We start from the raw sequence: 132,752 nt of genomic DNA, 5'->3' as shown, positions 1-132,752 counted from the left end.
GAAAATAGAATGACGGAACGCTGATGAATCCCCAGGAGCTGAGGGTCCATATCCGAATGTTTTAAAGGAGGTGGCTATGGAGAAAGCAATGCAATAGTTATCATCTTCTCAACTTACATAGGTTCTAGGATAGTCCCCACTGATCGAAAAATAATGTAAACCCATTATCTAAGAAGGAAGGGATAAGGAAAACAGGGAATTATAGACTGGTTAGACATCAGAAGTAGGGAAGAAATTTATTCTTAAAGTGGTTACATGTACTTCAAAAATAATGGAGACAAGAGTCTGGGGCAACAAGCAAAATGCTGGAGGAACTCAACAGGGTAAGCATCATCTGTACAGGAAATTGATCAGTCAGCATTTCAGGTCAAGGCCCTACTCTCGACCTGAAATGGTAACTGTCCTTTTATCTACAGATGTCCCCTGACCTACTGAGTTCCTGCACATTTAGTTCGTGGCTCATTGGGAAATAATATATAGGAATGGGCAGATTCAACATGGATTTATAAGGAGGAATCATATTCGACAGGCCTTTGGAACTGTTTATGGCTATGGCTCCGGTGCAGATCGATAGGAGTAGGCAGTTTAAATGGCTCAGCTTGGACTAGATTGGCTGATGGCCCTAATTCTGTGCTGTACTTTTCTATGACTTTATAATTAGCAGAACTGCAGTGAAATGTTACACCAGCAATCATTGAGCAAATTTGAGTGCATAGTATTGGTTCTAATATATTGGTATGGGTTGAGAATTAGTCAGCAGAGAGATCATTGTCAACCTGGGATGCTGAGACTGCAATAGGTCCTGAGACACCAACACATCTGATCACAATCTATATCTCAGTCTGAATAAGGAATCAAGTGTAATATCTCCTACAAGGGAACCCTTCCTGATGAAGGGTTTCGGACCGAAACATGGACTGTTTACTCTTTTCCATAGATGCCACCTGGCCTGCTGAGTTCCTCTAGCATTCTGTATGTGTTACTCAGGATTTCCAGCATCCGCACTAGTTAGCTAATAATGTAAAGCTAGGTATAATGTGGACGGTCACAATCTGCGTCCCAGAATAGGGGAGCCTAAAAATAGAAGGCATAGGTATAAGTTGGGATAAGGGGTTCTGAGGGGCACCTTTTTCACACATAAGGTGCTGGGGATGTGGGACGAGCTGCCAGAGGAAATGGTAGAAGAGGGTACAATTATAATAGAAACAAAGAAAAACCTACAGCACAATACAGGCCCTTCGGCCCACAAAGCTGTGCCCAACATGTCCTTCCTTAGAACTACCTAGGCTTACCCATAGCCCTCTATTTTTCTAAGCTCCACGTATCCATCCAGGAGTCTCTTAAAAGACCCTATCATTTCCACCTCCGCCACTGTCGCCAGCAGCCCATTCCACACACTTATCTCTCACTGCATAAAAAATTTACCCCTGATATCTCCTCTGTAGCTACTTCCAAGCACCCTAAAACTATGCCCTCTCGCGTTAGCCATTTCAGCCCTGGGAAAAAGCCTCTGACTATCCACACGATCAATGGCTCTCAATATCTTATACACCTCTATCAGGTCACCTCTCATCCTCCGTCGCTCCAAGGAGAAAAGGCTGAGTTCACTCAACCTGTTCTCATAAGGCATGCTCCCCAATCCAGGCAACATCCTTATAAATCTCCTCTGTACCCTTTCTATGGTTTCCACATCCTTCCTGTATATTTAAAAGACATTTGGATAGAAAAGGTTGAGAGGGATATGGGCCAAATGGATCTAGCTCAGGTATGCACCTTGTTGGAAATGATCTTCTAGCACACTCCGCCACTGAGTTCTGCAGGAGAGCAGTGACGTGGTGTGGGAGGGGAGAAGCACTTCACACCTGCCTCTGAAAAAAGTAAATTTATTATCAATGTACATACATACAGTATATGTCACCATATACAACCCTGAGATTCTTTTTCTTGCAGGAATTTACAGGGAAAAAATAAATACCATAGAATTTATTAAAAACTATGCATAAACAAACACTGACAAATAACCAAAGTGCAAAAGAAGGCAAATAGTGCAAAAATGTAATTCTGAGATTGTGAGTTATAGAGTTCTTGAAATCGCGTCTGTAGGCTGTGCAATCAGATCAGAGTTGAAGTCTGTGAACTTACCTACACCATTTTAGGAGCCTGATGATGGTGGGGTAGAACTGTTCCTGAACTTGGTGTTGAGGGACCTAAAGCTTCTGTGCCTCCTGCCTATTGGCAATAGCAAGAGGAGAGCATGGCTTGGATGACGGATGCTGTGCTCTTGTGGAATCGCTCCATGTAAACGTGCTCAATGATACGGAGAGCTTTGCCTGTGATGAGCTACTTTCTGTAGACTTTTCCGTTCCTGGGCATTGGTGTTTCCATACCAGGCTGTGAGTATCAGGATACTCTCCACTGTGCAGCTATTGAAGTTTGTTGAAGTTTTAGATGACATGCCAAATCTGCTTAAATTTCTAAGAAAGTGGAGTCGCTGCTGTGCTTTGTTTGCTGCCTCCTTTCTATTACAGTGACCAGAACTTTGCACTTTCATCCAAGCGTGGTCTCACCACTGACTTGTTCAGCTGGAGCATGACATCCCAACTCCTGTACTTAAAGCCCTGACCGACAAAAGTATGTGTGCAGAATGCCTTTCTCTTCACTCTTTCAACACAGTTATACATGGGTGAATGTGTAAAGTGTCACTGCCCTCCTTGCTTGATAAACCTCTTGTGAAGTACAAGGCGACATCCTGCTGAATTAAATGTGCTCCCTAATGCACATCATTGGGCCACATATCTCCCTGTGTAATCAGCTGGTCTCCAATTCCATATCCAATTACAGAACACAACAAACAGGCCTCAGAAAGCCCAGTGCTCAGCGTAGGCAAAAGCCAGCACAGTGAGCTTGGCCGCTTCACTGATCTTTGCATTCCAAGCATTCATCAGACTTTACATCAGAAACAATACAGCTCTCCACATGTCTACTCTAGTCTGCAGGACAGTACACCTCTTTACTAACTGGCTAAGATAACATTGACTGGAAAACACCCTGAAATTTCCAGCATCTCCTCTAATTTGCAGTTGTTTTAATTCTGTATGCCAGTGGAGCCTCAGTAAGTTTGATGCTGCAGGCTATGGACTATACATGGGTATTTATTATCGTTCTACCAATGCAAGTCAAACACCACCTTTGGTGTGGCTAAAGCCTGACACACAAAAATTTTCATGTTTGGGGCCATGACACCCTGAGCTCACTGAAATCAGATAGACCAGTGGATCTCACTGGAGTGGCAATAGTTGTCCGCAGTAACTCTGCCAGAAGGATCAGAGAGTGTCAGTGGACGCCTCCTCATTAGGCCTGATGCCTGTGTGTGTGTGTGTGTGTGTGTGTGTGTGTGTGTGTGTGTGTGTGTGTGAAAAAAAATGTGTGTTTGTGTGTGAGGGCTTGTGTGTATGGGTGTACATAATAGTGTGAGTGTGAGAATTAGAATTGGTTTATATATGACATGAAATCTGTTGTTTCAGCAGTGGTACAGTGCAAAGGTATAACATTAGGATAAATAACAACACAGGGAAATAGTGCAGATAAAAGGAATAATGAGGTAGAGTTCAGATGAAGGTTCTCAACCTGAAACGTCATCTCTCTGTTTCATTCCATAGATGCTCTCTGACCTGTTGAGTTCTTTGTGCGTGTTGCCTTTGAATTGAATCTGCTTCCATCTTCCTGATTACAACAGCTCACTGGATTAAATCTTTCAGGAGGCCCCAGCAGCAACCTCAGTGTTCTTACATCAGAGAACAGGTCTGTGGAAGAGAGTCCCTCTTAATAGGGATATAGTGAGTCCCTCTCATGAGGCAGGTCAGATGGGTTGGAAGCCTGCAATATGTTTGCTGCTTATTTATTAATTGTACTCTGCAACAGTGAAAAAAAGGTTGGACTTGATTTTTTAATTTAAGGCCAAAGTTCAGGATATAATAGAGCTCAATAAAGGTTACTCTTGGAAGAAGACCCATGAAATCCAATTGACCAGGTGTGGCTTTCTGTAACCGCACATTATTAACTGTGTTTGCCTTTCCTTTATGAAACAAGATTCTCCTGATGACAAACCTCATAGCCACACAGTTCTCACTGCACAGTCACTATTGCCGAGAGATGAGTGACAGCACAACTGGCCGCGGGCAGCTGAACCCACCCCTGCCTTATGGAGAATGCTTGAGCACACACCGTCATCCGCTGGTTCAAACTGACGCTGCTCCTAGAGACAATTACAAAGTCGCTGCTCACTCTTCAGTGGGAATTCTCAACGTTTAATAAGGTGTATTGCTTATTAGTGACCTTGACAACAGTCCTCATCTCATACAGGAGGAATTTGCTTTGTAAATTTGAGACTGTTAGTACTACACAGAACAGGGGAGTAATTTTGTGGAAAGTGGAGGGGTACCCTAGGCATTGGTATGGTAGCCTACATAAACGTCTTTCCATATTTCATAAAGGGTAGAATGTAGAACAGTCCAGTGCAGGAACAGTCCTTCACCCCGTGTTTTCTGTGCCACACACAATGTTAGATTAAATCAAATCCCTTCTGCCTACACATGATCCATACCCCTCTAATCTTTGTATATTCATGTGCCACCTCAAAGCCTCTGAAATGGCACTTTGTATCTGCTTCCACCACTACTCCTGGCAAACCATTCCAGGCACACAAAACTCTGTGTAATAAACTTGCTCAACTTCTCCCTTAAACTTTCTCGCTCTCACCTTAAATGCATGTCCTCTTGTAGTTGACATTTCTACCCTGTCTTTCCTGTCACCACCTTTCAATTTATGAATTTCATTCAGGGCTCTCCTCAGCCTCTGCCTCTCCAGAGAAATGGCTCCAGCTCCGTCCAACCTCTCCAATAGCTCATACGCTCTAATCCAGGCGATCCTCTTCAAAACCTCTGCATCTTTCCAGCAATGACCAGAATTGCAAATGGTACTCCCAAATGCGGCCTAACCCAAGTTTCTTGTAGGAACCATGTATAATTTGCTTATGCTTTCCTTGTGAATGCTGCTTCAGTGATGCTCTGTGCCAGTGATGCTGTTGCAAGGAAGTTTTTCATTGTGCCTCCGCACACATTTACTTGTGCACATGACGATAAACTCAAATATGACTTTAAATAGCTGAAGTACAGAGTCACAGAGCACGACGGCATAGAAACAGGCACTTCGGCCCATCCAGTCCATGCCAGCCTGATCTTCTGCCTGCAGCTGGGCCATATCCATCCTTGTACCTATCTGAACTTCTCTTAAACTTTGCAACTCAGCTCACTTCTGCTGGCAGTTCATTCCACACTCAGGACACCCTCTGAGCGAAGACTTGACTTCTGACAAAGAAAGAGGCCACTTGGTGAACTGAGTTCATGCTGGCCTAATTTTCCCTGTAATCTATTCTTCCCACATCCCCAGCATCCCTTCTCAGAATCTAACATCACGTACACATTTGCAGGCAATTTATCGTGGAAAGTTAACCTATCGAACAGCAGCTCTTTGGGATGCTGGAGGAAACAAAAGCACCCAGAGGAAATCCAAGAAGTCGGAGGGGAAACATGCAATCTGAGGCCAAGGTTGAACTTTGGTCACTGGAGCTGTAAGTCTGCAGTCCCACTGCTGTGCCAGTGGAACAAAAGCATGATGGATGATTACTGAGGCTATTCAGCCCATTGCCTCTGTCCTTGCTGTTTCAGCTAAACAATGTTTTCCCATCTCTGCTCCTCCCCCATAGTCCTGCAATTCCTTTCCGTCTTCCAACCACTGTAGAGTGTAACAATGAAAGCCACACGTACAAGTTGCTGAGCTCCAGTCCTTCCAACTGAAATATGACAGGCACACACATCCCCAGTTTCATGTGGTTCACTGGTGAAGGTCAGACATCAATTCCATTCTTTACTCCAGAATAATCATGTCCAAACAAGAGACTCCATTTTATCAGATGGGACTTGGTTGTGTCTACAAGGAGTTGCCACAGTTCTTGCTCACGTTTCCACACTAGTTGTTTCCTGTGTAGAGTGGACCCTGTAATATGGTCGATACACTGAGTGACTGTTAACAAGACAGGTTGTCTACTTTGTGGACACAAAGGAGTCTGGGAGTGTGGCGACAGTATTAGACAGAGAGATTCCAGAAATAGGGAATGCGGTCTCAATAGAAGTGTTTCAACATTTGAGACTGCAAAAAAGAAACATTTCTTTAGGTCGAGGTATGTAAATTTCTGTATGGGGGGGCGCTGTGGAAATGAGAGGGTGAACAGCTTCAAGTTTCAGGGTTTCAGTATCTTAGAGGATGTATCTGAGCCTTGCACTTTAATGCAATCATGAAAAAAGCACTGCACGGGCTCCACTTCATTGGAGTTTCAGGAGATCTGGCAAGTCTCTGAAGACTTTTGCAAATTTCTACATGTGTATAGTGGAGAGCATTCTGACTGATTGCATCAGTGCCTGGTACGGAGGCTGTAATGAACAGGATCGAAAGGGGCTTCAGAGGGTTGTAGACTTAGCCAGTTCCTTCATGGGCACTAGCCTCCCCACTGTCCAGGGCATCTTCAAAAGGCTGTGCATCAAGAAGGTGACATCCATCATTAAAGACTACCACCATCCAATATACCCTTTTCTTATTACTTACCAGTAGGGAGGAGGTACAAGAGTCTGAGGACCCACTGCCAACGTTTTAGGGACAACTTCTTTCCCTCCGCCATCAGATTTCTGAATGGGCCATAAACACTACCTTGTTATTCCTTATTTACACTGTTTATTTATTATCTTTTGCAACATCATAATTTTTATGTTTTGTATTGCACTGGTGCCACAAAACAACAAACTTTATGAAAAGTCAGTGATAGTAAACCTGGTTCTGATTCTGAGTGGTGAAACAGAGTTGAAGGTACAAGTGGTCTAAATTTCAAAGTTCAAAGTACATTTATTATCCAAGTAGGTAATAAAATACATCATGCAAACAATAAATGCAAGCAAACAGTATTCTGAAGTGGTCCGTACAGAGAGTCCCATCGTTCAGCACAGAGACAAGTAACCGTCGTGGAGCAGCAATTTGAACCTGCCCATCCCTCATCTCAGGCCCTGACACCCCGATCTTTTCAATCTGGCCTGGCGCATAAGTCAACATCCAAACATTGGGTTCAAGCAGCCAAGCCAATCAAAGACCCGTTATTCTCTCTTCTTCCACCACCTGTTTGGGAGAAGAACAAAAGCTTGTGAAAAGGCACCACCAGGCTCAAGGACAATTGCTACAAGACTCATGAACTGACCTCTGTACGATAAAGACGAACTCTTGCACTTACTCCGTAAGTCAATACTATGTACTGTATATTCTGCATTCTGTTATTGCTTTTCCCTTTGTACTACCTTGATGTACTGATGTTTGGAATAATCTGTCTGCATGGCACACAAAACAAAGTTTTTTAACTTTTTCTCAGTACATGCAACAATAATAACCAGTTGCCAATTACGACTACTCTGGCATTGACTTGCTTAAACTAGCATCAACTGAGTAATCTCCTTTGTTGAGAGATCCAAGATTCCCCTGCATAATAGGTGCTCATTTGCTAATTATGCAAATAAACATGTAGGTTGAGTAATTGGTTGCTTTAAACATTACCAACAGTGTAGGTGGATGCTGGCAAATCACTTAGTTCAATGGGTAACAAGGGATGAGCAACAAACTCCATCCATTTGCAGGAATGAATGAGAGAAGCCCTCATAGTCCTGACTCAGAATGACCATGCATACAAACATAAGCAAGAAGAGCAGGTGAAGGCCATTCTGCCCATCATACCTGCACCACCAATCAGTAGCATCATGCCTGCTCTGACCTTCATTTCAGCTCTCTTCCCTTCCAAATCTTGACTTGTCTAAAATCCAGTGATTTACCCCAGGCTTCAATATATTCAATGATTCGGCCTCCAGAACTCTCTGGGGTAGAGAATTCCAAGCATTCATAATGCTTTGGGGGAGAGAAATCCTTCTCAGCTTCAACTGAAAAGGGCAACTCCTTATTCTGAAACTACGTCCATGCTGTTGAATCCCCTCAAGTCTCAGCAGAACCCTGACAAAGCCCATCAGAACCATACCTGTCATGATGAGATAAAATATAGTACAGGCCCTTCGGCCCACAATATTGTGCTAACTTTAAACTACTCCATGATCAGTCTAACCCTTCCCTCCCACATAGCCCTCTATTTTTCTTTCATCCATGTGCCAATCTAAGAGTCTCTTAGATAGGCATGGTGGCATTACATCTAGCGTAATGCTTTGTAACATTAGTGATTGGGGTTTCTCTGTAGAGTTTGGACATTCTGGAGTTTGTACATTCTCCTGTGACTGCATGGGATTCCTCTGGGCATTCCACATCCAACGACATACAGGTTAGTAAATTGTGGGTCCCAGAACCTGGGATTGCTTCACAGCCACAAGTCTCACCTGCCAAGCAGAGTGACCCCCACTCCCTTGTTGGGAAAGACATTATCCCACAAGAGTAAGAAATCCTCCATAGTGATTAAATCTTTAGGCCTGAACAGGACATTCTTATATACACACATTCTTTATTGAGTTGGAGTTTATAGCTGAGCAGGAAGGAGTGTTGTGTTAAATAATTCATTACGAGTTATATGGAATGGCATATGCCACCATGCCACCACCTTGCTTAAAGACAAAATGTAGATGTTCTCCCAGGCTCCCGTCTTTTTCTTTCAATTAGGTTTATATCTTGGAGTTACAAAACATAACATCTCAGTCCACCATTCACCTTGGACCCCTGCATCACCTTCCTTCCCTTCTCCATACATGGGAAGTCATGTTGCAGCTGTATAAAACTTTATTAGTCCACATCTGGAGTGTTGTGCGCATTCCTGGAAGTTACATTACAGGAAGGACATGAAGACTCTGTAGAAATGCGGAAGTGTTTACTTGCCTGTATTAGCAAGGCGAGGTTGAACAAACAGAAATTGTTTTTTCTGGAGTTTTCATAGCTGAGGAGGCGATTGATAGAAGTTTCTAAAATTATGAGATGCACAGATAGGGAAGATAGCCTGAGCCTTTACCCTGGGTGTAAACGTCAAGTACTGCAGGGCCTAGGTTTAAGCTGAGAGGGGGAAAGTTTAAAGGAGATCTGTTTGGTGAGTTTTTACAGAGAGTAGTAATGTGCCTGGAATGGGCTGCAGGGGAAGAGGTGACAGGAGATACAATCGCAATGTTTCGAGGTATTTAGTCAGACATGTGAAAAGACAGGAAAGGGGGAGATACAGACCATGTGAAGGCAGTTTAAATTGGCATCATGGTCAGTGCCTGTGCCGAAGGGCCTGTACGTGCGATTATAATCTTCAATGTTCTAAGCCGCAGGACGTAGACCATCAGGACCAGGAAATCAGTCAGCCCTTGGTTCCATTCATTCTCCTAGTCCTCCTGCTCTGGTGACAGCGTTTTCTGGCTCTCCAAAGTCTACTCAGCAAGCCATGAGACACCATGTGATCTTTGTTCAGCAATTTGAAGAAGGTGTGAGAAAACAAGATTAACCCAAGGACATAAATGACATCATGCTTTTCCCAAAGATTACTAATCTATTTGTTTGTTGAATGCCTGCAGAGTGGGAGCAAGTTTTTCAGGCGCTGATAAGCTCAGAGCTCTCCCAGACTCCCACAACGCTCCAGTGAAGATTGATGACGATGAAATAACTGGACTAATTGTGTTAGAATCCATGGGCATACAAGGTAAATAGTTGCAAAGTGAGGGGTTCATGTCAATTAATTATCACATGCGTGACTATTTTCTACTAGAAAAAATACTGAGGTAAGCACCAAGAAGGGCAGTTTTCACAGAGTAACTGAGCAGATTCAGCCTGTGTATCACAACCACCTCCCCCCAACACACCGGGTGAGTTGGAGAATCAGAATGACAGCTGATAACATAGGAGCTGAATTTATTATTAGTTAAGAATTAAAAACCATGTAAGATTGTTCAAGTATCAAACCCTGCAGCAGTACATGATTCTTTATTATAGTTTCCAGCATTTATCATATATGTGCAAGTCTTTTGAGATTTCTTGTAATACGTCTTGTAATACAGGGTAAATGGTAAGGCACTGAGGAACGCAGGAGAACAGCGGGAATACAGATACAAAATTCCCTAAAAGTGTCGTCACAGGTAGATAGGGTCGTAAAGAGACCTTTTGGTACATTGGCCTTTATTAATCGAAGTACTGAGAATAAGAGCTGGAATGTTATGATGAGGTTGTATAAGGCATTGGTGAGGCCAAATCTGGAGTATTGTGTTCAGTTTTGGTCACCAAATTATAGGAAGGATATAAATAAGGTTGTAAGAGTGCAGAGAAGGTTTACAAGGATGTTGCCGGGACTTGAGAAACTCAGTTACAGAGAAAGGTTGAATAGGTTAGGACTTTATTCCCTGGAGCGTAGAAGAATGAGTGGAGATTTGATAGAGGTATATAAAATCATGATGGGTATAGACAGAGTGAATGCAAGCAGGCTTTTTCCACTGAGGCAAGGGGAGAAAAAAACCAGAGGACATGGGTTAAGGGTGAGGGGGAAAAAGTTTAAAGGGAACATTGGGGGGAGGCTTCTTCACACAGAGAGTGGTGGGAGTATGGAATGAGCTGCCAGACGAGGTGGTAAATGCAGGTTCTTTTTTAACATTTAAGAATAAATTGGACAGATACATAGATGGGAGGTGTATGGAGGGATATGGTCCGTGTGCAGGTCAGTGGGTCTAGGCAGAAAATGGTTCGGCACAGCTAAGAAGGGCCAAAAGGCCTGTTTCTGTGCTGTAGTTTTTCTATGGTTTCTATGTCAAAGATTTTATATTATATTAATACCTGTGCTACTAGGTTTCAATAAACTTTTGAATGAGTTCTGAGTTGCGCTGCTCTGTGAGATTTGGCTAGTTGACCCTACCAGGATGGGCTCAAGGCCAAAAACAAATGGTCAGTATCAGTCAGTACATACTGCAACACAGATACAAAATAGTCATTCACAGAGACAGTGCTCAAGGTCAGGATTGAACCCGGGTCTCTGCAGGCGTGAAGTACCAGCTCTGCCAAACCTGATCTAGAGGCTATTTTTGTGACTTCTGATACCTACACACCATCAAGACCTCTGACTCTTGGCTCCATTCTTAGTACAGTGATTATATCACTAGATGCATCTCTGTCCCTGCTGGGCAGAGTCATTGAGCCTTGCCAGTCCTTTGCATCATAGAGTGACTAAATACAAGGTGGATAAGGAATTAAATATTGGTATAAATAAATATTGGTCTTCCCCTGAGTGGAAATTTCAAATACTGGCGGGTATAGGTTTAAGATGAAGTGGGAAATTTTAAACCAGATTTGGAGTCATAGAGTCACAGAGAACTACAGCACAGAACAGATTCTTCAACCCATCTAGTCTGTGCTGACCTATATTGCTGCCTTGTCCCGTCTACTCAAATCCAGACCATAGCCCCGCAAACTCCTCTTATTTGTGTGCCTATCCAAACATCTCTTAAATGTTATCCACATCCACCACTTCTGCTGGCAGCTCATTCCAGCTCGTTGTGAGGCAAGTTATTTTACAACGAGTATTGGTTGCCTGGAATGTGCTGACAGAAGAAGTGGTGGAAGCAGATACATAGTGATGTTTAAAAGGCAGTTAGACGGGGACAAGAACAGGCAGAGAATGGAGAGACGCAGATTATGTGTTTAAATTGGCATCATGTTTGGCACAGACACTGCAGTCCAAAGGGCCTGATCAGGTGCTGTACTGTTCTATGTTGCTAAGTGTTCCCATTAAGCAGGTTATTGGTTAGTGCTCCTTGATGGCTCTCTCAAGGATATCTTTGCTGGTATATGGGAGTCAACCAATTGTGCTGGATTGGTTTGTCCTGGGAATTTAGCACATTGTTAGGAAGATGCTAGTGTTGTAACTTTAGAGCAACAGCTTGGCCAGAAGCACGGCTGGTCTGGGAGCTCAGATCTTCAGTATCACTGGTGGGAGGTGGTCTGGTTCTGTATGTCGTGTCGTGTCCTACGTTCTGGATGCCATGTGGAGTGACGGCAACTGAAGGCTGGTGACTGGGGTGATGGAGGTTGCAAGAGGAAGCATAGATGGATCATCCTCTGACTCAGGATTTTATAGAGGTATACAAAATTATGAGGGATATAGATAGGGTTCTTGTGTGATAGATAGATGAAGATGTTTTCCCCTTGTGATGGGATCCTGGATTACCCCTATTAACTGTGCTTTTGAAAAGAGAGAGAGAGAGTTATTTAACACCGACAACTTGTTTGTAAAAGAGAGAGAGAGAGAGAGAGAGACACGAAGATTAACTGTTGGACTGTCACTTTAAGAACTGGTTAACTTTTGGATGTCTGCTGAGTTGGAGAGAGATGGCATCGAGTATCTCAAAAGTTGCTATGGTGACCGAAGGCAGGTTGTTGATACTTCTTCAAGGACTTTTTGCCTGCTTGCATTTCTTACACAGACAAAGGAAGGAGGGATTATTTGAATGACAGTAGATGCTCAGCACGGGAAGATAAAATAGGAGGTCAGATGATAGACCTTAGACACATGTTCTGGACACTGAATGAGCACTGTTGTGCCAGCAGGAAAAGTGGGTTTTAGAGGTTCGATTAGGCGGATCGATCCGTCGCTCTTGCAGTGGAAAGAGGAAAAGGGTTGACTGGTGGGGAGTTGTCCATGTGTCCACCCTCGCCTGGGGGATAGCTCCACCACAGAAAACCGGTTCCCTTTATTAAAGTCACAGTTGGTGACTTTTAAAGGAGTTCGAAGGACAACGAGAAGATTGACGACGTCAGCCCACCTGAAGACTCAAATCTCTCTCTCTCTCTCTCTCTCTCTCTCTATCACTACTCAACTCAATACCACGAACTGAACTGAACTTTACTCATCATCGTAAGACTCTATCTTTTTACCCCTAGACTTAAAGAAGCTTGGTTTTTCATACATATATTTCCACACTTACTGATATATATAATTATTGCTAACCTGTTTGATTTATCTACATTTATATTACTGTATTGTGTAGTTACTAATAAATATTATTAGTTTATAGCAAAACTGGACCCCAAAGTGTTTTCCATCTCTGCTGGTTCTTTATTCCCGTCACAGGGTTCGTGACACCCTGAGGTTGAGGGAGATGTATCATAGTTTCAGGGTGAAAGATGAAATATTTAAGGGGGGTCTGAGGGGGGAACTTTTTTAAAAGTGTGGAATGAGTTGTCAGCAGAAATGGTAGATGAAGTTTCAATTGTAACCTTTAAAATAAATTCGGATTGGTACATGGATGAGAGCAGTCCAGGTGCGGGTAAATAGGACTGGATCAACACAGACTCGATGGGCTGAATGGCCTACTTCTGTATTGTAGTGTCCTATGACTCTACGTGCTAAAAAGCTTCTTCTGGCAACCTTAAAATGGATGTGAAGGGTGCTATAGAAATGCAAATCTCTTGTTATTTTGACTGAGGAAGTGCTATTCATACAAAAGTTTCTGCTGGAGGTTTAAGCATGAAATAAATTATGAGAAGATGGTCAATATCCTCATTCCCTACATCAACTTTGAGAAATTAATTTGCAGTGATAACAGTAAACAGTTGCTTCCAACTCTGCACCATACATTTGAGGGAAGATAATTAGTCATTCAAATGTAAGGCAGTGTCCAGCAGCTAAAGCCTGTCTGTATCCATTCCCCCACAACTGGCTCCCTTCCTTACTCATGTCAACGTATCTGTCTGACTCACTCTGACTTCATCCATTTTGCTGTCTTTGGCTTGTATCTGTCTGTGTTCTCCATGTATCGTTCATGCTGTGATCTTCTACTGGTCTGTGTCCACTCTTCCACTCTTCATATCAAAATGTAAAAAATGCCGTGAATACTGACTGCTCCACAGGGCAACTTATCTTGAATGGTCCTGATTCCCGGAGGGGAAGGTTATTCGGCAATACAGCTACTTTCTACCAGATGTGCCCATAACTGAAGCACCCAACAGAAGACAAACGTTAACACAAAATAATCTGCAGATGCTGGGATCAAAGCAACACTCACAACACGCTGGAGGAACTCAGCAGGTCGGGCAGCATCCGTGGAAATGATGAGTCGACGTTTCGGGCCGGACAAAGGGTTCCGGCCCAATACGTTGACTCATCGTTTCCACGAATGCTGCCCAACCTGCTGAGTTCCTCCAGTGTGTTGTGAATGTTGCAGAAGACAAACGTTAATGTGCAATGGATCCTGATGAAAGTCCTGATGAAAGGCCTGATGAAAGTCCTTGGCCCAAAATGTTGACTGTTCATTCCTCTCCATAGGTACTGCTTGACCTGCTGAGGTCCTCTGGCATTTTGTGTGTGTTGCTGTGGATTTCTGCAGTATCTTTTCTGGTTAACATTTTTAAAAAATTTGGAAGAGCAGTGATCTGCAAGAAGAATAGAAATAAACTTCAAGGAGCTATAAAGAGGGTGGTAGAATGGGAAACTAGGTGGCTGATGAATTTTAGTGCTGAGAAGCTAGGAAATATGCAAATACCCATACTCTGTAAATATCCACACACACACACACACACACACACACACACACACACATGTTTGTGTAAAACCCACTTAAATATTCACACTCTTTCCCTGTTTCTATTCACACACTCCATTAATTTCCAGATTTCTTGTAAATATTCAGGGCCTCACTCCCTATGAATATCCAAACCCACTCCCCGTACACAACACCCTAATATCTCTTTCTTTCCTTCTGTTGCCCCAAAAGTCACAACAGAAATACAGCATGGTACGGGCCCTTCAGCCCGCAATGTTGTGCCAACCTTTTAACCAATTTGTCACCCAGCTCAAAGTAAATAGTAGGATTCTCAATGTCCGATGTACTGAAAGCAGATGATCAAATGGATTCTTCTGGGTTCTCTCCAGTGGGTGTCACATTTGTTAAAGCCAATCCTCTATGCATCAGTACATCAAATTGTTTTAAAAATCCTTCCCAATGTTTTAAGTTAGCAGGTATATTGGAACAGGATATAATTATAGATTGCAGTTATAACTACATTAGTTAAAAGGCATTTGCTTATACTTAGAGAGGAAAGGTGTGGAGGGATACAAGCCTGAAGGGATTGGTGCAAATAAGTACCATCGTTGGCAAAGATGATATGGGCTGTTCAGTTCTATGTTTCTAGCTGATCGTTGGGTGTGCAGCTAAGTATACCTTGAAGCATCAGTGGGCTTGGGTTTGGGTGGGATGGTGGGATTCCTGGCCTGGAGGCCATTAGTGATCCTGTGGTAGATGGAACGTTGGGCATTACAATCTTGTTTTTAATATTAAGTTTGTGGACAACATGACTGGCGATTTGTGGACAGTGATGAAGGTTGTGAAAGGGCACTGTGTAGGGTGCAGATCAGTTACAGATTTTGGCAGAGAAACAGCTGTGTTGAAATTTGGAAAGTGCAAGGTTTGAACTTTGGAAGGTCAAATATAAGGGGAGAGAGCACAGTAGACGGCAGGACCTTTAACAACATTGATTTTGGGGTCCAAGTCTATAGCTCCTTGAAAGTGGCCACAAAAATAACTAGGCATATGGCACGCATGGCTTTACTGGTCAGAACACTGAGTGTAAGAGAAATGGAGTCTGTTGTAAACCTTGTTCAGGCCACTGAGTGCAGTTCTGTTCACTCCATTAAAGGAGGGATGTGGATGCTTTGAAGAGGTTCACCAGGATGCTGTCTAGATTAAGGACAGTTTGGACAAACTTCAATTGTTCATCTGGACACCTGATAGAAGTTTAAAAATTTAGGAGAGGTATAGATCCGGAATAGTGTCAGAGTCGTTCTTCCAGGAAAGAAACATCCAAAGCATATGCATTTAAGGAGAGAGGGGGAAAGTTCAAAGGAGATGTGTCAGACAGCTGTTTTACAGAGAGAGAGAGCTGGGTGCTTGGAATGCGTTGTCAAGGGTGATGGATAAGAAAGAGGCAGGAAAGTTGTTTGCATTGGTAGGTGAGACTAGAACTAGGGGACATAGCCTCAAGATTTGGGGGAGTAGATTTAGGACAAAGATGAGGAGGAATTGCTTTTCCCTAAGATTGGTGAATCTGTGGAATTCTCTGCCCAATGATGCTACTTCAGTAAATATATTTAAGGCAAGCTTGGATAGGTTTTTTGCATAGTAGGGGAAATAAGGGTTATTGGGAAAAGGCGGGTAGGTAAAGATGAGTCCATGGCCAGATCAACCATGATCTTATTGAATAGCAGAGCAGGCTCAATGGGCCAGATGGCCTACTCCTGCTCCAATTATTTCTTATGTTCTTATGTGATGGACACAGATATCACAGTGGTGTTTACGAGATCTTTAGGGAGACACATGAACAGCCAGGGAATGGAGAGGTGTGCGTTATATAAAGGCAGATAAATTTAGTTTGGCAACATGGTCAGCACAGCTATCGTGGGCCGAAGGGGCCTGTTCTTGTGCTCTACTATTCTGTGTTATACCAAGCTCCACAAATGCCCTGGTAGGGGTTGAACCGTGAATCACGGGACTCCTCGACCAGTAAGTTTCCCACCGGCGGCTTTCGCCGCTCAGTCAGTCGGAGGTTTCAGTGTCCCTTGCGTTGGCTCCGCCTCTGGACTGAGTGGGACGGTCAGGAATGTGGGCGGGTGGGCGCCGCGCCTACTTTATAAAAAGGGCCGAGGGAGCCGCCCAAGACCGGGATCAGAGGACAAGTGGTCGACTCGGAGCCCGTGAAGACGAGCACCATGCGAGAGATTGTTCACATTCAGGCGGGACAGTGCGGGAACCAGATCGGGAGCAAGGTGGGATAAATCCCGAGCTGCTAACTTCTGTGCCGTGTCCCGGGAACGAACGCGTTCAGTGTCGGGGTATTCACTGAAGTTCCTCCCAAACTCTTCAAACCTGTAGCAGGGGAGAAGAAATCTCTCAAAAGCACTTGTTGTTTTTGGGAGGGGCTTTAGATTTTCCGTTAGGAATTTTGGGCGATTTATACACTCTAATTCTGGAGTTGGGCCAGACCCCGCGCCTCTCCGCGTCGGTCTGGTGATTAGACAGGGAGCCATACCCACAGACTGAAATCCAATTGTCTCCATACCCACAGACTGAAATCCAATTTATTCTCTCTCTCTTTACTTTGCTGTAGTTTTGGGAGGTGATTAGCGACGAGCATGGCATCGATCCCGGGGGCAATTACATTGGAGACTCGCGCTTGCAACTGGAGAGAATCAACGTGTACTACAACGAAGCGATGTGTGAGTTTCTGGTGGGGAGGGGGAATTCTTGCAACGGGTGGGGGGAGGTGGCTGGTGTTTCCGCCGGCTGTTGCCTTTCAGTGTGTGACTCTCACTAACATGGCAAATCGACTAACCTTGCAGCCCAGAAGTATGTTCCCAGAGCGATCCTCTTGGACTTGGAGCCGGGGACGATGGACAGTGTTCGCTCGGGGAGTTTGGGACAACTCTTCAAACCGGATAATTTCATATTTGGTGAGTCTCCTGGGTGTGTTGACCTTTTGAAGGATGCCCGCTGTCCCAGATCCTGTCGATTTCCTTTCGCTTGAAACTTGATCATCACGAGAAGAAAGCAAGGGGTTAATATTCCGAGTGTTCGGCCTGGGCTATCCCAAAATGTAAAACAAGGCCGGCGCAGTGATGTAAGAGCTGCCAGACAAGTGCAAAATTTGCTTTCCAACAAATTATTCCCAGACCCTTTGTGTTAATGGGGTACATTGAGGTTGGGCAGAGTAATGTTTCCTGCATGTGCTGTTGTGTTGGCTTGTGGTGCTATGGCTGTGTCATCTTGGAGAACCCTTGCACAGACCCTTCTCAGCTTAACAGTGACTGGGGAGCCACTAGGTTTTGAGACAGGAGTTCTTTATAACTTGCTGCAAATCAAAACTGACTTGCCAGCTCATTGACTGTTCTTCTGCCTTTGGATAGGGAGTTTTCCAATGTTTGTGTACTGTGACACTGAAAGGCAGTCACAGGCTTTCTTTCCTTGTCTATATTACATTAGAAGGTTTCAATTAGGCCCTCTTGTTCTGAGATGAATGGAAGGAGGAGAAGGTCTGTGGATTCCCTCTGATCTCACAGGTGGCTTCTGTGAGAGTGAACAGTGAAGAGGCCTGGCTGGAATAAGTCCTTTGGGAAAAAGAGCTTACTGACTAATGAAGGGCTGGGATGTCACAAAGCTGCTGCAGAGGACAGAAAAGTGAGAACATTGGGGAGATGTGTGTCTAACTGAGATTAGGCCGGGAAACCAAACCTAGACAAGTATCCTTCCTTGCACCATGTGTAGCAACAGCTTAGGATGGATGAGAGGTTCTAGTTAACCAAAGATCCTACATGTTATCCCTAGAGGAACTCTGTTTCGTTTAGCCGTATACATGTGTATGGGTGAATGACAATTAAACTTGAAATGGCCGATGGTGTGATCAGAACAAAAATATATCAAACCATTGGAGGAACTCAGTGGACCAAGAGTGTCCGGGGGTGCAAAGAGGTGGTGGGCAGCTTCAGCCGAGAGCCTGCACGATGAGGTAGAATCCAGCTGTGAGTGATGGCCTTTAGTTGCCTGATCTTTCTAGGTCACTCAACACTCCGCATCCTGAAGTTCTGTTTTGGTCTGTGCACGTCCATTACTCCAACTTGTGGTCACAACTATATTTTTATAGTTTGCTAAGAACCTAATTTAGAATCTGAGACGCAAATCATTTTGAACATAGAACAATACAGCACAGTACAGCCCACAACGTTTTGCCGACCTATATAAGTATACTCCATGATCGATCTAACTCCTCCTTCCTATGTTGCCAATAGCATTCCATTTGTTTTTTTCCATCTGTGTGGCCATCTAAGAGTCTTGTAAATGTCCCTAATATATCTGCTTCTACCACTACCCCTGGCAGTGTGTTCCAGGCACACACCACTCTCTGTGTATAAAAACCTACCTCTCACATCTCTCCTAAACTTTCCTCCACTCACTTTTAAAGGATGTCCTCTCTTATTACCCATTGCCATCCTAGGAAAAGGTGCTGGATTAGCTATGCCTCTCATAATCTTACACACCTTAATAAGTCTCCTCTCATCCTCCTTCACTCCAAAGAAAAAAGCCTAGCTTACTCAACCTTGCATTTCGTTAAGATTTCAAAGTAGGTTTACTGAATACAAAGTAAAGCTGAGATGAACCTTGCATGTAATGAGGCAAAAAGAAATACATCTCTAGCATTTTGCATTTGAGTTCACGTAACGTTGCTTTTTCTCTTATCTCCCTGGACTCTGGAAGTGCAAGCCCATTCCTGTTTTGAACACAGTATCATTGGTTAGCCGACTTCGATGGAAACAGTTTGGCTGTCATGCTCTTTGTCAGCCAGTGAGACTTTGCAGATGGTGGAGGGAGGGGTTCTGATCTGATTTACGGCAGTGGGATTTAAGTCTCAAGAGGTGGAGTCCTGTTCCTCTGCTGCCTTCAAATATAGGCATAATGTAGAAGACAAAATGACACGATTTCAAAGAAGTGGTTCAGCTTAGATAAATTATTTCTTTTGCTTGCATTCAAGAACTGAGAGTCTTTGACCCGAGTCTGTGCAGTTTGTTTTTGAGAGAATCTAATTTTAAACACTGTCAGATATAAGTGCTCCATTTTTAACGGATCTCCCTGTTTCTGTGGAGTCATTTAGAAGAGATGTGGGATCATCTCCAATGTACCGTATGTAAACCAGATGGCCTGAGAACTGTCTGCTTACAAGAACTTGCTCTCAGAAGTCCCCCCACCCCTGCTGATCTCCAAACAGAGATAAAATCTGGATAAAGTCATCAAATTGTTGCACAGAGGAAACCATTTGGCCCATCGGATCTATGATGTCCTCTGAGAGACAATTGTACCAGTTCTATTCCCCTGCATATTATTCTCTAGTGCCAGTTTAATTGATTTAAAAGACACTGATTCAGTTTCCAGCTTTCCTGCAGATAATCAATTCCAAATTTCATCTACTCCCGGAATTAAATGGTTTATTTCTAATATTCCTTGTGCTGTTTGCCTCAGGCTGTTACCTCTGTTCCACGCACAGAAGTACATCTCCTCTTTCACAAGCAGTGCTGGAGAGTATAAGCAAGCACGTGTTCTTGGCTGGACTTTGTTCAACGAGATGATGCAGCAGCAGGATTTCTCGTCGGCAGATCGCCCTTTTGAAAAAGCTGGCTGCTAACCACAGTGAGGCTGATGCAGCCAGTTTGGAATTGTTTAGCTTATTCAGCAGTGTGGCTGTAAGCTCCATTCAGCTCACACTGCAGTTTACTTTCAGGGTCACAGATAATTCAGGATGAGCTGAAAAGGCGTGTAACAACACACTGAAAGAAAACCAGCCACCAGTTCTCATTAATCCATTTGTTCCACTGCTGGGTTGGAGTGGGTTTATTTTAAAACACATGGTATGCATTAATTCAAGGGACATGGGCTTCATAGGACAAACCAGCATTGAATTGTACATGGAGATACAAGAGATGCCACAATCTGGAGCAACTCATCTGCTGGAAGAACTCAGTGGAGACCCAATTCAGGGTTTTGACCTACAATGTCGCTGGTTCGTTTGCCCCCACAGATGCTGTTTGACCTACCAAGTTGCTGTAGCAGGTTGTTTGTTACATTTAACTGCCCATCCCTAGATACCTTTGAGAAGGTGGTGATGAGCTACCCTCTTTAACCACTGCAGCCCTTGGAGAGGTCTCCAGTATTTTGACCCAGTGACACTGAAAGAACAGCAATATATTTCCAGGTCGGAATTGTGAGTGGCCTGTAAGGCAACTTCCATATGGTGGGAAGCAATGTTGCAAGATGAACCTCTGTTCCCACAGGGTGTTTCTGGGATATGGAGGAATATGCTGGAAAGTGGAAGCATGGAGATGCATCAGTTGGTAGTACTGCCTCACGGCTCTAGGAATCTGGGTTCAATTCTGACCCCTGTGCAGAGCTTGGGCATTCTACTTGTGACCACATGAGTTTTACCTGGATGTTTCTGTTGCCTCTCAGATCTCAAAGGTTTGGTGGAAAGAATATGCTTTCTGCTTTTGACAGATTTCAGGGCCTTTATGACATCCAGTTCATTCATTCTGTTTAATGCTTTATCCTCTACCAATCTCAGCATTTTAATATTTAGAAAAGATTTTCAAAACCAACTAATAATAAAAGTCCTTAAAATGTGTAGTGATGGTTTCAAGGCAAGAGAATGTGAAGATATGTAAGGGTTACAAATGAATACTTGTTCGAGGTGATCATTGATTCCTGACTCTTTTTACTTCTGTTCATTGTTTATATAAGATTAAAATGCAATTGGCAACCTTTAAAACATGTGTTTCTTTCTGCATTATGGACTAAAAACTCCTGGAAATTTTATGTAGCAGTTCAATCAGCACTTGTGATTTTAAATGTCGATCTGTAATTCTTTCTTCTTCTCTGGCCATTAGGACAAACAGGTGCAGGAAACAACTGGGCCAAAGGACACTACACAGAAGGTGCAGAGCTGGTGGACTCGGTGATGGACGTGCTAAGGAAGGAATGCGAAAACTGTGACTGCCTCCAAGGCTTTCAGCTCACTCATTCGCTGGGAGGTGGCACCGGCTCTGGAATGGGGACGCTACTGATCAGCAAGATCCGCGAGGAATATCCCGATAGAATAATGAACACGTTCAGTGTCATGCCGTCACCCAAAGTTTCAGACACCGTGGTCGAGCCTTACAACGCTACCTTATCTGTCCATCAGTTAGTCGAGAACACTGATGAAACTTACTGCATCGATAATGAGGCACTGTACGATATCTGTTTCCGTACTTTAAAACTCACCACTCCGACGTACGGGGATTTGAACCACCTTGTGTCTGCAACGATGAGTGGGGTGACAACTTCCTTGCGGTTTCCTGGCCAGCTGAATGCCGATCTGAGGAAGTTAGCTGTGAACATGGTGCCCTTTCCCAGACTCCACTTCTTCATGCCCGGCTTTGCCCCTCTCACTGCCCGGGGCAGCCAGCAGTACCGCACCCTTTCGGTCTCTGAGCTCACCCAGCAGATGTTTGACGCCAAGAACATGATGGCTGCCTGCGACCCTCGTCACGGCCGCTACCTGACGGTGGCCACTGTGTTCCGGGGTCCCATGTCCATGAAGGAGATTGATGAGCAGATGCTCGCCGTGCAGAGTAAGAACAGCAGCTACTTTGTGGAGTGGATCCCTAACAACGTCAAGGTGGCTGTGTGTGACATCGCGCCCCGAGGGCTCAAAATGGCCTCTACCTTTATAGGGAACAGCACAGCGATCCAGGAACTGTTCAAACGCATATCAGAGCAGTTTGCAGCCATGTTCCGCAGGAAGGCTTTCCTGCATTGGTTTACTGGGGAAGGAATGGACGAAATGGAATTTTCTGAAGCGGAGAGCAATATGAATGATTTGGTGTCCGAGTATCAACAGTATCAAGACGCTACCGCTGATGAGGGCGAATATTTTGAAGAGAATGAAGAAGAAGCAGACGAGACTCAATTGAGCAACTGATATACATCCATACACTTAAATATCTTTTCCACTGCTAACAACCATCAATGGTTTTTGGATGATGAGAGTGAAGCTAATACTAACCTTTTGTTTATCATCCATTGCCTGTTTGATGTGCCTTTGCTGTAATTCCCAAGTGTAAGAAAATTTAAAATTTTAATAGTAGAAATAATTGGCAGTTCAACATATCTGACAATTGATCTTGAATTACAGGTAGAATTTATTAAAAGGCTTTGAAATTAACTGGTCACTGTCTGTATGTTTTTGCCTTTTCACCTGGTCTCCTATATCACTGGATACAGTATCAGCTCGGTGAAGAGGGGTGACCCACAGTGATGGTGATGTTGTAAAGCTCTGACGGTGACACTGTTGAGTCCGGCTGTGATGCTGCAACAGTGATGCTGACAGTTACAGTGTTGATCCCAGCTGTTAAGGTGTGACAGTGACGCTGTTAACTCCACATGTAAAGGTGTCATGGTGTTGACACCCAGCTGTAAAGTGTTGCAGTGACAGTTGTTGATCCCAGCTTTAAAGCTATACCTCAGTTACTTCAAAGGCCGGACAGAAAGAGTCCTCCAAAAGAAAAGTAAACACTGCACACCTTAAGCAACACAAAAAGCTCTGGAGAAGCTCAGCAGGTCAGGCAGCATCTATGGAGGGAAATGTTCACTACTTAAGATCCCCTGGATCAGCTTGGTAACAGATCCAATTGTTTCGCTTTCCCCTATTCGTTCTTCACCTTTCCCGCTCATCCCCTCCCTGGTTCCCCTCCCCCACCCCTTTATCTTTCCCCTGACTGGTTTTTCACCTGGAATCTACCAGCCTTCTCCTTCCCACCCTCCTCCCACCTTCTTTATAGGGCCTCTGCCCCTTCCCCCTACAGTCCTGAGGAAGGGTTCCGGCCCGAAACGTTGATTGATCATTTCCACGGATGCTGCCCGATCTGCTGAGTTCCTCCAGTGTGTTGTGAGTGTTGCTTTGACCCCAGCATCTGCAGAGTATTTTGTGATTAAGATTCAATTGTTTGACCTTTGGCACATCTACAGTTGGACTGGGTGTCTGCCTCCTATACTGTCCGTAATCCTTTCTAAACGGTAGAAACATGTAGACAGACATTTACCGAGGAACAGAAATGGGGGTGGGAGGTGGGGAGCAGGGTGGTGGAAACGTGCATTTTCTGGGCATGAAATCATGCACATTACTAGCCATTAATTTGCCTGAGAAGATTAAACACTAAAAAACATTAAACTGGAAAGAGTGCAAAGAAGATTTATGAGGCTGTTGATAGGGCTTGAGGGCCTGCATTATGGGGAGAGGTTGGGCAGGCTAGGGCTTAATTCCTTGGAACAAAGGGACTTGACTGGCAAACTTACTGATGTGTACAAAATCATGAGGGGTGAAAATAACAGTCTTTTTCCCAGGGAAGGGGAACCAAAATAACTAGATGCTAGTAAGTAAGGTGAGAGGAAAGATTTAAAAGGGTCCCAAAGGACAACTTCTTCATGCAGAGGCCGAGGAGTATATGGAATGAGCCATCAAAGAAAGTGGTTGAGGCAGGTATGACAACAGCATTCAAAGGACATTTGGAAGAGTATACAGATACATGGATACGGGCCAAACATGGGCAAATGGGACTAGCTTGGTGTGGATGAGTTAGGCATTAAGCTTCAGGGCCTAATTGTGTGCTGTAGCTTTATGATCAAAAGTTTAGAAGCCACTTGCTAAAGTGCTCTAGTCTCACTGATGGCAGATTGCTGCCTTGTAGACTACAGATTTCTGTTGCGCTGTCTGAGGTGTCTTTCAGATGTGATATTAAGATGATATCCAAGCACTCTAGGACATTCTGAAAGGTCCTATAAAAAAAAGAATCTTTCTCAAAGCTCGTTTCATAAGGGAGTATCCAAAACATCACAGAACCCTCATCAGTCTGTAACATTTACTTTCTATAAAAAACTAGAGGGTGTTAGGGTGAGGGATAAGAGTTTTAGAGGGGATCTAAGGAAGAATTTCTTCACCCAAAGGGTGGTTGGTACCTGAAACACACTGTCTATTTGGATGATGGAGTATTTGGAATACTCTTACAACCTTTGAGAAGTAGCTAGATGAGCCCTTTGAATGCTTAGAAGTTGACGGATCTAGTGCTGGCACATAGGATTAGTGAAGATGGGTAGTTAATGCACATAGTGAGCCAAAGGGCTAGCTTCTGTGCTGTATCACTATCACATTTTGTTAAGGAATAAGTCAAGAACAAATGTTACTGTCTGTACTACTCAGTGAATCCAGAGGAGGTTCACAGGAAGGAGAGAGTTAAGATTGCTCTGGGCCTGTACTCACTGCTGTTTAGAAGAACGAGGAGGGATCTAATTGAATATTGAAAGGCCTAGATAGAGTGGATGTGGAGAGGATGTTTCCTGTACTGGGCAAGTCCTAAGACCAGGGGGCACTGCCTCAGAAAAGAGGGATGTTCTTTTAGGACAGAAACGGGGAGAAATTTCTTTGGCTGGAGGGTGGTGAATCTCTGGAACTCATTGCCATGGACGGCTGTGAGATTGAGTATATTTAAAGCAACGGGTTGATAGGTTCTTGTTAGTCAGGGTTAACAAGGCGAGAGAATGGGGTTGAGAGGGATAATAGATCAGCCATGATGGAATGGAGGAGCAGACTTTCTGGGTCAAGTGGCCTATTTCTGCTCCTATGTCTTATTGCCTAAATGTCACTCGAGTGATCTGTGAGTGAGGTTGAAGGAACTGGAGGAAAGAAGTAAAGTCAAGAACCAGATGGCATGAACATCGATTTCTCTAACTTGAAGTAATTACTCCCAACATTATTTTTCTCCTCCCATCCTCCTCCATTTTTCCATTCTGCGTTCTGGTTACCCTCTCTCACTCCTTCTCTTTTCCTCCTCTGACCTTATCACCTGCCCATCACCACCTCCTACCTTTTCTTCCATGGTTCCCTGTCCTATTAGGTTCCTCCTCCTTTGGCCTTTTACCTCTTCCACTTACCCCATCCCAGCTTCTCGCATCCTTCCCCTTCCTCCACCCAACCACCTTCCCCTTTGCCTGGTCTCACCTATCACCTGCCAGCTCGTACTCCTTCCACTCCACCAATCCTCTTATTCTGCCTTCTGCCCCTTTCCTCTCCAACCCTGATGAACGTCAACTGTTTATTCCCCTGCTGATTTGCTGAGTTCCTTCAGCATTGCTCAAGTAAAGGAACAGATCTCGATAAGCGTGTGGGAGTGGTGGCTGAGAGAATGTATCCATTTGATTCAGCTCAGTGTTGTCACCGCTGCTCAAGTTACATCTTGATTACTTCCAGAAGAGCAGGCAACTTTTACCTTATTTAGAGATGCAGCACAGTAACGGGCTCTTTCGGCTCAACACAATTACACCCGTGTAACCAGTATGTCTTTGAAATCTGGGAGGAAACCCATGCGGTCACTGACAAACTCCTTATAGAGAGCAGCAGGATTGAACTTGGGTTGTTGGCACTGTAGTAGTATCACGCTAACCCCTACACTACCGTGCTGCCTTTACTAGTACAGATAAGAAAGCTGGCTACTCAGGGCGGTCGAGGAGAATTAGTGTCTGTTGGCAGGTAGTAACTTTGCGGCACAGGGCACATATATTTTATAAAATTTAAGCCTACCGGAAATTGTTATTTAAGAAAGGAAGGAGGCAGCAAAAAGAAAATTACAGACCTATTAATCTGACATCGATAGTTGGAAAGGTACTGAAGTCAATCCTCAAGGACGAGGTTATGAAATACCTCAAGGTGCATGACAAGATAGGCCGAAGCCAGCATGGTTTCATGAAGGGAAGATCCTGCCTCACCAACCTATTGGAATTTTTTTGAGGTAATCTCGAATAAGATTGAGAAGGGAGAGGCTGTGGATGTTGTGTATTTGGATTTTCAAAAGGCCTTTGATAAGGTGCCGCATATGAGGCTGCTTAATAAGATGAGAGCCCATGGAATTACAGGAAAGATATTGGAATGGGTGGAGCATTGGCTGATAGGCAGAAAGCAAAGGGTGGGAATAAAGGGATCCTATTCTGATTGGTTGCCGGTTACTAGTGGTGTTCTGCAGAGGTCGGTGTTGACAATGTATATCGATGATTTGGATTATGGATTAAATGGTTTTGTGGCTAAATTTGCGGATGACACCAAGATAGGTGGAGGAGCAGGAAATGTTGAAGAAACGGAAAGGTTGCAGAGAGACTTAGTCAGTTTAGGAGAGTGGGCAAAGAAATGGCAGATGAGATACAACGTTGACAAATGTACGGTTGTACATTTCAGAAAAAGAAATAATCGGGCAGATTATTATTTAGATGGGGAGAAAATTCAAAAATCAGAAGTGCAAAGGGCCTTGGGGATCCTCGTGCAGGATTCCCTAAAGGTTAACCACCAAGTTGGATTGGCGGTAAGGAAAGCGAATGCTATGTTGGCATTCATTTCAAGAGGAACAGTGTATAAGAGTAAGGAGGTGTTGATGAGGCTCTATGGGGCATTAGTGAGACCTCATTTGGAATACTATGTGCAGTTTTGGGCCCCCTATCTTAGAAAGGATGTAGTGATGTTGGAGAGAGTTCAGAGAAGATTTACGAGGATGCTTCCTGGAATGCAGGGGCTAACATATGAGGAGCGTTTGTCGGCTCTTGGATTGTATTCATTAGAGTATAGAAGAATGCGAGGGGATCTCATAGAAACATTTTGAATGTTGAAAGGGTTGGACAGAGTAGATGTGGAAAGGTTGTTTCTTTGGTGGGTGAGTCCAGGACAAGAGGCTATAGTCTTAGAATTAGAGGGTACCCAGTTAAAACAGAGATGAGAATTTTTTTTAGCCAGAGGGTCGTGGATTTGTGGAATTCGTTGCCACATACAGCTGTGGAGGCCCAATCATTGAGGGTGTTTAAGGAGGAGATTGACAGGTATCTAATTAGTCAGGGTACCATAGAAACTACAGCACAGAAACAGGCCCTTTGGCCCTTCTTGGCTGTGCCGAACCATTTTCTGCCTAGTCCCCCTGACCTGCACACAGGTCATATCCCTCCATACACCTCCCATCCATGTATCTGTCCAACTTATTCTTAAATGTTAAAAAAGAACCCGCATTTACCACCTCGTCTGGCAGCTCATTCCATACTCCCACCACTCTCTGTGTGAATAAGCCCCCCCAATGTTCCCTTTAAACTTTTCCCCCCTCACCCTTAACCCATGTCCTCTGGTTTCTTTCTCCCCTTGCCTCAATGGAAAAAGCCTGCTTGTATTCACTCTATCTATACCCATCATAATTTTATATACCTCTATCAAATCTCCCCTCATTCTTCTACGCTCCAGGGAATAAAGTCCTAACCTATTCAACCTTTCTCTGTAACTCAGTTTCTCAAGTCCCGGCAACATCCTTGTAAACCTTCTCTGCACTCTTTCAACCTTATTTATATCCTTCCTGTAATTTGGTGACCAAAACTGAACACAATACTCCAGATTCGGCCTCACCAATGCCTTATACAACCTCATCATAACATTCCAGCTCTTATACTCAATACTTTGATTAATAAAGGCCAATGTACCAAAAGCTCTCTTTACGACCCTATCTACCTGTGACGCCACTTTTAGGGAATTTTGTATCTGTATTCCCAGATCCTTCTGTTCCACTGCACTCCTCAGTGCCTTACCATTAACCCTGTATGCTCTACGTTGGTTTGTCCTTCCAACGTGCAATACCTCACACTTGTCAGTATTAAACTCCACCTGCCATTTTTCAGCCCATTTTTCCAGCTGGTCCAAGTCCCTCTGCAGGCTCTGAAAACCTTCCTCACTGTCTACTACACCTCCAATCTTTGTATCATCAGCAAACTTGCTGATCCAATTTACCACATTATCATCCAGATCATTGATATAGATGACAAATAACAATGGACCCAGCACTGATTCCTGTTGCACACCACTAGTCACAGGCCTCCACTCAGAGAAGCAATTCTCTACCACCACTCTCTGGTTTCTTCCATCGAGCCAATGTCTAATCCAATTTACCACCTCTCCATGTATACCTAGCGACTGAATTTTCCTAACTAACCTCCCATGTGGGACCTTGTCAAAGGCCTTACTGAAGTCCATGTAGACAATATCCACTGCCTTCCCTTCATCCACTTTCCTGGTAACCTCCTCGAAAAACTCCAATAGATTGGTCAAACATGACCTACCACACACAAAGCCATGTTGACGCTCCCTAATAAGTCCCTGTCTATCCAAATGCTTGTAGATTCTGTCTCTTAGTACTCCCTCCAATAACTTACCTACTACCCACGTTAAACTTACTGGCCTATAATTTCCCGGATTACTTTTCGATCCTTTTTTAAACAACGGAACAACATGAGCCACTCTCCAATCCTCCGGCACCTCACCTGTAGACAGCGACATTTTAAATATTTCAGCCAGGGCCCCTGCAATTTCAACATTAGTCTCCTTCAAGGTCCGAGAGAACACCCTGTCAGGTCCCGGGGATTTATCCACTTTAATTTTCCTCAAGACAGCAAGAACCTCCTCCTTTTCCATCTGTACAGTTTCCATGATCTCACTACTTGTTTCCCTTAATTCTACAGACTTAATGCCAGTTTCCTTAGTAAATACAGACGCAAAAAACCTATTTAAGATCTCCCCCATTTCCTTTGGTTCCGCACAAAGCCGACCACTCTAATCTTCAAGAGGACCAATTTTATCCCTTACAATCCTTTTGCTCTTAATATACCTGTAAAAGCTCTTTGGATTATCCTTCACTTTGACTGCCAAGGCAACCTCATGTCTTCTTTTAGCCCTCCTGATTTCTTTCTTAAGTATTTTCTTGCACTTCTTATACTCCTCAAGCACCTTATTTACTCCCTGCTTCCTATACACGTCATACAACTCCCTCTTCTTCTTTATCAGAGTTGCAATATCCCTTGAGAACCAAGGTTCCTTATTTCTATTCACCTTGCCTTTAATCCTGACAAGAACATACAAATTCTGCACTCCCAAAATTTCTGCTTTGAAGGCTTCCCACCTACCGATCACATCCATGGCAGAGAACAACCTGTCCCAATCCACGCTTTTTAGATCCTTTCTCATTTCTTCAAATTTGGCCTTCTTCCAGTTAAGAACTTCAACCCTAGGAACAGATCTATCCTTGTCCATGATCAAGTTGAAACTAATGGTGTTATGATCACTGGAACCAAAGTGCTCCATTACACAGACTTCTGTCACTCGTCCTAACTCGTTTCCTAACAGGAGATCCAATATTGCATCCCCTCTAGTTGGTCCCTCTATATATTGATTTAGAAAACTTTCCTGAACACATGTTACAAACTCTAAACCATCTAGACCCCTAACAGTATGGGAGACCCAATCAATATATGGAAAATTAAAATCCCCTACCACCACAACTTTATGTTTCCTGCAGTTGCCTGCTATCTCTCTGCAGATTTGCTCTTCCAAGTCTCATTGACTATTGGGTGGTCTGTAATACAATCCCACTAACGTGGCCATACCTTTCCTGTTTCTCAGCTCCACCCACAAGGACTCAGTAGATAAGCCCTCTAATTTGTCCTGCCTGAGCACTGCTGTAATATTTTCCCTAACAAGCAATGCCATTCCCCCACCTTTCATTCCTCTGCCTCGATCACATCTGAAACATCGGAACCCTGGAATATTAAGCTGCCAGTCCTGCCCCTCCTGTAGCCAAGTTTCACTAATTGCTACAACGTCATAATTCCACGTGTCAATCCACGCCCTCAACTCATCCGCCTTCCCCGCAATACTCCTAGCATTGAAATATATACACCTCAGAAGATTTTTACCACCACTCACAACCTTTCTATTAGCGGATTTGCTTGAATTTTTAACATCATTTATTTTCACCCCAGGCACACTGTCAGCTCTGGCACTTTGGTTCCCATCCCCCTGCAAATGTAGTTTAAGGCCTCCCCCCCAATAGCATTAACAAACCTCCCTGAAAGGATATTGGTCCCCCTGTGGTTCAAGTGTAACCTGTCTCTCTTGTACAGGTCCCACCTGCCCCAGAAGAGGTCCCAATGATCCTGAAATCTGAAACCCTGCTCCCTACACCAGTTCCTCAGCCACTTGTTCATCCTCCAGAGCATCCTATTCCTACTCTCACTGGCACGTAGCACAGGTAGCAATCCTGAGATTACCACCCCTGAGGTCCTGCTTTTCAACTTCCTACCAAGCTCTCTATACTCTCTCTCCAGGACCTCCTCACTCTTCCTTGCTATGTCATTGGTACTGATGTGCACCACGACATCTGGCTGATCACCCTCCCACTTCAGAATGTCATGCAATCGATCAGAGACATCCTTGACCCTGGCACCCGGGAGGCAACAAACCATCCTGGATTCTCTGTCACGACCACAGAACCTCTATCTGTTCCTCTAACTATCGAGTCCCCTATCACTACCGCTCTCCTCTTTTTCCACCCTCCCTTCTGCACTGCAGAGCCAGATTCAGTGCCAGAGATCCGGCTGCTGCGGCTAGTCCCAGGTAAGTCATCCCCCCCCCAACAGTATCCAATGCGGTATACTTGTTGTTGAGGGGAATGGCCACAGGGAAACCCTGCTCTGCCTGCCCTTTCCCCTTCCCTCGCCTGACAGTGACCCAATTTCCTGTCCTCTGCTCCTTTGGTGTAACTACCTCCCTGTAGCTACGATCTATAATCTCCTCATTCTCCCGAATGATCCTGATGTCATCCAGCTCCTGCTCCAGTTCCCTAACGCGGTTTGTCAGGAGCTGCAGCTGGATGCACTTCCTGCAGGTGTCGTTGTCAGGGACACTGGAGGGCTCCCTGATTTCCCACATCCTGCAAGAGGAGCATTCCAACAGCCTGCCTGGCATTCTCACTGCACTAAACAATCTGAACAAAAAAAACTTACCAGAACCTACCCTGGCCTCTACCTGTTCTCGCCGAAGCCTGTTGAGCCAAAGCCGCCCCACTCTGACTCAGACCACTCTGACTCAGACCACTCTGACTCAGACCACTCTGACTCAGTCCACTCTGACTCAGTCCACTCCGACGATGGCCGCTACGACGATGGCCACTGTATATGGTGGTCTGCTTTTTAAACCTTGGCGCGCTATGTCACGCACCTGCGCAGTGCAGACCCTTCTCCCTGAGCAGTTTTTAAGAAAAAAAAATGACTTTTTCGACCCGAATTCTTCCGCTCACTTCTTCAGCTACTTGCTTCGACTGAAACAAGAACCGTTGAAATTTTCCCTTTTTAAACCTTGGCGCGCTACATCACGCGCCTGCGCAGTGCAGACCCTTCTCCCCGAGCAGTTTTTAAGAAAAAAAAACAACTATCAAGGGATATGGGGAAAAAGCCGGAAATTGGAACTAGATGGGTGAATAGTTTAGCTCATGGGGGAGCTGCGGAGCAGACTCGATGGGCCGAATGGCCCGCTTCTGCTCCTTTGTCTTGTGATCTTGTGAAATCAAGTCAATTTTATTGTCATTTCGACCATAACTGCTGGTACAGTACACAGTAAAAACAAGACAACGTTTTTCAGGACCATGGTGCTACATGAACAATACAAAAACTACACTGAACTACGTAAAACAACACAAAACTACACAACAAGCAACACACTTCCAAAATATTGACGGAATGCAGCAGGCCACGCAGCATCTATAGGAAGGGGTACAGTCGACAGCAATCTCTTACCATCTCTTCTTTCAGTTAATCCTGACGAAGGGTCTCAGCCCGAAACGTCGACTGTACCTCTAAATATAGATGCTGCCTGGCCTGCTGCGTTCACCAGCATTTTTTATGTGTGTTGCTTGAAATTCCAGCAGCTGCAGATTTCCTTCTGGTTGTGTTTTTAAACAAAACTACACTAGACTACAGACCTACCCAGGACTGCATAAAGTGCACAAAACGGTGCAGGCATAACAATAAATAATTAACAACACAATATGCACAGTAGAGGACAGTCCAGGCTCTGGGTTTTGAGGAGTCTGATGGGTTGGGGGAAGAAACTGTTACATAGTCTGGTCATGAGAGCCTGAACACTTCGGTGTCTTTTGCCAGATGGCAGGAGGGAGAAGAGTTTGTATGAGGGGTGCGTGGGGTCCTTCATAATGCTGTTTGCTTTACGGATGCAGCGTGTGGTGTAAATGTCTTAACGGTGGGAAGAGAGACCCCGATGATCTTTTCAGCTGACCTCACTATCCGCTGCAGGGTCTTGCAATCTGAGATGGTGCAATTTCTGAACCAGGCAGTGATGCAGCTGCTCAGGATGCTCTCAATACAATCTCTGTAGAATGTGGTGAGGATGGGGGGTGGGAGATGGAACCACTACTTGGTACTCAAACTCATTGCTGATGGTTACTTAATTAATTCGATGGATGTGACAAGCACTCCCTGAACGTCTCTTCTGCCCTCAAGAGGCTGGTGAACTACTTGCTTGAATTAAAGCAGAAAGTACTGGACTACCAAACAGGTCAGGTCAGATCTGTAGAAAGAAAAACAGAGCAACAAGCACGACATCCCATCTAAGACAGTTCCAATTGCCCACATCCCTCTAATTCCCTAACCATGTCCATGGCCAGTCCAAGTCCCTTTTAAATGTTGTTAATGTACCTGCCTCAACCAACTTCCTCTGACACCCCATTCAATTTACTGACCACATGCTGAGTGAAATCGTTTCCTATTACATCTCTCCCCTCTCACTTTAAACCTATATACCCCAGTTCTTCGTACCTCAACCCGGGGAAAAAGGCTATGCACATTCACTCTTACCTATGCTCCTCATGATTTGATATACTTCTATAAAATCACCTCTATGCTCCAATGAATAAAGTCTCAACCTGCTCAAGTTCTCTCTAATAACTCAGTCCCTCGAGTCCCAGTAACATCCCCATAAATCTCCTCTGCATTTTCTCCAGCTTAATGGCATCTTTCCAGTAGCATGGTGACGAAAACTGAACACAATATCCCAAATGCAAAGTTTCCAAGGTTAAGGTGGGTACATCTTCCACTGGCAGAGAGAAAAAACAAATAATCTGAACCAATATCACAGATGAACGACTGATACAGCCTGACAAAGCGAGTTACCTGAAGTTGTAGAGTTCAATATTGAGCCCATAAGTCTGTTGCTTGCCTGGATGCAAGATGGGATACTGTCCTTCAAGCTTCATTTGGGCCTCAATGTGACAGTGCAAGAGGTCACAGAGGAATAGGTGAGAGTGGGTATGAGGTGAGGAATTATAGTGGCAGGCAACAGGAAGCTCAAGCACTCGACATAGGTGCTACGTAAAATGATCACCTGAGAAAAAGGGCTTGTCTTGCTGTCGGTTTACTGTCATTGTTCTGAACATTGACACAAGCTATGTTAGCACCGGAATGTGTACGATCAATTGAAAACTGCCCCCAGCACATCCTCACACTGTGTTGTCTGTTAATGCGAATGCCACATTTCACTGTATGTGTCTGAATCCATTAATTGTACCCGCCTTGACCACTTCCTCCAGCAGCTCATTTCCGGTACTCACTGATTCACTCCCCGCTGTGTAAGGAAGTTGGCTCTCTGGTCTCTTTAAAATCTCTCCCCTCTTATCTGTGTCCCCTTGCTTTAGACTCTCCAACCCTGAGGACCATCCACCTTATCTGCACCCATCATGATTTTATAAGCTCCTATGAGGTTCCCTCTCATTCTCCTACACTCCATGGAATAAAGATTTCACTCCGCACTGATGAAGAAGCATTTAGCCAGAGCAGAATGATGTGCAACTTAGATATAGAGGAGATACTCCAATACTCCTGTTGATCTTGTCCTTCTGTGTGCTTCCCAATACTTGAGGCCATGTTGAAGTTAGAAAAAGTCACATTTAGATAGTGTGATCAGCATGTTCCTCATGCTGACAGAGAAGACATTTAGACAGGTTTGAGCCACTGGACCGAACTTGGGAGCAGAGCTGCATAATGAGTAAAGGCTGGAGAATATCTCCATCCTTGTTGGGAGGCAACTGAGAAACGGACTTTAGAGAAATTTAAACAAGAAAGCAGAAGCAACTTGATTTAAGGTTGTGTAGATTTATAAACCAAGGAACACATGGAAACTGTACTGAAAGTCAATAGGGAACTTTTCTATAATAATTTACGTTAGAATCGCCTTAACATTAGGTGGCTACACTTCAAAAGTAACTCGCTAGAATGCAAGACGGAATGGGTTACAGGGGAAGGTGCAGGAATGGAGCCATTCTCAGAGATGACAATGTAATCAATGGGCTGAATGGCCTCCTTCTAGGTTATGAGAACAAGAGAAATATGAGACTTTGATAGGACGTGGGTTTGCAAAAAGACCCAAATGCAATTTTTGAAACACACGGAACGGACTTCTTGGTGGCAGTGGAGGTCATAGCTGCCGAGGATTGGGTGTAAGCTGTAAATGCTGATTCTCCCCAAATATTCTCCACTCTTTTAGAAAAGGAGCAATAATACTTAGCCTGACCAAAGTGCAAAAGTGCATAAAATTATTATTGAAAATGCAATAGCATTTGGGAAACTACGAGGATTTTGGTCAAGGACTTAGGAAAGGGAAACCTTGTTAACCAAAGTTACCTGAATTTTTTGAGGATGTAATCAGTAGAATGGATGGGGGAAATGGATGTGGTAATTTGGACTTTCACAAGGCTTTAAAAGGTCCCATTTAGGAGACTAGTATGCAAAAATAAAACCCATGTGATTGGGGTATGAATGACATGGAGAGAGACTGGTTGGCAGTGAAGGTGTAGGAACAAATACTATTTTTTCGAATTGCCACCAGTCACTAGTTGAGTATCATAGGGGTCATTCTTGGACCACAGCTAGTGAAGCTATATGATAATGATTTAGATGGGGGAAATTAAATAAAATATATCTGAGTTTGTGGACAATATGTTTGTGGTGGGTTTGGGGGCTGGGTTTTGTGAACCTTAAAAATGCAGAGAAGTTCCAGTGAGATTTGGACAATTTGATTGAGTGGAAACACTTGAACCTGATTTAGGATCACACGAACAAATGTGAGGTTATCCACGTTGATGCAAAAATTGGAAAGCAGAATATTACTTGAATGATGATAGGATGGGATGATGGGGATGTAACAAAAACAAGGTGTCCTTGTACACAAGCTGGTGAAAGAAAGCAAGCAGCTCCAGCAGGACTTCAGTAAAGGAAATGACTGAGATGCAAGTGTGTTGTTTTTAAAATCATGGAATAGACTTCTTGGTGGAAATGGAGGATGAAAACCCATGAATCAATCAGTTAAGAAACTTAATAGTGTACCAGTGCTTGTAGTGAGGGGATTTGAATATAGGGAATGTCATATTGCAATTTATAGGACTTTGAAGAGACCACAATTAGAATATCGTCTGTAGTTTTCATCTCATCAGGGAATGTTCTTGCTATGGAGAGTGCAGTAAGGTACACCAGACCGATGGAAGAACTAATGTAAGAAGAATAGATTTCTATTCATTAGAGCTTGGAAGAATGAGAGGGGGATCTCAGTTAAACATCTAAAATGCTGATAAGACAGGATAGACTAGATGCAGAAAGAATGCCTCCAGTTGTGGTGAGGTCCAGATTCAAGGGTTGGAGCACAAGAATACAGGATAAACCATTTAGTACTAAGATTAGGATAGATTTTGTCACCCAGAAAGTTGTAAATTAGAGAAATGTAAACTACTTAACAAATTTAAAATAACTTGAAGGAAGAGTAAATTAACATTTTAATAACGTTATCTTTTACATTTGTGGAAAAAAACAGGGATAACTAACAATCTAAATAATACTTTCATAAACCCTTCTCAGTATTTGGTGCAGTGCATACAAAATAGTGGAAGAACTCAGCAGATCAGACAGCATCTGTGGAAGTGGACATTCAACATTTCAGGCCAATTCTTCATCAGGGACTGGAAAGAAAGGGGGAAGATGCCAGATGTTTGGTGTTGTATCTTTAGTTGCTTGGTCACAAGATTCCAAGCCTATCGCTGACAGGCTGAACTCTCAAACAGATCTCTGATCCTGATTTAACTTTCCTCTTACTCTCCAAAGACATACAGGTCGGTAAGTTGTGTGCTTGCTATGTTGGCACTGGGAGTATGGTGACACTTACAGGCTGCCCCCAGAACATCCGCTGACTGTACTACTCATGATGCAATTGACATATTTCACTGCATGCTTTAATGTTTCAATGTACAAATGTCAAATAAAGCTCAGAACATGGAAGAGTAGAGCACAGGGACAGGTCATTCAGCCAACAATGTCGTGCTGAACCAGCTAAAAGGTAAATCAAAAACACCCAAACACTAATCCCTCCTGCCTACACCATTTCCATATCCCTCCATCCTCCTTACATCCATATGCCTATCCAAACATCTCTTAAAAGCCTCTAATGTATTTGCCTCTACAGTACCACCATACCAGGCAGTGCATTCCAGTCATCCACCACTCTGAGTGAAAAAACTTACATAGAAACATAGAAAACCTACAGCACAATACAGGCCCTACAGCCCACAAAGCTGTGCCCAACATGTCCCTACCTTAGAACTACCTAGGCTTTACCCACAGCCCTCTATTTTTCTAAGCTCCATGTAGCCATCCAGGAGTCCCTTAAAATACCCTATCGTTTCCGCTTCCACCAGCCCATTCCACGCACTCACCACTCTCTGCGTAAAAAACTTTCCCCTGACATCTGCTTTGAACCTATTTCTCACCATCAATGCATGTCCTCTGATAGTAGACATTTCAACCATGGGAAATGGATACTCTCTGTCCACCTTATCTACGGCTCTCATAATCTTGTAAACCTCCCTTCAACCTCCAACTCTCCATAGAAAACAAGCCAAGCTTATCCAGCCTTAGCCGGCTGGTGGCATAGTGGCATTAGCGCCGGACTTCGGAGCAAAGGCTCCCAAGTCTGAATCCAGCCGGCTGCCTTGCATGCTTTCCATCAGTGCTGGTTGAGTGTCGAGCCAGCAACTTTCCCTCATAAAAATAAGAAAGCCTGCTTAAAAAACGCTGTCATGATGGTGTCCCGATGACCCCACTTGGAGTTAAGGGCTTTCTTCTTCTTCTTATCCAGCCTCTTGTGATAGCACACGACCTCGAAACCTGACAGCATCCTGGTTAACCTCTTCTGCATCCTCTCCAAAGCCTCAGCATCCTTCCTGTAGTGGGGTGACTGGAACTGTACGCAATACTCCAGCTGTGGCTTAACCAGAGCTTTATAAATGTGCAACATAACCTCCTGAATCTTGAACTCAATGCCTTGTCTTGTGCCCCTGTGCAAACTGAATGGTTCCGAGAGGGTCTGATTAGTTAGTATTTTAGCACTAGGGTTACTGTACAGTAGCTTAATCCAAGTTATAAATTTGTCTCTCATTCCAAATTTTTTCAAAACCTCATAGAGGTATTGCCATTCCACTTGGTCAAATGCTTTCTCAGCATCTAAACTTAATATTATAAGGTCTTCCTTAGGATGTCTTGGGGAATGCACTATATTAAGAAGGCACCTGATGTTATGGAAAGAATTCCTTTTAGGGATAAACCCTGTTTGATCTGAGTGTACCAATTTATTTATCTGCTGAGTCTCCTTGCCAGCGTTTTAGCCAAAATTTTCTGATCCAAACTTAGCAGTGAAATTGACCTATAAGATCCTACCTTCTCTGGGTCTTTGTCCTTCTTCGGAATAAGCGTGATAATGGCCTCGTTCAGGGTTTGGGGTAACCTGCCAGTTTCAAACGACTTTCTATACATCCTTATCATACAAGGTGCTAATAAGTCACTAAGCTTCTTATAAAACTCATTATCTATTCCATCCGAACCTGGACTCTTGGCATTTTTCAGACATCTTATTGTTCTTACTATTTCATCATTTGTAATCTCAGTTTCCAAAGCCTGACGCTCTGTCAGATTGAGTGAAAGTAGCCTACAAGTGTCCAGAAATGTATGCACGCTCCCCGTCAGTACGTTAGATTGAGATGCATATAATTTTTCATAATACTGACGGAATCATCAAATGAAGAAGATCTCAGAAGAGCCCAAGCAGTTCGATCACTCATACCAACAATAAGAGAAAGACAACTCAGATTCCTAGGATGCATCATGCGGAAAGATGAACTAGAAAAACTCATACTCTCTGGAAAGACTGAGGGGAGTAAACCTAGAGGAAGACCTCGGCTTATGTACATCAAAAGTCTAGCCAGGTGGCTACACATCGAGGAAACAGAAGTCATCCAAAAACCGAAGGATAGATCTATATGGAAATCCATTGTCACCAAAGTCCGCATCGGATATGGTACCTAGACAGGCAGACAGACTGACGGAATCTTTGATTCATGTCTTTGTGTGACATCAACGGAGCGCCCGAGTCTGATGTAATTTTATGAATGGCCTGATCACCTTCCAATTTGCATAGCTGTCTTGCCAGCAATTTGTGCATCTATCACCAAATTGAAAGAAATTCTGTTTTGTAAACACAAAGGCTCTGCACACACTTTCTGAGAGTATTTCGTTAAGTTTGTGATTTAATGCTGAAATTCTGTTGTCTTTTTCTGCGGATGGTTGTCGCGCATTCTCCGTATCCAGTTTATGTATTTGTTTTTCTAGTTCTATTTGTTCTGCTCTACTATGTTTCCTTAGGGAAGACTGGAAAGAAATTATACATCCTCTAACTTAAGCTTTAAGTGTTTCCCATAGCAGTCCTGGGGGTGTTTCACTATTATCATTTGTCTCAAAAAACAACAAAATTTGCGATTCTAAATACTCACAAAATTTTGGGTTTGTAAGTAGCTGAGGATTAAACCTCCAATTTCTATGTATTTGCGTCGATTCACCCAGCTCCAGTGAAAAAGTAACAGGGCTGTGGTCTGAGATGACAATATTATATCTTGCGTTATCAACTTGTGGCAGTATTTTGCCATTGAGGAAATAGTCAAAGCTAGTACAGTATATACATTATGAACTCTAGAGTGGAATGAATACTCTCTCCCTGTTGGGTTGAATAGTCTCCATACCTCACACAGATTCATATTGTCTATATATGTTTTCAACAGGTTACTTGCCTTTGATGGTAATGCCCTTTGATTGGAAGATCTGTCTAAATATGTATCCAGAACAAAATTAAAATCCCCTCCAGTAATCAGGTTAGTGCTGGAGACCTCTGGTATCAATCCTAGAACTCATCTAAAAAATTTCGGGTCATCCCAGTTTGGTCCGTGGACATTCAGTAAGATAACTGGCATAGATTGTATTTCCCCAGTAACTGTAACATATCTCCCATCCTTGTCTGCTATTGTTGTTAGGTGACGGAATGGAATGGTGCGAATTATTATTGCCACACCCCTAGATTTTATTGGAAACTTTGAGGAATATATTTGGCCTAACCACTTGCCCCTAATTTTACAGTGAGCTTCATTCTTCAAATGTGTTTCCTGCAAGAAGATCACATCGGCGTGTAGCAATTCTAGGTGAGACAGCACTTTACCCCTTTTCACCGGCTCATTAATCTCATTTACATTCCAGGAACAAAAAGTAATGGGATTTCTTGTCCCCTGACTTCCTACCATCTCAGTACTTAATATCTGTATGATAATGTTTTTGATCTGTTCTGGACCTTGTAAATCTATCGGTCATTAGAAATAAACGGACCCTAAACAGCACTCCCTTACCCCTGTCCCTCCCTCCCCCCACAACCCCCATCACCCTTGACAGCTCAAAAAAACCAACAAAAAAACATATCTCCATACACAAGTACACCCAGTCAAAACTCTAGGAATAACTTCTTGATCTCTAACATCTCTGAACCAAATTAGCAGCTCCCCAGTGATATAGATGGTCACAAAGCCAAATCTGGCATCGGAATGAAAAAAAAACGAGAAAAACTAGCAAACAGTTATTGTCGAGATGTTAAAGTAAGTGTGATTCTCAAAGCTAAAGTCTAGCACCATTAACAACATACTCCTCGTACAACACCAGTTTAGACCAACCCTTATTACTATCTGCGCACTCATAGGGCTTTAATCCGACATAGTACAATCCAAATATAACTCAGAGTCCTGTTTTCTATAGGGATTAGAGGTAGGGCCTCATTAATGTTCGAAACATTAACAATTTCCTACCGCGGAGTTTAACTTGGGGCATCTTCATTCTGTAAGGGTTTTTTTTTTTTACTGTGCACGGTTACTTCTCAGCATTTCCCAAATGACGTCCCGCACACCCGCGAGCTTCTTCTGGATCTGTAAACACCGCCTCGGTTCCATTAATTGTCACTCGTAGCTTCGCGGGATAGAGGAGGCCAAACTTGACTCCGGGTCTATCCCGCAGCAACCTTCCGACCAGTGTGAAAGCCGCACGTCGTTTAGCCACCGTGGATGGAGGGTCTCTGAAGATCTGAATCCTTTGTCTTTGATACTGTAGATTCTTGGTACCTATGGCCTTCCGCATTATATCTTCAAATACATGGCAATAATGAATCCTCATGATCAGGTGTCGCGGCGGCTCGTCGTCCCCCAGGTGCTTCCGAAATGCTCTATGTGCTCGGTCTATCACCGGAGCTTCTTCCAGGTTTAGAGCTTCTTTTAGCATCTGTGCCGTGAAATCTCTTGTCTTCTGCCCATTTTCCTTCCCCTCTCGTAGGCCCGCGATTCTCAGATTCTGTCGTTTCGAACGTCCCTCTAAATTCAGGCATTTTTCAGAAAGTTGTTTAAATTGCCCACAAAGTCATTTCACCTTGCTTTCCAGCTCCACAACTATGTCCGAAGCTCCATTAATCGACTCTGCTATCTCTTTCAGGTTTGATCTTGTGTATTCAACTGGGCTTTCACTGCGGTAACTGCAGTATCATTTTCCGCTTTCAACAAAGCAATTTCACTTCTCAAAGCGACCGCTACCTCTGCAACTTTTTCTTCAATTTTCTTACGGATGTCTGATATCATAGTTAGCTCTGCACGTAGCGCCTCTACGGTCACCAATACTGCATTGTTGTCCATACTGTGCACATGGCCCTCATCGTGAGCTCTGAGGCGTCAATTGGGCCTGTTTCTTCATTCGCCCCTGCCTCAGCCGTTCCTCTTCGCGGCATTTTGTAGCGCACTCCTTTCTTTCTCTTTCTGGTATGTATTGAAGAGCACCTCCACTTCGTTTGCCTCCCTAAACCTCCAATTGACTTTGTGTAAATGAAGTTTTAATATCAAATCTGCCGGAGCTACAGGAGAGTGCGTCCCACTTGCTCATGGCCCAACAGCGTCTCCCCGCCCCCCATCACCCCCTTCTTACCTGCTCTAGCCCGTGGCACATGTAGTAATCCAGAGATTACAACCTTGGAGGTCCTTCTCTTCAGCCTCTTTCCTAACTCTATATACTCACTTTTCTGCATACGTCATTGGTGCCAATATGCACCACAACCTCTGGCTGTTCATGAACCCCAGCACCTAGGAAGCCACACACCATCCTGGTGTCTCTTTTAGAGGCCACATAATCTCCTTTCTGTCCCCCTAATGAGTGATCATAATATGATTGAATTCATACTACAGTTTGAGAGGGAGATGCACAAATTACATGTATCAGTATCACAATGGAATAAAGGGAATTACAGAGGCATGAGAGATGAGCTTCAGAGCGGATGATGGGCACAGCACAGCAGGGATGCTGAGGTTTCTGGGAATAGTTCACAAGGCACAGGATAGATACGTTCCACAGAAGTTGTTTTCAAATGGCAGGGGTTGGCAACCGTGGCTGACAAGGAACGTTAAGGATGGCATAAAAGCCAAGGAAAGGGCATATATGGTAGCAAAAGTGAGTGGAAAGTTGGATGATTGGGAAGCTCTTAAAATCCAACAAAAAGCAACTAAAAAAAAGAGAGAAGGGAAAAAATGAAATATGAGGGCAAACTACCCATTAATATAAAGCAGGATACTAAAAGTTTTTTTCAGTTTTTTCAGTAAAGGGAGATGAGAGTTGATATTGGACCACTGGAAAATAATGCTGGTGAGGTAGTAATGAGGGACAAAGAAATGGCAGATGAACTTAATGGGTACTTCGCATCAATCTTCACTGTGGAAGACACTAGCAGTGTGCTAGAGGGAAAAAGTGCTAGGCAAACTGAAAATCTTAAGGTGGATAAGTCACCTAGACCAGATGGACTACATCCCAGAGTCCTGAAAGAGGTTGCTGAAGAGATAATGATGCATTGATCATGATCTTTCAAGAATCACTTGATTCTAGCATGGTCCCAGAGGACTGGAAGATTGCAAATGTCAATCCACTTTTAAGAAGGGAAGAGGGCAAAGGGAAATTATAGGCTAGTTAACCTAACCTCAGTGGTTGGGACAGTGTTGGAGTCTACTATTAAGGATGAGATTTCGGGGTACTTGGAGACTAATAAGTCAAAGTCAGTATGGTTTGTGTGAAGGGAAATCTTCCCTGACAAATCTGTTAGAATTCTTCAAGGAAGTAACATCAGGGTGACAAAGAAGAGGCAGTGGATGTCATTTACGTGGATTTTCAGAAGGCATCTGATAATGTGCCACACATGAAGCTGCTTAACAAGATAAAATCCTATGATGTTACAGGAAAGATACTGACATGGATAGAGGAATAGCTGACAAGCAGGAGGCAGTGAGTGTGAATAAAGGGGGCCTTTTCTGGTTGGCTGCCAGTGACTAATGATGTTCCTGAGGGGTCAGTATTGGGAGCGCTATTTTGTGGCAAAGTTGCGGATGATACAAAGATAGGTGGAGGGGTAGGTAGTGTTGAGGAACAATGTGATTGCAGCAGGACTTAGACAAATTGGAAGAATGGGCAAAAAGGTGACAGATGGAATTCAGTGTTGGGAAATGTATGTTGATGCATTTTGGTAAAAAGGAACAATAGTGCAGACTATTATGTAAATAGGGAGAAGGTTCAAACATCAGAGGTGCAGAGAGACTTGGGAATCCTCGTGCAAGACTCCCAGAAGGTTAATTTACAGGTCGAGTCTGTGGTAAAGGTGGCAAATGCAATGTTGCCATTTATTTCAAGGGGAATAGAATATAAAAGCAAGGATAAAATGCTGAGCCTTTATAAGTCACTAATCAGGTTGCACTTGAAGTATTGTCAACAGTTTTGGCCCCTTATCTCAGAAAGCATGTGTTGTCATTGGAGAGGGTCCAGAGGAGGTTCACAAGGATGATTCCAGGAATGAACTGGTTAACATTTGAGGCGTGTTTACCAGCTTTGGGTCTGTACTCACTGGAATTTAGAAGAATACAGGGGGGATCTCATTGAAACCTACCAAATGTTGAAATGACTAGATAGGGTGGATGTGGAGAGGATGTTTCCTATGGTGGGGGTATCCAGATATAGAGGATACAGCCTCAAAACTGAGGGAGCGACCTTTTAGAATAGAGATGAGGAATTTGTTTAGCCAGAGTGGTGAATCTGTGGAATGCTCTGTCACAGACTGCATTGGAGGCTGAGTCCATGGGCATATTTAAGGCAAACTTGATAGGTTCCTGATCTGTCAGGGCATCAAAGGATATGGCGAGAAGTTAGGTGTATGGGGTAGAATGGGATCCGGGTTCAGCCATGATGGAATGGTGGAACAGACTCCATGGGTGGAATGGCTAATTCTGCTCCCATGTCTTATGGAGTCCCCTCTCACTACCGCATTTGCCTAACTATACCCTTCCCTGTTGAGCCTCAGGGCCAGACAGCGTCTCCAGCCTGGCTGCTACTAACATGATATGGTGGGTCATCGCCCCAGCAGGATTCAAAGGGGAACCCTGTACTGACTTCTTTATTCCCTTACCTCTCCTGGTGGTAAAAAGATCTTTAATCTGTTATCCATTTCAGTTAAACTTTATGACCAGCATCAGATTTCACCACTGCCAATTAACTTCATTAACCTCTTGGGTTATCATTTCCACACAAACCAACACTGTCCTAACTCATTACTTTATTGTCATAATCCCAAATAAAAGCAGCAAGTACTGGAAACTTACAGGTCAGGCAAGAGCTTTGCTGAGAAACAATTTGTACTTCCATTCAGCAATATTTTCATAAGTCCTGCATATACATGATTTTGCTTTTATCATAAGCTTAAGGTACTGACTCACTATCCCTTTAATTTTATGCATCAAACCATTGGATTAGCTTTCTATTCTGGGGAAAATTTGCATGCTCACACAACTTTAAAGGAAACAACCTATTGCTCTGGCATTGGTTACAACTGTCAACAGTAGCACAAACCATGAGGGTCCTAGTTCAATCTAGGAAAATTAGTCAGAAGTCTAACTGGATTTATAGGAATCTTACTTCAACATTGAAATTCACACAATTCTACCATTGATATCTCTCCTGAATGCTTCTAGTCTCCACAGTCTCCAGTCAATTTTGTCATGATATGACTTCAGTTAATCAGTACCTATGCACATGTAACAGCTGTAAGTACATAGTACTGCTAGCAATACCAGTACTATGTGCTGACAATGAGAACAGATTAAATACTCTTTTCTTTAGTTACATGAGCTGAGAAGGTCAAGGAAAAAGTATCTGCTGATTTTGGGGGCTGGTGTCAGATGAGGTAGAAATATGGAAACATTCAAAAACTAATGGTAAATGTGTTAAGAACATGGTCAACGGTTTGATTAAAGCTTTTTGTCAAGTGATTGTTATATGACAGGAGGGACCTGTCATTGTTTGCTCACATGATTAAAAAGAGATTGCGAAGACCGGGACTGACAGTGGCACCATGTTCAATTTGCTGTCCCCAGGAATCCCCTTTAGCAGAAGAAATGCAAGAACACTGCTGAAGAACTGTTTGTTTCTTTGATTAAGAGATCTTCCCTTTTCAACTGTAGTCATGAATCGTGCCCAAAGTAATTGAAGACTCTTACATTTGCTGTTGCCACACTAACAAAAATGACGTACAAGTTGTGCTTACTTTAACAGAGTAAACTACTTTGTTCCTCTTCATTGCTTAATAAAGCAATTTTCTCAAACATTAATTGGACCAGAACTATATTGTAATGAACCAGTGTTTTGAAACATGTGAAACCTCAATTGATATCAGGTAGGATGTATAAGTTTTGAATTCTGATCATTTCTGGCTACACTGCAAACCAGAGTTAATAGAAAATGATCACAGAGGCATGGGCAGGGCAGGGCAGGTATGCAGAAAGTCGGGGTTTAGTACAGTAGATGCGAAGTGCTTGTGTAGGATCAGAACCAATTTGGTTGGGTTGACCCCATGTCAAGAACAAATTTTACTCAGAAGCAAACCTCCACTGGAAATTAGCGAATTGGAGGAACAATTAATCTTGAGTTTAAGACATCAAGAATTCAACAGCCCAGCTGTTGCAAATGTCATCAGGCAACAGTGACAGTCATTTCATGAAAGTTAGCTCTGTTTCAGAACTTATGTCCTTTTTGAATTTCAGATCTAAGTTTTGTAGATGGATTGAAGCACTATATATTACTACAGTGGGAATTAATTGCGAAGGTCAAGGTCTTTCCTTCAAAATTATTCTGGGGGACCAGCCCAAAACTAATTAAAAATAAATCAATATTTTACTTTTTATTTTTGTACACACAAGTTTCAAAATAAACATTATTTACATACTTTAATTACAATCATGCCTTCAGTATCTTTAGAGACTTCAACTGTAAGCAGAATCAAGTTGTAACACTTGTGCGTCTTAACCATCCTGCTCCCGGTCACTCAGCAGATGTCACCTTTCATCTTCAAATGCATGATAAAACTGTCTCATAAATAAAAGTTTATTCTGTTATAGTCTGTAGAGGCAGAGATGGGAATTTTCCCAATGCTCAGGACAATCAGCATTCTGTCGAAATATACACAAGGCCTTGGAACAAATTGTTATTTTTGCTTCATATTCATTTTGACACTGGCCAGATTAACAGAAATTACTTGTAAGGTGCAATAAATGTGCACAGCTCAGCTGGTGAACCAGATAAGGATGTTAAAATGATTTATCCACAGGTCTAAACATAGACAAGGAAGCATAATTTTCAATCGTGGAATTTCAATTTCAAATACACATAGCTGGATAATTATTCTCACATAGTTTGGCACTCTTCCAATGACACATTCTGCAATTTCTGCTGTTTCTTTTTCCCATTTTCAACTTCCTTGTTCCAATCCTTGAGGCCCTCAGGTAGAGAAGTGTCTTCATCAAGGCTACCTGTCCCTTCTACAAACTCCTCATATGTTGATTTTTCAGCAAAGGGTCTAGGCCCCAAGAGCTCAACCATGTCTGCCTTGTCAAGTACCTCCTTTTCCAACAGTCGCTGGGCAATCTGAAATGTAGCACAAATGACAGCTTGACACAAGAATTCCTCAGTAGAAAATGCTGTCATATTTCTCAAAAATACTAATGGTGAATTGATAGATTTCTAGTGCTAGATGGGACAGAAATTCAGAAAATGCTCCCCAATATGGAGGAAATTTAAAGCAGAGCTAGCAAAATACAAGATAATCACTAACAAACGCTGTGGGAAGATTGATTATGCAGAAAATGATTAGTAGCTGGAACTCATTACACTCAATAGTAGTTGAGCCAAATACCATAAATATATGTAAAGGAAAGCTAGGTAAAGACATGCTGACAGTGTTTGATGAAGTAGACTAAAACCACATCCATCACCCAAAACGTTCTTTCTCTACTCAATTTTTGTACAATTGTTACAGCAGTCCGTACCATTTCCAAAATACGCAATTTATTCCAACAGAAACTCTCAAACCCTTGATTTTTTACCAAGCTGCTCAAGGCAGAACATTCATGGGACCTGTGTTTCCCTCCAAGTAGTACACTATTCACAATTGGAAACCTATCACTGGGTCTTATTCCGGGAATTCACTGCGCAGTAACATTGTGGGGAGTACCCTCACTAGGACTGCAATAGCTCCAGATGGCTCATCATCAATTTCGCAGGAGCAATTAAGGATGGACAATAAACGTAGGCACTGCAAACAACTACTTGATGCCTAATGAAGATATTCCTCCAAACATAAGCCAATTTTGTGCTATCATTTTGCATCATCTGAGTCAAGAAATAGAAATGGAGTATATGAAAGGCATTGTAACAAAGCCTGAACCAAATATACACACTTCAGTACAGATAAAGGACCACCAATAAAATGCTGAGCTTTTCCATCTTTCATCTGGTGTTAACGTAATATGGATAATGGACTGAAAATGGGACTTAACCAGGCTTCACTGTATCTCTGTGTGCTAATAAGTATTGAGATCCAACTACCTTAATTAGGCATTAAATTCTTTATATAATATGAATTCAGCAAAATCAAATGGTTTTGGCTGTAGGCAGACTAAAGATACTACAAATGCAAATGTGATAATATTGAAGTACCTCTGCAGGTTTGAGTGTCTAAAGCTTGGGCCATCCTTATTAGTTTCAAAAGTAAAAAACAAATCCACTAGTCCATGTGCCCTCCAATCTAAGTGCCGAAGTTTTTGTGTTAGTGGATTCAACTTTAAGTGCATTTTATAGAGATCCACTAAGGAAACTCAGATGGTCATGTTCCTGGCCCAATGGGAAATTGTAGAACAACCCTTCTGATGTCCCTTTCCATTTCAGAGATCTATGCATTTGTAAAGGATCAAGATAGCAGCGCATGCAAAGGTATCTTCATAACTGTAAATAATGATATTTTTTGGAGATTGAAATTTTCTAACCTTCTCAACTTCTTCTTTCTTTTCTGTCAGAAGTTTCAGAGTCTTCTCGTATGCAGAATTGATGAGTGATCGCACTTCTTCATCTATTAGTTGGGCAGTCTCCTCACTGTATGGTTTTTCTAAAGTCATCTCACCTTGTCGTGGGAAGTCAAAGGACACTTGCCCCACCTTTTCATTCATACCAAACTGAACAATCTAGTGGGGTGGGAAAAGACCATATAAAATTAACAAGTATGTGGTACATATTAGTGTATGTCACTGGAGCTAAAGTTCAAACTATCTAATCAAGGTGTATTTTTCAACCATTCCCCACCCAGTAAGGGTATTATTCACCAATTTCCACTTCCCCAGCACCATTGTTTATTTCTAGAAGCTTCCAAGAGGCTTTAGATAGGCATGTTAAAATGCAAAGAATGGAGGGATATGGATCACATGCAGGCAGAAGGGATTAATTTACTTTGGCATCATGCTCAGCAGACATTATGAACCAAAGGGCCTCTTTCCATGCAGCATTCTTCTGTATTTTGCATTTGATTTTCTAGCCTCAGCTAGAATGTGACTGTTCCAGGTTAATAATGACTTAACCAATTCCGTAAATAATAATAAACGAATTCTACATCAACCATCCCCATGCAATGAATGGTTTTGTTTTTATAGATATCCAAATGTTGATTTTGACCACAAGTTGGAAAATGGATAAAAATTACTCAATATTGTATCTCCACCTCCAGTACTGCAATAAACAGCATCAACAGTATACAAGACTAATGAGGAAGAACAATGATTAAAAATAGAGAGGGGAAACTAGCTTTGCTATACATAGGAATGAATGTATGTTAGACTTTGACTTTAATATTATGGGAACTTTATATAGTAGGGTGTCCAAAAGAAATAAATTTATAACCCAAGAATGGACTATACCTTGTAAAGAATACCCAGTGTTTCACACAAGCTTTTCGTTATGTTATATGGAAAATATGCACACATTTCAAGGTAACAATTAGAATGCATAATAAAGCAAAATGGCAAGCAAAATAATTTTGTTGAGTGCAATGACTGTCAGTACAAGGTTAAAAGGATGGAATATTGAGTTGTGGGAAACATTTAGTATTATGCAACAGAGCAAGTGGAAGTGAAAGCTGAATACAAGGTTGCCTGGTACAGAGCTTATCAAAGTTGGATATTTGCATTAGGTTCTGTGTAAGTTCAAAACTCTGATTATTCCAGGTATTTATGGAAATCTCATGTTGACTTTCATTGAACGCCAGAGAGAAAGGATTTCATCCTCTCTTCGGTTGGGTCATTAATCTGAATCAAATTCATAAGATCACTGGCATGAAAATTTCTTTAATCTTTGCTTTATCCATCAATCTGAGATTGATCAGTATGATCATATCATTGGCCAAACACTGAATTCAAAGATGACAGGAGCCAGTTTGCAGCAGATAAGGATTGAGTCATATAATTGTTGCTGTACACAGCAGGCCATATTCAACCTAATTAATCTACTCAGATACATACATGGCATTTTATATATACTTGGTTTCCAATTTATTTAGCAACAGCATTATTGAGTAAACAAGGGCAGAATAAAATTTTCACAAAATGTGCTTGAAGCACCAACATACCTGGGCATAAGCACTTTGGGTAACCTTCTTTAAATCATCTTGTGCACCTGTAGTAATCCTGCCAAAAAAGATTTGTTCTGAAACTCGTCCTCCCAGTGTCATACACATACGATCATGAAGCTGCTCCTTGCTGTACAGGTATTGCTCCTTGGGTAAATATTGAGCATAACCAAGTCCCTTCCCACGAGGGATGATAGATACCTTTAAAAAAATCCAAAGGCTCAAAATTCATTTTGTATATTTACTGCATTGCATTTCTACAAAACTAGAATGTCTGGACTTAAACAGTCTGGCTCATACGATCACCGTCAGCACCTAAAAGGCACCACACAAATGCTCAAGAGGTTGTACTATGCACAAATTATGAACAAGGTCAGAAATTTCTCTGCACCCAAGTGCCACCTCTGGAAACAATCTGAGAGATCATCTTGGTATGTTCCTGAATGGCCATACAGAATTAGGAATCTTGCACAAGCAGTCAAAACTCCTGCAATGGACAAAGTTCTAGATGACCTCCCTATGAATTATATTTCTTAGTATGCCAAATCACTGATGGTCTTACTTAGGTTCAATGTATGTGTTTTATATTCCCTAGCATATAATCCATACCAAAGTACAAAGCTCTTGTTTAAAGGAATGCTTTACAGAGGAAATACATTAAATAAAAGTCCCAAGTAAAATGAAGTGTCAAAGACCACACCTTTGGAAATTGTTATAAACAGGCACCCGGAGATTTGATAAAACATTATAAAACAGGCTTTTATTGAAACTCTGCATTAACCTGGCTCAGAAGTAGCATTCAGAGCTTCTGGATTTACGTCCCATACTGGATACTTAAGCATATAGTCTGGTACTGCTACTTCAGCACAAGGCAATCAACACCACACCATCTGAAGAGTCATCTTTCCAATGAGACCTCACACAAAGGCACCATCTTTGCTGTTGGGCAAGTTTAAAGGATTTAAAGACCTTTAAGGTTAGCTTTATTTGTCACATGTACATCAAAACACAATGCAAAATGCTTCATTTAAGTTAATGATCAATGAAGTCTGAGTATGTACTGGAGGCAGCCCACAAGTGTTGCCATGCTTCTGGCGCCAACATAGCATGCCCACAATTTACTAAAGCTAACCTGTACGTCTTTGAAATGTGGAGGGAAACTGGAGCCCCTGGAGAGAGCTCAAGGGGAGACCATACAAACTCCTTTTCAACAGTGGTGGGAATCGAACTCTGACTGCTGTGCTATAAAGCATTATACTGGACTCCAGGCTACTTTCTCCTTGACAAAATAATCATAACTACTTTTGGAACAAAACTTTTTAAATTACCTCAATATCAGGGCCATTTACCTCTCAACGAAAGACATTCAAACATATATTAATATGCATAAAAATTAAAAATAAATGTGAGAAACACTCAGCAGGTCAGGCAACATCCATGGAAAGAGAAATACCTAACATTTCAGCTCTTGGACCTTTCATCAGTTCGGATTGTTTCTTTTTCAACTGACCTACTGACACCAGACCTACTGAATGTATCCAGCACTTTCTGTTTTTATTTCAGATTTCCAGTACCTGCAGTATTTTATCTAATAGATGTGCAAATTAGCCAGTGTGCTTCATTGTATTATAACTCCAAAATACCCAAAGAACTTTGTGCCTTTGGCTCATAAGAAGTGAAAAATAAACTGAAGTTTATTCATGCCTTTCCTCTATTTGCTCATGGTTTAAGTTTCCCAATGTCTCTCAAGGAGTACAGTAAAAATCAAACATGGAACTGTTTTACTAGAACTCTCTACAAAAGCACGAGGGCCATTAGCAGAGGGAACACGACATTACCTCTTTCAGATATTGAATTCTAACTTAGTCATAATAATAATCATGCTGTTTTCCCCAGAATATGCAAAAATATATTAACAAATTAAAGTAACACTTCTCAATAGAAAAAAAATTCCCAAATATTTAATTGTTGCCTTGAATAAGAAGACTGAACCAACACTCAGACGTCAAACACTGCAGGCTTGGTTTGGTTGGAATTTCCTTGGGGTTGTTATGATTTTGTAATGTACCAGCAGCAACAGATGACAAATTGAGTTGGGTTTTAATATTAAAACCACTATATTTATTTGCAACTACTCAAAAATATAGAAAATTAAATAAACTACTTTCTTAAACAGAAGTTAACAGTGTTATGTGTCTATAGCTCCCTTACAGTCGAACTTAGAACCCGTTCTTAACAAATCTTACTCAAGCACAGTCTTAAAGTGGCAGTTCAGAGAGTCCCAGTAATTCACGAAATAGCTGAGAGGAAAGACCTGTGGATTCACAGTGCAGCGACGAGGTGATCATGCCAAATTCCAAAAATTCCACGGCTAGCAAATGAAGAAACGATTACCGAAGATCCCAGCTGAGGAATACTGTTCCAAAGTCCACGAAGAGCAATTTCACAAAGTGACTGTCATGAAATCCACACCCATGGATCATACGAAGGGCAGACATGTCTCCACAATGCACAGTGGGCCGCTGATTAACCCAATCCTTTGGGAGGGGTAAGCATTAGACTTTACCCTTCTCGATGGTGAGCTGTTCCCGGATAGCTCGAAGTGCAGTCTTCACTCTCTCTCTCTCTCCTTCGACTCTTTCTCAGCACGGTGCCCACATTTCTTTTATACTGTCGTCATACGTCATAAGCTAACACTCACAGAAACGAAACTGTGGACATGTAACAGGGTCAATTGGCTGAAGAGTGGTCAACCTAGCCCCGGTAACTGCCTGTGTTATTCCTACGTGGTACCAATTATTTTTGCCTCCTAGGTCTAAATGTCTCCCGGACTTCGCGCCGCAATCATATGTGGAGAATGATGTACTGTATGGCAGTGGTTACAAAACTGGCAAGTGAGCAATGCAGTCTGATTCACACCAGCCTCCTATATTACAGCTTATTATAGCTATCTCTGTAGCTTCAGAAGCATGGCTCAGCACTGGATAATCTCCAGAATTTACCTTAATACACTGGCTTACCTTACCTTCAACAAAGGGTCAGCATGCTCCAGGAACCAACCAGCCACAGCATGACCTGCCTCATGATATGCCACTGTTTTCTTCTCCTCTGGCTGCAGAATCTGAGTTTTCTTTTCCAGTCCTAAGTTAAAAGAGTAGGGAGCAAGGAAGTCCAAAAATTCACTGTGCAGTATCTAGGAGTTGACACTCTGCCAGAAAAACAATAGACTAAACATGCAAATATCCTGCTGTTAATGTTCCCTACTTAACTTTAAAATTGCCTCCTTCTCGCTACCATTATGCTGGAGATACAGAGCCTTAGGTCCCACACCACCAGGTTCAAGAACAGTTATTACCTTTCAAACATCAAGCTCTTGAACTAATGTGGATAAGTTCAATTATCATCACTCTTAACTGATTCTATGACCTAGACTTGCTTTCAAGGACTCTTTACAACTCATGTTCTCAGTATTATTTTTATTTGCAAAGTTTGTCTTCTTTTGCACTTTGTTTGTTTGTCAGTCTTTGCCTGTTCATATAGCTTTTTCATAAAATTCTATTGTATTTTCTTTTTTTTACTGTAAATGCCTACAAGAAATTGAATATCAAGATAGTATATAGCAACATTCATGATTTTTGATAACAATTTACTTTGAGAACCAAAGGTTCGGTTCACAGAGATGGAGACAGAAACACCACTATCCTTTGAATATACCCAAACATTCTTCAGCTAGAGTTGAAGTTATTCTGAGTCCGTCTGAAAACTTCACGCCTCTGACCAGCCCCTCTGATACAGCCTCTCTGAGCACCATCCTCTGCTGAGCGCTTCGGCCCCGCCCCGGCCGCCGAGCAACAAGCAAAGCCGAGGACTCGGGGCTTTCTCCTCCGGAGATTCCGGACCACACAGCAGCAGCGAAGCAGGCATTTCTGAAGTTTTTCCAGATGTTCCTCCGTGCTCTCACGTCCACCTCCATCAAATCAGGATTGTGTACCGCACCCTACTTGACAAATAACAGACATCACCAGTGGAGTGGCCGCCGTGAGCTGCATCGTGCTGCCATCTTCTCCTCCCGAGAAGGCTTGAGCAAAAGCAGCAGCGTTAGGATTTACCATTCTGGTCCAGGAAGCATGCTTTACAATTACCAAGGTCACTTATGATTTTCTATCTTCATATTCATCAATTTCCTTCATTTTTTAGAAATCAGATTTAACTTTCTAGTGATGAGGGTTGTGTGTGTCAGTGCACCAGGGAGGTGATAAAGTGAGTTGGCTATTAGGTAAAGGGTCCTCTGTTAAGAGTTATTGGTTGGACTGTCAGCCTCCGATGAATTCTGTTTTATTACTTCTCCAGACTATGGGCATTTTTCCATCATTCCTTATGATATTGAGTCTATGCTAACTCACAGACCCATTATAATTCTTCATTAATTCCTTCTCCCCACAATCTATTTTCACTACAGTTCCATTAACTCCCCTAGATTCTATTACTCACATTGACACTAGGGGTAAGTTACAGAAGACAATTAACTAAACCACCCACACATCTTTGGGCTGGGGAAGGAAACTGGAGTACCTGGCAGGAAACCCATGCAGCCAAAGGGGAAAAAGGTGCAAAGTCCACAGAGGGTTCCAGAGGCCAGCATCAAACCCAGGTTACCAGATCTACAAGACAGCAGCTGTTAGATCTATCATTGTGCTGGACATTTAGGCCTGTTTTGCTTAATCAGATTTGAGCTTCCATTTCTGCTTGCCGAAAACCAACAACTTTCAAAAGCATTAATTATCGCATATTCCTTGGAATTTATTATTATGTTGACTATTTTCCTGTCCACTCTATTCTTTTGTGTAAATTCATGGCTGCAAATGTTTTAAATCCTGTTTACCAAAAGGATCTTCCTGTTCTGATAATTTCTCATTCATGCTTGTCATGTGACTTCATGCGAATGTCTTGCAGTACTTGCAGTTTTAACTTTCATGTAATTTCCAGCATCTGCAAGCTTTTGTTATTATCTAAGGAAGGTTCAGTATTCCAATCCAATAATATCAAATTAATAAAAAAATAACTTCTCAGAGTGGATTGCAACAGTTCAATATGCATCACTCCCACAACCACTAGACCCACATCCCCCATACAAATTCTAATGAAACACTTACAATGATATTACAATAAATTTTTGGTTAATGTTCCTGAAATATGGTCTGTACCTGTATGCTTTATAGTTAGAAAATACGTAAACCATTTTTATTTTCACCTTTCCACACAAAGCTTTTTCTGCTACTTAGAATCAGGTTTAATATCACTGGCACATGTCGTGAAATGTGTTGTTTTGCAGCAACAGTACATTGCAATAAATAATAACTCAATTACAATAAGTACAAATTTAATTTTTAATATAAGTAGCATAAAAAGAGATGAAAAAAAAGACAGAGTTTGTTCATGGATTCATTGGCCTTTCAGAAATCTAATGGTGAGGGGTGGGGTGGGATGGGATGGGGGGGCAGGGGGACGAAGCTGTTCCTGAAACATTGAGTGTGTTTTCATGCTCCTGTATTTCCTCACTGATGGTGGCAATGAGAAGGCGGCATATCCTGGGTCATGAGGGTCTTAATAATGGATGCCACCTTTTGAGGCATTACCTTTTGAATGTTCTCGATGCTAGGGAGTCTAGTGCCCATGATGGAGGTGGACGAGTTTATAACTTCCTGCAGCATTTTCCATTCCTGTACAGTGGCCTCTCCATACCAGATCCTGATGCAATCAGTTAGATTGCTCTCCGCAGTACATCTTAGAAATTTATTAGTGTCTTTGAAGGCATACCAATTCTTCACAAATTCCTAATTAAGTATAGCCTTTGTTGCGTTTTTCTTTGTAATTGCATCAATATATTAAGCCCAGGATAACTCTCAGAAATGCTGATGCTCAGGTACTTGAAACTGCTCATGCTTTCCACTTCTGATCCCTCGATGAGAACTAGTATGTGTTCCCTCAACTTCCTGAAGTCCACAATCAATTCTTTGGTCTTACTGACATTGAGTGCAAGATTGTTGCCGCAATACCCACCCAACCAGCAGATCTATCTTGCTTTTGTACACCTCTTCGGCACCATCTGAAGTTCTGTTGACAATAGATGTGTTGTCGGCAATTTTAAAGACAGCATTTGAGGTGTTCCTAGCCCCACATTTGTGGTGTAGAGCAGAGCAGTGAACTAAGCACACATCCTTGAGGTGCACCACTGTTGACCATCAGCAAAGAAGAGATGTTAATTCCAATCCACACAGACTGTGGTCTCCCAGTGAGAAAGTCATGGATCCAGTTGCTATGGGAGGTACAGAGGCCCAGATTTTGGAGCATGTTGATTAGAACTGAGAGTATGATTGTGTTGAACACTGAGCTGTAGTCAATAAACAGCAACCTGATGTAGATAATACTATTGTGCAGGTGATGGAAGGCCATGTGAACAGCCAGTGAGATTGCATCCGGTATAGACCTATTGTGACATAGGTAAATTGCAGTGGGTCCAGGTATTTGCTTAGGCAGGGGTTGATTCTAGCTATGACTAACCTCTCAAAGCACTTCATCACAGTAGATGAGAGGGCTACTGGGTGATAGCCTTTGAGGCAGCTCATCTGTTCTTCTTGGACACTGGTATGATTATCAACCTTTAGGAGCAGGTGGGAACTTCCAACTGCAGCAGTGTGAGATTGAATGCATAAATAACTTGCATGCCTGTGGAAGTACCACTCTACAGCTACCTACCAGCAAGTGCCAGAATGTACAGGGACTAAACTTCTAGGGCTTAAGCAAGAGTTAGCAATAGGGATGTGGGGAATCCTATCAAAAAGTTACAATGGATAGAATAAGAATGTATTGATTTTACACACTATCACTTCCAATTGTTCATCAAAAATATTACTTGCTTAGGATTGGCTATATTACCACCTTCTTCTTATTCCACAATGCCTGCAACAAAAGTCAAATGAGCAATGGCCAGCAGCCTTACTGCTTGAAATGGGATTAATTAAAATATCTCAGCAAAATGCATTGCATTTCCTTAATGTAATTAACTAGTGTGAATGAAATTTCACTGCAAGTGTACATCCTTCCAACTAATTGTACAATTCAGTGAAATGTTTTAATTCCAGTCACTGAAACCTCAACTCTTGCCAGCATATCACTTCTTTTTTTAAACATTTATATACCTTACCTCCTATTACCCGCTCAATGGCCTGTTCAAAATGCTTCTGTACAATGGCCTCAGATAGATGTCTGGCAGCAATTAAAGCAGCTTCATTGCATACATTAGCAATATCTGCTCCTAAGAAAATGAGAAAAAAAATGAGATGATTCACTTCCAACTTGACATTCCCAGAGCATGAGTCATCACTGGAAGAAAACAATGTTTCATTGCTATGTAAGTCAAAAATTCAAAGCATAAATGTTGCTAGTTACAGATACAGAAAAATCATTCTCTCTCTGAAGGAGGGAAAGGGAGAGAGACAAGAACAAAGGAGCACACAGCTAAAATATTCAAAATAAAAACTAACTTTATTGTATCACAGAGAGTACAAGGATGTAACAATTAACATTTTGAGCTGCACTATTCCAATCAGTCTGGGCACAAGTTAGGAAAGATGCAAGAAAATGTTGAGGTTTAGCAAAAATGAATCTAGAAATAAGGGACTATTTATGTGGACAGACTGGAGAAGCTGGTGTTTTGCCCGTTGGATCAGAAGGAGTTGAAGATGGAAGATAAGAAGATTAGCTTTATGTTTTTGAGATTGAGACTCAAGATTGTTTAATGTTAATTCCAGTACACAATTATAGAGGAGAACAAAATAATTGCTACCCCAGATCAGATGCAGCCTATAAAAACACACTAAGGTCAGGAAAACACAATATTAAAAAAAATATAAATACATAAGACAGCTTATATACATAGATTATACATACATAAAGTGACGATTGGTACAGGAGTGTCTGAACATAAGGTGACTGACAGGAAATAATGTGGTGGTGGTGGGGGATGGGGTGGAGGCATTGATCAGTCTTACTGCTTGGGGAAAGTAACTGTTTTTGAGGCTGGTGGTTCTGGCATGGATAGTACATAGCATCCTCCCTGAAGGGATTGGGACAAATAGTCCATGAGAAAGGTGGATGGGCGGGATCCTCCATGAGATTGGCGGCCTTTTTTCTGGCACCTTTCTGTATGTATGTCCTTGATGGCAGTCAGTGATACACTGGTCAGTTTTGAACACCCATTGTAAAGCATTCCTGTCTGCTGCAGTGCAGCTTCTGTATCGTGCAGTGATGCAGCATGTTAGGATGTTCTCTATTGCACATCAGCATTATATGCATTGTTCAGCTCTTTTCAGTCTCCTCAGAAAGTAGATATTCAGTGAATTTTCCTTATTGTTACAGGATGTGTTCTGGGCCCATGAGAAGTAGCGCAAGATGTGCACCCCCAGGAGTCAAAGACGATCTCCTCTGTCTTGCTGACATTGAGTAAGTGGTACACTGAAATATAGTGAAATGTGTCATTTGTGCCAGATCAGTGAGAATTATGCTGGGCAGTCCGCAAGTGTCACTATGCTTCTGGCACCAACGTAGCATTCCCACAACTCACTAAACCTAACCCTACACCTTTGGAATGTGAGAGGAAACTGGAGCACCCAGAGGAAACCCACAGCCACAGGGAGAACATACAAACTCCTTACAGGCAGTGATCGATGATTGCCGGCACTGTAATAGCATTGCCTTCTGCTATGTTACTGTGCCGAACCGAAAGTGTCTAACACCACAAAGGGCAGTCTCAAAGAGGAAATTCCATAAGTAGAGCAGTCAAGAAACAAGATATAAGGGGCACAAAGTGCAATTTGCAAAAGAATCTTAAAAAAAGTAGTACAGTAACTTGGGGTCTGGATATTGGTGAAGATAAATTTAATTGTAGTGCTCTAAAGGAAGTTGGATAAGTTCCCAAGAGAAAAGAATTCAAGGGATAGGTTGGGAGTATGGGGTTCTGAAGAGGGCAAGCAGTGGAATCATTTGGATTGATCTTACCTAAAGCTGGAAAGGACTTAACTGAACAATCTTACTCCACATTGTAATCATTTGGTGATAATTTACTTAGATGGGCCATCAAAATCTGGACTTCACTTCTCCAAAAAGTTACCACAGAATAGAATGGGTTATGGGTTAGAAAGAGACCAGTTATCAAATTTATGCTCCCATTTCCTCTTTCAGCCCCCTCTTTGCTCTAGATTACCCAGCCTGCCTTTGGATTAATAACCACAATATGAATAGTTGAACTGGTTAAGCTTATATCAATGGTGATAAACTGCCAGCACCTTTTATCCTGTCCAGGTTCAGCAACCTGTTGGCAAAGTGTTTTGGTATTGACTGTTTTGGTATAGACTGGCAGAAAGTCTATGCATCCATTATTGGAGAAGGTCAGCAGCTTGAACTTGAGGTTTAAGATGTTAAGTGCCTCTCACCAGTACAGTCACTGAGACTCATTACATGTAACCATTTATCACAATCACTGAATCAGTTCACAACCAATAATCTTCTGAAATGGAGAACAGATGATTGAAAAAGTAGCTGACAAAAGGTGGTTCTGTGATCATTACCTATTCTATTTGCTTAGGGCTAGGAAAAGTGGCTTCTAAGACCCTTGTGCAAGTATCATGCCAGAAACTAGACAGAAGTTTTCCCTAATCTCCTCAATCCAGAATCCTTACATCAGTTTTACTAGTTACTACACTTCTGAAGCAATAATTGGCTGCAAACTATTTGCTGGCAGCCTTATAAATGTAAGCTTGCCAGTGACATTACCATCAACTGTGATGAAAGTGCTTTGAGAGGCTGGTCATGGTTAGAATCAACTCCTGCCTCCCCAGCATTGAGGACACCTTCAAAAGGTGCTGCTTCAAAAAGGCGCTGCTTCAAAAAGGCAGCATCCATCATTAATAACCCCCATTGCCCAAGATATGCCCTCTTCGCATTGCTACCATCAAGGCGATGATACAGGAACCTGAAGACACACACACTCAATGTTTCAAGAACAGCTTCTTCCCCCCTCATCAGATTTCTGAATGGACGATGAACCCATGAACACTAGCTCACCATATTTTGCTGTTTTTTGCAATACTTTATTTTTTTAAAGCATATACTTAATGTAATTTAGTTATTTTTACTATGCATTGCAATGTACTGCTACCACAAAACACCAAATTTCACATATGCCAGATATTAAACTTGATTCTCATTAGCCATTTGTATTGTTAAAAGCATCAGACTAGTTCTCATCGAGGTTTGAAACAGAAATCCATAGAGTAATGTATACAGTAAATCATTCTTGTAGCACCTGACATGACATCCAATCAGTACCTGATACTTTTACTCTTAAACTGATTGCTAGTAGACTACCACAAATTACCCTGAGCTCCCACTGCTTTAGAGTTATGTTACCTTTCCTGAGAAACTGTCAAATACTTTGGGAATGTAAGACTCTATGCGGAATGCAGGTGATCAGTTCTTTCAGATGTCAGAGCAAACAACTCTTAAAAAACTAATATCCATTCTATGAATGTACACAAAAGTGAGTGATTGGGCCAGTGAAGGAATGGAGTTTTGAGGCTTTGGCTCAAGAGGTTTTGGCAGTTGGATTGTGCAATCAAGTCAATCAAGATTTGAATAGCTCAAGACTCAGCAGAAAGCAGTTGATTGGGCAATCGAAAATTGAAAAGCTCAAACAAATGAAAAGAGGGGTAGCTCAAGCAGAGCGACCAGTGAGTGAGTGGGCCAGTGAAGGAGTGGAGCTTTGAGGCTTTGACTCGAGAGGTTTTGGTGAGCAAAGGCTGAGGACGAGCTTGCTCCAGGTGAGGTAAGGCTGGGTAAGTTTCTTTAATTAATTTAATTAACTTGGGAGTTGGTAATGGAGGCAGTAGAAAGGGCAGTCCAGTGCTCCAATTATAAGATGTGGGAAGTCAGGGACTACACCTGCAAAAAGTGCATCCAGCTGCAGCTCCTGTTATGGTTGACTGTCAGAAGAGAGAAAGGGAATAGACAGAACGAGCAGAGCACCTCTATGGCCGTTCCTATCAACAATAAGTATACTGTTTTGGATACTGTTGGTGGGGACGACCTACCAGGGACAAGTTGTCGTGGTCGTGTTTCTGGCACCGAGACTGGACCCTCAGCTCAGAAAGGAAGGAGGGAAAAGAGGAGAGCAGTAGGGATAGGGGATTCGATAGTTAGGGGGACAGATAAGAGGTTCTGTGGGAGAGATCCAGAATCCTGGATGGTCTGCTGCCTCCCTGGTGCCAGAGTCTGCGATATCTCGGACTAAATTCTCAGTAATCTCAGGAGAGAGGGTGAGCAGCCAGATGTTGTGCTCCATGTCGGGACCAATGACATAGATAGGAGTAGGGATGAGGTCCTGAAGAAGGAATATAGGGAGTTAGGAAAGAAGTTAAAAAGCAGGACCTCAAGGGTGGTAATCTCAGGATTGCTGCCTGTGCCACGAGGCAGAGAGGGTAGGAACAGGAAAGTATGGCAGATGAATGCGTGGCTGAAGAGTTGGTGCAGGGGGCAGGGGTTCAGATTTCTGGATCATTGGGATCTCTTATGGGGAAGGTCTGACCTGTACAAAAAGGATGGGCTGCACCTGAACTGGAAAGGGACCAATATCCTGGCAGGCAGGTTTGCTAGAGCTGTTGGGGAGGGTTTAAACTAGCTTGGCGGGGGGGGTGGGAATCAGAATGTGAGTGCAGAGATTAGAGTGGAAGGACAGGGGCATGATGCTATGTGTTCTGAGTTGATGAGGAAGGACAGGCAGGGGACAAAACATAAATGTAGCCAGTTAGAGGGGTGTCTATTTCAATGCTAGGAGTATTAGGAGTAAAGGGGATGAACTTAGAGCATGGATCAGTACATGGAACTATGATGTTGTGGCCGTTATTGAAACTTGGCTGGAGGAGGGGCAGGATTGGCTGATGCAGGTACCGGGGTTTAGGAGTGTTAAAAGGAATAGGATGGGAGGTAGAAAAGGGTGGGGGGAGTAGCATTACTGGTCGGGGATAGTATCACGGCTATAGAAAGGGAGGACACTTCAGAGGGAGTGTCCACTGAGTCGGTGTGGGTGGAAGTCAGAAATAGGAAGGGATCAATCACTGTGCTGGGAGTAGTCTATAGGCCCCCAAATAGCCCTTGGGACACCGAGGAGCAGATAAGCAGGCAGATTTTAGAATGGTGCAGGAAATACAGGGTTGTAATTATGGGTGATTTTAACTTCCCTCATATTGACTGGCACCTCCTGACTGCAAGGGGAATAGATGGGGCTGAATTTGTCAGGTATGCTCAAGAAGGATTCCTGACACAGTACGTGGACTGGCCGACGAGAGGAGAGGCCATACTGGATCTAGTTCTGGGTAATGAACCTGGTCAGGTGGCAGACCTCTTGGGGGAGCAATTTGGTGAGAGTGACCACAACTCCCTTAGCTTCAGCATAGCTATGGAAAAGGATAAAAACAGACAAAATGGGAGAGTGCTAAACTGGGGAAAGGCTAACTATGAAGGGATGAGGCAGGAGGTAGGAAAAGGGAACCGTGGCTGACGAAACACGTGAGGCAACTCGTCAAGAGGAAGAAGGAAGCATATGTAAGAGGCAGGAAGCAGGAGGGGCTCATGAGAAATATAGGGTAGCCAGGAAGGAGCTTAAGAAAGGACTTAGGAGAGCTCAAAGGGGGCATGAGAAGGCCTTGGCATGTATGATTAAGGAGAACTCCAAGGCATTCTATGTGGATGTGAAGAACAGAAGGATGACAAGAATGAAGGTGGGGCCGCTAAAGGATACAGAAGGCAATATATGCCTGGAGGCGGAGGAGGTTGGGGAGGTCCTAAATGAATACTTTGCTTCAGTATTCACAAGTGAAAAGGACCTTGATCAGGGTGAGGTTGAAATAGAACAGGCCTGTGTGTTGGACAATGTGGAGATTAAGGAAGAAGTGTTGGATCTTCTTAAAAACATCAAGATTGATAAGTCCCCAGGGCCAGATGTGATATACCCCAGGTTGCTGTGGGAAGTGAGAGAAGAGATCATTGGAGCAGTAGCTATGATCTTTGAATCCTCTTTGGCTACAGGGGAGATGCCGGAGGTTTGGAAAATGGCAAATGTAGTTCCTTTGTTTAAAAAAGGTAATAGGGAGAATCCTGGGAACTATAGACTGCTGAGTCTTACGTTGGTGGTCTGCAAACTATTGGAAAGGATTCTTAGGGATAGGATCTACGAGCATTTGGAGAAGTACAGTCTACTCAAGGATAGTCAACATGGCTTTGTGAAGGGAAGGTTGTGCCTCACGAGCCTAATTGAGTCTTTTGAAGAGGTAACAAAAGAAATTGATGAGGGTAGGGTGGTAGATGTGGTCTACATGGATTTTAGCAAGGCATTTGACAAAGTCCCCCACGAGAGACTCATCCAGAAAGTCATGAAGCATGGGATCAGTGAAACCTTGGCCGTTTGGATAAAAAAATTGGCTTACAGGAAGAAAGCAGAGGGTAGTAGTGGAAGGAAAGTATTCTGCCTGGAGGTCAGTGACTAGTGGAGTGCTGCAAGGATCTGTCTTGGGACCCCTGTTCTTTGTGATTTTTATAAATGACCTGGATGAAGAGGCGGAAGGATGGATAAGTAAATTTGCGGATGACATGAAGATTGGAGGAGTTGTGGATGGAGCTGTAGGTTGTCGAAGGTTACAAGAGGATATAGACAGGATGCAGAGTTGGGCAGAAAGGTGGCAGATGGAGTTCAATCTGGATAAGTGTGAGGTGATGCATTTTGGAAGGACAAACCAGAAGGCTGAGTACAGGGTTAATGGTCGGTTACTTAAGAGTGTGGTTCAAATCCATACATCCCTCAAGGTCGCTGCACAGGTTGATAGGATAGTTAAGAAGGCCTGTGGGATGCTAGGCTTCATTAATAGGGGGATTGAGTTCAAGAGTAGAGGGGTCATGACTCTACAAATCTCTGGTGAGACCACACTTAAGAGTATTGTGTTCAGTTCTGGTCACCTCATTATAGGAAGGATGTGAAAGATATGGAGAGGGTGCAGTGGAGATTTACCAGAATGTTGCCTGGATTGGAAAACAAGTCTTATGAGGCAAGGTTCGCAGAGCTGGAACTTTCCTCTTTGGAGCGTAGAAGGATGAGAGGGGACTTGATAGGGGTCTACAAGATTGAGAGGCATAGATAGGGTGGATAGCCAGTACCTGTTTCCCAGGGCATGAATAGCAAACACCAGAGGGCATATGTACAAAGTTAAGGGAGGGAAGTTTAGGGGAGACATCCGGGGTAAGTTTGTTTTTTTTTTTTTTTTTACACAGAGGGTCGTGGGTGCCTGGAATGACTTGCCAGGGATGGTAGTGGAGGCTAAAACATTAGGGGTATTTAACAGCCTCTTGGATAGGCACATGGATGAAAGAAAAATAGAGGGTTACGGGGTAGTGTGGGTTTAGTACTTTTTTTTTAAGGAATATATGGGTCGGCACAACATCGAGGGCCGAAGGGCCTGTACTGTGCTGTAGTATTCTGGTGTCTAAAAATGAGAAATTGATTAAAGAAATGAGAAAATAAAATATAAAGCCACAAATTATAACCCACAGAAGGAAATCATTTGTACAAGTTGTATTAAATACCTTTCAAATCACAATATTTATGGATACCTGTAAAGCCTGGAGTCAAAGCTGCTAGCTTCCTTGCCAAATTTTCTGCATCGATAGATGATTCTAATTTTAAGGGACTGAGATGAACTTTAAATATCGAAGCTCTTCCTTTTATATCAGGCGGACCTTAATAAAGGAGAAAAATTTAAATTTAAATTAATTTCAGGGAATGGAATAAAGGACATGATGCACAATTTATATTCACAAACTGTTGCAAAGGGCACTAAAAACATACGTTTGCTGATTATGTCCTGCACTCTCCAAGATCTGCATTGTTCTATAAATTGCACATTTAGACGGAGACGTAATGTAATTTTTTTTTATTCCTCATGTATGCGTAGGACGTAATAAATAAATTCTAATGCTGGCATAAAAATTTCTGCTGAAATATGGTTTCTCTTTAAATGTACAAGCACTGCTACATGATCTGTCTTCCACTTTTCACTACTGTAGAGCAAGCAGCTCAGTTATTGCACATTTATTCCTTTTACAAAAAGATGGTGTGTAAAACTCATTTCGTTATTCTAATTCTACAGAATGAATTCAGAATTGAACGAGATATACGTGATACATACATCCAGAAACTGGAGTTCACAAGGATACTGGGTTTAGCTTGCACGAGATCCAGAGTTCATTTTTGGATTAATACATTTCCTTTAAATCCATTTTACTTCTTTCCTCACAGAAACCTTTTCCACTCTTGCTTTGCACAGATCTGTGGGCATTCAACATCCTACCAGAATTCTATGTGACTATTATTCTTGTACAAGTTTATATGTGAAAGGTACCATTGGCAATATTGACATTGGCATATCAACCAACTGTTCTCACCAAAGTTCTAATTCAGCAAACCTCTTGGTATAGATTATAAAATGATGTTGCTACATGAACATTAGTTCTGTCTCCACCCCTATCCCAATATTCCTTGCCATTAAAGTCAACAATAACCTCAGCCACAGCTCCAAATGAAATCAACTAACCCAGTGCAGATTGGAAACGGAACCCTGGATTTTAGTACTTACTGTATAGTAAAATTGACATGAAGGAGGAATTTTATTTTTATTCAATTTATTTTCACTGCTGAGGTGTGTTGGAGATCTTAATGCACTTAATTAAACACTGATTTAAGAAATAACTTGGAGGGCTGGGGCCTAGAGGAAAGTGGGCGGAAAGCAGGAAATTGGAACCAGTTGAGTGGGTACTGTGGTGGGTATGGACTCACTAGACTGAAATGTCTGTAACTAACTGTATTGTATTGCTATAGATCTCCAACTCTAAAATTTCAATGTCTATTACTTTCCATAACAAATAGTCACAGAATGCTTCATAGCACATTACCTATCAGTTGGTCCAAAATAAATAACCAGACAATGTAATCAGGCATACCAATGAATATTTGCCTGTCAAATCGACCTGGTCTCATCAGTGCAGGATCCAGGATATCTGGGCGGTTTGTGCCTGCCAAAACCACCACATTGGTTGCAGTGTTGAATCCTGTTTAAAAAAAAACAGTTCTGAACAAGGGCAAGTTAAACACAGTCTGTAAGTCTCAAGGTCACTAGGACTCTTTCGGACTCAATCACAAAATACAGTTGAACCCAATAGAAAAGGCAGGAAGACCTTTAAGCACAGTTAAATTCAAAAGTTCAGCTATATTCAAGCTTCACATTCATATCTGACAACTGTGTTTAAACGCCTAAGTAGAAAACCGTTACAGATTAAGATATAAGACCCTAAGATACAGGAGCAGAATTAGGCCATTTCATCATGGGTGATCCAATTTTGCTTTCAGCCCCCAACTCCTGCCTTCTCCCAATATCCCTTCATGCCCTGACCAATCAAGAATCTACCAGCCTCTGCCTTAAATATATATAGACTTGGCCTCCACAGCTGCCTGTGCCAAAGAATTCCACAGATCCACCACTCTTTGGCTAAAGGAATTCCTCCTCATTTCCATTTTAAAAGGATGCCCTTCTATTCTGAGGCAGTATCCTCTGGTCTTAAGATTCTCCCGTCATAGGACATATCCTCTCCACATCCACTCAATTGCATGGTCTGAACATAGTGCTAAAATTACAAGGTTTAAAAAAAAATGCAGGTTTTCTTAAAACGGTATTAAACTATTTGCATACACTTAGTGGCCACTTTAAGTATACCTGCTCATAATTGCAAATATCTAATCAGCACTAGTGGCAGCAACACAATGCATAAAAGCATGCAGACATGGTCTGGAGGTCTGTTGTTGTTCAGACCAAACACAAGAATGGGGAAGAAATATGGATCTAAGTGACTTTGACCATGGAGTAATTGTTGATGCCAGATGGGATGGTTTGAGCATCTCAGAAACTGATGATCTGCTGGGATTTTCACACATTGCAGTCTTTAGAGCTTACAGTGAATAGTATGGAAAAGAAAAACATCCAGTGAGCAGCAGTTCTGTGGGTGAAAATGACTTGTTAATGAGAGGTCAGAGGAGAACTAGCAGAATGGTTCAAGCTAACAGGAAGGCAACACGTGTTACAACAGTGGTGAAATGCTTTGATCTGAATGCACAACACATTGATCCTTGAAGTGGATAGCAGCAGGAGACCAAGAACTGGAGGTACCTGAAAGTGGCCACTGAGTGCAAGGTCACAGTGTTTGGCATTCACTGAACACTGCCTGCACCCCAGTTCCACTCAGTTCCCCCAAAATCACAGCTTATTCAAAATTTGTCATTACTTGAGTGATTGAACTGAGGGTGTTCACATCCATACTGACAAGAATGAGCATTTAAGGCGATCATAATATGTCTAGAGTCAGCATCTTAGAGAAGCACAGCACAGAAACAGGCCCTTTGGCACATCTACACCATGCCAAAACCATTTACACTGCCTACTCCATCGACCTGAATCAGGTCTATAGCCCTCATACCCCTACTATCTATGTACCTATCCAAACTTCCCTTAAAAGCTGAAATCAAGCTCACATGCAACACTTGTGCTGGAAGCTCATTCCATACTCTCATGACCATCTGAGTGAAGAAGCTTCCCTTCATGTTCCCCTTAAATTTCACCTTTCACTCTTAGCCCACGACCTCTGGTTGTAGTCTCACTCAATCTCAGTGGAAAAAGCCTGCTTGCATTTACCCTATCTATACCCCTCATAATTTTGCACACCTCTGTCAAATCTCCTCTCACTCTTTTACGTTCTAAAGAATACAGTCCAAACTTATTCAATCTTCTTAACTTAGGTCCTCCAGACCCAGCAACATACTTGTGTAATGCCCTGCTAAGAGTTTTACTACTATGCTGTAGGTATTTTATTTTAGCAGTTCTACAAGAGCAGTCTGTTCTGGTTTCCGGTTGTTTGGGTTTGAGCTGAGATAAGAGGCTTGTTGTTCAACTTAAGAATGTGGTATCAGCCAATCAGGATGGTAGAAGTGGGAGTAGATTCTAGAGAATGCTGGGTGGAGAAATCTTTGCTGGCAGGAGCTGGGAGAAGACAGGCGGGAAGATGGTGGAGGACGCCATCCCTATTGCACAAGGTGCTTTGTGCAGATGAATGACCTCGAGGAGGAAGGACCAATAACCCTATGGGAGAGCCCGGTTTACGATGGATTTCGAGCGATATTTAGAAGGTGGTGTGTGCTTTCACACAGACCGAGGGTCCAGTGCGCGATTTACAGACAAGGTCAAGGTTTGAGCTCCACCGTGAACATGTGATTGTTTAAGTATAATTGGCCCTTTTTATTTTTTTCTTTCTTTTCTTTAATAACTACTTGCTTAAGTTAACATTCTTAAATATACTTCTGATTAACCATCCACAGTGTACGATTTGCTATTTCTTGCTGACTGGCAATTGCCGGGGCAGTAAATCACACAGCAGTCACACAAACTGGGGTTTGGGTGCACGAAACATCTCAACCTCACAGATTTGGCAAGATCAAAGTTATGAACACCCTAAACGTACGAAGCCTGGGAAAGGTGGGTTTCTCGCCGTGGAATCTAGTGGCTGTTAGCAAAGGGCTAACAATCTGCATTTCCAGAGACGTGCAGTAAAAAGGGTGTTTCACTTATAAATTTTCTCTGCACTCTTTCAACCTTGTTTACATCTTTCCTATAAGTAGGAAACCAAAAGTGCACACAATACTCCAAATTAGCCCTGACCAACGTCTTATACAACTTGAACATAACATGCTATCTTCTGTACTCAATACATTGACTTATGAAGGCCAATGTGCCAAAAGCTTTCTTTACTACTCTATCTACCTGTGATGTCACTTACAATGAATTATGGACTTATATTCCCCAATCCTTTTGTTCTACCACATTCTTCAGGGCTGTACTGTTCACTGTGTAATACCTACCCTGGTTGGATCTACCAAAGTGCGAAACATCACACTTGTCTGCATTAAGTTCCATCTGCCATTTTTCAGCCCATTTTTCTAGCTGATGCAAATCCCTCTGTATGCCATGATAGCCTTCTTCACTGTCCACTTGGTGTCATCCTCAAATTTGCTGATCCAATCAATCACATTATCATCCAGATCATTGATATAGATGACAAACAACAAAGGATCCAGCACAAATCACTGCAGCACACAACTAATCACAGGCCTCCTGACAGAAAGACAACCCTCTATTACCACTTTGGCTTCTCCCACAAAGCCAAATGTCTAATCCAATTTACTATCTCATCCTGAACGCCAAGTGACTGAACTTTCTTGATCAACCTGCCATGCAGGACCTTGTCAAATACCTTACAACAGTCCATGTAGATAATATCCAGTGCCTTGCCTTCATCTACTTTCTTGGTAACTACCTTGAAAAACTCTAAAAGATTGGTTAGACATGACCTACCATGCATGAAGCCATGCTGACTATCCTTAATCAGTCCATGTCTATCCAAATATCTATATATCCGGTCGCTTAGAATACCATCCAATAACTTTCCCCACAACTGATATCAGACTCACTAGCCCATAATTTCCTGCTTTTATTTAGAGCCTTTTTAAACAGCAGAACAACATCGGCTATCCTCCAATCACCTGGTACCTCTCCTGCCACTAAGAATGTTTTAAATATCTCTGCTAGGGCCCCAGCAATTTCTGCACACCTCCTGTAGGATCTGAGGGAACACCTGTCATGCCCCGGGAATTTATCCACCCTGATTTGCCTCAGGGTAGCAAATACCTCCTTCTCTGTAATCTGTACAGGGTCCATGAAGTTGATGTTGCTTTGCCTCATTTCTACAGACTCTTTATCCATCTCTCGAGTAAACACAAATGCAAAGAATGCATTTAAGACCTCTCCCATCACTTTTGGCTCCACACAAGAATTACCATTCTGGTCTTCCACAGGACTAATTTTATCCCTTGCAATCCTTTTGCTCTTAACGTATCCGCCTAATCCCTTTAGATTCTCCTTCACCTTGTCTGATAGACCAACTTCATGCCTTCTTTTAGCCTTGATTTCTTTCTTAAGTGTTCTCTTGCATTTCTTCAACTCCATAAGCACCTTATTTGTTTGTACTTGCCTATACCTACTATGCACCTCCTTTTTTTCTCTTAACCAGGGGCTCAATATCTTTTGAAAACCAAGGTTCCCTATACTTGTTACCTTTACCTGTTATTCTGACAGACACATACAAGCTTTGTATTCTCAAAATTTCATTTTTGAAGGCCTCCCACTTTCCAAGTACACCTTTGCCAGAAAATAGCCTGTCCCAGTCCACACTTGCCAGACCATTTCTGATACTGTCAAAATTGGCTGTTTAGCAATTTAGAACCTCAACCCTCAGACCAAACCTATCTTTTTGCACATTTACTTTGAAACTAATGGCATTATGGTCACTGGATTCAAAGTGTTCTGTCACGTGTCGTGTCTCACTCCCTAACTGCAGATCCAGTATTGCACATTCTCCCATTGTGATTTTTATGTACTGATGAAGGAAACTTTCCTAAAAACATTTGACAAGCTCAATTCCATCTAGTCCTTTTACAGTATGGAATTCCCAGCCAATATGTGGAAAGTTAAAATCATCTATGATAACAACCTTATATATCATTTAACATGATCATGGCTGATCTGACACAAACAAACAACTGCAAGGAAAAATGCAAGAATGAAAGTTGGGGCAGGTGCATAAAGAAAAATGAGGAATTTATTTAAGTTTATTGTCATCCTTCTGTACATATAAACAATCAAATGGAAAAAAGTTTTGCTGGACCACAGTGCACCTACAAAATATATCAAAAACAGCACAAAACAAAACACCACCATAAATAAGTTAACACAATTCAAATGCATGTAGTGCACAGCACAGGTAAACATTAAACAGCTCGCTCTCCTAGTGATGAGACCCTGTGGTTGCAGAGTATTAGTTTCTCAGTCTGAGGGAAGAAGCTGTTACCAAGTCTGGCAATCCTAGCTGATGCACGTGTGACTCCCTCTTGATGGTAGTGGGTCAAAGAGATTGTAGGGTGAATGGTAGGGAGTTTTAACAATACTTTGGACCCTTTGTCTGCAATGCTCCTGGTAAGGGTCACAAATAGGGGAGGAGGAGCGATGATCTTCTCAGTGGTTTTAACCACCCTCTTTTGGGTCTAGCCATCCGATGCCTTGCAGTTTCCATACCACACAATGATGCAGCCAGACATGACACTATTAATGCTGCCCCTGTAGAAAATTGTTAAAATGGGGGCGGGGAGTCTTGAACACCTCAGTCTCCTCAGAAAGTGTAGATATTGCTGTGCCTTCTTGACTAATGAGATGTTGTGGTTCCAGGTTAGGTTGTCCATTATGTGCATACCAAGGAACATTGGAATGGAGAGTGGTCGACCTGCGCCTTCCTCAAGTCAACAATCATCTCGTCTTGTCCATGTTAAGACTTGGGTTGTGGTTCTCACACCATCTGACAAGCCTCTCTACCCCCTCTCAGTATGGCGACCCATTATTGTTGTTGATGAGACACAGCATAGTTCTATCATCAACAAATTTGATGATGTGGTTTGAGGTGGATCTAGCAGTGCAGTCATGAGACAGTGGCATGAACACTAGTGGGTTGAGCACACTGCCCTGGGGGGCACCAGTACTCAGTGTGATGGAGTTTGAGATGTTGCTGCCAACTCGGACTGACTGGAGTCTTTCTCTTAAGAAGTCCAAAATTCAGCTACGGAGGGGGTTGTCTAGTCCCAAGAAGGACAGTTTACCCACCATCCCTCTGAGGGATGATCTGTTAAACACCAAGCTGAAGTCGACGAACAATATCCTGACATCCAGTTAGTTGGAGTATTAGATTTTCTAAGCAAGAACCTCACACTTTGAACACAATAGTATAGGTGGGGAAAACAGAAATGGTGGAGATTTTTTTCCAACTTATTCAGTAATTCTGTCATTAAACTGGTTGAGGGCAGAGAACATCCAAAAAGTTTGAAAAAGCCATAAAATCTCTCCTGCATTTAGTGCATCAATAATCAAGCTTAAACATTTGTGCCTTGCTTTCTTTAAAAAGTACATACATCAATTAAAAATGTGATGCATTTTTAAAAAAAAGGTGGCAGGGTGGCACAGCTAGAGATGCTGCCTTACAGTGTCAGAAACTTCAGTTTAACCCAGGCCTCAGGCTGTAGGCAGTTTGAATGGCTCAATGTGACTGAGTGGGTTTTCTCTGAATACTCGGGTTGTGTTCCACATTCTACAGACATGTAGATTGTTATTCTAATGAATGCTCCTACTGTAAGGGTGAGTGCAGAGTTGATTAGAATGTGAGGAAAATAATGGAATTAATATAGGGAAAGCATAAATGGGTAGCAGACGCAGTGAACTGAAGGGCCTTCTGCTGTGCTGTATCTCTGTCTCTCTCTCTCTGCTTCCATGACCAATTAATTACAGCAGCTAACAAAATTTAGAATTCCAGAATTTGTTTCTAAACCTTGGGCAATGATTAATTGCACAAGTTATGTGCACTTCTTTAACTGTGACGAAATAGGAAACCACAAACTGTGAAGGCAGAGAAACAGATTACACTCGCAGGGTTGCAACAGTGGCAATCAGTTGAAAGTGTAGATTTCCAAAGCAGAATAATTTGAAAATAAAAGCTTTACATTAATTTTGAACCAAAATGACATCCACCGAAGTCTCCTGGCTTTGGTTACACCACTATTTAAAGACTTAACAACAAGCAGATTTTACTTACCATCCATTTCTACCAAAAGCTGGTTTAATGTGTTCTCCTGTTCACTCTGTCCTCCAAAATTACCTCGACCTCTTTTCCTTCCAACTGCATCAATCTCATCAATGAATAGGATACAAGGAGCATTTTTACGAGCCATCACAAATAGATCTCTAACCTAGAAGGAAAGGTGCAGAATGCAAACCTGTTAGTTTTTTTATCTATCAATTTACAAAAAGGAAACGCATTGCCTTAAAACAATTTTCATGGTCTTTGGACACCCAAAAGCAAGAAATACCTTGAAGGTTAATCAATGTGGTCACACAAGAAACCTGAGAAAAAATTTGCATGCAGCAAGCTTCCAAAGAGATATTTACAGAAAGGATACACTTAGGAGGAGATTTAGAAAGACATGGTAGAATGCAGAATGCAGCCCTAAGGAAAGGTTGGATAAGCTGGGGTTGTTCTGTTTGGAGCAGAGGATGCTGAGAGGACACTTCATTGCGATGTACAAAATTATCAACAGCCTTGAACAAAAAGATAGGACAGACACATTTCCCTCAAAAGAGAGGGACCAGAAACCAGGGCAATATATGCAAAGTAAATAGAATTTAAGAGGTACCAAGGAACTGGGAGTCACTTCCTGAAAGGATGGTAGGAACAGAAACCTTTCTATTTAAATAGTGTTTGGAAATGTATAAGTAGGACTAATGATCTAGTGCTAGGAGAAAAGATTAGGCTGAAAAACACTTCTGTGACCACCGTAAACAATAGTTCCTCTATCAGAACTACTCCACAATCCCACAATTTTATGAAAAACAGTTTGATAACAACCAGATATTTTCATCCTGAAAATATGACACAGGATTCATGTATGATCACCCAAGCAGCACAGATGATGCCTTGGTTTAACCTCTCAATCAAATCAATTAGACCATTTCTTCATGGACAGTATTAGACACAGTGTGGGACATCACCAAAATGCAAAACAGTAGTCTAGTATTTCTACCACATTCCCCGCTGCAATTCTCCACTCAAAAGTGCACAAGTGTGTAGAAAGCCTAGCATCTAATAGGTAAATAGGTTTATTATTGTCACACGTACTGGTGTACAATGAAAATCTTGTTTTGCATACCATTCATACAATTCATGACAACACTGAAGTAATACAAGCCAAAACAATAAAGTGCAGAAGAATATGTTACAGTACAGAGAAAGTCCAGTTTAATTAGACAATAAGGTGCAGGTCATAATGAGGTAGATTGTCAGGTAAATTGAACTAGGGAACCATTTAATTGTCTTATCACAGCGAGACACAAGTTGTCCTTGAGCTTGGTTGTATGTGCTTCCAGGCCTTTGTATCATCAACATGCATGGCTCAAGGAGGGAATTGAAAAATATGTGAAACGGAATGCTTAGTAACCAGTAGCTGTAAGAAGTGAAACTTTCCTGTAATCCAGTTATGACTGATTTATAGTGCAAGAGATAGGATCAAGTTTATTTATTTATTGACATACAACATGGAATAGGGCTATCCAGCCCTTTGAGCCACGATACCCAGCAATGCCCAATTTAACTCTAATTGACAATTTACAATGACCAATTAACCTACCAACTGATACATCTTTGGACTGTGGAAATCAGCAGTACTTTGTGGCATGTTAGAAATCCAAGTAACATGGCTCCCTCTGCAGGACACATGGTAATGTTCAAACATGACAAGTAACTGGAGAAACTCTCAGGCAGCACCCACAGGAGGGAATAAACATTTGACATCTTGGCCTGAAACACTGACTGTTTATTCCTCTCCACAAATGCTATTTGACTTGCTGAATTCCTACAGTATTTTGTGTGAATTGCTCAAAATTTCCAGTATCTGCAGAATCTCTTGTATTTAAGACAAATAACTGGGCATCTCCTTAAATCTGTCATTAGATGGACCAAATGGCCTAATTCTGGTCATATGTCTTATGGTCTTACAGATATCGAAGATAAAATACAAGTTATTATCAAAACAAGTACAAAAGGCAGCAGTAAGAAAGGAGAAATGAAAAACTGGACAAGCGAGAAAAATCCAAAAACTGAACCTTGAAGAAATGACATGTTAATAAAAGGACAGTTTCTCCAGTGCTAATTGGTAGTATTTATCACCATTTAGCGATTCATTCTAGAATGGTGAAACCCTAACTTTGTGGCATATTTTGCCTATCTCTACATTGCAAGTAAATAGCAAAACCTGGCTCAGGTTAATTTGCATTTTCAAAAAAAAAGTGGGTAAAAAAAGTCCAACATATTTTCCGAAGGATTTCCTGCAGGAATAGCATTACTCTCAACAAACTTTCAAATGAAACCTTAACTTGTATAGTGGATTTAATAGATTATTTTGTATAGAAGTGCACAGCCTAATTATTCTCAGACTGGGAATAATTACACAGATTTTAACCTATGTTATAGCTATGTTCAAAAGCTATCTGAATGAAAACAAACATGCAAATCAGATCTTAATATATGCATGAGAAAAAAATGGTCAATGTATGTCATGACAATAAAATCCAGAGTGATTTTAACCAGCACTACAGTACCCCAGATAAGCAGAAGCAATTAAAAGAACAAAAGATACAAGAATAGATGTGCAATTGATAAAATTAATCTATTTTGTGTCACATTATTTTCAGAATAAGGTCTAATGGAAATTTAATGCTACTTTTCCAATTATTTAACCTTAAACTGGAAAAAGAGTGCAGAAATTTCTTTTCATGTCTCTTTGTATTACCAGTTGGCAGTAAATTGCAGAGGAAGATTTAGGAAACTATTATGTACTCCTTTTTCACACGTCTTTTGCGGTGGAATGACTTTGCCCCAGGATGTCCTACAATCAAGTTCTGTTCTAGAAAATGTTGATGGCCATTTCCAAGGACCTATCATACCTGATTGTTTCATTGCATACAGACAAAAAGAAAATAACTTACTCTAGCAGGACCCACACCAACAAACATTTCCAGAAATTCAGAACCATTCACAGTGATAAATGGAACATTGGCTTCGCCTGCAGTAGCTTTGGCTAACAGAGTTTTGCCAGTACCCGGGGGCCCCGTTAGAATGGCACCCTGTGAGAGAAAGATGTAAACCTCATTAGATTCTTCATCAATGTTACTAGCTAATTCACAAGCATAATGTACAGTAAAACTAAGTGAACCAAGGGCAATTTGTTTAATTTCATATTTCACACATTTATTTCCTAATCAAATACAACAAAAGTTTGTATGCAAATAACAATATAAACTGGCACACATGTTCAAAAATTATCTAGCTTAAAATAGTAATAAAAACTTAAACGATAGAATGGGAAGTTGAATGGAAATGGCCTAACGAACTGCATACAACTGAAATTGCATGAGAACACTGAACATCAGACACCTATGAGAGGAGAAATAACAGAAACTAAGTTTGCTTACAATATGATCTTAAGGATTCAAGATCCCTTGGAATGCTATGCTGAACAATGAAAAGTGGTAAGAGGGGAAAAAAGGTCGGACCAATACAGCTATACACAAATTGAAATAGGCAATTTGGTCAGCATGGATGAGTTGGGCCAAAGGGCCTGTATCTGTGCTGTATGACAATAAACAGTGCTAATCAAGTCATGATCCAAAGCACCTACTCTACTTCTTCCACACATGCTGCCCAATTTACTTAACATTTCCTGTTTCTGGAGGTTAAGTATGGACTAAAATGGAGGTGATCAATGCTGATAACACCAGCAACTGGAGAGACATTTAACAAGAACATGAAAGAATATAATGTATATTCTGTGTCAAGTTACGAAGTGGAGGCCGAGATATGAAGGTCAGTTATTTAGAGTTTCAAAAGAGGCTGTTATATTACTAGTGGAGGGAGTGAGAGAGTAATGGTAACATGGAGATAACATAGACTACTTCCCATTTCAATTATTTCTGGTTAGTGTTTATATTGTGCACTGCCTGAACATACTTGGAAGGACTAGCACATTATTTTAATCTTCAAGGTTAAAATCCGCAATGGCAAAATTAAACCTAAGGGATAAGGGTAATAATACCACTCATTCTCCCAGAGCTATCAGTCATAACCCTAATGTACTCCATGGGTTTGTCTACAGCAAAGTCAGCTTACCTTTGGAATTTTTGCTCCAAGTTCTTGGTATTGATTTGGATTCTTCAAAAAGTTAACAAATTCCATTATTTCTAACTTTGCTTCCTCACATCCTGCCACGTCCTTGAACTTTACATCAATTTCATCCTTAAGGACCTTTGCTGTTGTTTCTCCTACACTGAACAATCCACCCATGCCGCGCCCAGATCGACCAACACCAGCTGATCCTCGTCTCAAGGCGAACAGCAGAAACCCAATGATCAGAATAGTTGGAAGCATGCTCAACAGAAACGAGCTGAGCAAAGATGATAAACAAATCAATTCAAATTAGAATGTAAGCAAGTTCAAGTTCAGTTTAACTACCACACAAAACAATGTTCCTCTGGATCAAAGTACACAACGCAGTACATATAACAAATTATTATTACCACAACTAAATTAACAAATAATAAGGTGTATTTAATAAGTAAACAGCATAACACTGCTGGTGCTTCATATGTGAGGATACCAGGGTGGTGGCAGGGAGTTCACTAGTATTACAGCCTGGGGAAAGAAGCTGCTTCCTATCCTAACGGTTCTTGTCCTAATGCTACAGTCCCTCCTGCTGGATGGTAGGGGGTCAAAGAGATTGTTGGGCAGATGGGACAGATTACTGACAATGCTAAGAGCCCAGGTTATGCAGTGCTCTTGATAAGTATCTCTGATAGTTGATAGAGAAACCCCAATAGTCCTCTCAGCAGTCCTCGCAATCCTTTGTAGGGACTTGCGGGCCGAGCTGCAACATATATGTGGGAGAACATTATAAAATATTAAGCACAAAATCCAAAGTTTAAAAATACTTCAAAAGCCATCTTGCAAATGAATATTTGAAATTAACAGAAAATTCCCATTTTAAATTTGTTATTATGTGCTTGATGTCCAAAGATCCACAATCCAAAAGGCTGGAGTTCTAATTTCAGGCATGATGACCTTTAAGGAATCTTTGTGCTAGAATGATCTATGAACATAGAACAGTACAGCACAATACAGACCCTTCAACCCACAATACTGTGCCAAGCTTTTAACCTACTCCAAAGTCAATCTAACCGTTCCCTCCCATACAGCCCTCCATTTAGTTTTCATTCATGAGCTTACTCAAGACTCCCTTAAGTGTTTCTGCCTCTACCACCACCCATCTACCACTTCTCAGCCCAGCTCTGCAAGCTTTTGGTGACATAACAAGTCTCTCCAAACTCCTAATGAAATACAGGCGCTGTTGTGCCTTCTTTGTATTTGCATTAATATGTTGGGCCTAGGATAGATCTTCAGAGATGTTGACACCCTTCCCGCTGCTGATCCCTTGATGAGGACTGGTGTGTGTTCCCTCCAGTTCTCCGTCCTGAAATCCACCATCAATTCCTTGGTCCTACTGACAATGAGTGCAAGGTTGTTGTTTTAACACCTCTCAACCACCTGATCAATCTCACTCCTGTCTGCCTCTTCATCACCATCTGAAATTCTGGAAACATTAGTTCTGTCATTCCTGCTGGGCATTTCCAAAATTCCCCATTTTCATTTCAGATTTCCAGCCTGTACAGGTGGCTTTGGTTTTCTCCCAAGTGGGAGAGTGGAAGAAATGACATATTAGGCACCAAATCAAATCTGAAAAATAGAAGCCAAGATCCAGACTGGTCTTAAATGATAAATTATCTGTGACAAAACCAAACTAGTTTTAACCACATACACAGCATTGAAGATTAAATCTGAAAATTCTTTAGAAGTATCCAGCAGGATTGACTCATGGATATAGCATGTAAAACAATCTGCTACATAGCTCTAATTGAATCACAACAGCGCACAGAGATACTTAATTACATTTTAACAAGCACAATTAAGTAAAAAGCACAATTAGTAAAAATGATCTAAAATTTTTGCAAAAAGATTCATTAATATTGCGTAAAAAAAGTTGCTGCCCATACAACTTATGAAATTGTAGTTCCAGGTTGAGATCACTCAATGTATACCTTTGCCTCAAGGACCAGTTTACAATCAGATTCAGGTTCATTTATTTATCACATGCACATTGAAACATACAGTGAAATGCGTTGTCTGCATTAACAAACAACACTCCTAAAGATAAGCTGGGGGCAGGCTGCAAGTGTCGCCACACATTCTGGCATTAGCATAACATGCCCACAATGTTCAGCAGAATAAAACAACACAACAAAACAAGCTCCTTTTTTTCCTTCCACCCACCCACTCGGACACATAGAAAGTCTCCAACCTCAGGCCAGGTTGCTTCTGGATTTCCAAACTCCGGTCCCCAGCCTGGATCCGCATAAATCAGGCCTCGAGCTTCCAGACCCATAAACCAGGGGCCTTGGTCATCAACCTTGACTTTCGGACTTGCCAACTTCTGCGTTCAACCTCCAACCACTCAGAGGCCTCCAATTCTGGGTCTTGCCAACCTGGGAGTGAGGTCACCTTCCCTCATCCACGAGGTCTGCTGGTCTCTGTCACTGACCACATCAGCACCTGCCCACCGACATTCACCCACAAAGACCAGTGGCCTTCTGCAGCAGAATGCTTCAACCTAGACACCAGCTCCTGCCCCAATTCTTCATTTACTGCCCCTAATCTCCAATTCCTCTCACCCATCCCTAAATCCTAACCTTTATTTTAACTCCTTACGCTGCCCAAGGCTACTCCTATGAAGAAACTACCAAGTCTGAGCCCGCATCTTAGCACCATCTTAATCAGAAGTAATGTGACAAACAGCTTCAAGAATCTCCACTAATATCAGCTTAGATCAGGGTGACCAATGAGACTAGTAAATGCTAAACAACTGCTGCATTTCTATAACGAATACAAAAAGCAAGTTATTCTGTGCTCATGTGGTGAAATAGGGAAACTATACAGGGAGAGCTACTTGCACAAAAATCACTTTTTAACATTGTTATTGTATAGCTTATACATTTGTAATTACAAGATCAACATATGGTGACACAAAGAAAGGATTATTATCGAATCCTGCTAATTGGGACACATTGGGACTAATATTTTGGACCAATTAAGTGACTGCACCAATTAGCTGAAGTTTTAGAAAATAATTAAAAAGCTCTATAAAAAAAGACAAACTACCATTCAAATGAGTATTAAATTATGTACGTAACTAAAATACAGAACAAATGAGAACTCTACCAAAACTATGATAGTACTATAAAACTGGGTACAAGTTCTTAATAGTTATGACAGGAATTAATCCAGTGTCTGTTGCGGTGTTCTTTTGATTGACTGTACATGAACAAAATCAATGCAGACACCTAGTGCAGATAATAGACGGCTTTCATACAATGTTTACGATAATTGCACCCTCCAATATCTTCAGGTTCTTTGTAATTCCTAACTTGTTAAACTAGTGAAATCATTTCATTTTCACTCCCAAGATAAAAAATCTGCAGATGCAGAAAATCCGAGCAACACACAAAATGCTGGAGGAACAGGCCAGGCAGCAAGTACCGAAAAGAGTTCAGTTGACGCTTCTGGCCAGAACCCTTCGGCAGTATCACAGTGTGCAAAACAGTTCTGAATTGTCTTATTGCTTATTACTCGCCAACCGTCAGTGACAAAAATCACAGCTTTTGGAACACAAACACATGCAAGTAATACTATTTAAAAATTCTTCACTCTAAACAAGGTGTAGTGTCTAATGGCTACATGATCTGCATGCAACTGATGCTAGTTAGAAACTGTTTGGCAATGATCTCCTGTCACAATTATAAAAAGTATAGTGCCCCAAATAAGCAAAGGGAATCCAAGCTATTTTCTCGATTAGTTTTTGTTCTTTAAGAGTTGTCCCAAGTAAGCAGCTGCTCTGATTAACTGATGGCTCAATTTACTGGAATCCACTGAATTGTAAAACTTCTTTAATCCTTATAGGCAGAGAGCAATGTTGAAATCATCCCTGTAGCTGCAGATCTGATTACCCTCCCAAGAAAACACCAATTGTAAATGCTTAGACATAATCCACTTGTGGTCAAGTCAATTTGCACATGGCTATCAGGACAAAGTCAAACGTGAGTGCAAGTTGATTATTAAACCTGCTCTTTCCAAGTCATAAGTGCAACAGGATTTAAACCACATTTCAGATAGCTCAATGAAGCAGCAGTTAGTGCTGTTACTGCACAGCTTCAACATCCTAGATTTGATCGTGACCTCAAATGCTGTTTGTGTGGACTTTGCACATTCTGCTTCCGCCTAAACAGGCATCCCCATTTCCAGCCACATCTTAAAAGAGCATCAGTAGATTAACAGGCTACTGTAAATTACCAGCAGAGATGGCTCTGCAGAAGCATCAGATCATGTGTAAGAACATATTACAGAGAAACAAGGTAGGAGATGGGATTACTGGAATACTTCAAGAATTAGCACGGACTTGAAGGGGCAATATGAGATATGAAAATGAGGTTTATGTTATTGTTCAATACATCAAGCATTCCCCTGTGAGCTTACAAATTATTCTGGTGTTTATAATGATATGGTTCATAGGATGACATACAAAAAAGGTAATGATCCTTCTAATTACTTGGTGACATTGTCCTTATGTGTGTAGTACTAGTTTTCAATTACAGTACAGTATATATAAATTTAAATATGTAGTTCAAAAAGAGTAAAAATAGCAAGGTAGTGTTCATAAGTTGATTCACTGCTCATTCAGAAATATGAAGGCAGAGGGAAAGAAGATACTCCTAAAACATTGAGGGTGTGTTTTCAGGCTCCTGTAGTTCCTCCCTGATGGTAGCAATGAGAAGAGGGCATGTCCTGTGTGATTGAGGGGTGGGGGGGGTCCTTAATGATGGATGCCTCCTTTATTTGAGGCATCATCTTTTGATGATGTCTTTGATGGTGGTGGTGAGGGGAGGGGACAGGGTTAATGCCCATGTTCGAGCTGGCTAGTACAGTGGCCTCTCCATACCGGATGGTGATGCAACCAATTAGAATGCTACTTCTGTTACAGAGAAATTAATAGTAAAGAAATGAAAATCTTACCCATCACTCTCTGTGGAATATACAACGGGTATCCTACTTTCACCTTCTATACCCTGTTCCTGCTGTGCAGATTCCAGGTTCCTTTCAAAGGTATCTACACTCCCGATGTTAAACCATACATAGTGCTGCAGAAACAGATACAAGAATATGAGCAGACTAATTACGATGAAGATAATATAGTATATATAGCACACTAAATCAATTTAAGACAAGTTTCATTAAAAAGTCAAATAGTTTCAATTCACATCTAGATAACTTTGGGGGCTCAATCGCATAATAACATGTTTTCTCTTTTTCTTCTATGTTTCAACTCTTGTAACATATCCAAGCACACCAGCCAATTTATTCATAGCAATTAGTAGAGTTAAGAGGCCTTGTTAATGTGTTTATAGTTCCTCCAGATTCCAGCAATCTGCAGTCTCGTATCCTTCTCTAGCATTTGGAAATACTGCTTTAGGATTAAACATAAGGACACCTTAAAAAAATCCACAGTCCTTAGATCAGGTAGTCCTTTGGGTTGAAGATACCCCAATTCCAAAGTGATCCATGGGTTTCAAGCTGGCTGCTATGGCCAGCATAGGACTCACAAACTGCCAAAGATGAACAAGGAATACTTAATGGAAGAAGCACACTGTTCAAACTTGTCATTTACCTAGGGCTCCTGCATGCTCACAAACTTCAATGGTCATGGGTCCTGGATATTCATGAATCAATAGGGAAGTTATAGATGTCTAGGGCAGGGGGGACATTAAGAACACCTTTGAACCTTGGTAATCACTTGTTGTGATGGAGTTGAGTACAGTTTAAGTGTCAGGCATGTGAATAACATGGCCTATCCTTCACATATGGCTGACTGAATTTACCCATCACATCTGACTGACTGAATTTAGACCCTCAGTACTTTTAGTGCATGAGGATTTTGTGAAGATAGACCAACAAACAATCTGCTGAAGGAGACCAGCAGGTCAAACAGCAACCAAAGAAGGAAAGGAATCAAGACATTTTGGGCTGAAACCTTGCATCAGTACTCTTGTATCTCTTGTTAAGACAGCAACAGTGCTTTAAGGTGCTTGTTATAAGCAATTTATAATTCTGAAGGATAGCAAACGGGGATTGTGGCAGCCCAGTAAACCATAAGTTGTGTGGTCCTGAAATTCAAACAGCCAAAGGCTGTTCTAGTAGTAGTGACTTTCATCATCCATGTCAGCATTTATTAACAGGTTTCTCTCAAGATGTAGAAAATGATTCTTTTAATGACTGTCATTGATCTTTATATTCTGGAAGTTGAGGTTAGGAAGAATTTTGCAGCAAGGGCTGGTAAGGCACCATTTCTATGTGAAGGTCAGGGCAAAGCCCATACTCTCATATACCTTAGTGAATCAACCTATAATAACTTGGAAATCAGAGATCATATAAGGTCTTGGCCAGGTACACCATCACAGCCAGATGCTTTCCGTGACACTTGAATGAATACTGAAGAGCTGTATTCTCCTGGCTGGAGTGTTTACTAACATCTTCAACCTCTCACTTCAGCAGTTTGAGGTACCCAAATGCTTCAAGCAGGCTCCAATCATACCATTGCCTAAGAAAAACATGGTAGCCTGCCTCAATGACTATCATCCAGTGGCTCTTACATCCAATGTGATGAAGTGTTTTGAGAGGTTGGTCATGAAGCACATCAACTCCTGCCTGAGGAGTGACTTTGATCACCTCCAATTTGCCTTGTGTCGCAACAGGTCAACAGCAGATGCCATTTTATTGGCTCTGGAACATTTAGGCAATGAAAATGTATACATCAGGATGCTCTTCATTGACTACAGCTTAGCACTCAACATAATTATCCCCTCAAAACTAATCACTAAACTCCAAGACATAGGCCTTGATACCCCCTTGTGCAACTGGATCCTCAATATTGTCACTTGCAAATCCCAGTCAATATTGATTTGCAACAACCACCTCCACAATTACCATTGGCAAAGGTGCATCACATGGCTGTGTAATTAGCCCCCTGCTCTACTCGTTTTATAATTATGAATATAAGGCGACGTACAGCTCCAATGCCATATTTCAGTTTGCTCACAACACCACAGTTTGGGGAGACCCAGGTCAGGCAGCTGATTGACATGATCTATCCCTCGGAGCTGCTGTTGCTTTATCGTGGTAAGACTACTGTTCATGTGGGCCTCCTCTGGTACACTGGTGTTAGTATGTTTGTCCTTCCAGCTGATCCTCAAAATCTTTCATAAGGTTCTTTGGTGGTATTGTTCCACGGCTTCTAGGTGGTCCATGATTCAGCACCATACAGTAATCTACTGCCCTTGCAATGCGTTGTATACAAAGCTAGCTGGGGGTTAAGTACATCAAAAATCACCCGAGCCAGAAGCCTTCTTCAGGGTTTTTAAATGAGAAAACATTTTGCAACTGCAGAAAGTTAAGTAAAACACATATTAGAGTCAATACAGAATTGTTGCACACCTGAATATAATATTATCAAATATTTTCACAATCAGCATTAAACAAGGTAATACACACCTGCAACATTCCATAGCTATCCTGTGGACTAGAGCAAACTCATGGCGTGATGATAGCTTAATAGTGTTGCACTCCTTCAACTACTAAATGTTTACCAATATTAAGATGAAGACACACAGATATTGCTGTTTCAAGGTCAAATAGTGAATGGAGATGAATGTCTTCTTACCATGTTTGCTCCAAGTCGAAATTCAAGTTAACCCATGCAGAAAATGTAAAAAAGCAGCTTACAAACAGGAAGTGATGTTTGTACAAAACAAATTTCATACAAAACACACAGTGCCTCTAGAGGCAGAACAAGTAATGTAAGAAGGACGACTGTTCTAGAGACAAAAAGTATTGTTTGGACCTATAGGTAGTGGTCTTCAAAGACACTTTTCCTTAATCCTGCGAAGACTCCACAAGCACTACTCAGACAGTGACTGATCTGAGTTGACCTCTGCATTTGCTGCCAAGATAGGGAAAGTAGTCTACATTTTCAGGAGTGATACTGTCAACTTTGATGGAGGGCAGGATAAAGGGCTGGTTGGATGATGGTTGATACAAGACCTGTGTCTTTTTTTAAAAATATCAAAACAAGACATGGGGCTCTATATGCCTTGGTAAAGGCATTCAGGATACACCTGATATCTTCTTCGGAATGTGTTGCGATAGTGTTATCATCCACATACCGAAGCTCCGCAATCCCGGTGGTGTTGACCTTGAACCAGTTGAGATTGAGAAGCTTGTTATCCATTCTATACAAGATCGAGATTCCCTTTGGCAGATCTTGGCCAATGAAGTAATGGATGGCAGCTATAAAGATGGCAAATAGGGTGGGATCTATGATACAGCCCTGTTTTGACTCCTGACAGTGAAAGGTTCTGATTCAGCGCTTCTGTTACTGAGTACTACGGCTGACATAGCATCATGCAGCAGCCTCAGTATTCGTGTGCTTGTCAGGACAGCCATCTCTTGATAGCATATGCCAGTGAGCTTGACAGTGTTCTGTATCAAATACCTTTGTCAAATCTATGAAAGCCAAGCACAAAGGTTGCCTTTGTTCATGACATTTTTACTGTAATTGGCTTCTGCAGTACCTCTAGATGGGCAGAAATCACACTGTAATTCAAGGTGCAGTACTTCAGGTTGTGGAAAAAGTCGGCTGACAAAGATACATACAAGCACTTTGCCTGTTGCTGACAGGAGGAAGATGCCTTTATTATTGCCACTATCTGCCTAGTCTCCCTTCTTTAATATAGCCACTATTAGAGCCTCCCTGAGTTCTGACTGTAGTTGTTCATTTTCCCAAACCTTCAGGAGGAAGACAAGTATGTGATATAGGAGTGCAGGATATAGGATCCTTCCTGAAGGATCTCTGCTGGGATTCACCAGGACCTGTGGTTTTGTTGCTTTTCAGGTTCCTGATGGCATCATGGACTTCTTTCACACTGGGAGGTTTCCCCTCATCTTCTCTCATATGTCACTGAAGGATTTTTGTAACCCCTAGTTCTGCAGTGTTGTCATGGTTAAGTAGTTCTTGAAAGTGCTCTCTCCATCAATCGTTGATAACTTTCCGATCCTTTAGCAAGCTCTTCCCATCCTTTGCGAGTCATTTAATCCCAAGTATCTTGGACCATAGAGTGCTTTGGTGGCACTGAAGAATCCTCTCGTGTTACCAGAGTCTGCCAGTCTCTGGATTTTCAGGGCTTTCTCAGTCCACCAAGAATTCTTTAGCTCCCTCACTAGGCACTAAAGGTTTTTCTTTTCTTGGCGATAAGCTGTTTAATCTCCATGTCATTACCATCAAAACAATCCTGATGTTTTCTGGATATACCTTCAAAAACATCCTTGGGTACCAGGGATGGTGGATTTAAGCAGACCCCAGTGTTCTTCGATATCCTCCAAATATTCTTGTTGGAGGTTTCCCCCCAAACAAGGCCTGAAGGTAATTTTGGGTGGCAGTGTCAAGCAGGCTCTTGAGTTTTAGTGTTGGTCTGGTCTGCTTCTTATGAGCCCTCCTGTTTTTCATGAGTCTGATGGACATGGTGGGGTGGACCAGGTGATTGTCTGTACAGCAATCATCTGTGCCAATCATGACCCTTTTTATAATAACATCACAGTGGGTCCTTAGCTCAAGCAATGAGATGCCACTCTTTAGATCTGGGGTGCCATCAAGATGCCTTGAATTTGTTTTTCTGGTGGAAGAGAGTGCTCGTGATGATCAGATTGTGCTCAGCGCATTTGGCAAGAGATAGTAGTTGCTTTGAGTTGATGTTGCCAATGCCTTCCTTTCCTGTGGTGCTCTTCCAAAGTGTGAAGTCTTGATCGACCCTGGCACTGAAGTCCCTAAGAGAATTCTTATTCTTCTTGTGGATGCTTGACAGTGTTGTGTCTAGGCAAGCTAGAAGGCCTCTTCTGCATACTTGTGCGAGTCCACAGATGGTGTATAAGCATTCACAACAGTTTCCATCAGGTTGTTGGCAAGCACCAAGCAGATGGTCATGAGACATTCAGTGATCCCCACGGGAAGTTCAAAAGAGTTAACTGACAAGCTGGTTCTTTACTGCAAACCCAACACCATGGATCCTGGGCTTGTAAGCTGCCTCCCCTTTCTAGAAGAAGGTCTAACCACCCTTCTCCTCCCTCAGTTGCCTTTTGTTTGCCAGATGGGTTTCAAAAAGAGCAGCTAGGTCAATTTAGCATCTCCTCAGTTATTTGGCGATGATTTCAGTTTGCCTCTTTGATTAATCACTGGTTGCATGAGAGTACCCACATTCCAAGCTCCAAAGGTCATGTTTTTTTTTGTTTCTGATCAGCAAACTGAATCCTCAATAGGGCTGCTAAGTCATTGGGCAGCTGCCGAAGGATGCTTTCTGCCTCAGTCTAAGGGCCCAGTGACTGAATCAAACACCCACCATCCAATGTGCCAGTTTGTGACTAGGGACTTTCAGACCACACATTACCCCACTTTGCCATTTGTTGATGGCGGGTCCAGCGGCATGGAGTACAAAATGACTGAGGATCTTTCACTGCTGCAGCCTTCGTTAATTAAATGTGAGTCTCTGATACAACCTGCCCTGATGTTTTCAAGTAGGGAAACTAAGACTCTTCATGGGTGTTGGTTATAGAGGATTGCTGCTCAACTCAAAAACTGGACACATGCAGGTTCCTGTTGGTTAGAAGTTGGAAGTTTGTCTCTGAGGCAGTACCAAAATTTGCTCAAAATCTTAATATTGGTTTTCTTGCAGCTGCATTTCTGCTGTTGAATACTTTGGGACCAGGCTGATAAGAGTAATAACCACCGAATTTGTTTTGCATTCTTCAACAGTCAGTGTCTGTTATTCCACAGGTAATATGGATATCCTTGTGGTATCTTGTTTGAATGATGACAACCCAACAGTTGACAGTACCTGAATTTCAGGTGTTGCCACTATGTCTTATACTAGAATGCATATAGGCATTATCAAATGCAATTGGGGCTCTCCTTTCCCATTTCCTCCATGTCCATCACAGACTTCGAGGGGACTGTATTGTTTAGAAACATAGAAAACCTACAGCACAATACAGGCCCTTCGGCCCATAAAGCTGTGTCAAACATGTCCTTACCTTAGAAATTACCTAGGATTACCCATAGCCCTCTATTTTTCTAAGCTCCATGTACCTATACAGGAGTCTCTTAAAAGATCCTATTGTATCCCCCTCCACCACCGTCACCGGCAGTCCATTCCAAGCAATCACCACTTTCTGCATAAAAAACTTACCCCTGACATCTCCCCTGTACCTACTTCCAAGCGCCTGAAACCTGTGCCCTCTCGTGATAGCCATTTCAGTGTTGGGAAAAAGCCTTTGACTATCCACACAATCAACGCCTCTCATCATCTTATACACCTCTATCAGGTCACCTCTCATCCTCCGTCACTCCAAGGAGAAAAGGCCAAGTTCACTCAACCTATTCTCATAAGGTATGCTCCCCAATCCAGGCAACATCCTTGTAAACCTCCTCTGCACCCTTTCTATAGTTTCTACATCTTTCCTGTAGTGAGGTGACCAGAACTGAGCACGGTACTCTAAGTGGCCTCTGACCGGGGTCCTATATAGCTATAACATTATCTCTTGGCTCTTAAACTCAATCCCACGGTTGATGAAGACTAATACACTGTATGCCTTCTTAACCACACACTGCGCAACAGCTTTGACTGTCCTATAGACTTGGACCCCAAGATCCCTCTGATCCACCACATTGCCAAGAGTCTTACCATTAATACTATATTCTGCCATCATATTTGACCTACCAAAATGAACCATCTCACACTTATCTGGGTCGAACTCCATCTGCCACTTCTCAGCCCAGTTGTGCATCCTATAATGTCCCGCTGTAACCTCTGACAGCCCTCCACACTATCCACAGTACCCCCAACTTCTGTGTCATCAGCAAATTTAATAACCCATCCCTCCATTTCTTCATCCAGGTCATTTATAAAAATCATGAAGAGAAGGGGTCCAAGAACAGATCTGAGTCATACCTCTGGTCACCAACCTCCATGCAGAATATGACCTATCTACAACCACTCTTTGCCTTCTGTGGGCAAGCCACTTCTGGATCCACAAAGCAAAGTTCCCTTGGATCCCATGCCTCCTTACTTTCTCAATAAGCCTTGCATGAGGTACCTTATCAAATGCCTTACTGAATTCCATATACACTACATCTACTGCTCTACCTTCATCAATGCTTCTAAGCCTGGCATTGTAGTCATCTGGGAGGATTAAGTTTTCTACCTTTGATAACAAACAAAGTCTTTTCCAATGTCAGAATAGAAGTCTCCTTTAACTTCATCAATAGTTTCCAAGATACGTGTACGTGTTGGTAACCGTAGTGTGTGCTTCGCACTTGGGGTCAGAGGGTTGCTTAGGGAATTGCTGTGATCCAATCTACTCTGTTACAAAAAGTGCTTTACTGAATTTGGTAAATTGATTCTAGTGAGAGTTTTTGTCCTCCTTCTGGATGACAACTACATTACTGGAATTCTGGCATGCAAACGCTATCAATCATGGTCTCTTATACATAACCAATTTTCTTCACTTTAGCAGCAACTCCATATTTTAGGCCAAAGGTCACTATTTTATTCTGTATACCACATTCAACCCTCTGTCCATTTTCAAAACATTTCTTAAAATTTCTCCCTTTGACCAAGTTTTTTGGTCATCTGTTTTACCTCTTGTGGTTCAGCAGCAAATCCACTTCAGAGTATTTCATTACCTTCATAAGGTGGCATATTTATAGAAGTTCTGCTGTACAGTACACATTTTAATTCATAACAAACTACAAAGTAGAATATTGTACAAATGAACTTACGGCATCCATGGCTGCTTTATCTGGAGCAAAAACCACTCTAACATAGCGTTTGTTTACAACTTCCAACCTCTCCACCTGGTAACAAGAATAGAGATGGTAAGTAACAAAATTTGACACAACTCATCTTCATTTCTACATGCTAACAAGTTCAAAGCTTCTATTTTTCAGATAGTAATTGAACATTCAAATTTAAGCAGATATTTATAAGGCAAGATAAACTTGTATGTTAAAAAATATTTTAGTCAAGAACTCTGTCATTCTTACAAATTTAAGTCAATTCAAAAGAAACTTATTCTTTAAATTTAATATTTTTTTCAAAAGTACAATATCTGCACAAATGATTGCGTTTCCAAATTGATCCATAATTTCTCCACAACATCATTCAACAAACTTTGTCCTGCTTTCCATGTTTTTTAACCTACCTTGGCATGGTTTTTTATTTGTGAATACAACTGCTATATTTTGAAATACTGACACCAAAATGATTGCTTCTTGTCACAACTAGCTTGCTAATGTTATAAAGCTTACAATTTGTGTCATTAGTATATGCAGAGTGCAGAAAACGCATCCCATCTACAGCTTAATATTCTCTCCGCACATTCAGGAAGAAAACCCAAACAAGCTCCAAGTCTCATTCATCTAAACTCTGGAGATCAGAGCCTCAGCAGAGGTAATACTCGGGTTAAACAAGGGTTCCACTTCCTGAGAACTGTTCAATAACCAGCTTCTTTATGAGTCAGTAGTCTTTTTTTGTAGCTGCCCACATCATATTGTTCTACATACACATGCTAAAATTCTTTCGTTTCAGTGGTCAATACATTAGCCTCCATATTAAGTGGGGAAGGGAGAGTTGGAGGGTCACATGCCTAGAGAATGGGCTGTCACAATTTCCCAAATATAAAGCCACATCATCTGTGCATGCAGCAAGAATCACAAGTTATAAAAAATACAAATATTTCCTGTTTGCCTTTTTTCTCCCCACATATTCTATGAGAGCAATTTTTATTCTGTATGTCAAATATTTTGGTATTATCTATGAATATTTTAAGAGCAAATTTCCATCACCAAAATGGCCAGATCACAAAACTCACCTGTAGTCACCCTAATAGTACATCATCATCAGGTGCTATGCCCAGTTTGAGCTTTGTCTGCCATGGCCCACACACTCCTGTTTCAGGTCAAGTGGATCAATTCATTCGTATTCATTTCCAGTTCTCTGGCTGCTGTCTCCATCATCATTTGTCTTTGCCTTCTTCTTGCTTTCTTCCTTTCAATCTTTCCCATAATTACTGTACGTTCTAACTCCTCTTTCTTAATCACATGTCTAATGAAGTTACGTTGCCTTTTCATGATCTCATACATTATTTAAAAGTACACATAATGAAATTAATAAAATATATACTCTATTCAGTCATAAATGACTACCACGATTAGCACTAGCTTGAAAAATGCTTCAAAATATACGGAAGAATTTGTGTAAAGTGAGATTTTCATAGGTCAGATTGTTCAACACCCCCCCACCCCCACCCCCATGTAGCAAACCTACCATTCCTAGAACCTATCCTGTGAATCTTCACTGTCTTTTTATATCTGTACAAACTGCAGCCTTCTTGGACAGAGATACTCCACTCTAAGAATGAAGGGGTGCAAACGACAGGAAACTGTAGGCCAGTTAGCCTAATTTCAGTGGTTGGCGACCATTATTAGGATGAGGTTTTGGGGCACTTGGAGGCACATTACAAAATAGGGAAAAGTCAGCATGGTTTCCTCAAGGGAAAATCTTGCCTGACAAATCTGTTGGAATTCTTTGAAGAAATAGCAAGCAGGATAGACAAAGGAGAATCATTTGATGTTGTGTACTTAGATTTCCAGAAGGCCTTTGACGAAGGTGCTGCATACAAGGCTGCTAAACATGATAAGAGCCCAGGGTAGGGTATTACAGGACAGATAGCAGCATGGATAGGTGGTTTACTGACTAGCAGGAGGCAAGTAGTGGGAATAAGGGTGCCTGCTGGTGTCTAGTGGTGTTCTAGGGATCAGTGTTGGGACCACTCCTTTTTAGGTTATATTTTAATGACTTGAATGACGGAATTGATGCCTTTGTGGGCAAGTTTACCAATGATACAGAAACAGGTGGAACAGCAGATACTATTGAGGAAGCAAGGAGGCTGCAGAAGACTTAAGACAGATTAGGATAGTGGGCAAAGAAGTGGCAGATGGAATACAGAGCTTGAAGTGTAGAGTCAAGCACTTTGGCAGAAGGGACAAAAGCATAGACTATTTTCTACATGGAGAGGAAATACAGAAATCAGAGGTGCAACGGGACTTGAGGAGCCTTCATGCAGCATTTCCTAAGGACTAATTTGCAGGTTAAGTCTGTGGTAAGGAAGGCAAATACAATGTTAGCATTCATTTTGAGAGAACTATACTACAAGACCATAAGAGGTAGGAACAGAATTAGGCCAATTGGCCCATCGAGTCTGCTCCACCATTTCATCATGGCTGATCCAATTTTCCTTTCCGCCCTCATCTCCTGTTTTCTCCCTGTATCCCTTCATGCCCTGACCATCAAGAACCTATTAACCTTTACTTTAAATATACATAAAGACTTTGCCACAGGCAGCTGAGGAAGCCAAGTATTCCACAGATTAACCTCGCTGGCTAAAGAAGTTCCTCATCTCTGTTCTAAAAGGACACCTCTCTATTCTGAGGCTGTGCCCTCTGGTCTTAGACTCTCCTACCATAGGAAACATCCTCTCCACAGCCACTCGATAGAGGTCTTTCATAATTCAATGAGGTCACCCCTCATTCTTCTGAATTCCAGTGAATATAGGCCCAGATCCATCAAGTGCTTTTCATATGACAAACCATCCAACCCTGGAACAATTTTCATGAAACTCCTTTGAACCTTCTCCAGTTTCAGCACATCCTTTCTGAGATATGTGGCCCAAAACTGCTCCCAATACTTCAAGTGAGGCCTCACCAATGTTTTATAAAGCTTCAACATTACATCCTTGCTTTTATATTCTAGTCCTCTGGAAATGAATGTTAACAATGCATTTGCTTTCCTCGTCACAGACTCAACCTGAAAATTAACCTTTAGGGAATCCTTCACAAGGACTCCCAAGTCTCTTTGCATCTCAGTTTTTTGTACCTTCCTTCCATTTAGAAAATAGTCAACTCTTTCATTCCTTCTACCAAAGAACATAACCATACACTTCGCAACACTGTATTCCATCTGCCACTTCTTTGCCCATTCTCCTAATCTGTCTAAGTCCTTCTGTAGCCTCTCTACTTCCTCAAAACTACCTGCCCCTCCAACTATTTTCATATTGTCTGCAAAAACTTTGCAACAAAGCTATCAATTACGTCATTCAAATTACAGTCGGCCCTCCTTATCCACGGGTTCCACTCATGCGGATTCAACCAATCGCAGATTGGGAAAACCCCGAAGTTCCCTCTCCAGCACTCGTTGTTTGAGCATGTACAGACTTTTTTTCTTGTCATTATTCCCTAAACAATACAGTATAACAACTATTTACATAGTATTTACATTGTATTAGGTATTACAAGTAATCTAGAGATGATTTAAAGTATACGGAAGGATGTGCATAGGTTACCGCAGATCGGGATCGAAAAAAAAACCCGGAAGTTTCCTCTCCAGCACTTGTTGTTCGAGCATGTACAGACTTTTTTTCTTGCCATTACTCCCTAAACAATACAGTATAACAACTATTTACATAGCACTTACATTGTATTAGGTACTATAAGTAATCTAGAGGTGATCTAATGTACAGGCAGTCTTTAAGTTGGATTTGTACGCAAGTCGGAACAGGTACATCCGGTATTATTTAGCGTCAGTTAGTCAAATGTTTGTCTTAGTATATAGTACATATTTTACCTTTCTATGCATATAAAACACTTAAGAAACATATGTATTTCAATAATTAAACCACTGCGCTGCTTAGTAATAATTGTAGCTTTCATCGGGGCAGGGCCTTTCACATGCTCCATTATTCTCACTTCATCCTTTAAAATTGTTCCGATCGTTGACTGACTGTAACCTAACGCTTTTCCGATGACCGATGGCATTTCACCTCTTTCCAAATGCTTTATTATTTCCACTTTATTTTCAATCATAATTGTTTTCCACCAACGGAACAGAAACACTGCGGATTCAGCAGCGGCCGCGGGTGGTGGGTCCGGAGTTCTCCCAGGTCCTGAAGTCCACCCGCACTGAGACGGGTTAAATAAAAGACTTGAGCATCCGCGTTCTTTGGTATCCGCGGAGGGTCCCGGAACTAATCCCCCACGGATAAGGAGGGCCAACTGCATTAACAGTTAGCGTAAAAAGAATCGGTCCCAACAGAGACCCCTGCCAGCTAGAAAAGGATCCCTTGATTCCCACTCTTTGCCTCCTGCCAATCAACCACTGCTTTATCTGTAGCTTGTTAAGCAGCCTCATGTGCAGCACCTTGTCAAAAGCCTTCTGAAATCCAAGGACACAACAGCAACCAATCCTTCTGCTTGTTATTTTTTCAAAGAATTCCAACATATTTGTCAGGCAAGATTTTCCTTTGAAAAAACCATGCTGACTACGGCCTATTTTATCATGTGCCTCCAAGTACCCTGAGACCTCATCCTTAATAATCAACTCCAACATCTTCCCAGCCACTGAGGTTAGACTATCTGGGCCAATAGTTTCCTTTCTTCTGCCTCTCTCCGTTCTTGAAGAGTGGAGTGACATTTGCAATTTTTCAGACTTCCAGAACATAAATACAAAGATGTAATGCTGAAGTTTTATAAGGCATTGATCAGACAACACTTAGAGTACTGTGAGCAGTTTTGGGCCCCTTATATAAAAAAAGATGTGCTGGCATTGGAAAGGCTCCAGAGGTGGGTCACAAGAATGATTCCAGGAATTAAAGGGTTAATGTACGAGGCGCAGTAGATGACTCTGGATCTCCGTGAAACATATTGAATATTGAAAGGCCGAGGTAATGTGAATGGGGTGAGGATGTTCCAGGGGGCACAACCACAGAATAGAAGGATGTCCCTTTAGAACAGAAATGAGGAGGAATTTCTTCAGCCAGAGGGTGGTGAATTTGTAGAATTTATTGTCACAGGTGGCTGTGAAGGCCAAATCATTAGACATACAGTGAATTCCAGTTAATTGGGCCATTGGTTAATCGGGGCAGCTGCTTTATTGTGAAAACTCTTAAAGAACAAATACTAATCAAGAAAATAACCGTGATTCCCTTTGCTTATATGGGACATGATGCCGCTTTACTGGGGCAATAGATTGTTGCTGAACAGTTCTAACTAGCTTCAGACATGTGAACTTGTGTGACCGTTAGACACTACCATGTGCATACAGCGAACAGTCTTTAAATAGTGTCAGTTGTGTGTGCTTGTGTTCAAAAAGCAATGATTTCTGTCACCCATTGCTGGTGAGAAATAAGCTGTACGACAATTCAGAACTGTTTAGCTCACTGCAGTTTCAAGCATTTAGGCTTTGCCAGAAATGGCCTAGAGTGAAAATTTCAAGTTAGGAATTAAGAATCTGAAGATATCTACAATCATCTTGAATGTTACATTGGAAATGAATATTTGGAGGTTGCAATTGTTGATAGCATTGTATGACGGCATCCATTATCTGCACTATGTGTCTGCTCTGATTTTGTTAATTTACAGTAAATCAAAAGACTACAGCAACATGCTGAATTCCTCCATCAATAACTATTAGGAATTAATATAGTTTTATAGTACAGTAGTATTGATAATGTTCTAATTAGTTCTGTATTTCAGTTAAATACATAATTTGTTACTCAGTTAAATAGTAGTTTGTCTTTTTTTTTAATACCTTTTGAATTATTTCCATGAAATTTTGGCTAATTGGGGAAGCTGCTTAATTGGGTCAAAATGTACTGGTCCTGGTGTGTAGCAGTTAACTAGAATACACTGTACTTAAAACGGAGGTTGATAGATTCTTGATTAGTAAGGGTATGAAAGATTACAGGAAGAAGGCAGAAGAACCGGATACGGGGGTAACTATGATGGAATGACAGAGTGGACTCAATGGGCTGAATGTCCTAATTCTGCTCCTGTGTCTTATGGTCTTAGACCAAAACTACATACAACTGTAGTTTCACTAATGTTTCATATATATGCAACAAGACTTCCTTAGTCCTGTATTCAAATCCTCTTGTAGAGGCAAACATAGAGTTTGCCTTCCAAATTCCTTTCTGCACATGGTTGTTGGCCTTAACTTGTATAGAAACACACCCAGGTCCCTTAGAACATTAACACCACCCAGACTCCCACCATTTAATTTATAGTTTGGTTTTCTTTGATGTGCAAAGTGAATGATCTCATATTTCCTATACTATAGAAAGGATGTGATTGCACTGGAGAGTCTGCAGAGGAGATTCACCTGGATAGGAGGCCTTTAGTTATGGGGAGAAATTGGATAGGCTGAGTTTGCATTGCCTGGAGTGAAAAAAACCAAGCAGAAGCGCCAACTTACTGGCAACAAACAAAACTATTAACTACTTAATTAATCACACTTTTTTCTGGTAAACAATCACTGCAATCAATAGACTATAACCTCCCTTTCAGAGTTGAGCTTTTGAACCGCCTGCACAACCTGGCATTTTTTACAGTGTGAACTGAAGTCTCGAAGCTGCAGCACAGTTGCGACATGGCTAGTACGGGACAAATTAAGACTTTCTACTTTGATTAACAGTGTGAAAACTATTTTAGATCCAGAGAGTCTCCACAATGAACTAAGACGACTGTGCACAATATTCCCACAGAATGGCTACAAAGTGAAGGAAATCAATCAGGGCCTTAAAAGGGCTGATGGAAAAACCAGGAAACCTAACAACGAGGAGGAACCCATCACTGCTGTCTGTCTTCCCTATACTTCCATGTTTCTGGAAGGATTGCCAGGATCCTGAAGAAATACCGGATTAGTACCATCCACAAACCCGTAAGGAAACTCCAATCACAGCTTACACGGGTCAAAGATGACCTGGGGCTCAGGGCAGCTTGCACTTACAGGATTCCGTGAACGTAGATTGACTTCGACGGCACAAAACTACAGTGCCGCACTAGTGACTTTTGCGACTGCCTGGTAAAGGAAGCCATTGAAATAGAACTAGAGGAAAAGAATTATAACAAAGATGAAGGCCTTGCTCTAAGAAATGGAATTTGATTGTAAGCAAGGTGGGACAACAGAAACTTGATTGGATGAGGACTAGCCAATCAAGAGAGACAGACGGCAGGAGTTTAAATACCACTGGACTAAACATCCCTGATGATAATGGCAGAGTTTGTCATCGAAGCATCGGTTAAAATCGATCCCTTTTCCCAGCTGGAACCCAAGAAGAGTTTACTCATCAGAGACACAGAGAAAACATGAGGTCCTTTTTCCACTAGTCACAGTTTGCCAATCTGAGAAGGATCAGTTTATTTCCACTCTGCTTCATCTCTAACAACCAATTCTCAATCCATGTCTGTATGTTATCCTCAGTTCCACACGTCTTAAGTCTTGATGATCAACCTTACCGAATGACCTTCCAAATATCCAAACACTCCACATCTAGGGGTTTCTTCTTTCTACTCTACAAGTCAAGTCAATCAAAAAAATTAGTCAAACATAATTTATTTCCATTAATCCATGTTGGTTCAGCTCAATTCCATCATTCTTTTGAGGGTGTTCTGTTATTGCATCCTTCATTATGGATTGCAGCATTTTCCTCTACCACTGGAGTTGGATAATTGCTCAGTACACTCCAGTTTTCTCTTTCGCTCCTTTTTTTAAACAGTGGTACCCATCAACCAACAAGAAAAATATCAGGATCTACAGAACTCTGAAAAACCCGTAACATAATATCTACCACCTTGAAGGACACCTGATGAGTTTGAGAACACAATCAATACCTAGGCGGGAGGAGAAGAGAAGCAGCGCGCCATGTGTGCGCAGCCCTCCAATGAAAAATGATATCGTATCTGTTAAATAGGGGCCATGGACAATTCTGATTTGATGAAGATGGACGTGAAAGCACAGAGGAATATCTGGAAAAATTTCTGAAACGCTTGTTCGCTGCTGTCCTTACTGCACGGTCAGGAATCTTTCGGAGGGTAGGCCTCAAAATCCCCGGCTTTGCCTGCTGTTGGCGACCAAGAAGGAGGTCGAATCGTTCGGATAGTGATGGCGCTCAGTACTCAGTGTTGGACAGCTGATCAGAGCTCGAAGTTTTCGGATGACTCAGAGTCGGACCGTGGTCGGTATGGCAGGGAGAGTTTTTCTTCCTTCTCTCCGTCTGCGTAGGACATTTGAGTGACTTTGAACTTTTACTGTGCTCATGGACTTCTTCATCAAGTTATGGTATTGTTGCACTGTTGTAACTATATGTTATAATTATATGGTTTTGTTAGTTTTTTCAGTCTTGGTCCGTCCTGTGTTTTGTGATATCACACCGGAGGAAATATTGTATCATTTCTTAATGCATGCATTACTAAATGACAATAAAAGAGGATTGCGTGTCTTCATAATCTAAAATACCTGTAGGACACCTGAGAACAGAATTAAACACCATTAAAATTAATTAACCCAATTAACTCAACTTAGAACACTTGAGAGGCTAAACTTCCCACATAGTAAATAGTAAACATTAAAAAAAATTAAAGATAAAGATTCTATTCAACCAATTGAAATAGACACAAAGTGGCAGCTTTTCTGTAGTAAAGAATTGAGAAAGTCAGAATCTTCAACCTTGAAGCTACTTAACTGCAGTTATTGCTCACAAAAGGTATCAATGTTGTAATCATTTCTAGTATCGTTTAAATGCTTGGCAATGTTTTAAAAGGGTTACATTGAGAAACTACATTTCTTAAATATTTTTCAAATAAATAGAGAATCTGGAATGTGATCCTCAAAACTAGAATTGACTTGGAGATCAGAAACACCTAATGATTCCATTTTCAAATTATACAACTATTATAAAGTAGAATTTCAGAAGAAAGAAAATTAAACATTTTTAGACTGTATTTGGCAGATAAATGTCAAATTATGAATTTTACATAGTGCAACAAATTTTACAATAGTAAGGCATAGATGCTAATTCAACACTTACTACTCCTTTTGAAAGGTAATTATTGACAAAGTCCTTCCATGTAACTTCTCTACCAACGTTTCTGAAGAAAACATAATAAGCAACAGTTGCCCAAAATGCTGCTCCTCCTATGAGGTAAAATCGAAATTCCTTATCGTCCCAGGGAATATCACCCTAGAAAACAAAGAGCTATTAAATAGATGTAAATAGATCATGCATTCAAACACATCCAAATGCAGTGTTTCTGAGATAAATATCTGCTGTGCTGAAATATTAACTATTGAACCAATGCACAAAACACACACTATAGATTTCTATTCTAAACACTACAGATATTCACAATTGAATTCAGTCTTAAAATAAAATTCTACCTAATGCCTTGAACTTTTGAAATTCAACCCATTTCTTCACACCACTGGTGTGCTTCATGTGATAAGCAGCGCCATTGACACTATTGATAGAGGTATATTTACATACATATTTATTGCAAAGGAAGCAACTATTCAGCCTATCTTTTCCATGCCAGCTTCCAGAAGAGCAGCCTCATCAGCCCTATTCCCTCCCCCCCCAGTAACCTTAGTTTATTCTTCACATGCCCATCAACCTTCCTTGATTCTTTTTCCATTAACCTGTGGTAAAAGAGCAATTTATAGCAGGCAATTAACCTAGCAGCACGAGACGGGGAGGGAAAGTGGAGTTCACAAGATCTCCCCATGACATATATTTGATATGACTTGAGGAGAACTTGTGAAATCCACACATCTGAGGTCAGGTTTGAACCTGGACCCCTAGAACTAAGGCAGAAATGCTAACTGCTGGACTACTGTGCTGTTAATATAGATGAAATGGCCTCTTGTAACATGGATATAATCTAAGCACCCATCTGCTTCATATTTAGCATAGGAAGCAAACGGAAAACATGCACAGGCATTTGAAAGTTCTTAAGGCAAATATTTATTGGGAAGAAAATTTGTACTTTTATTTAAATAACACTTCCAACATGTTCAGTGGAATTTAATTTCATTGATTTACCATTTTTAGAGATCATTAGGCTGTTGGTACTGATCCCTGATACATACTTTGATGTATACTTGATTCAAGGCTTGGAGTTATTGTTGTTACCCATTTTAACATTAGTGGGCACGTGGCCAAGTGTTTAAGGCATTGGACTAACGACCTGAAGGTCGTGAGTTCGAGCCCCAGCCGAGGGAATGTGTTGCGTCCTTGAGCAAGGCACTTAATCACACATTGCTCTGCAACGACACTGGTGCCAAGCTGTATGGGTCCTAATGCCCTTCCCTTGGATAATACTGGTGTCATGGAGAGGGGAGACTTGCAGCATGGGCAACTGCTAGTCTTCCATACAACCTTGCCCAGGCCTGCACCCTGGAGAGTGAAGACTTTCCAGGCACAGATCCATGGTCTCGCAAGACTAACATTAGTATGAGATTTCACCATGGGGAACAATTTCATATGACTTTGAAGTAAGAAGCAGATTTGTACCATTTAATGGTTATATTTGTAAAGAACTGATTTGCCATCAAGGGCAGTATTACACCATGACACTTACACAAGGGTTTAAAAAAAATGGGTCTAATTTTATGCTTCTTTAAGAAGGAAGAGCACCACAGACATGGAAGACAAAGGTTTCCTGTCAGCATCCGGAACATAGTCAAGTGTATGACATTCCAAACTGAGAAAGCCAAAGGCCGTAGCAACAGTATCTGAATACTCCTCTCCCACATCATGCACTGCTTCAGTCAGCAGTTTCCATGGAAAAGGGATTCAGATTAATTAAGAGTCACTGGTTTAGTAAGTTTGGCACAATATTATGGGCCATAGGCTTTGCCCTCTACCTTACTGCTCTATATTCTATGCTCCAACTTTAAAATCACTACAGGTGTTAATAAGCAATTAGTGAGTTTTCAAGATATTGCTTGATAATATCAATCTTTCTTTAATTTCCATATTTGTAAAAGAAATGTTTCTGTGCAACTTATCTCACTTAAATAAAAAAACTATAGTATAAATAGTTAAAACTTTCAGTTGTTCATCACGGGCAAGAACCCTAGCTGATTTCCTGTATTCTTTCTCTGGAGAACTGAATTTAATTGCCATTTCTGAAAGAGGAGATTAAAGTACTTTATTAGAGCTTAAGTGCTCCCACTTCCAATAATGAATATGTTCAGTGATACCAAATCCAAATTTTATTGCAGGTTAAGTGAACAGTGGGCTATAATAACTGCTGAGTTTTGCATAATAATTTTATAATAGCTCAACAATTGCTTTTTGCCATTATGTATCCCAAGAATTCAGCTATTTCAATGCAGAATACTATTCCAGTCCCTTTGACTCTGTTGTTCTTCAAAGTTCCTAAAACAGATAACCAAAAAAGTGTGCAATACTCAAAGGTGGCCTCATTGCCTTCCTTCACAGATACTGCCTAATCAGCTGAATGTTTCCAAAATAATATTTTACTTTTAATGAAGAAAGTGTTTGGAACTCCAGGAATTTAAACTTGCAGAGCAGGATTAAGGCAAAAGTTCCCAGCACTTACCTTCTGTAACCTGGCCCACCAAGTGGATTCATCTTTTCGGCCTCCTTTCTTTCCACCAGTTCCACCACCTGACCCATTATTCCCAAGACGCTGAGAATTTGCAGATTTTGACTCTGAATTATTCAACAGATCATTATCAGTTGCCATTGTTAATTGGTTAAATCATCATGTAGTGCAGATATTTGAAACACTCTGGTTTCCTTGGCTGCGCAAGTCCAGGGAAGACACTCTCAAGTCCCGCCAAACTCACGAGATTGAGACTGCTCGATCCCAGCCCAAACCCCGGTTTGTATGGATGCTGTGTAATTTGCTACCCTGTTAAAAATTAGTGCCACGAAATAACACAGTAGTACACTGCATACGATTAAAGGAATTATATTTATGAATCTTAACTTAAGTAAAGGATTAGTAAAGAATTAACAAAAAGGGCCCATTCTAATTAAACAGTAAAATGTGCACAAGTTGGATTTCATCTTGAACTTCTCTGTCACACATGTGCTGGGCCCTCAGTCAGTGTGAATACCCACACCACCTTCCGAACATTGCTCGCAAACCATCTCAAACTAATGGGTCTCCCACTGGATCATATGCTAAGACCAGTTCTCCCCAGCGCCTTCTCTCTTCAACTTCTGCTGAACAAAAAAGCCTAAGCCCAACCTTAGTGTCCCTCACCAGAGGAACCTCCCCTTAATTCGACCGTCCTAATTGGATGGCACACCTTTCTCCTCATCTCTCATCTTCAACAGTAACCCAAACAAGCTGCTCTTATAGAACTGCCAAAATGAAATACATACAACATAACAGCAAAAATATGAACTAGGGCATTACATATTCAACATAGATTACTGGAAAACTAATCCTAAAGTTGCTGTTTTCCCTGTTAATAAATGATCATCAGAAATTCTAAATTAATGCAAGTCATTTATAAATTTAGATGTGATGGCAATAAGCCAAATCCCATACCTTTTGCTTCAGAGGATCCTTTGGATTCATTTGCTTTTTTGGATTTGCTTGGAAAATATTTTTCAAAACCTGCAGGAAAATAATGTCAGTTTAAAATCCATACAAAGCGTAAACTTAACTAAATCTTTGTAAATGTATAGGATGTACTTTGAACCTCAAGACTCACCATTACATAGAAATAAATATAGCTCATTTATAGAACTGGTAACTGGAAATTAGAATGTTAATAATTTGCTTTTGTATTTAATCCATTTTGCCACATACATTCAACCCTCTTATTTCCCCCAAAGCTGGTGATCTACCCAAATCAACCTCTCCAAGCTTCAACTAGGTACCTTTTTATGGGAAGGTAACCAAACAAGTGTGTGTGTCGGGTACAATGATTCAGCATGCCCATGGTTATGAGTCCCATAATCTATACCAATATCATAAAACCAAGTTGATTTTTCTTTCAAATGTATCAGAGTCAGAGAGATACAGCGTGAAATCATGTGCTTTAATGCACCAAGTGCATGCCAACTATTAAACATCCTAATCATGCACTAAACAATTTTATTTTCCCCATTTTCCTATCGGCTGTCCCTTCCCCAGGTTCTACTACCCACATCTTTTTGGAAGTTAGGAGAAACTGGAGTGCCTAGGGAAACATGAGAAGTCACAGCAAGAATTGCAAACATCACACAAGTTGCAATGGAGTTAAGATCGAACACAAGTTCAACCCTATCATCCCCTCGAAAGTGATCACTAAGCTCTAAGGCCTAGGCTTTGATGCGCAACTGGATCCTCGATTTCCTCACCTGCAGCCTCCATCAGTGCAGGTTGATAACAACATCTCCCCCACAATCACCATCAGCAAGGGTGCACCACAAGACTCTGTATATAGCCCAGTACTCTGCTCACTTAATGCCTTTGATTGTGTGGTTAAGTATAGCTCCAATGCCATATTTAAGTTTGACATTGACACCACTGTTGCTGGCTGAATCAAAGGTCATGAGAAATCGGCATATAGGAGGGAGATTGAAAATCTGACTGAATGGTGTCAGAACAACAACTTCTCACTCAACATCAGCATAACTCAAAACTGATGATCAACTACTGGAGGTCTATGAACCAGTCCTCATCAGGGGATCAGAGGTGGAGAGCAACTTTAAATTCCTTGGCAATATCATTTCAGAGGACCTATCTGGGATCTGTAAGCAGGTGCCATCCCAAAGAAGGCACAACAATACTTCTAATTTCTTTGTATACATTTGGCATGTCATCTAAAACTCTGACAAACTTCTATAGATGCACAGTGGAGAGCATCTTCATGGCCTGGAATGGAAACACCAATGCTCAGAAATGAAAAAGTCTAGAGAAAGCCCTTCCCAACATTGAGCACTTTTATAAGGAGCACTTCCACAAGAAAGCACCACCCCTCATCAAGGACCCCCACCACCCAAGCTATGCTCTCTTCTCACTACCACTATCAGGCAGGAAATACAAGAGCCTCAGGTCTCAGACTATCAGGTTCAGGAGCAGTTTTACCCTTTAACCATCAGGCAGCTGAACCAATGAGGATACCTTCACTCACCTCAAATCTGCACTGATTCCACAACATACAATCTCACTTTCAAAAACATCATAACTCATGCTTGCAGTAAAGTGGATTCTGGTTAATTGGGCCATCAGTTAATCAGGACAACCACTTATTTGGGACTCTATGCTGTTTAATTGGGAGAAGACACTGTTGCAGAAGTTTCTAACCAGCATACAGTCATATGCACTTGTGTAGCTATTAAACACTACCCATGCTTAGAATGAGCAGTTTTTAAATAGCGTCAGTTGCGTGTGTTTGTGTTCCACAAGCAGTGATTTTTGTCACTGATAGGTGGCAAGAAGTAAGCAGTGATACAATTCAGAACTGTTTTGCTCATTGTGGCTTGGTGATGCCAGAAAGGCCAGGAATGAAAATGAAATAATTTCATTACTTCAACAAGTTAGGAACTACGAAGAATTAAGGTATCGACAATCATCTTGAATGTCACAATGAAAATGAAGATTTGGAGGATGCAATCATTGAAAGCATTGTATGAAGGCAGTCCTCTTTTCCATAGATGCTGCCTGGCCTGCTGGTTTCCTCCAGCATTTTGTGTGTGTTGCTTGGATTTCCAGCATCTGCAGATTTTCTCTTGTTTGAGAATCTATTAGTTTTTTTTTGCACAATTCGTCTTCTTTTGTACATTGGTTGTTTGTCAGTCTTTATATATAATTTTTCATAAATTCTATTGTATTCTTTATTTTCCTGTAAATGCCTGCAAGAAAATTAATTTCAAGGTAGCATATAGTACTTTGTTAACAAATTTACGTTGACTTTGAAGTCACTGGAGCAGTGAACCTGTGGCTGCACCACTGTGATCTTACAGTCAATAGAATGTTAGCAACAGAAAACTATGATACATCAAGCATTTTTTTAAATGAGTGGAAATTATACTAGGCGTGGCCCTCCAGAACAGTTAAACTCCCTATGCACACGATCCATGCCAAAGGCAAGACCAGCAAATCCATAGACATCACAACAGATGTCAGGATTGTTTCTCATTCCAGAATATTTTGAATTTAAGTAACAATAAATATAGCTCATTATTTACTAAAATGTTAACTGAAAAATAAGGATATTTTATTATATTTTGAATTAATCCATTCTACTGCATAAATGACCCTCTTTCAATTTCAGAGAGGTGAAGACCTGCCCTTGTGAACCTCTCTAGTTTGAAGTAAAAGGCCCTCTTAAAGCACTGCTAGATAAAGAATTCCAGGATTTTGACCTAGGGGATTTAGGAGTTATAACTCTAATAATTGGCTTAATTTTAAACACGAGGGATCCTGCAGATGTTGGAAGTCTTGAGCAATATCAGGCAGCACCTATGAAGGGGCATAAACAGTTGACATTTCAGGTCAAAAACTTCCATCAGAACTGGAAAGGAAAGGGGTAGAAAGTACAATAAGGAGGTGGGGGTTGGGGCTGGAATACATTTAATGGCTGACAGAATTAGTTTAGCCCTGTTGCTGAAGATAGGCATCTTGATCATGTTTGATTGGGTAATAAGTGTATTATATCATTCATGTTTGGTCAGTGACGATTCACTAATTTTTTTGTGTATTTACAACTGGTTCACAGGCAATCCTTGAACTTCAGCCTGACTATAAATGCTATCTAGCTGATTTTAAACTTACAATGACATAACTACACACAATGAAACAGAACAACGCAGAGTGAAACCCATAGGGAAGGTGTAGCAAAAGGATGTAAATACAGGTCAGTCTTAAATTAACCATGTTACATGATATGAGCAAAAAACAGAAACAATAAACTAATAAGTCGGCTTGAAGTAGAAAAGCATTGGCTGGATGTTGAGTAAGATTTCAATTAATCATCCTTGACATATTGAAGAATTTTTTAAAAATCCTGATAACATTACATTTTCCAGCAGGATCACGTCAGTTAATGCAACACAATTAAGCTTGATCAAAGAGACCATTGTTGGAGAAGATGAAGCAGGTGGGAGAACAAATGAATATTTTACTGCATCCCTTTAAGCTTATCATAGAGGTGGTCATGGAGGTGGCCAGGAACACATTCACCCACAAGCAGTAAACAGGAGGTCAAAGGATCAACATTAACTTATAGCTGGTTGTGAATGACTTCAGATTTAAAACACAGTAGTAATGTACACAACATCCATAACAGTGGTGAAAATGTGAACAGTAATAGGTTAACAACAGGAATTCTGCAGATGCTGGAAATTCAAGCAACACACATCAAAGTTGCTGGTGAACGCAGACGAAGGGTCTCGGCCTGAAACGTCGACTGCACCTCTTCCTAGAGATGCTGCCTGGCCTGCTGCGTTCACCAGCAACTTTGATGTGTGTAACAGTAATAGGCTGACAGGCAAGGAAGACAGCTATCCTCAATTCATATTCAATGAAAATGAGACAGGCTTCTTTACAAAAGGAATGCTGTCACACACATTTCCACATATGCCTGGATATAAAACTACCAGAGACCACTTGTCACTCCTGCTGAGTTAGGGGGCAATGCCTCAAGATCTTAGAGGTGCCAGAAAGTTTGTGAACCCTGTAGAATTTTCTCTATTTCTGCATATGACCTAAAATGTGATCAGATCTTCACTCAAGTCCTAGACCTAGATAAAGAGAACCCAATTAAATAAATAATACAAAAAACATTACACTTGTTCATCTATTTATTGAGAAAATGATCTAATATTACATGCATTTGTTGGATAAAGTATGTGAACTTTTGCTTTCAGTAAGTGGTGTGAACCCTGCCCCCCCCCCCACCCCTGTACAGCAATAACTTCAACCAAGAGTTTCCAGTAACTGTTGATCAGTCATGCACATCATCTTAAAGGAATGTTCGGCCATCCCTCCTTAGAAACTGCTTCAGCTCTGGGATGTTGGTGGGCTTCCTTGAATGAACTGCTCGCTTCAGGTCCTTCCACAATGTTTCTATAGGATTAAGGTCAGAACTCAGCCATTCCAAAACACGTATTTTCTTCTTTTTAAACCATTCTGTATTTGATTTACTCTTGTCTTTTGGATCATTGTCTTGTTGCATTATCCAACTTCTAATAAGCTACAGGTGACGGATTACTACCCTGACATTCTCCTGTAAAATGTCTTCACATAACTTTGAATTCATTGTTCTCTCAACGACTGCAAGCTATCCAGGCCTCGAGGCAGTAAAGCAGCCTCAAACCATGATGCTCCTTCTACCATGCTTCAGTTGGGATGGGATTTTGGTGTTGGTGTACAGAACACTTTTTCCTCCAAACTTAGCAACGTGTATTTCTGCCAAAAAGTTCAACTTTTGTCTCATCTGCCCACAGAATATTGTCCCAGAAGCATTGTAGAGCATTTAGGTAGTCTTTTGCAAACTTGAGACTTGCAGCAATGTTTTATTTTTGGAGAGCAGTGGTTTCCTTCATGGTGTCCTTCCATGAACACCATTCTTGTTCAGTGTTTTTCTTATAGTGAACACATGAACAGAGACCTGAGCAAGTTCTACTGATTTCTGCAGGTCTTTTGCTGTTATCCTTGGGATGTTTTTCACCTCCTTCAGCATTGCACATTGTGCTCTTGGTGTGATCTTTGCAGGATGCCCACTCCTAGGGAGAGCAGTAACAGAACTGAGTTTCCTCCATTCGTAGACAATTTCTTCCACTGTGGACTGATGAACACTCATGTCTTTAGAAATGCTTTTGTAGCCTTTTCCAGCTTCATGCATCTCTACAATTCTTCTTCAAAGGTCCTCTGAAAATTGTTTTGATTGAAGCATGGTCCACATAATGAATGTGTGTCTTTTTTTAATAGAGCAGAGCACCTCTACAACCCACACCTCCAATCTCATCTCAATGATTGGAACACCTGACTCCAAATAGCTTTTGTAGAAGACATTACTCCAGAGGTTCACACACTTTTTCCAGCAAATACATGTAATATTAGATCATTTTTCTCAATTAATAAACGAACTGGTATAATTTTTTCTGTGTTATTTATTTAGTTGGGTTTTCTTTATCTAGTTTTAGGACTTGCATGAAGATCTGATCACATTTTAGGCCATATTTATCCAGAATAAGAGAAAATTCTACAGGGTTCACAAACTTCCTAGCACCACTGTATACCAAAATCCATGCTTGTCTACCAGAAAATTCAACAGCAATAAATGGGTTTTCTAAAGAGCACCTGTTTTTAATTCAGAAGGCAAGCCAAGACACATGTAACAATGTCTTCTCCTAGCAGTGGTTTATTTCATATTTTTGCCCAATGAAGAATTACTGCATAGAAAGTAATCTTGAATATCAGGTAAAGTGTTTATAATATCCCAGGCCATCTAAAGGACAATAATAGACTCTCAGATTGTTGACCTTGGAAAGAGCGAATCTTCCAAACACAAAAGTCCCTTACAAAGCTAATGGACTAAAAATTAAAGTACAATTTCAAGGCTTTTTATCAATGCAACTTCAAGCATTTGACTGAAAAAACAATTAAGCAGCCAAGATAAGTAGTCAATGAGGAAATCTTGAAGAACAAAATCACACCCTGTGAAGTGTACTATAACATCTTTTGATGTTATCAATTGCCATCATTGATTATATAATCATACCATTCTGTGAATGTACCATTCTGTGATCATGAAAACCATTTTTAACACCGCTGCATCCTAGACGGTGGTCACCAGCATTTCCAGGAACAGTATGGCACAAGTTATGGCTGGAGGCATATGGCAACATTGTGGCATTTGGGAGCGGAGCAGTGAGCAGCAATGACATCACTCAACCGGCTTCCCAAAGAGGACTGGATAAAGTTGTTACTCAGGGTGACAGAGTTACTGCAGTCTCATGGGGCACCCTAATGAATGAGGAACTGCAAGATTTGCAACAATGCCAATTCCAGTGAATACCAATAATACTGAAACAGTAGATTCCAGTTGAAATACTTAATAGTTGATGTGATCATAGATGTAAGTATTCTGAAAGACAGAGGGAATTGAACCATTTTCTGAGAAGGAGTCAAACTGCAGGCACAGTTCCTCAGTTAAAAGAATTGTGCTTGACAGCATTTCCCATTAGAGAAATGCTCCATGAAGGGAATAGGCATGACAGTTAACCCTGGATCTCATCACAACTTGGCCATCTTCCCAGATACAGCTTGACTCATCACCCACACTTTCACCTGTATCCTCTTCCACTAATGTTCTTATTGCTGTTCTGGGGCATTTGCAAATTCATTCTTGTCAGTTTACACTATATTTTGTATTACTTCTCATTACATTGACCTTAACAAGACTTGGTACAATGCACAGCCTTAAAGGTCCTTGACATGAAATGTTGACTAAGCTTAATATTTCCACAGATGCTGCTTGACCTGCTGAATTCTTCTAGCATCTTTTTGCTCCAGTTTCCAGATCTGAAGCCCCTTGTGTCTCCAAGTTTTAAAAAAGTAGGTGTCTTACGTTACTGTCAAAACAGATTCTAAACAATTTGGTCCCATACTAAAATAAGGGTTTAGAATGCAAGGAAGTGTACTTAAGTGCTCATTTAAAATAATGTAAGTTCTTTTTCTTGCTTTACAGAGCGACTAGATTAAAAAGCATTTTGGACATTTAAAGAAACAGACTAGTTATTAAATGATAATATATAATTAGAATCTCAAGATGCCGTACCTTTAGGAGGCCGTGAGCAGAGGCGTCTGTAGACACCAAGCACGTTTGTCAGCAGACTGTTCCCATCCACACAGTTAAATGTACAACCAGAAGACTGCAAAACAAATGGCACTAATCCTTCAACCAGCCATTGCAACAAGAATGTCACAAAAACAGCGTTAAAAGAGCTAGATAATACTTGCTTGCTTTTTCACATTAAACCAATTTAGTGCTATGGTGGTATTAAGACATTGAGGTTACAATTTTAAAAAGCAAAATAATTTCAACCTCTGTCTTTAATGTAGATCATTAGGGAGACAGAAAGGTGTTTGATGTTTGGCATGATCACAGTGGGTCAAAGAAGCTACTTCTGTGGTGCTGCTTCACTTCATACCCTCTGCTCAAATTTTGAGATCTTTATAGAATTCAAGAAATACTTTTGATTCTGTAACTTCTGATAATATAACTTTTTCCTACCACAATATAATTCTTGTTTGTCATTTCATGTGTTCTTTCCATCTCAAATCAGACAAGATCAACCAATATCATTTGGTATTGTTGGATCCAACTGTTGAATTTTAATCATTATTTTCTTTGCGATTTAACAATCAATTATCTGCTTGTATTTTAAGTAGCCATTATATACATAACAATTTAATATGCCTCTTGTGTCTATGCAAAGTACAATTCTGGAAGTGTTGTTCCTTCATTAAATGGCTAATATTGTCTCATTAGTTAATTTTACCAGAGTATTTAATAAGTATTTTATAATTGGTTTATTCTTATCTATGAATTTTCTTATCTTTTGGGTATAAAAATAGCTGTTTTGTGCTAGGCACCATATTTAGATCCTCTCTTCAATAGTAAGCCCTCAGCCACTGCTCTGTTCCTGTTCTCTTTGTTCTATCAACTCAACAACATCCTCTATTGTCAGAGAGAAAAGTTCTGGAAAAAAGAATTTTGGCACGATGAAAATAGTGGTTTTACAATCTATTTGCTTGTTGGATCAACCTATGTACTTACTTACTGCCCATTTCGCCACTGGCATTGAGGGCAACAATGAAGGTCCTCCATCCCTAGCAGTATTCAGGATTTCCTTCATCATGTCAGTAGCTTCCTCTTGGCTTTCACTGCTGTCAGTCGTACAAGTCCCAGGTAGAGACTTAGGAATACCATTGCACTCAGATGTAGAAGGATTCTTCATTGTTATTTCCATAACAATTTTGTTTTCCCAGTCAGAATTGTTACCTCTGAGGTGAACTCCCAAACCTGGAGGGCTGGTGGACTACTCTTAGTCTGTCCTCTACCCTTTGACCTGTTTGACATGGGTGACCCTACCTAGAGCCAAAGCATAAAGCCCCGACTCCAGCCAACATAGCTCTCCAAGTCATTGAGGTATGCAAGCCTCCAAACCCTAGAACAAGGTTATAGTCCCCTTGGAGGATCAGCCTATGTGGTTACAATCTATTTGGTTGTTTGAAGATTATCTACTTGCTATTTGGTTACAATCTATTAATATTTCTAGATCTCAAATTGATAAAAGCATCTACAAATTAAAATTGAATCAAAACCATTACTAATGTTGTGAAAGTTAATAAGAACTCTTACCCAAATAAAACATTTCAGTTGGATAAAACTATTGAAAAAGTCCAGACAAAAATACCAACATAACTAAGTTTATTGAGAATAAGAAGGGATGTATTAAATTCAAGAAAATGGCTGCTACTGATTTAGAGATAAGAGCACATGGTCAGTTTGATGGAATGTGTGAGCAATTGAGAAAGTTTAACAGGGAGTCTTCTACTAATTGAAAGAAACACAAAACCTACGATAAACTACAAAACAGTATGACAGAGACAATAACAAGTCTAAAGAGCAAATCTTTGCATTAACCAAAGCAGAAGAACAATACAGTATTTCAATTTACACAAGTGCAACGTATGGAGTTTCAAAGCAAACTAAAACAAAATGGAAAAGCCATGAATTCAACTGGGTGATCCTGCTAATGATGCTTTGAGTGACGTTGCTAGTGATGCTACAGCTGATGCTGGAAAACACCCACCTCTGAAGTTTCACCTGAAGAATTACAGCTCACATCAAACAGTCTCCCTATACATTGCCAGCATCCAAACGCTGGAGAATTACAGCCTGTATCAGACAGTCCTCCAAGACAGCGACACCATCTGAATGCCGAAGAATTATAGGATGGACATGACATGGACTCTACCACAGTCTCAAAAATCTCAAATGAAAATGAGTGATGAAACAATAAGATTGACAGCTACAGTGCCTGTAAAAAGCATTCAACCCCCGCGAAGTTTTCACATTTTATTGTTTTACAACATTGAATTACAGTGGATTTAATTTGTTTTTTTACACTAATGAACAGAAAAGACTCTTTCATGTCAAATTGAAAACAGATCTCTACTAAGGTAGATTAAAGTCTGTCACGAGCCTTGTGGCCCTGGCCAAGGCTCAAACCCACAACCTTCAGATCACTAGTCCAAAGCCACTAGTCCACTTGGCCACGCACCACACATCTCTACTAAGTGACTAAATTAATTACAAATATAAGACACAAAATAATTGATTACTTAAGTATTCACACTCTTTAACATGACACACCAAATCATCACTGGTGCAGCCAATTGGTTTTAGAAGTCACATAATTAGTGAAATGGAGACCTGTGTGCAGTCAAGGTGTTTCAATTGATGGTAGTGAAACTACACCTGTATCTGGAAGGTCCAACTGCTGATAAGTCAGTACCCTGGCAAAAACTACACCATGAAGACAAAATGACATGTTGAAGGGTTGAAGGGTTGAAGGGGCTGGGGGGTGGTTTTCGGACCCTTGTGAGGAGGGGTTGCTCAGACTTCTGTCTGGGTGGTCTGCCTGTGTTGCTTTCAGACTGACAATTTTGCAGGAGTTATGGTTTGTGAATTGGGTTCCGCTTTCTGTCTTTGTAAGCTAGTCCTAAAAATAACCTCAGGTTAGACAAAGGTTCAATATGACCTTGTAATTCTTGTTTCACCTTGCACAGTGTGGTAAGACTGTCTAAAAAAAATGAGGAACTACCCCATTGTGCACAATCTGAGTTTGATGGCTTTTGCCTTTTAAGGTAACCAAAGAGTCTTTGTCTTAAAATACCACTGTTGCTGGGCATGTGACTATGGGGATAGCTAAGACTTGTTTCCTGTTACATGGCATAAATGATATAAAACCTGTGTGTGTGGGGGGGGGGAGAGGGGGGGGAGAGGGGGGGAGAAGAGACAGACAGACATCCTCACCACTGGTATGGATCCCGTGTGTGTCCGAGAAGTGCGCTCTCTTTCCAGTAGCAAGCTACTGATAAAGAAGTTGCTTTATCTCCCGTAGTACTGTGTGTTCTTGCATCGGGTACAGGTGATAATTAGAAGTAAGGTTTCAACAAAAAGAACACTCCAAGCAGCTCCGCGAAAAGGTTACTGAAAAGCACAAGTCAGGAGATGGATAGAAGAACATTCTAAGTGACTGAATATCCCTTGGAGTACAGTTAAATCAATCATCAAGGAATGGAAAGAATATGGCACAGCTGTAAGTCTGCCTAGCACTAGCAGTCCTCAAAAACTGAGTGACTGCAAGGAGGGGACCACTGAGGGAGGCCACCAATAGACCTACAATAACTCTGGAGGAGTTACAAGCTTCAGTGGCTGAGAAGGGAGAGACTGCACATACAACAAACTGTTGCCTGGGTGCTTCACCAGTCACAGATTTATGGGCGAGTGGAAAGAGAAAGCCACTATTGAAAAATCTCACATGAAATCCTGGCTAGAGTTTGCCAGAAGGCATGTGGGAGACTCCAAAGTCAGCTGGAAGAAGGTTCTATGGTCTGATGAAAATAAAATTGAGCTTTTTGGCCGTCAGATTAAATGCTATGTTTGGCTTATATACATCATCAAAAATACAACATGAAGCATGCTGATGCTGCATCATGCTGTGGGGATGCTTCACTGCAGCAGGTCCTGGAAGGCCAGTGAAGGTAGAGGGTAAAACGAATGCAGCAAAATACAGGGAAATCCTGGAGGAAAACCTGATGCAGTCTGCAAGGGAACTGTGACTTCAGAGAAGATTTGTTTTCCAGCAAGACAATGACCCCAAGTATAAAGCAAATGCTACACAGGAAAGGCTAAAAAAAACAAAGTTAATGTCCTGGAGTGGCCAAGTCAGACTCCAGACCTCAATCCAATTTCGAATTTGCAGCTGGACTTGAAAAGGGCTGTTCACTCATGATCCCCATGCAATCTGACAGAGCTTGAGCAGTTTTGTAAAGAAAAATGGGGAAAAATTGCAGTATCCAGGTGTGTAAAGCTGATGGAGACTCATCTACACAGACTCAAGGCTGTAATTACTGCCAAAGGTGTGTGTACTAAATTCTGACTTGAAGGGGGTGAATATTATGCAATCAATTATTTTGTGTTTTATATTTGTAATTAATTTAGATCACTTTATAGAGATCCATTTTCATTTTGACACAAAAAGAGTCTTTTTCTGTTGACGTGACAAAAAAGCCAAATTAAATTCACAGTGATTCAATGTTGTAAAACATGAAAAATTCCAAGGGAAGTGAATACTTTTTATAGGCACTGTATTTCACAGCTTGCTCCAAAAAAGACAAGGGAGTGAAGACACACAGGACTGAGAATGAAATCATTGTTGATCAACGTAATGACAAGCTAGTGTTAGATCCGTTGATTATTGCTCAATCATTCCACAATCTGCTGAGGAACAGTAAGTGCTCAGACAACCCTATGACTCTTAATGAAGAACAACTGAAAGTGTCTCAAATTTTAAAGGTGACATTGTGTATCACCTGCATTAAGAATCTTGATACAGACAAGTAATTCGTCCTGCATGTTAATGAGAAACACGATAGTGGTTTTAATTCGAGAACATGGAGACTAACTGCGTCCTGTTGGTTATTACTCTGCCAATGATGATGGCTCTTCAATGATTAAGAAAGGAATTCAAATGGTACTGAAATGTTGATATTAGGAAGCTTCTTGTACCTCTGTGCAACAGGCAGAACTGAAAGCAACACACATCAAAGTTGCTGGTGAACGCAGCAGGCCAGGCAGCATCTCTAGGAAGAGGTGCAGCCGACGTTTCAGGCCAAGACCCTTCGTCAGGACTAACTGAAGGAAGAGTGAGTAAGAGATTTGGAAGTTGGAGGGGGAGGGGGAGATCCAAAATGATAGGAGAAGACAGGAGGGGGAGGGATGGAGCCAAGAGCTGGACAGGTGATTGGCAAAAAGGATACGAGAGGATCATGGGTCAGGAGGTCCGGGAAGAAAGACAAGGGGGGGGAACCCAGAGGATGGGCAAGGGGGATATTCAGAGGGACAGAGGGAGAAAAAGGAGAGTGAGAGAAAGAATGTGCGTATAAAAGTAAGTAACAGATGGGGTACGAGGGGGAGGTGGGGCATTAGCAGAAGTTAGAGAAGTCGATGTTCATGCCATCAGGTTGGAGGCTACCCAGACGGAATATAAGGTGTTGTTCCTCCAACCTGAGTGTGGCTTCATCTTCACAATAGAGGAGGCCGTGGATAGACATGTCAGAATGGGAATGGGATGTGGAATTAAAATGTGTGGCCACTGGGAGATCCTGCTTTCTCTGGCGGACACAGCGTAGGTGTTCAGCAAAGCGGTCTCCCAGTCTGCGTCTGGTCTCGCCAATATATAAAAGGCCACATCGGGAGCACCGGACGCAGTATATCACCCCAGCCGACTCACAGGTGAAGTGTCACCTTACCTGGAATACCTGGAAGGACTGTTTGGGGCCCTGAATGGTGGTAAGGGAGGAAGTGTAAGGGCATGTGTAGCACTTGTTCCACTTATACGGATAAGTTCCAGGAGGCAGAACTGAAAGCTTTGATTGAAGCCTGAAGTCGGCAAAAGGAAGATCAGCTAATATCTACACTGATTCTTGGCATGCTTCTAGTGTTGTTTATGATTTTGGAAACTTATGGAGACAAGGAGGATTTCCTATGACTATAGGAACCCCAACCAAGAATGACCAACTGGTACAAGATCCTAAGGGTGTCATACAACTGCCATCAGAGATTGCCGTATTAAAATGTAAACGTTACTCCAAAATCACCACAATGGAAAGCCGTGGAAATGCATTCACAGATGAAATTGCAGAAGAGACAGCACGGGAAGAAATAAAAGAAGTGAAATATGTACCGAGAACATATACAGTAAACCCAACAACTGGAATTATAGAAACAAAGTTAAACTCTGTATCACAGATGATTATACAAGATATTGGAGAGCTGCAAGCTCAATGCTCTAACCAGGAAAAATAGTTCTGGATGGGGAATGGTGGGAAGTTAAACAGTGACAGAGTATTATATTTTGCACTCCAATGTGTTGTCCTATGGAGTGTATTTGCTATGTGAGATAAGAAGCAACGTAGTTGGGGCTACTAGCCTATGGCACTAGTTATAGGCTAGTAACTCCAACTACATTGCTTCCTTATCTGGCACAGCAAACACACTCCATAAGACACATTGGAGTACAAAAGATGATCGGCAAATTCTCCCAGTGGTGATGGAATCCATTATTCGGGGCACAAGCTTGACAAACATTTGAAAGATGCATGACATGCCAGAAAATGTATTCTGGAACAGCAAAGCTACCACAATTGAGTGCTCCTGCTCCAAATGATCCATTTTTACATTTACAAGTGGCCTATATTTCTTTGACAAAGTGTCTAGAATTCTCAGATGTACTGGTAATAGTGGACAAGGTTTCAAGATGGGAGGAAGCCATTCCAGCAAGGTAATCACACAGGAAAAACTCTGATCAAGGACTATATTCCTAGATGGGGATTGCCATGTTACATCAACTCTGACCAAAGAACATATTTCATAGTCATACTTTATTAATCCCGAGGGAAATTGGGTTTTGTTACAGTTGTACCAACCAAGAATAGAGTATAGATATAGCAAAATAAAACCATAAATAATTAAATAATATGTAAATTATGCCAGGAAATAAGTCCAGGACCAGCCTATTGGCTCAGAGTGTCTGACCCTCCAAAGGAGGAGTCAGCTTGCCAGGAATTATGTGGACTGATGAGCACTGAATGATCTTTTCATTGTCCACATCACCCAGAATCAAGACAAGTTAAACAAATAAATGGAACCATCAATCAATGACTAAGTATCATAAGGAAGGCGTACCATGGCCTACAGCTCTTCCTCTGGCCTTGTGTAGCATCGGAGCATCAAGAAAACTAAACCAGGAGTCACGTGGGCGCTGGGCAAGACGGTCGCACATTAGCGGAGCTCCGACAACCCACCATGAAATTTGATTAATTAGAGCATATTTATCCCGCCTTCTCCAGATACAGCTGTCCCGCAGTTAGAAACTGTTTGTTTTCTTCACTAAAAGTGCTAATAACAACTTTGTGAGATAACTCTGTACAATGTCAAGACCTTCTAAGAACGCTACAACGAGCCGTGTGGCTACAACACAGAGCCCACAATCTGAAGCTCAAGCCACACTAATGACACAAACGGACCAAGGCTCCAACATGGAGAATTTACTGGCTGAGGTTAGTCCTGAGTTCCACTCTGCTCCTGGTAGCTGCTGATGTATCTACGATTAAGGAAACGACAACAGAGCTGAAGAACTCCGTCAATGCCATTCAAGAGAGGCTGACGGAATCCGAGGGTCGGCTCTCCAGTGTGGAGGACACCACTGTGCAACTGGTGGGTGCCAGCGAGCAGCATAGTAAACGCTTGGACCTTCCGTGGAACCGTGTCGAGGAGCTTGAGAACAGAAGCAGACGCAACAACGTCAGGCTGATTGGTCTAAAGGAGGGTGCGGAAACGGGCGGTCTGAAAAGTGTGTGCAAAGAATCATGTCCGAAGAATTTGGCATCGAACTGAATGCAGAGTTCGAGATTGAGAGAGCACATCAGGCCTCGGCCCCTAGGCCAGGCGAGAATCACCCTCCCAGGCTGATTCTTGCACTCCTTGGCCAGAGAGAAAGTGCTGCAAGCGGCCAAAGCGAAGAGAGGAGTTGAGTGGGAGGGATGCAAAGTTCCCTTCTTTCCAGATATGTCCAGAGAATTGGCTGAAAAACGGAGGGCATTTACTAAGGCTCGGAAAATGCAGCAAAAAGTCAACGTGAGGTACACACTCGCTTATCCAGCAATTCTACGCTTCACGTGGAAAGGAAAAAACAAGTTCTTTACTACTGCTGCAGAAGCACAGAAATTCATTCAGGAAAACTGCAGTGCTGACACTGACTGCGAGACAGGATATGCTTACAGTATTAGGTGGAGATAACTTTTTAGGTATAACAAGGTGAGTGGGGAGCTGGTTAAAGCGATCTGATTAGGGCTAGGCTTACTAGCAGGCACAGCACTTTGCGGACCATATCATGTGTCTTTTTCTTTTTTGTTTCTTTGTGGAGCTTATCCTGCCTGTTTGTTTTTATTTGTTAGTTAATCTGGCAGGAATATGTTTTTGGGTTATGTTGGTTGTTTACTTGTTGTTTGAGAGCACAGCATTTGCAGTGTTTGTTAGTAGTAATTGAGCATGGGGATAGAGTACAGGGTTTTTTGGGGAGTTTTCATTTTATTGCATTCCAGACTCAGCCATCCGGGTTAATGTATATTTTTGGGTGTGGAAATCCAATCAAGAGGAAAAAGATTTTTATCATAAGTTAAAGGTAAACAAATTGATGTTGCATTTGTCCAGGAAACACATTTTAAAGATGTTGAAGCCAGGTATTCTATTCATCATTTAATAGCAAACAAAATGGGACAATGATTTTAGTTAACAAAAAACTTAGTTTTGTATTGCTTGGGGAATTTAAAGACAAGGAAAGCAGGATAATTTGTATAGATGCACTTATTAATGGGGTGATAGTAGTACTTTGTAACATATATGCACCTAATAAGGAAGACCCAGATGTTCTTAACAAGGTGAATGAAATTTTAGGTACCAAGGAAGGAAAAATAATTTCAGCAGGAGACTTTAACCAAGTAATGGACCTTGTTATAGATACAAGCAAATTTCAGACATCACCAGTACCTAGGGACAGGGCTGCCTTACATCAACTTATTGAGGATATCGGACTGGTGGATATATGGTGATTGGTGAATCCATCCGGAAAAGAATATACATTTTTCTCTCATCGACATAAATCCTACTCTAGAATAGATTTTTTTCTAATATCCAACTCCATGATAGACAGTAAAATTGGCCCAATAGTATTATCAGACCATGCAGCAGTTGAAATACAAATTGATTTAAATACTGAAAGGGGAAGGAGGGGTAGATGGCAAATGAATACTACGCTGTTAAAAGATGAAGATTTTAGTGATAAGTTGACTGAGGATCTGATTTCGTCTTTTGAATTGAACATAGGGACCGCAGTAAAGCTGTCCTCGCTATGGGAGGCATCCAAGGTGTATATAAGAGGAAAATTAATAGCACAAGCATCTAAAAGGAAGAAAGTATGAAGCAAATAAAAAATCTGGAAGCAGAAATAACCACACTGGAAAAGGTCTTATTAAGACAATATACCGATGAGTTATACAAAGATCTGTGCAATTTGAAGTTCTAGCTAAATAATATATATAACAAAAAAGCAGAATATGCATTACTTAGATTAAAAACAAGTTTCTACGAAGGTGGTGACAAAGCTGGTAAGCTGCAGGCATGATATTTGAAGCAGCAGAATACAAGTGTTATACCTGTAATTAAGAAAGGGGATACATTAGCGTCATCATCTAAAGAAATAAACAAAGTCTTTCAATAGTTCTATGAACATTTATATGCATCACCATTTAACCATGACCAGGAGGAGCTGAATCAGTTTTTTGCTAACATAAAATTGCCTACATTATCTCTACAACAAGCTGAGTCCTTGGATGTCCCAATTACTGAGGATGAGGTCAGACTGGCTACTGCGGCTATGAAAATGGGGAAATCTCCAGGTATGGATGGCTTCCCAGTTGAATATTATAAGAAATTTCTGGATATATTGGCTCCTATTCTAACAACAATCTATTCAGAAGCATTTAATTTGGAATCTTTACCTAATACATCTAATAAAGCATTATTATCATTGATCCCAAAAAACGGCAGGGATGCAATAGATCCTTCCAATTATAGGCCTATAAGTTTAATTAATGTGGACTGTAAGATACTGACTAAAATACTGGCTTTGCGATTCAAGAAAGGATTGCCATCTATAATTAATACTGACCAGGTTGGCTTCATTAAAGGCAGATCCCCAACTGACAATTTAAGGAGACTACTGCACTTAACATGGCTGAACTCAAGTAGTATCCCAGTTACTGCCATCTCCCTGGATGCTGAAAAGGCCTTTGACAGGCTTGAGTGGAGATTTTTAACCACAGCCCTGTCATTCTTTGGGTTTGGCTCTATCTTTAAATCATGGATTAGAATTTTGTACAAAAACTCTAAGGCTGCAGTTATTACAAATGGTATCATATCCCCATTTTTCAACATTTCAAGGGGTACACGCCAAGGCTGCTCCCTCTCCCCACTGTTATTTACAATTTTTTTGGAACCATTGGCAATCATGATTAGAGCAGATCCAAATATTAGAGAGGTGAAGGGAGGCGGAAAGGAACAAAAGCTGATGCTATATGCTGACAATATTTTATTACTGATTAGTAACCCTCCTAATTCCTTACTCCCACTAATGAAAACAATTCAATTATATTCTGAGGTATCTGGTTATAAAATCAACTGCAATAAATCTGAGGCTATGCCAATGTCAAAATTGTGTTATTCAAATTCAGTATCTCAGTTTAATTTCAGATGGGTGCCAGTTGGAATGAAGTATCTAGGGGTCAAACTCAGTCAGAATTTGGATGAAATAATCACTTTAAATTATGATCCATTATTGAGTAGGATAAGAAACAATCTGGCTAAGTGGGGGGCAAGTCAATGTAGTTAAAATGGTCATAGCACCTCAGTTTAACTATCTTTCTATGATGCTTCCTTTAAATACATCAGATTTGATCTACAAGCAATACAACAAAATTATCAGTGATTTTCTATGGGATAAGAAGCCCAGAATTAAAATGAGTAAGATGTGTATGTCCAGGGACATGGGTGGGCTCAGTATACTAGACGACAGGGCATATACGTTATCCTTTAAAATGACCAAATTAGTTAAACATTGGGACAGGGCTGATGTTGATTTAGATTGGGTAATTATAGAACAGAGCCTGGCTGCACCACATTCACCCCTTAACATCCTCTCACAATATGTGGAAAACAAGACTAATCTAAATCCTATACTATTTCACTCAAGGAGTGTGTGGAGTACAATTCCATAAAGCATGTAGAATGTCACATTTAAACCAGTTATACTCCTCACTCTGGAATAACCCTGAGATATGCATTGGGAAAAGAATGGTGTACTGGAAAGAATGGAAGATTAAAGGTGTAAATACAGTAGGTGATCTCTATGAGAATGGGATTTTTATGTCGTATGTGGATTTGCAGAGGAAATATAACTTGGTAGATAAAGGGAATTTTTGGAAGTATTTACAAATAAGACATTGCATTAGTAGCGTATTTAAGAACGGCGACCCACCAAAGTAACTCTTTAACTGAATACTTCACATTACTACAGGAAGTTCATAAAGCATCAGTGTTTTATAAAATGTTCAAGCACTCTGTGGGTGAATCGTGTAACAATCTCAAAGCAGCATGACAGAAGGATCTTGGAAGAGATATTGAAGATAATGAGTGGTCAAATATTTTATCAAATGTGGGTAGATATATTAGGGAAATGAGAGGGAAATTTATTCAGTATAAGATAGTACACAGATATTATTGGACACCAACTAGACTGTACAAAACGGGGATTATTGATAATAACTTATGCTGGAAATGTAAAAATGAGGTGGGCACGTATTTTCACGATTTGGGAGTGTTCCATGGTTCTTCCATTTTGGTGTAAAGTTCCTGATCTGTTGGGGAATTGGTCGGGTTCCACACTGCCCTTGTGCCCACGGCTTTGTCTCCTGGGCGATAGGACAATGATACCTTATGTAAACAATGACAAATTTACTATTTTAAAGGTGGGTCTCATCACAGTTGCAAAAATTATATTGCAAAACTGGAAAAAACCCAGATGTCCCACTGTAAAGGAATGGACTGAGGAAATGATTAAGATTTCATTATATGAACACATGCTGGGAGGAATTAACAGTGAGGGAAAAGTGCAAGACGTGTGGGATCAATTTAGGTTGCATGTTAATTTAAACTTAAATTAGAACTTCTTTCTGTCTCTAAGTTTTATTTGTTTTCCTGTTATGAGATGGCTGTGTAAATATGCTGTACTGTATCTGCTCTGTGATATGCTGTGCTGCTTTGTAAAATAAGAATAAATAATAATAAAAATTTGTATTTTAAAAAAACTAAACCAAGTCCATTTGATTTAGTAACAGGACATCCTACACCACTGCCGGGAGCCCTTGATCGCTCCCTGGCCTTTAGCATTATCATGGAAAAGGATAGAATCAGAGAGCACAGGAAAATTTTTAATTGGGGAAAGGCAAATTATGAGGCTATAAGGCTAGAACTTGCGGATGTGAATTGGGATGATGTTTTTGCAGGGAAATGTACTATGGACATGTGGTCGATGTTTAGAGATCTCTTGCGGGATGTTAGGGATAAATTTGTCCCAGTGAGGAAGATAAAGAATGGTAGGGTGAAGGAACCATGGGTGACAAGTGAGGTGGAAAATCTAGTCAGGTGGAAGAAGGCAGCATACATGAGGTTTAGGAAGCAAGGATCAGATGGGTCTATTGAGGAATATAGGGAAGCAAGAAAGGAGCTTAAGAAGGGGCTGAGAAAAGCAAGAAGGGGGCATGAGAAGGCCTTGGTGAGTAGGGTAAAGGAAAACCCCAAGGCATTCTTCAATTATGTGAAGATAAAAAGGATGACAGGAGTGAAGGTAGGACCGATTAGAGATAAAGGTGGGAAGATGTGCCTGGAGGCTGTGGAAGTGCGCGAGGTCCTCAATGAATACTTCTCTTCAGTATTCACCAATGAGAGGGAACTTGATGATGGTGAGGACAATATGAGTGAGGTTGATGTTTTGGAGCATGTTGATATTAAGGGACAGGAGGTGTTGAAGTTGTTAAAATACATTTGGACAGACAAGTCCCCGGGGCCTGACAGAATATTCCCCAGGCTGCTCCATAAGGCGAGAGAAGAGATTGCTGAGCTTCTGGCTAGGATCTTTATGTCCTCGTTGTCCACGGGAATGGTACCAGAGGATCGGAGGGAGGCGAATGTTGTCCCCTTGTTCAGAAAAGGTAGTAGGGATAGTCCGGGTAATTATAAACCAGTGAGCCTTACATCTGTGGTGGGAAAGCTGTTGGGAAAGATTCTTAGAGATAGGATCTATAGGCATTTAGAGAATCATGGTCTGATCAGGGACAGTCAGCCCTTTGTGAAGGGCAGATCGTGTCTAACAAGCCTGATAGAGTTCTTTGAGGAGGTGACCAGGCATATAGGTGAGGGTAGTGCAGTGGATGTGATCTATATGGATTTTAGTAAGGCATTTGACAAGGTTCCACACAGTAGGCTTATTCAGAAAGTAAGAAGGCATGGGATCCAGGGAAGTTTGGCCAGGTGGATTCAGAATTGGCTTGCTTGCAGAAGGCAGAGGGTGGTGGTGGAGGGAGTACATTCAGATTGGAGGATTGTGACTAGTGGTGTCCCACAAGGATCTGTTCTGGGACCACTACTTTTCGTGATTTTTATTAATGACCTGGATGTGGGGGTAGAAGGGTGGGATGGCAAGTTTGCAGACAACACAAAGGTTGGTGGTGTTGTAGATAGTGTAGAGGATTGTCAAAGATTCCAGAGAGACATTGATAGGATGCAGGAGTGAGCTGAGAATTGTCAGATGGAGTTCAACCCAGAGAAGTGTGAGGTGGTACACTTTGGAAGGACAAACTCCAAGGCAGAGTACAAAGTAAATGGCAGGATACTTGCTAGTGTGGAGGAGCAGAGGGATCTCAGGGTACATGTCCACAGATCCCTGAAAGTTGCCTCACAGGTGGATAGGGTAGTTAAGAAAGCTTATGGGGTGTTAACTTTCATAAGTTGAGGGATAGAGTTTAAGAGTCGCGATGTAATGATGCAGCTCTATAAAACTCTGGTTAGGCCACATTTGGAGTACTGTGCCCAGTTCTGATCACCTCACTATAGGAAGGATATGGAAGCATTGGAAAGGGTACAGAGGAGATTTACCAGGATGCTGCCTGGTTTAGAAAGTATGTATTATGATCAGAGATTAAGGGAGATAGGGCTTTACTCTTTGGAGAGAAGAAGGATGAGAGGAGACATGATAGAGGTGTACAGGATAACAGGATAATAAGAGGAATAGATAGAGTGGATAGCCAGTGCCTCTTCCCCAGGGCACCACTGCTCAGTACTAGAGAACATGGCTTTAAAGTAAGGGGTGGGAAGTTCAAGGGGGATATTAGAGGAAGGTTTTTTACTCAGAGAGTGGTTGGTGCGTGGAATGCACTGCCTGGGTCAGTGGTGGAGGCAGATACACTAGTGAAGTTTAAGAGACTACTAGACAGATATATAGAGGAATTTAAGGCGGGGGCTTATATGGGAGGCAGGGTTTGAGGGTCGGCACAACATTGTGGGCCAAAGGACCAGTACTGTGCTGTACTATTCTACATTCTATGTTCTATCTCCGAAAGGCTGATATACAGATTACGGCAGACGGTTCAGTTAACTATTGTGTTAAATTAACTCGAGCTGTATAGTTTACTTCTCAACAGGGTTCTGCCACTTGGAAAGAAACTGCATAAGGAATCACAGGGAGCTGGATAGGAAGATCCTTATCAAGTGCTGCTAATTACCAATGGCAACACACACAAATTCCTGGAGGAACTTAGCAGGCCGAGCAGCTTCGATAGAAGAGAATAAATAGTCGATGTTTCGGGCAGAGATCCCTCACAGGACTGATGAGTCCATCTGCAGATTTTCTCATGTTTGCTGTTAATTATCAACACGGCCGTGAAAGAGCATGGTAAAAGAAGTGGATACAGGCCAACCACTGCAAGTGAGCTAAAGTGGTATCCGACAAACGCTGTGGTTACTGTGCTAACCTCTTGGTCACACTGCCTATATTGCTGGACTCCAGTGAGTAAATCACTAACAAGCCACAAGACTTCAAACAAGTCAACAATGACTGGACGTTATGAAGTTTACTTTAATATTATTTGTTGTTAGATTTTAGCCACTTTTCCCTACTCATAGTGTGCCAGTTGATCTGACTCTTAATGTATACTTGTATTATTGACGATCAGAAATATTACACTTCAATAAAGTTCCTATCAAGTAATAAGAAATGGTCTAAGTTCATGGACCAATACATACCCTATGTGCAAAAAGAATCTACAGCTCCCTTCCATGTACTTGGTTAAGATCTTGTTATTTAGGGTATGTTTTTCCTGCCACAAGACACATACACACACCATACCTTTACCTCCCAAGTGTGGAAGTAAATGAGACATTGCAAGAGTTAGTTTTGCATCCTATTCTCATTTTATGGAGTTGCAAGAAGTACAAGAAAGATTAAAAATGTTGCTGCAGCCTCAGAAAGGGTAAACAATGACACTGCTGAAACCTTGGGAAATATACCATCAAATGATTACCATACACAAGATGGTTCTTCAAACTCATATGGCAATAGATCTTCTCATAGCAGGTAAGGGGCGAGAACATATGCTGTTGTAGACAAGAGTGTTGTACTTACCTGACAAGTCTGAAGATATAACTAATTTGGCTGGTCATATCGTAAGGAAACAACTAAAATGCATCAATCAGATGTATGGGATTTCCTTGTATTCATTAAGTCTTGGAAGCTGGGGTTACTCAATATTACAAGTCATAATATTCATACTAATATGCCTTATAATTTACAACTTTTTTTACTTGCTTAAAGGTGATCCTTACCAGAATACTTCAAACTTACGCAAGTGTGCCCACTAATCTGCCTAGCAATAATCTTATGAATACTTTGGAGTATGTGCCCTTTGATATTTCATAACCCAAGTAGTTTATTAAAAATTATTTTATACATAACCTAGATAGCAGTTTTTCTACCACTGAATTTTCAGATGTAATGATTCTAACTTGTGATTTAGGATCAAAGGGGGGTTTGTTGGATCCAACTGTTTAATTTTAATTGTCATTTTCTTTGCAGTTTAGCAATCAATTATCTGCTTCTATTTTAAGTAGCCTTTTTCAAATGGAGGGTTTGTTCTTTCATTAAGTGGCTAATATTTTCTCATTGGTTAATTTTACCATAGTATTAAATAAGCATAATTCAATGAGATAATACCTAAACTATGGAATTTTCTTCATGTTTTGAGTTTGAAAGTAGCTGTTTTATGCTAGACACCATCTTTAGATCCTCATGCAACACACATAAAAATTGTTGGTGAACGCTTTAGATCTTCTCTTTTTCAAGTAGTAAGAACCCTCCACCCATCACTGTTCCGCCCCTGTTCTTTTTGTTCTAACAATTCTAATAAAAAGCTCGTGAAGCAACAAGTTTTATGCCTTGTTCCTGACTTCTAAAAGAATTTTAGATTTAAGCGCCAGAATCCAACAACATCTACACTTAAATCCCTTTCACCCTTCTACTTGTTCTAAGTGCTCTTATTAAAAAGCTCTCCCAAATTGCTTATAACTCCATTTTCAAACTCCTAACATCAGGCCATTAATTTTTATCAAAACTCCAGCAAGTCGCAGTCTGCTTCTGTTCTCAGTAAACCCTATTTCCACTTATACTAGTTGTGCTTTATGAGCCTTTAGTTTTTGCTGCCCCACTGGAGATATACAACACCTTGAAAAAGTATTCAGCCCCCAACCCGTTGTTCTCATCAATGAGTACTACAAACAGGGATTTTGATCAATTTAACTGAGAACTTTTATTTGTGAATCACATGTTCCTTTTCTCACAGTAGAACCCAAAAAACAGGGAAAATTGTAAAGCAGGAGAAAGTAAAAATCCAAAAATGGTGATGTCAGCAGTTCAAAAGTATTCACCCCCCGCCTCCACTTTGCTCAGTACTTAGTTGAACCACCTCTCACAGCTCTTACAGCCAGTAGTCTTTTTGGATAAGTCTCCATTGGCTTTGTACAACATGATGGAGCAAGATTTGCCTATTCCTCTTTGCAGATGCTCTAGCTGTGCCAGGTTAGTTGGGGAGAGGCAGTGAACAGCAATCTTGAGGTCTTGCCAGAGATGTTCAATTGGGTTAAGGTCACAACTCTGACTGGGACACTCAAGGACATTAATTTTCTTCATTTGAAGCCACCACATGGTTGCTTTGGCAGTGTGCTTTGGGTTGTTATCCTGCTGAAAGGCAAACTTCCTCCCCAGTTTAAACTTTCAGGCAGAACTAGCAAGTTTTTATCCAGCATCTCTGTATTTAACAGCATTCAACTTCCCAGTTACACAGTAAAGATCTTGGACACTTGGCTCTGCCAATATTGTCTCATTACCGCTGCTGCTTGTTATAGCTGTAGCTTCAACAGATCTTTTATCGCTATCATCTCTCCTCCAGGGTTTTCACCCTGAGTTTTTCAAGTAAGGTAGAGATACTCACTACTAATTCCACTTTTAACAGTTTATATCTTTGGTTTCTAATAGTTTGCAGCGTTTCTCTCACTTTCCCGTACTGCGTCAGCCACGCCTCCTTCTCGCAAAGCTTTTTTTCTCCCCAATTCTTTTTTAATTCAATAAACCTCATTTTCATCCCTCCACAGGTGGAGCTTACTAACATTACATCTTTCGGGTTTAATTAACCTGCATTACACCAGCATAGTCATTACAAAGGGGATGAATTCTGTTTCAGCCTCACAATTTAGGCTTTTAATTTTCAGTTAATTGTTGACAGATTTTGGAATTTTTTTTATTTGACATGATACACAATGTTTTGTAGAATGCTACCTCAATATTTTTTAAATTTAGAAGACAGTAAAATGCGAAAATAGTTGTGGGGGCTGAATACTTTCACGAAGCACCGCAGATTTGAACTACTTTGGCATTTGACCAAACCATATTAAACACTATCAGACCCTAGATTCTGCTGAACAAATCAAAGTTCAAAATAAATTTATTATCAAAGTACATAAAAGTCATTCTGGAATACCAAAGTTCTTTTTTCAGATGACCTCCTCTTGTAGCATTGAGCAATCTCTATAGCACGCTTCAATTCACCTTAGCCACCAAGCTAAACTTCACCTAAGAAACTATCCCCTCTCATCGCCCAAAAGCTTATCCTGTGTGCAATTTAATTCTTCTTAAAACCTTGGCTTCACTTTTTTTGAGCTGAGAACTAGTTGACAAATTCTCAAATAATCTGTCATCCACCTCAAGTTCCTTCTCAAAACATTCAAGCACCATCCTTACAAATTCATCTGCTCTCTCATTTTCTTCGCCGTAAAACACATCATCAGTGATAAAGTTTAAGGAAATGGGGGATTCTCAGATTCCTGTAAACAATGGGTTAAGTACTGACTATGTCTGTGACTGCAGTGTGATTGAATAATGTCTCACAGCTGCTTTCTTTGGAGCAAGATAAGGATTAACGTTCACCCAGATCCACATAAGATGTCTACTGGCTTTTCAAACCTTTTGATTTTGACAAACGGCAGTACCTGATGGAAATTAGACAAGATTTCTTTAATTAAGGTGGCTGGACTGTCTATCAAACTGATTGTTCTTTTGTATCAATAGTCCATTGACTTGACTGGAACGGTTATCAAACTGATTGTTCTTTTGTATTGGTGGCCTTATAACTTCTAACAATTCTGACATCAGGCAGTGAACTTGTTGAACTGCCGGAGAGATGAGAACACTTCTCTCTCTGATGTCGGGTCCAAGTTCACTCACCGGCTGAGCTCGAGGAAATAAATGGGTGAAAAAATGAGTAACAATCTTTTTGTGCCATCGTTATTTGATCCGGCACATTTACGTTTACATCAGCTCCTCAGTAAATAATATTTATACAGCTGTATGCTTCTACCATGAAGGGTGAATGAATGGACAAAAACTTGACAAAGAAATTGTAAGGTTATGCACATCGGCAAGTGGAATCTTAAGGCAGGTAATTCTCCTAATGGAGAAAGATTGTAGATGTGTGAAGTACTGAGGGTTCTAGGTATTTCTGTGCAGGAATCCATTTGCAATCAGGCACAGCAAGCAGTTAGGAAGACAAATGACATGTTAGCCTTTATTGAAAGAAGGTTAGTATTCAAAAATATGGAGGTGTTTTTACAATTGTACTAGGGTACCAGCAAGGACATAGGAGTACTGCGCAGAGTCTTGCACAACTCAATTAAGAAATGACATACTGGTATTGGAGATAGTCGAAAAAGAAATTCACTGAGCTAATTCGTGGATAAGAGGGTTGTCGTGTCATTTATTTAGCAATACACTGTGGAGTTGGCCCTTCTGGCCACATCATCCCAAAACTGCCTAACCTAATCACAGGACAATTTACAATGACCATGTAGAGGAATAGATAGAGTGGATAGCCAGCGCCTCTTCCCCAGGGCACCACTGCTCAATACAAGAGGACATGGCTTTAAGGTGAGGGGTGGGAAGTTCAAGGGGGATATTAGAGGAAGGTTTTTTACTCAGAGAGTGGTTGGTACATGGAATGCACTGCCTGAATCAGTGGTAGAGGCAGATACACAAGTGAAATTTAAGAGACTACTAGACAAGTATATGGAGGAATTTAAGGTAGGGGCTTATATGGGAGGCAGGGTTTGAGGGTCGGCATAACATTGTGGGCCGAAGGGCCTGTACTGTGCTATACTATTCTATATTCTATGTTCAAGTAGCCTTCTGGTAGTCTTTGAACTGTGGGAGGAAACCGAAGCACATTGGAAAAACCCATGCATTACAGGTGGAGGATGTACAGACTCCTTAAAGAACAACGCCAGAATTAACTCTGAACTCCAGAATAGTCATAGTCATACTTCATTGATCCCGGGGGAAATTGGTTTTCGTTACAGTTGCACCATAAATAATAAATAGTAATAGAAATAATAATAGTAACACTATTAGTAAATAGTAATAGTCATGGAAATAATAAATCGTAATAGAATAGTAAAAGAAAAATAGTAATAAATAGTTAAATAGTAATATGTAATTTATGCCAGTAAATTATGAAGGAAGTCCTGGACCAGCCTATCGGCTCAGGGTGTCTGACCCTCCAAGGGAAGAGTTGTAAAGTTTGATGGCCACAGGCAGGAATGACTTCCTATGACGCTCTGTGCTGCATCTCGGAGGAATGAGTCTCTGGCTGAATGTACTCCTGTGCCCACCCAGTACATTATGTAGTGGATGGGAGACACTGACCAAGATGGCATGCAACTTAGACAGCATCCTCTTTTCAGACACCACCGTCAGGGAGTCCAGTTCCATCCCCACAACATCACTGGCCTTACGAATGAGTTTGTTGATTCTGTTGGTGTCTGCTACCCTCAGCCTGCTGCCCCAGCACACAACAGTGGTGCCTACGTGTAGTAATTAAGTTAGACCCATATTCTTTGGAGTGTATAGAAAATCCTACAAAGTAGATGTAGAGATGTTTCCATATTGGCAGACTCCCAAGCAAGGGTTCATGCAGAATATTCTGACGATTAGCTTATCAACCATCTGAGAATCCTAGTGGTTTATCACATGAATCAGCAGGTGATGTTTCCTTCACTCTCTTTCAAATCACCATGGCCCCAGCTCTAACACTCATTTTTGACTTACCAGGAACCACTTTCCCAAGCTCCCTTTAAAATGACCAGGGCTCCATTTCCCAACTCATTTAAAATTAAACGTACTGGGTTAATTGGGAAATTTATAATATTATGTAACATCTGAAAAATTGAATAAGAAAAAAGTGCAGGGGTAATAAATAGAAAAACAAACAATACTCCAGAAAATCTGCTTGTCCTGATCAAAGTCTTACAGCTGTAACAAGATAAGTGAGTGGGTGGTTATTTAAAACAGAGGTGTGCAGGAACATCTTGCAAAGAGTAGTAAACCTCTGGAAGAGGATTGAGATGGTTAAATCATTTGAGGCATTTAAATAGGAATATGATCAATTTTTGGAAAATTACACAATAGTGAGCTATGGGGAACTAACAAAGAAGAGCAGAAGCTAGCTGGGGTAGATCAGTTATGTAAGCTTGAGGGAACAAGTGATTATTCCTGATCTTTGTTTTTTGTTACTACTTTGGAACTACTCCAACCAGGTTTTAAATCTCTTACTAACTCTTCCTTCAGTTAGTCCTGACAAAGGGTCTCAGCCTGAAACGTTGACTGTACCTCTTCCTAGAGATGCTGCCTGGCCTACTGCATTCACCAGCAACTTTGATGTGTGTTGTTTCACCACACAGCACAGGAACAGTCTATCATTTGTAACTGACAACTGATTCCCCTTCCTTGTTTGCAACCTATCTGCAGCCTGTAACAATAAACTACACTGACCCCTCCACAGAATTTCCTTCTCCAACATCAGCATCCTCTCTCAGGACTAAACGCTCAAGACTGAGACCCTAGTTAGATCAAGGTGGCACCGCTGCTCAGACTCTGTCATTCACAATCCTGACACCAGACTTCTGAAACAGAAATTATTCCAAACTCCCACAGAATAGGTCATCCAGAAGGCAGAGAAAAAGACTCAAGGATGTTCTCAAAACAACTTTGAAACTTGCAATATTCCTACTGACTCCTGTCGGTCCCTAGCCCACAATCACGCAAAGCACGAACAAAACAGACAACCTGAAGTCCATGCATCAGATCCACCATCTACTAAGTTGCTGACTGGGATGTTATACAATACACCAACGTCACTAACCAAGTGCAGAGGCCTAAACTCCACCGGGACCCGCCTGAGTCACATTGAGAAGGGGCGCTAACCTGAGGAGGTCGAGGTAAGGTGGAAGGAACGGGGAAGGAGTGAGGCGCAGGGCAGCGAGCCAGCCGGCCGGCTGAGCTACGGACACTGCGGTAAGTCCATCACTTACCGGTCTCCAGGCTGGCCTGAAGTGCTGAGGGCCCAGGCTCATGCACAATCTCCGACAGCAACGGGCTACCAGGAAATAACGATGCGCCATAACTCCTTTCGCTCTGAACTACCGAGGACAATCAGTTACGGTGGCCAAAATCAGACTGAACCGTGGACATGGCCACAACGTCTCGATTCATTGCATCGCAGCTGTCATCAAGACCCTCTCGCGCTGGCGCCTGACGTCACGTAGTTGCCCCGCCTATGATGGCGTCACCCAGGCTCGGTGACGTCACTGACCAACAAAACACCGGGTGAAGTTTATCTGACTCCTCCGGATGGTTCACCATGTTCTTGCTTTTGTTCTGCCTGTGCCGCTGCTGCCTTCTGTGCCCATCATGTTGTCTTTGCATGTTTTTCACGCTTCTTTTCGTCGTCATTTATTTGCTCGATTCCTTTGAGTTCATAAATCTGCCAGCATATGGTGAAGTGCCATAACCTCCTCCACTCTCACTTCCGAGCTGTAGCAATTGTATTTTCATTGCAAAAGGTGAACCAAACTGTAGACTCATTTAAAAATGCAACTCAACCCCCCCTAGAATGGATTTAATTTCAAATATGTTTGGAATCTGCGAGACAAATTAGGCTCAACTGAAATCAAAGCAAAACACACAAACTGCTGGAGGAACTCAGCAGGCTAGGCAGCATCTATGGGAAAAAAAAGTATGGTCGACGTTTTGGACCGAGACCCTTCGGCAGGACTGGAGAAAAGTAGTTGAGCAGATTTAAAAGATGGGGGAGGGATGAAGTAAAGAGCTGGGAAGTTGATTGGTGAAAGAGAAAGGGGAAATCTGATAGAAGAGGACAGAAAGCCATGGAAGAAAGAAGAGGGGGAGGAGCACCAGAAGAGGCAATGGCAGGGCAAGGAGATAAGGTGAGTGAGGGAAAAGGAGATGGGGAAAGGTGAAGGAGG

The 132,752-nt window shown here is 41.5% G+C and overlaps 2 protein-coding genes across 3 annotated transcripts; one reads left to right on the top strand and one right to left on the bottom strand.

Annotated features, from left to right (window-relative positions):
* The first annotated feature begins 16,706 nt into the window (after positions 1–16,706).
* Positions 16,707–22,836, top strand: LOC140197990 (tubulin beta-5 chain-like). Its single transcript, XM_072258748.1, has 4 exons — positions 16,707–16,858; positions 17,200–17,308; positions 17,432–17,542; positions 21,518–22,836. Exons 1-4 carry the CDS (start codon positions 16,802–16,804, stop codon positions 22,591–22,593), a joined length of 1,353 nt encoding a protein of 450 aa, XP_072114849.1. The 5' UTR covers positions 16,707–16,801; the 3' UTR covers positions 22,594–22,836.
* A 23,314-nt stretch (positions 22,837–46,150) lies between these two features.
* afg3l2 (AFG3-like AAA ATPase 2) lies at positions 46,151–132,046 on the bottom strand. Of its 2 annotated transcripts, none has more exons than XM_072258726.1 (17): positions 131,799–132,046; positions 109,701–109,794; positions 102,476–102,544; positions 101,513–101,625; positions 98,977–99,129; positions 89,837–89,911; positions 81,970–82,094; positions 76,963–77,236; positions 75,783–75,920; positions 72,838–72,991; positions 65,998–66,153; positions 64,660–64,785; positions 57,149–57,259; positions 52,970–53,085; positions 49,945–50,145; positions 48,317–48,511; positions 46,151–46,919 (listed from the first exon to the last, which is right to left on the bottom strand). In XM_072258726.1, the coding sequence occupies exons 1-17, from the start codon at positions 131,886–131,888 to the stop codon at positions 46,680–46,682; spliced, it is 2,430 nt and encodes an 809-aa protein (XP_072114827.1). In that variant the 5' UTR covers positions 131,889–132,046; the 3' UTR covers positions 46,151–46,679. The 2 variants fall into 2 exon arrangements, with proteins under 2 accessions (XP_072114827.1, XP_072114837.1); XM_072258736.1 differs by having other exon boundaries at positions 66,046–66,153; positions 131,799–132,045.
* Between the last annotated feature and the right edge of the window lie 706 nt (positions 132,047–132,752).

The sequence above is a fragment of the Mobula birostris genome, chromosome 1 (genome assembly GCF_030028105.1).
Source record: "Mobula birostris isolate sMobBir1 chromosome 1, sMobBir1.hap1, whole genome shotgun sequence".
In the NCBI taxonomy this organism is placed as follows: Eukaryota; Metazoa; Chordata; class Chondrichthyes; order Myliobatiformes; family Myliobatidae; genus Mobula; species Mobula birostris.
Note: the sequence above shows the minus strand (reverse complement) of the source record. Positions and strands in the feature narration are given on the sequence as shown.

Excerpts from the sequence above, each read along its gene's own strand:
- LOC140197990 (XM_072258748.1), top strand. The coding sequence starts at position 16,802 with ATGCGAGAGATTGTTCACATTCAGGCGGGACAGTGCGGGAACCAGATC. Across the intron at positions 17,309-17,431 it reads GTACTACAACGAAGCGATGT|CCCAGAAGTATGTTCCCAGA; the intron begins GTGAGTTTCTGG and ends CTAACCTTGCAG. Across the intron at positions 17,543-21,517 it reads ACCGGATAATTTCATATTTG|GACAAACAGGTGCAGGAAAC; the intron begins GTGAGTCTCCTG and ends TCTGGCCATTAG.
- afg3l2 (XM_072258726.1), bottom strand. The coding sequence starts at position 131,888 with ATGGCGCATCGTTATTTCCTGGTAGCCCGTTGCTGTCGGAGATTGTGC. Across the intron at positions 72,992-75,782 it reads TTGGTGTGGGTCCTGCTAGA|GTTAGAGATCTATTTGTGAT; the intron begins GTAAGTTATTTT and ends CTTTCCTTCTAG. Across the intron at positions 57,260-64,659 it reads TTTGACTCCAGGCTTTACAG|GAGCAGATATTGCTAATGTA; the intron begins GTATCCATAAAT and ends TCATTTTCTTAG.